A 138,784-nucleotide genomic window follows, 5' to 3' on the forward strand; every position below is an offset into this window, starting at 1 on the left:
GAGAAAACGGATGGAAAATGTGAAGTGGATCTCATCCAGAAGGAAAGTGGAAAAGAGAAGGGGAGGAAACTGGAGACAGTGCTGACAGTCATGGCAGGGAAGAGCAGAATAGCCGAAGGAACCAACTCTCATGCCCCAACATAGCCACTTGTCTGGCCAAACGCTGGCAAGGAAACTCCTCTCTCCCCACCACGCTGTAGGGCAGGAGAAGAGGCTGTCTGGCCACAGGGTTATGCTGGCCAAGGGCATCACTGTGCCTTGAGAAGAAGATTCAGCACCATTGGTTCCTCCTGGGAGAGAATACAACAGAAGCAAAGCACTTTAAACCTGCCCTATCAAGGCAGTAAGACCCAGGCACAGTAGCAGCCAGAGGCCAGGTTCTTCAAAGCATCCACTGGTGCACAAAAGCAGAACGAAGCAGCAAAGAAGCCCCTTTCGCAGCAAAAGAGCCCGTGGCAATAAAAACACACACTTCTTTGCCTGCCCAACACCCCTGCCTGGTCTGTTTGATGCACAAGGAGGAAATCCCAGTGTGTGCTCCAGCATGCAAGGGTACAGCTCTACTTTTGCAACAGCAGTCTGCTACTGTGCCCCATGAAACGGAGGTGGTTTCAAAAGGACATAAATCATCCAGGGCAAGCACTGAGCCTCTGAGAAATTTCCCTTCAGAAAAAGGAGGGATAAGGCCACATAGGAATCACAAGCTTCCCAGGCACCCTCAGACATGAATAAGTCTAGGCAACTCCACTTTTTCAGGGGTTTATCTGAAAATTAGCAATGTTGGGGAAGAGAGTCCATCAGGAGAACAAGACTTAGTGATACAGGAGTTGAAGATGACTCCTGTGACAGCTCCCAGGGGAACACTCAACACCCTGCAATGTACCCAGGGAGCAAAACCCACGTAAGATCCCAAAGGACGTGTATTACAGCAAGAGCCCCAGGTTCCCAGCGGAGGCCCCAGTACATGCCTCCAGCGCCCCTTCAGATTTAGGGAGCCAAAGAGGCTGCACGTTGCTCTAGAGCTGGGGGATTTCACAGCACCTTCCACGCTGGGAAGCGGACAGGATAACAGACAATTTGCACAGCAAGTCAAGTTTGGAGGCTGCTTGCAAATACATCCTAAGAAGGAGAGGTGCAAATGGGTGCCTTGAGAAGATGAGTGTATCCAGGAAGAGAGTCTGTTTCCCATCTTTCAGTATTCTGCAGATATGCAAATATTCTTGTTGCACCTCTGAGGCAGTGCACCTGGCAGGAACTGCATTACCATGTCAATATTGAGTAAGGTGTTTTGACACAGCTCTGCTCACACACAAGCGTCTTCCACTGCTCTCAGAGTAACCGCAGGGCTGGCTCACAGCCACTCATTTCATGCTCACTCCAACTCAGGTACACGTTACAGAAAATGACCTTGATAGGGGGAAAAGAAATGCCCTCTCCTGCCTGGAAAGTGAAACATTTTTGCAATAAAAGCAAATTCATAGATACTCCCATTCATGCAAGCAGAAGAAAAAAGCAGTATTAAAAGTCCAGGCTATTTTCAGCTGGTTCTGGCAACTTTGCATGACATAATCATGTCCATTTTCTAGTTTACCAAGGGAGTCAAGCTTGGAAAGTTTTCAGCTTCAGAATGCTCTCAGGGGACACTGGAGTGGATAATCTTGAGATCTTTGCCAAGTCTGCTTGGGTGGAAAACCTTTCATCCCTGAAACCAGGAATCATCACAATCTCTTTATTTTAACCCCGGTAAGGCATTTCCACAGCTGAGATAGCCCCATTCCTCCGGCTGGCTGGGTCCAGGCAAGCCCACAGGCCCACATTTCCTTGAACTTTAGCTGAACTGCACAGCACCCTGTCGCTGCCAGCACACACCAGCGCTGGTGCGAACCAACCCGCTGCACGCTGCACAGCACCAGCATGCGTATGGGCAGACACGACACGAGAGGGTACAGGGCCCGCTCTGAAACACAAGGACCGCGCCTGGCCGGGGCTGGGGCGCAGGGAGGGCAGCCAGTGGGACCCCAGGTGAAGCTGCTCCCCAGGCCGTGCAGGTGCCGGGGTGGAACCGAGGGCCTGCTGGGCCCTGGCTGCCCTGCGGCGTTGGCCCCATCGGGCCTGGGTCCAGCTCCGCGCCTGCAGCGCGCTCTGTGACCCGAGGCCTGCCGCCGAGGCCCGGGCCTGGAGCGCGCCTGCCCGCTCCATGCCGCGGGGGCGGTGCCGAGACTGGCGCAGAGGGCGGCCGGGGGCTGAGGGGCGGCCCAACGGTGGGAGGCCCCGCCGCCGGCCTTTGGACCCGGGCGCCGCTCCGAGCCGAGCCGAGCCGAGCCGAGCCATGGCGGCGCCGGGGCAGAACCTGGCCGTGGTGGTGCACCGAGCCGGGGACCTGCGCCTGGTACGGGCAGGGAGGAGCGGGCTGTCCGCGGCCGCCGCTGTTCGGTTCGGTTTGGCTCGGCTCGGCGGGGCCCAGGCAGAGGGCGCCGGGCGGCAGGGCCGGACGGCGGAGGGGCGGCCTGGCAGAGCGGCCCGGGCCGGGGCGGGAGGGAGCCGGGGCAAGCCGGGCCGATGGGCAGCTCCCAGGGGCCGGGAGCCCTCTGGGGCTGAGGGCTGAGGGGTGTCCGGTGCCCCCGAGCTGTGCCGCGCCAGGGCTGAACTGCCCCTGGGCTGGCAGCGGGAAGCGCAGCGGCTGCTCCCGTGTCCGAGGGGGCTGACCAAGCAGGGTGCAGGAATCCCAAAGCTTGGGGCTGCCACATGGCTAGGGGCCACCCGAGCCCCGCTTTGGGTCGTGTGGAGGGAAGGAGAGTGGTGGAGCGGAGGGAGAGAGGGTGGGTGCCGTTGGGCAGACAGCCCCTTGGACAGTGTGAGCCCAACTGGAGGCTGACACGTTCCTGCTTTTGATGTCAGAGCCCAAGCGAGAAGCAGCAGGAGGGTTCAAAGGGAGCAGCTGCACAGGTCGTGTCTGTGCTTGTGCTGGAGTACCCTCGTGGAGACAGGGGCCTTTATTTTCAGTGGATGCTTCAGTCTGATTCTGCTTTTCAGACTGAGCACTTGGATATTCCAGCGGTTCCTTGGATATTCCTAGAATCATTGCAGTGCTGCAGAAGGTCTGTGTTTGCCTGTTTGGGAAGTGCCAAACTGGGGAAGGAAGATTTACATGAGCAAACATTGACAGGCAGTTTTCTGTGCAAACACTTCTGGCAGGAGGGCTCTTACGAGCATGCAGACTTTGGCTATGTGCAGCAGCTTGTTCAGGGGATGATTATCAGGGAAGCAGTTGATTTTTTACAGTTCCTGCATAGGTCAGGCGGCATGTGCCAAAGGCCAAATGGTGTCTGTATGGGTAATTCCTTTGATACAACTGCACCTCACTAGAAGCAAGTGCAGCCTGACTCCTGCTAGAAATAAAAACCATCACCTTCTGGTGATGAATTGAGTGATGAATTCGGTAAGAATTGAGATGGTCCTTCTAGTTCAACAATGCATCTCCAAAACTAGAAGGTGTATGAGACTTGTGAGGGTGGATCTGGCCACATCCAGTCTCTGTTGCTGGTCTCTAAACTGGCTTACACCCAGATGCGTGAGTTTTCCTTGGGTTGTTCGTACTGCTGGAGACACTGGAGGTGGTTGTCATGTTCCCTTGGCCTTACTGGCGGCCCCTTGGGGTGTGACCCTCCTGGGCTTCTTCTAAAGTTTCTTTGCCAGTGGCACTCTTTGCATTGACACACAGCTTGTGTAAGGAGTCTAAGGCAGTGAAGTCTGAACTTATCTGTGTTATTGATACATAAAGGTATCAATATACCTATATCAATATAGGTCAGATTGTGTTCCTGTAATTCCTACACCTTTCTTGATTCTTGTGGAATGATTTTTCTCTTCCTTTTTGTCCATAGGAAAACCATCCAATCCCGGAGCCAGGTCCCAATGGTAGGTCTAGAGATGACTGCTTCTGTCTGCTTTCTTTGCTAATCTCTTTCTTTTCTTACTCTCGTTTGTCACTCCGTGATATTATAGAGATAAAATAATACTGAGAAAGTATAAAACAATCCAAAAAAGAATGCTTGGCTGAAAGAGATAACGCTGCATTTCCACTTGAAAAGAAGAGCTGGAGCAGTCACAGATACACCTCTTATCTGGCTTTTTTTGCTTTCTGTTTCATCAGTTCATGTATTTCACATTAAGTAGCTTTTGGGACACGTCAGATGACCTTACTGGAGGACTGTGTGTTAATAGGCCAGGCATATGGGCCGATAAGAAGTTTGATTCACTGAGTCTTCAGGGCTGAAATCAACTTAGGAAGAAGGAGAAATTAAATGGACTTGCTCTTTTATTTTTGCTCCAGTAACAGTCACGCCCCTTTTAGATTGTATTACCTTTTGTTGACAGGGGCCTTACCATATTTTAAGCTTTCCTGATTTGTAAATCCTTGTACAGTTTTGTGTTTTCAGGGGCCTCATGAATCCTAAGGTGTGCCCATGCAGTTCAGGTCTATATATTCTAGTAAATATATGTACTAGTATATATAGTATATATATATATGTATATAATGGTTCAGTGCTGGCTTGGCCTTTGTGGGGCACAGGGACAGCACACCTGTCGCTCTCCCAGTGCCAAAGAAGGGAGGTTTTTCTACAAGGGACCTTTCCCCGCTTTCTGCAGAGGTCCTGCTGCGGATGCATTCCGTGGGGATCTGCGGCTCTGATGTTCACTACTGGCAACATGGTCGAATTGGGGATTTTGTTGTGAAGGATCCCATGGTGCTGGGGCATGAAGCTTCCGGGACTGTGGTCAAAGTGGGATCAGGGGTGACTCACCTCAAGCCAGGTAATTTGAATCAAAACTCTCTTTTTATTTGTTTTCCTGCGGATCATTTCAGGAGAATGTGTTGATAACAGGCTGTGCTTTTCTGTTACATTTGTTTATCTGATGTTCTGAGCTGTGAATTGCACAGTGTGACCTTCTCCTTCAAAGAGTGTCACTGTGCTGCAGTTAATCATGCAGTTTGGCCACTGTAGTTTATGGAATTCTTAGCTATGCTTTATCATGGGGTATTTTGAGCTGATCTGACCTCAGTTTAATGCAGAGTAGGATGAATGCTGGTAGAAGGTGCCTTTTGAAGAATCTAGATAAAGCATCAAAAACCACGTATGTTGCTCTTGCCAGCAACCTGCTGTTAATGTTTCTTTGCTGCATATGTTTTTGAAGGAACAGATGGCCTCCTGCAGTGGAGAGAGGTCACTGGAGCAACTGTACCAGGCCCCAGATGTGACCTCTACACTTCAGTGTGCTCATGAATACCTTAGAAAATGGGCTGAGCAGTGAATTGTCAAAGTCCGCTGATGGCAGCAACATAGGCAGCGTGGAGAAGACACAGGAGAGCTAGCAAGAGTTACAGAGAGACCTTAAGGATGCTGGGGCAATAAGATGCAGGTGAAATTCAATGCAGGTAAACAGAAAGTTGTGTCCATGACAGAAGAAATAAAACCAGCTTCGTATCTAAAATGGGCTGACCATCACTGCTGAAGAGTGAGACCTTTGACACAGTGCATGGTGATGTTGGCACAGTAATGGTGAAAAATGCAAATCCATGTTAGGAAAGGGATAGAGACTCAGAGGGCATCATTGCACATCTGAAGCTCTGCATGCAGGTCTCCTGCTTTCCAAAGGGGTATAAAAGAAGTGAAAAAGTTTCAGAGGAGGACACATAGATGATAAGATGTGGAGCAGCGTCTCTATGACAAATGACTAAGGTACTTGAGCCTAGGAGCTGGAGAGACAACTCAAGGACATCTGATACAGGTCTGAAGGCTCATGGAGGGCAGGGAGAGGGCACATAAAGTATCCTACAGCCTCCTAGAGAAACTGATGTGTTACAGTCTAGACAAGTGGTATGTACATTGGGTGGGCAGCAGGCTGATGGGCACCCAGAGGGTGGTGGTGAACAGCTCTTTCTCCATCTGGGGACCTGTCACCAGTGGGGTCCCTCAGGGATCAATATTGGGCCCAGCGCTGTTCAGTGTCTTCATAAATGGTCTGGAAGGTGGGATCAAGTGTACCCAAACTGAATGGGAAATGGCCACTTTGGCAGGGAGAGGCACCCTGCAGGGTGACCTGGATGGGCTGGAAGCATGGGCTAATGAGAACATCATGGAGTTCAGCAAGGACAAGTGCCAGGACTTGTGCCTGAGAACACACTCCAGGAGTGCGGCACAGGCTGGGATATGCCAGGCTGGGAGCAGCTCTGTGGAAAGGGACCTGGAAGTCCTGGGGGACAAAAACTCAACAGGAGTGAACAGTGTGCAGCTGCAGCAAAGAAAACCAACAGGATGTTGGGGAACATCAACAAAGGCATCACCTTGTTCATAAAGGTGTCGTTGTCCCACTCTACTCACTGCTTGTCAGGACACACCTGGAATAGTGAGGTCAGTTTGGTCGCCACTGCACAAAAAAGACATGGACAGGCTGGAGAGGGTCCAGTGAAGTGCCACAAAGGTGATCTAAGGCCTGGGAAGCCGTGTGAGGGAAGGCTGAGAGAGCTGGGCTTGTTCAGCCTGGAGAAAAGGCAGCTCAGGGGAGACCTTATGACCATGTTCCAGTATTTAAGGGTGGCTAAAAAGACAACAGAGACTCCCTTTTTGCAAGGAGTCCTGTGGAAAAAATGAGAGGTGATGGGCACAAGTTAATTCCGGAAAGATTGCAGTTGGACATCAGAGGAAAAATTTTCAGAATGAGAGCAATCAGCTATTGTAATAATGTCCCTGGGGAAGTTGTGGATTCCTCAGTGTTGGATAGTTTTAAGAATCAGCCAGGGTAGTGGGCCATCTTGTCTTGATTGTGTTTTTGCAAAGAAAGGTTGGACCAGATGATCCTTGAGGTTCCTTCTAACCTGGGATTCCATGATTCTGTGATTCTATGGAAGATGGGACAGTGGGAGCCAGGTGCAGCATTTACCTGAGATGCAGCAGCTTCACCTGCAGGCTGCCGTGGCAAAGGATCCTTAAAGTTTATGTGGTGGAAGGAGGAGGAGAAATGTTGAGGGTTACTAAATACAAAGAAGCCACATGCAGCTTAGGAGGCCCATAGCTGAATATAGTGAGAAGCTGGGAGAACATTCAGAATGTGCTTGTCCTGCTCCTGTCACCCTGAGACATCCCCAGTTTGCTGTTTCAGAGGTGGTGCAGTGGGCTGGATGGCTTTTTACTTCTATCCATCCTCCTGCTTCTCCCTGTTCTGACTGAAAGCCTGTTGGTGGAGAGATTTGCTGAGAGATTTGCCTTTAACTGTCTTCCTCTGCCAAATAAAATGGCCTGTCTTGTGTGCCTTGCATACTTGTAAGTTGTACTGCAGTCACACTCTTGTTTTGTTTAGTCCGTCCTGCCTCATGATTGCAATTATATAATTGCTCTTCGTCCTGCAGCATGAGTCCTTCCAGCAGTCCAGGTTACTCCATCAGACCATGATGATGTCTCTGTTCCCCAATAAGTTCTTCATGACTTGTGGATTTGCTTCTGCACCATAAGCTTTGTTCCCAAAGGGGCAGCCCTTTCCAGCTGGCAGCATGGTGGCCAGCAGAGATCCCTTGCTTTGTCCTGATTATTTCCTCTTCCAATTAACTATGGATTCTGAAAAAGCTCTCCTCACCATGTGATTGCCTGGGGTGGGGACTGCCTTTTCATCTGCTAAGGTTGAGTGCAGGGCAGCTGGAGAGAGGTTTGTATGTGTTTGTATGTGTCTGTTCTTCTGTTACTGGCTCAAGTAACTTGAAGATCTTGGGGATGAGGCCACTGTGAAGGAAGTGTTAGGAACTTGCCTGGTGTGTGCAGTGTGATCTTTCTCAGTTAGCAGATGACCTTCACGCTTTTGTGCTAAGGTTTCATGCTGTCTTACGTGGTCAGTTTGTGCTACCTATGCACTCACGTTCTTCCTAAGTAACAGTGTGCTTTCACCCTGGCAGGTGATCGAGTGGCCATTGAGCCTGGTGTCCCAAGAGAAATGGATGAGTTCTGCAAAACTGGCCGCTACAACCTGTCCCCAACAATCTTCTTCTGCGCAACGCCTCCTGATAATGGGAACCTGTGCCGCTACTACAAGCACAGTGCCAGCTACTGCTACAAGTTAGTTGGTGCTCCCTCTGCAGAGAAGTAATACTCCCTGAGAGGGATTAGCTGAAACAATCATCTCTTGGCCCCTTTAAGTATTGCAGTGAGCACTCTTTACTTGCACACAACAGGTTTTATTGCTTTCTGACCCGTTAATAACATGTATAAGGCTTGGATGACTGCCACTTTGCAAGGGTTTGTCAGGCAGGTGTAGTTTATTCCCTCTGGTGCTAGACATAAACAAACGTGTTGCATATTTCCTGGGTGTCACCATTGGTTTACACTTTAATTATTTTCCTTTTCATATTTGTTACCTGCTCTTAGTTTCTTTTCTGCTTTCTATATCCTTGCCTTTTAAGAACAGTGCCTGAAGGTTTCTGAGCTGTTATCTTTACTGCTGCTTTTCAGGAAGGGCTACATTGGCTGTTGATGCCTCCCTCTGTCATTTAGAACAGTCATCCTATCTAGAGCAGAACAGGAACAGAAAGCAATGTCCCTGCTAAAGTGCTTTTTTGTGTGGTGCTGAGTGGCCCCACTAAGCTGCCAGCATTACACATCTGTTTTCATATCCAGTTCAGCAAACTTGAGTAGGTATTTAACTCTGGTAGGATGACACATTTGCTTAAAAGCAAGTCTGTGCTTATGTACTCTGGCAAATACACTAGAAACCTGATTAAACCTCTGAAACATTATACCCACAGAAGTGCATTTACACAAGGATTTAAAACCAGTCTAGGGTGGTGGTCCCCTGAGGCTGGAGCTTGTCCTTTCTCAGTCTGTGGGGAGCTGGTGCTTCCATGAGCAGGAGCATCTTTGGTGTATGCAGAGGAAGTGTTCAGGATCAATCTGTTGGGAGAGGCACTTGAATGCTTTTCTCATGAAAGTCCTCAGGCAGGAAGTTTCTTTCAGAGTGGATCCCAAGCAGCTGCAGTGGGATGACGTGCTGGGCTGGGTGGGACTCACTTCTCAACTCGTCCAGACTTGCTGTCACTGCTTTCCTGTGCGTTATTAACATTTTCTGACAACATCACTAGTTTTTGCATGGGAAGCGGTGGTGGGTTTGTAGTTGCCTTTTTTCTTCAATTTGAGGAAATACCACTCTGGCTATTTTATATTTTTTTTTAAGCTTTGAAATGCAAAGCCTGATTCTAGTGCTCTCAGTTTCAGGTCAGCAATGCAGGCCTGTCTGATGCATTGCAGATTCCCTGGCATGAAATGCCTCTGCCAGCAGAGATTTGCGTAGAAGAGGTGATGGCTGAGCTCAGTGGTCTCTCATATATTTAAGCAGATATTATCTGTCCTTCTGCTGATGGAGAGACTGTGTTGGATGCTCTGAGTAATATGGGATCATGCTGCAAAGCTGCCCTCCCCACTGACGGAGGAGAGCAGACCGACTAGTAGCAAATGTGATGCCAAACTCTGAGACAACTGAACTCTTAGAGTCAGTCCTTTAATACCTCCTGGAGATAAGGGACATAGAGCTATCTTACAGATATCTTCCCACAGCTGTCATTTCCGTTACTTTGTCCTGGCTGAGATCTGACCTTGAGCTTTCCAGGGCTGTCCAAAAGACCTTTCTCACAGTGTAACAGCCCATGCTGGGGGCTTTCTGGAGGACTGAGTTGTGGGTCTGAGGTTTATTTCTGTCTACAGTTCAGAAAAGTTTTATCCCCTCTGCTTTTTCCATCACTTAATGTGTTACGATGCTTTTTCTGTCCAAAAGTTGATACCCACTGTACGCACTTTTCCTTGTTGGTAGGAGGGTTTATGCTGGGCCCAGTCCACTAGTTGAAACAGTTGGTGCATCAGGGGAGGATATCCAGGGCAGGATGAGAGACCTGGATCTGGCTGCCTTTACTTTATGTGGCATCAGCATTGGCAGTAAGATGTTTTCTAAAAGTGTGGAGCAGAATGATTTGACCCAGATAAGGGGTCTGGGAGCTCACTGGTAGATCCCAGCCATAGGGCAGCCTTCAGGGTAGGGAGCTGTGGGGGTTATTCCAAATGAGTGGCAAAGGGATTTTTGGGTTGACTCACCACATTCTGGAGAGATAATATGGGAAAGTTTGTGGGTCTCTGGGTTTGGTGCTTGGGTAGACTTCACTGGTAACTGGTTTAGGAGCACTTGATATGATAACAATAGAACAAGAGGTAGTGGGTTGAAGCTAAAACAGGGTAAGTTCAGGTTAGATATAAGGAAGAAGTTCTTTACTGTGAGGGTGATGAGGCACTGGCACAGGCTGTCCAAAGAAGCGGTGAACGCTTTATCCCTGGCAGTGTTCAAGGCCAGCTTGGACAGAGCCTTGGGCAACAATGGTAGTGTGAGGTGTCCCTGCCCATGGCAGGGGGTTGGAACTGGATGATTGTAAGGTCCTTTCCAACCCAAACCATTCTATTATTCTTTGCTGCTTCAGAGGAGGGAAAAAGGCAATATAACTTCTTTGAAAGCATTCCAGCCCTGCATTTCTCAGACCAGGCATAAGAATGTATTTTGGCACCATGATTTAGGGCAGTCTTTGGTCTTTGAGTTCCGTGGCTTTCATCATCACCCTCATAAACCTCTTCAGTGACTGTTGCTTGTGTGTGATTCTTGCAGGCTCCCAGATAATGTCACCTTTGAAGAAGGAGCCCTTATTGAGCCCCTTTCAGTGGGAATCCATGCCTGCAAAAGAGCGGGAGTCACTCTGGGAAGCAAAGTCTTCGTGTCTGGCTCTGGTACAGTGAATGTATTCAGATCTGGGGTTCTCTGCCTGCTGTGGTATGGAAGGCAGCAGCCAGGCTACAAGATGTGCTTCTGGGCTCTGCTGTAGGTGTGCCTCATGGCAGAGTTACAGGGATGCTGAGGGGACCATGAGTCTGTTTTAGCCATGCTGAGCTACAGTGCTGCATTTTGAGCAGTCCAAATGCAAAGGGCAGTGTCTGGGTGTGCAGAGCCTACCAGCTTGAGGGAGCAGAGAAGCGGGTGGTGGTTTTCCTTGCAGAGTCCCTTGTGTAGCAATAGCTGCTCTCTCAGCAGCTGGTCTCAGTACCCTGGAATCATGGTGATACTGTGATCCAGGTGAACAGCTCTGAAACACAGTCAGAGCCTCCTTTAGCCTAGGAACATGCTGAGCTCTGGGCAGCTTCAGAGCCTGTGACTGGGGCTGTCTGGCAGTTGTATATATTCTCTTCTCTCCCCTTTGTTCCCAGGACCAATCGGCCTTGTAAATGTGCTTGTTGCTAAGATGATGGGTGCAGCAGCTGTGGTAATTACAGGTAAGTCCTTTTAACCCTTAAGAGTGTGCCTGTTTCCCATGGTACAACACTGACTAGTTCCAAATTATTCCTTCAAGGTAACTGCTAGGGAAGACAGCCTAAGCACAGTGGAAAGTCTGTTCATGAATGGAGTAGTAGTGTGTGTCTGTTAGGAGGGCATCCTAATAAGCACGTCAGGACAAGTCTTTGATCTCTTGCACTAACTGGGATCTGTAAGAAGATGCAGGTTGCAGCTGGTGCTTCTCTGCTAGGTTAGCCGGCTGGGGTAGTAACTTCTGCTTCCTAGCACAGACAAGTCATGCTGGTGGAGTAGCTACAGTACTTCCAGGAGAGTAAACCAGAGGAAAATGAGTGGTCCTTGAGTCAAGTCTAGAGACCTCTTTCAAACTCTCAGCAGGTCTTTTGGGAAGGGGCAGTGTGTCTTGTGTGTACAACAAAGCAGAATTACAGAAGCTGTGCTTGCCCCCAGTGCCTCTGATCACTACCTGGTCTGGTTTGGGGTTTTTTTTTTCCATTTTGAGCTTTTCTGACCTCAACTTTGTGTTTTGCCTTTAGCTCATAGATTAAGTCTTGAGGACTGGGTTTTGTCTTCCTTGTAGTGCTTATAGACCTTAACTGTATCTGCTTCTAGTCTTCACCTAGGCATGCAGGCCAGGCAACACACTGTATCTGAGACCCTGTTTGGAGCTGTTCTTGGAGGTTTGCTCTGAGCAGGTTTTTTCTCTTGTAGAGCTAGTTGATAGCACGGACATAGTGTTTGCACAGTCCTTTCTGTGTGCAACCACATTGTGCCTCTCCAGTCCTCCTTTGCTGCCCTTCTTTCTGCTGTCCTGCTGAAGGGTTCATTTTCCTGATTATCCTTAATGACTGAAATGGCTTTTTCAGGGTTCCTGCATTTCAGGAATGGGCCTTCCCTAAATAACTGTGTCCAGGAGATTTCTAGTCCAGCTGCTGCTTGAGCCATGTCTTTTTCTGGCTGCATCTAGAAAAACTCTGAGGATGGAGATCCCCTTTCTGGATACCTGCTCCAGGACTGTGCTACCTCTTAATGAAGAAGCTTTTTCTGGGATCCACTCAAAAACAATCATTCTCAGGTGCTTCAACAAGTGAAATGAGTCTTCATCATCTTTGCAGCTGCCCTTGTAGTTGTTGCAGGCAGCTGTTTGATCCCCTCTTCTCTTTGCCATGCTAACGCAGCCCAGCTGCTTCCATCTCCTCAAAAGTTCAGGCTCTTCTGCATACCTTGCCCAGAAGAACAGAGAGAGGGAGTAACCTCAGGAAGTTCCCTGGTTGAAATTTCCATCTGGGTTTTGAACAGGCCTGAAAGTGGTGTTTCCAGCTCATGCTACTACTATTGGATGTTTCTGAGTGCTGATGGCTGGGAGGAGCAGTTACAGGTATGACTAGACAGTGAGCACAGGTTGCCACAGCATTCTGGGGCCAAAGCCCCAACCTGAACCTTACAGAAGGCTGTTACTGCACCTCCCACACTTAGGGCCAAGAGTATTTTTGCCCTTTCAATTAACTGTGTTCAGCTTCAGTTGAGAGACAAAATTCATGTCCCACCTTCTTGCCTTTACGTAAACATCCTTCAGGAGTAGCTCTTGTGAAAACCTAAGGCAGATCATAGCCTTCTCCTCCCTAAATCCTCTTGCTGCCAAGTTCAGGGCACTTTTGGCTCTGCTGGCCCAACCCTGCAGGCGTGTGCTTGGTGGACATGATCAGTCCAGATTTTGTGAAGTGTCTGAGGATGTTGGTTGCTGTAGCAGGAAAAGCAGCTCTGCCTCTTGAGTCATGTGTAAGAAACCTTGCTGTCAAGCTGAGCTGGTGGGTGACCCGGTCTTTGGGTGGGGAAGTGCTTGGTGAGCTGGCAGGGGCTGATGAGGCTGAAGTAGCTGGTCCAGCCTGCCCACCCATCTCCAGTCCTGCTTTGGTGCATTCTCCCCTGTAACACTGGGGCTGCTGTTGCCTCTGCCTGTAGACTGCTCCTGGGGACCTTTGGCAAGCAGGTCTATATAGTACGTGCCATAGGACTCTACATGGCCATAGGAAGTTCTTGATGCCTGGTTTGTGTGGTCAGCAAGCTTGACTACATGGAATTAACCCCTTCATATCTTTACGCCTTGGTCTAGGTAATGGTCCTGACTTGTAGAATTCTCCCACCTGAGAAGTGATTAGTTGAGATGCTCAGAGGCAGTCCCTAGTCAGGTCTTTGTGACATGAGCTGAGGAATGGGTTTAGTTTGGCTTGTTGCTGCAGGGGATTTTGCTGCCCCTCTCAAGGAACTCTTTATTTCATCAGCTTTAGGAGCCAACACCTGTGAGGTGAGGTGACTGTCTGCCCACAAAAGCTCTCTTGTGCTCTGCTGTACTTTGATTCTTTGAATTCATCACCCAGAGCTTTTACAACATGTTTGTCTGTGAGCAGGTTTGTCTGTGCAGCGCTTTGAGCGCTTTGTTCAGGCTTCAGATGTTTGTGTGTGTTGTGACAAACCACACACAAATAGAGAAATATCTAGAAGAGCTTTTTCGTGACGTGGTGAGAAGTGTCCTCCTATAGCTTCTGCAGTGAGTGTCTGTAGCACACCTCGAGTCAATGAATTTTGGACAGTTACGTCTGCCAAGGGGTTGCGTCCCTTCTCTGGGACTCCCTTAGACTCTCAGACCAGCTGGCACTGTAGGTAGAGATTAATACTCAGCCCTACCCTTCCAAAGGCACATGTGTGTCAAAACTTGCCTTTCCTCCCAGAAAGCAGCTTTCCTGATGAAAGATATTAGTGCTTTTGATAACCTTTGCTCTTCTCCCTGGAGTGCTTTATTCCTGGCAGTCTAGTGTTCTGCCTTTTGGGGGGAGGGTCCGGCTGATGTATTTAATGGACTGCAGTAGGGTGCAAAAGATTGGTTTGTTTCATGGGTCCTCATCTACTCTTCCCTAAGAACTATGGCTTTCTCCACTCTGCTGTTGAGTGTGATTGATCTTTATGGGCAGCCTTCTCCTGTCCTTGCCTTGCTGTGTACATTGCTGTTCTGAAAAGCTGCTTTTCTCCTTAGAGGCGTGTAAAAGAGCAGACTTATTCCCCAGCAAGTGAAGTGACATGGGGTATTCATATGGAGGTGTTGGGCTGTTTTGACTTACTCTGTAACTAAAGGTACAACTAGCAATTCCTGCTTAAGGGAAACTTCCCCTTGTGCTATCTAAATCTGAAGTCCTGGATGCTGGTGCCCTCAGAACCTATGGAGTCAAAGTCAGGGAAGGTGAGTAACTGATCAGAGTTCAACTCCTGTGTGAAAGAAGATCAGCACAAAAAGTGAGAGAGTGTCAGGATATTTTCCCGTTAAGTTGGTTTAAGAACATCACAAGAAGCTTAGGCGTAATTTGATAACTCCGTGGGAGCAGAGATACAAGAACAAGCTGCTCTTATCCTGGCAGCCAAAATTTTCATTAGCTCCCGGAGGCGGGAGGTGAAAGCAGGTATCTGCCTAGAGGCAAGATGTGACACTTTAACTGTGTAAGGGACCAGTTTCCCAAGAGCTCTGTGGGGTTCAGCCACAGTAAGGTTTAAAATATGAACAACTTAGTCCTTCTGGAGACTCACAAATGTCTGCAGCCCTAAACAATGCAGTAACCTCATTTGATAATCTGCACGTATGTCAGCTTCAGTAGATGCTCAGTGGTGATTCACTTAGGCCGGGTGTACCAAGGTGTTATCACAGGTCAGATGGTATTGCTGTGTCCTGTGTCTCTCTCTGATGTGAGGACTTCCTTCCCAAGCAGATCAGCAAACCAGAGGCCAACTATAGGAAATATGGGGAATGGGGGGTTGTTGACTGAGAGTGACTTTTGTGGCCACTTTGAAATGCACTGGCTGGCCTGTTGCAGGACAATGCCTCTGGATGTGTTTCTGCCAAAAAGACATTATAAAATGTATTAGTGATGGGGCAGATATTCTGCGTGGCTGAATCCAGCTGTGACTGCTGCAAGCTCGTGTTTTGAGACCAAGCTTCTTGGGGAGTTTCGTCCATTGCTGGGAGCCCTGATGAGCCCCTGTGGTCTCCTTACTGAACACTGAGATTTGGGTGACACCAGCAGTGCCAGGCAGGAGTGTTTCTTAGTGCTTCAGGTGCTTCAAAAATGCCCATGTCCGTGCTGATGCTGCATGGAGGATCTCCAGCAGCAAGAGCAGAAGGTCTCTAGCTCAGGTAGCAGAGGATCAAGCATGACTGTACACGTGGCCTGAGGCCATGTTCAGTTTGGGAGGGACAGACGTGACTGACGCATCCTGCAGCTGCAGGAAAGAGAGCCCGTTTTGAGGCTTCCAGGGTGATGCTGCCCTTACTTCCTGGCCTTGTCTATTCCTCTTTCATCTGCATTTTATTACCATTCGTTATCCCTTCTTGAAACTCCCTCAACAGGTCCCTGGGTGCTCATCTTGGTGGCTGTGTCCACACCCAGCATCCTAAGCCCTCCTGCCGCAGGTAGGGCATATCCTTTGCCTGCCCTGGCAGTTAAGTAACATCAGGTTCACATTGTGATGGGCAGGGTAGGTCCTGGGGCCTGGCTTCCTTCCAGCACTGGGGCTGAGTCAGTGGCTCATGTCAGAACAGTAGCCTTGTCCTTCTTCTCTTTTCCCTTGATATTTTCATGCCGTGCCCATCTCTGACTTCTCTGAAGACTGTGCCCTAGTGAGAAGGGCATTTTCCTCTTTGTGCTGGGTGGGTGCACTGTGTGCCCTGGAGAGGAGGATGCCCCTGGCAACAGCATTATTTTCTGAGTCTTCAAGCCTCTAGGCCTCTGGCAGGAGGCATTGCTCATCCCTCAGTTTTGGGTCTAGGAAATTTTTGGTGTTACAATTTAGTTTCCACCGTTGATCCAGATGTTTTTTTCCAGTGCCAGCACACAGGCCCCTCCAGACCATTGCTTCAGTGCAAGACAAAGAGGTTGTTTCTGCATAGGAAATGCCATTCTCCTCTGCTCTCCACCTCCTTCTCTCCAGAGAGGTCCTGGTAACCAGTGGTGCATGGAGAGGGATGGGTGGCTTCCTTCCAGGGGATATGAAAGAGAAGACATAGTGTGGCTGCTGAACAGGGCAGCTCACTCCATTTTACAAACCATTTTGTGGATATTCAAAAGATAATGACAGTGCTGTTGAGACCCCCCTGGACAGAGTACCAGAGTATAGCCGTGCCCTTGCAGCAGTGTAGCATCAGCAGCTTTGTTGCTCTGTGTTAGTGGAGTATCTGAGGTCCACTGTATTGCCGGATCCACTCCCTTTTTTCATGGGCTTGCCTGCTCATTCGTCTGTGACAGAAACTAGAGGAGAGATGCTCAGCGGCCTCCAGTGCTGTTAGAAGGAGGGTGAAGGGATAGGAGAGGTTTGTAACAGCAGGGATGCACTTAGTGTTGATAACTAATGCATTTCTGCAGTTCTCTCAGCTGAAAGCATCTGCAGATGGTTCATTGAGGAAGCCCTCAGAGAGCTCCTGATCTGCTCTCATCCAGTATCATTGGAAGTGAAATAGCCACATTCATGATCCTCTGAGCCTGATGTCTCCTGTCAGAAAGGCAGTCAGTGGTGCCTCCTGTGCTCTCCTGTCAGTGCTGTGTTGTCTATAGACAGGTGATTCTGGGCCATGAGGGAGGAAGGTCAGAGCAACCTTGCCTCTGCCTAGAGCCCTTTGATAGGTATCCTTAAGGGTGTGAGCAGCCACAAATAATCTTGAAAGCCAGGGAACTAAAATGCAGAAGTGAGTGGTGGTTTTTTTGCTCACTGGAAGCTCCTCCCTAGGTTAACTCGCTGAGTGTGTGTGTAACATGGTTTTGTACAGTCCATTTTCACCAGTGGATGGAGGTCCTGTGTGAATTAGTGAACCTGCTTCATGAAAGAGTCATTGCCAGAGAGACACTGGGCAGTGCAGTCTTAGACAGCTGCAGCTTTGGTAAGACACATCCACACTGTTCAGGCAGGGTAAGTGTAGCTCAACACTGCCCTGTCTGTCCTGACCTGCTGCTTTTTGCTTTTGCTGCCACTGAGGTTCCTCTTCCCTGCAGTGTTGGGACAGCAACACAACAGTGCTTGGCTACGGCTGTTCCTGCTGTGATTCCTGCTTGTGGCATCAATGTGCATACCCTTTGGAGTTAAGCTTGGCCTTCTAGTTTGTCTTGGCACACTGTCAGTATTCCAAAGAGAAACTGGGAGATCTACAAACTGATTGTCTTAGAAAACACCCCTCAAGTCTAGTGGTGGCAGCTGTTCCTTCACTCAGACATTGCTTTGCATGGTGTGGATTTAATCTGTGAGTTTATGCTTTAGCCTCTTTGAAGTGTACCCTGTTCTGCAGCTGGAAAGCCTTCGGCATCTCCTGTGTCTTTAAATTGTCCTCATTGCTTATCCTTCTCTGGGCAGGTCTCCTCCCTGCCTCCTCACCAAAGGCTGTGTGAATCTGAAGGAGGGAACATAGACTGTTTCCTCTCCTGGTTGTGTGCTGGCCTGTAAATCATGGTCAGACCCCATACATCTGTGCTTCCATCAGGGCTCCTTGATGGTGGCCTACCTGCATCAAGGGTGGGAAGCCCTTTGGTCTCGGTCATCTACATACATTCTTGAGAAGGTACAAGTGGGCTGGAATTTTCTACTTTGTTCTACCACTGGCAAATGCTGTATTCTGAGAGAGTTGGTAGCTGTTCATCCAATAAGGTGGTTCTGTTGAAATGTCAGATGGGGTAAAGAAAATAGATTCTTGCTCCCCTTCAGCTTCACATCGTTCTTGAGTTGTTTTGTCTTTCCCCAGATTTATCTGCCTCTCGCCTGCAAAAAGCCAAGGAGGTGGGGGCAGATTTCACCATTCAGGTGAAGAACGAGACCCCACAGGAGGTGGCCTCCAAAGTGGAAAGTCTGCTTGGCTGCATGCCCGAGATAACTGTAGAGTGCACAGGAGTGCAGGCCTGCATCCAGGCTGGCATTTATGTGAGTATCACTTGTCCCCAAGGCAGAACAGTAATGGAATTGGCTTTTCTTTTTCTGGGATGCCACAGTGAATGACAGTTACCTCACTCCCATAGTGCTTAATTGAAGTGGACTTGATGTGGGGAGAGAAGGTGCTTGTCAGACAACAGACTAAGAGAGATGAATAAAGAGTTAATATCTTTGCAGGCAGCACAGGGATAAATGTCTGGTTTGTTGCTCAGGTGCTTAACCACTTACAAAAGAGACTGCAGTAAGACCCCAAACCCCAAGTATGGCTACAGAGCAGTGTCAGGGAGCTGGTACAAGTAGGACAGCATCTGCCGTTAAGTTGAAGATATTTCCAAATAAAGAGAATAATTAAGACAATTCCAACAAGTCAGGCAGTTAAGGGGGGAATTTTGCTGTTCTGAACTGCCTAATGGGAGAGTGTGGCAAAGGTAGTACAGAGTTTCACAGTGAAAGAACAGGAGACAAATGAGACAAGCTGCAAAAAGAGAAATTCCAGTGGAACATCAGGCTTTTAGTTTTGAATCCCTCCCATTGAACTCCAGAAGTACTTTTCACACTCCTAAATGCTGGTAGCTTTTCAGAATGAGATTTAGATGCCAAAATCCTTCTGAGGTTTTTAAAAGATTGCTATTTAAGGTGTGCTGTGTGTTTCATGTTTATGGGCTCCTGACAGCCTCCTGCCTTTCCCCTGCTTCTCTGCCATGCCCCAGGCAGTCCATTACAGCTGCAAAGTGTGGGGTTATTTATTCAGGATGTTCTGCAAAATATAACACACTTGTTTGTTCTCCAGGCCACTCGTTCTGGTGGGACCTTGGTGCTGGTGGGACTGGGGCCTGAGATGGTCACTGTGCCCATTGTGAACGCTGCTGTGCGGGAGGTGGATATCCGGGGGATATTCCGCTATTGTAACACGTGAGTCTCATGCAAGGTGGGCTCATGTGTCTCCAAGTCTGTCCTTAAGCAATTCTTGCTTTACACAAGGAGGGAGGACATGAAAAAGGCTGGTTTTCCTTACACTTGGTTAAACCTCATGTCACTCTGAAAGGTCAGTGCAGCAATGCAGTGTGACTGATGTGTCCTGCTTTTATGCCTTGGTTCCTGGATGAGCCCTGCACTGCAAACTTTTCCACAGAAAAGCAGCCCAGCTGTGTTGTCGTACTGGCCCATTTCATGCAGCATTTGGTGCAAAGGAAGGAAGAGACCAGGCTGGATGGGGCCTTGAGCAACCTGATCTAGTGAAATTTCCCTGCCCATGGGAGGGAAATTAGTACTAGCTGATCCTTAAGGTCCCTACCAACCCAAATCTTTCTTTCATTATTTCTGTGATTTGTGCCTTTAACTCTTACATCCTATAGAAAGGGAAGGTCAGGTGCTGAGGGTGTTTTGTAAGGGACCAGCTTGTCCATGACAGTGCTGGCTCGTGGCACGGCAGGGAAGAAGACATAAATTTTAGCTGGTTCAACACTTTGTGCTGGGAGATCTCTTAAGCAGCAGCCTGGCCTGGCCCGGACCCACCTGGAGCTGCCTTCTGGCATCCACCTTCCTAAATGTTATATTGTGCATTTTGAGGCAGAGAATGTGGGGAATCTTTTTTCTGGGCAGAGTCAAAATCCCAAGTGCTGCATCCTATGCCAGGTGATGCCCAGCTCTGCTCTCCTCGCTGATTATGGAAGGAAATCACATCATCAGTCTTGCTGGAGATCAGTGAATATCGGGATGAGCAAGAGCCTTGTTTAGTTTTCATAATTTTGCTGGAGCTGAAGGTACATCTGCAGTCAGTCTGAAAGTGTTTGTGCTCTCTACAGGGAACTGAACTGCAGAGCTGGTGCACAGGCACAAGGTCTTTGAGTATACCCTGAGGGCAGAAGTTCAGCTGTCCTCAGATGTATTCCTTGGGCAGGGCTTGAGATCCAGCACTACACGTTTGCAGCCTGGTTTCTGCTCTGTTCAGAGCTGTCATTTGTCAAGCCTGTAGAGGTTGTTCTCCAGGAAAGATTTATGAGATGTAGTCAACCTCCTCCTTAAAATGAGAAATGTGTTTAAGTGTGGGGAGTTTGGAAATCAGGTCAGCTGCTGCATCCCACTGTATCTCCACTACTCTCATTTGGCCCATTCACATGGAGCAGCAAGGCAATCAAATTGAGTGCTTCTCTGCCAGAGAAGAGGTTGGAAGCTGACTAAGGCTTTTCTTCTCCCTGTACCAAGTCACTGAGTTTGAGCTCCACAGTGATCAGTCTGCAAGCAGCAAGGCCAGGTGAGAGGAGCTGGCTTGTCCCATCTCCTGTGCCTGGTGCTTGAGGTTCCCCCTCTGGAAGATTGTTTCAGGAAAAGCTCCCCTTGGTTTCTGAGCTAAGGAAATGACTAATGAAACCAAGCTCCTCCGTGCCTTTTATGTGGGGCTTCAGGGTGGTAACTGTTCTCATTCTCTGCTTTCCATCTTCCTTGCAGGTGGCCTGTGGCAATTGCCCTGCTCGCATCCAAGCGGATCAATGTCAAGCCCTTAGTTACGCATCGCTTCCCCCTGGAAAAGGCTCTTGAGGCATTTGAGACCACCAAGAGGGGGGAAGGGGTCAAAGTCATGCTGAAGTGTGACCCCAGTGACCACAGCCCCTGAGATGCTGCTGTGCCCGGCCCTTTCCCTGTGTCACTGCCTGCCTGAGACGTGCTGATGAGGCCATGGGAGGCTGATGTATGGCTGTTGCATGGTTACACAGTCACCTTGTGCAGGCGCTTCTTTGTAATAGAGCTACAAAATCAGATGATAATGAGGGTGAATGGCACTGAGGGATTCACTGTTAGAGTATTAACAGGTAACTACACATAGAGAACCAGTAGGGAATAGTTTGAATCAAAACACTGCTGTTTGGTTAGGGATGGTGGTTCACGTGGTTGGCTCTTCAGCAGCCCCCACACGCAGAAGAGCCTGGATATCTCTGCATGGCCACAAGGTTTGTCCATGCAGACACAATGGGAGAGGATGTCACCAGCCACATGGGTGAAGCAAGGACAGAGGTGCTGGTTCTTCACCTTCCTGCCCCAGCACTGCCCTAGGGCTGTGCTTGCCGCAGCTCTTCCTGCTTGGCAATCACAGGGTGCATGAATGCTCCACCTTCCGTTACACCTTCCCTTGGGGATGCTCAGGGACTGTAACAGCCTGTAGAACAAAGCCCGGCCAGCCCACCGTCTATGGGAAGCATCTGCACATTCAGGTCAATCTCTCCATGCTCTTTGCAAATAGCAAACTGCAGGCCAAAGCTCAGAGCCTGGGGCTGTTTTGAAGAAGCCAGCCTGGAGGCCAGCTGTGACCATACCTGCAGTGTCATCCCCCTAGCAGAGCTCCTTGTGGGCCAGAAGGACCACCTCAGGGCAGGGAAACTGCTCTGTCTGTGGCTGGGACCGCAAAGCGGCCTGTGCTTATATGGGTCCCAAGGGGCACAGCTGGCTTTTAGCATGGAGGGGAGCACAGGTGAGAAGGGGAGAGCATCACTCAAAGGTTTTACCACTGTGAATGAATGGTGATGGTAACTTCTTGGGGATATCTGGCCTTCCTGCTGAGTTTGTGAGCCATGCACGAGGTACTGCCAAGGTAGCAGGTTGCAGATAACAGAAATCTAATCTTTGATTACATTGCATTAATTTTAGTACTGAGAAATCAGTCCCTTCATTGGGCCGGTACTGAACTTTCCTCAATAAATATTCTTGTGTTCATTACAGCCGTGGGTTGGAGGTTTGAAGGGGTCTGTGACTTTGTTCCCTGGGGATTGTGCAGACTCCTGGGCTGTTGCTCTGCTGGGTCTCACTGGGCTGCAGTTGAGTTCAGTGCTGGCAGGACCAAGAAACCTTCAACAACCACTTACAAATCAAAGCTCATACTTCTTGTGGCTAAATTAATCTTGGCAGAAGTAAAAGCCTGCAAATCCACGCTGTGTTTTACGGGACTAAGCCATAGCTCAGGGAAACTGTCCATAGCCAGAAGGGGAAGTAGTCAGAGTACTCCTCAGAGTAAGCTGGTTTGTTAATTTGGGAGCCTGAGTGGGTAAAACCTACCCATGAACCTGGTCCTGCAGTCAGTTGTGGGAGCAGAACCCATCCAAGAGCTGCTGAAATGCACCTTGCTGCAGGGCGTGTGGTGGCTGTAGAAGGGAAGCTGCCCAGTGTGTAGCAATGGGAGTGAGCCCGTGCCTCTTGGGCAGTACCACTGGCATGGCTGGGGGAGCACTGGCCACTGCAAGATCTTGTTATTGCTGGGAGATTGTGACCTATTCCCTGTGGTCTTTGGGAACTTTAATGTCCCAAGGGCTGGAGCTATTATTTGGGTTCCTTGACCATAATTTGCTCCTATGCCAGGCCTTGGGAGCATTGCTGGGAGTGATGGGTCTGGTAGGACACAGCCTGTGGAGTTGTGCCTGTATCCCCCCCTCCACACCTTGTGCATCACCAGTGCAGGGGGAAACTTGCTTGTGTTCATTTTCCAGTAGGCTGCATAAATACTCTGTAACAGGAGCAAGGCCAGTGCTACAGCTCTGGCATTGCAGGTCTCCATGTGACCGAGAGCCAACTAGAGGAAGCCAGAAAGTGCTTTAAAAATTCAATCAGCTTTATTTAAGCTCAGATAGAGCCTGCAAGAGCAGCAGCCCAGCAATACAAAGCCAGGCGTTAGTTAAACAAGCACAAAGATCCCTGATCGATAGAAGGAAGGTGATGCTGCTGAAAGAAGCTGACATGAACACAACTGAGGTCCTTTGCAAGTCCAGGGAAGGCTCAGGGTGCTAATGGGCACAAGCAAGTGCAATAGGGAAGCTGAGCCTGTTTCAAGGAGAGGGGTGGTGGGAAGCTCACTGGCTCCTCACAACATGTGCAAACAACCCAGGTCTTGGGGAAAAGTGCTGTGAATTCAGGTTGTGCAGGCACCAAGCTGTTCCCCAAAGCTGTTCAGAGACATTTCCCAAGCCACCCAGCAGAGCACAAGCTCTATCTTCATAGAATCCCAGCCTGGTTTGGGTTGGAAGGGACCTTAAAACTCATTCAGTTCCAACCCCCTGCCACGGGCAGGGACCCCTTCTACTGGAGCAGCTTGCTCCAAGCCCCTGTGTCCAACCTGGCCTTGAACACTGCCAGGGATGGAGCAGCCACAGCTTCTCTGGGCACCCTGTGCCAGCGCCTCAGCACCCTCGCAGGGAAGAACTTCTGCCTAATGTCTAATTTAAGTCTATCCTCTTGCGGGATCAAGGTGGCAGAGCCGAGCTTAACTTGAAAACTGGATTTCCTGGATTGTGTCATGCCAGCCTGACCCTGGATGTGGGGCTGCAGGAGTATGTAGGTAGTAGCAGGATGCCCTGGGCTAAGGGATTCACACTAGGACTGTGTGGGGCGATGCTGTGATGGCAACGTTTCACTGCTGCACCATGTGCTGATCTCAGCTCTGTGGATCTCAGCACCCATGCTCTTAGCCATGAATGGCTTTCTCGTGGGGATGGTGGTGTGAGCCCAGGACCATGACCACCCGAAGCATTGCCACACAGGCACTGATGTTGAACACTGAAGGCTGCAGCCCAGGGGTGAAACAGCATTAGGTAGAGTCAGAAATTCTCATAGTGGTGTGCAAAGTAGGTCTGATCCTTCTTGTTCAGCTGCCGACAAGCCTTTTCCACACTCTTTGTCATCCCAGGTGGGCCACAGCTGAAAACCCCGATCTTCTGCACCTGCAAAAGAAGGGAGCCAAAGGGGTCAAACCAGCAGCACCAGCTCTCCCCTGGCCCAGCCCCTCTTGGCCCCTTGCCATTTGGCAGCTTTGGGCATAGATGCTGGCCAAGCAGCGTGCCCCAGCCTGAGGAGGCTTTTGGGGAGGTCGTCACCTCCCCATGGAGCTGCTGGAGCTGTGGAGGAATGATGGGATCCCCCAGGGTCTCTGTCAGCTCTGGGCAGTGGTTGCGGTCAGGGTCTTGCCATAGCAGGGTGTGTTTGGCTGGTATGGGGAATTTCTGACTCGTGCAGCTCATCTTGGCTCCAGAAGGAAAGTGGGGTTCATGCCCCTTCTGCCCTGCCCTTGGTGCAGAGGCCACCAAGGTCTCCAGGGCCTCAAGGACAGGCTGGGACTACTCCTCCATGATGGCTGGTGGGTGCCCTCCTCCCGTTCCCACCCGGGCACTGACCTCACGGTGCACCTCCTGCAGAGAGCTGAAGAAGGGTACAAAGGGAGGGCGTCCAAAGTGGGTGATGGCGTGAAGCCCCGTGAACAGGCTCTTGTTCAGCACCTTCTGGAAGTGCCGCTCGCAGATATACTGGAAGAAAGATCAGAGCACTTCAGAGGGCTCAGCATCGGCATGGCCTGCAGCCTCCCCGGCGGGTGGCCGGGCTCACCAGCATGGTGGTGCGCAGGTCGAACTTCTCAGCCAGCTGCGTGATGTAGATGTGCACAGAGACCAAGCTGTTCCTGTCCGCCTCCTCCACCTCGCGGATGATGTCCGCCAGCCACTCGAACTGCCGCTGCGTGCGCGTCACCCAGATGAAGTAGATCTGTGGCATGTGCAGATGAGGTTCAGGGTGAGGGCAGTACCCTGTGCATGCCCACATGGGGCTCCTTCCCAGATGGATCATGGAGGATCCCCCAGAGGCCAGCAGCAGGAGGAGGCATCTTGGGAGGGCTTATTGTGCTTCAGATGCTTCCTTTTACCTTCTTGCACTGCAGCTTGGAGCTTATGGATGACTTGAAGACCAGGTCCTTGAGGATGGATGCAAAAGGTGTCACCCCGATGCCTCCTCCCACCAGCACGGACACCTTGAACTTGTTCCACTCCTGGTGGCCCTCCCCAAAGGGCCCATCCAGATAGAGCTGGAAGGGAATGAGCCATCAGTAGAGTATCTCCTGCTTCCTCTTGCCCAGGCCTTGGCTGGAGAAGCACCACAGTCTGGGCACAGCCCATTGGCACAGATGCTTTTGGGCCCAGATGTCACTGGAGAAGAAGTGTGGGGCTCACCTTGGGCAGCTTGCCAATAAGGGCCAGGCTCTCTGGGGAGTAGAGCTCCCGCAGGCGGGTGGTCCAGGGCCCCACGGCCCGGATGTGCAGGCTCAGTGTGTCCTCGTGTGGGGCCGAGGTCAGGGTAAAGGGGTGGTACTCGGAGGTGCCCAGCGCCACGCAGGCGATGCGCACCCACTGCCCCGACTTGTAGTCAAAGTCCTGTGGCCGCTGGAACTGGAGGTGAGTGACACCTGTCAGGCAGAGAGGGGCCAGGGGTGAGGACTTCTTTAAGGTGGAGACCTCAAAGCAGCATTTCAGTATCTAAGGGGCCTATGAAGATGCTGGAGTGGGACTCTTCATCAGGGACTGTAGCGATAGGACAAGGGGTGATGGGTTCGAACTGAAACCCGTGGCAGGGGGTTTGGAACGTGATGAATTTTAAAGTCCATTCCAACCCAAACCATTCTGTGATTCTGTGATTCTGTGACTGAGTAGTGTAGTTTCCTGCATTGCTGCAGCCCCCATTGCTTGTGCAAAGAGCCTGAACTAAGCTGGTGCCATGTGGCCAGGGATGTTGTGGTACCTGAGGGCAGGAGCTCGGCTTTCACCACGCTGATCTCCACCTTCTTCCTGCTCAGGCTGAGCAGCTTGTCTGCACTATAGATAAGAGCTGGGATGATGAAGTAGATGTGGAAGCGGGGCTGCTGGATCAGTGCATAGCTGCCATGAATGATGACCTGTGCAGGGAGCAGCCCCCATCAGCACTGTACTTACCATGGCAAGCCATTGCCCAGGGGTTGATTTGGTGGCAGTTCAGCAGGAGCAGGGAGCTGGGATTTGGAGTACCAGCTCTCTTGGGACACCCCAACTATTAGATCTCATCAGCTGGGCTGACCCACAGGCTTGTGGTGCATCGCCACCATCCCTGCCTCCAAGCCAAAATGTGTTACCAGGACATAGAGCAGCATGTAGAGGTGGTGGGTGATCCAGAAGCCTTGGAAGCTGACGCGTCGGAAGTGGTGGCTGGCAAACATGTACATCACAGCCAGGATCACGAGCAGCAGCACTCCTGTCATGCCTGTGAGTGGGTAGGTTGGAAGGGCCTGGGGGATCAGGGTAACCCCACAGGGGATCCTCCAGGGCTCGGCAGAAGGGTGGACATGGACATGCAGGTCTGCCTGCAGTGGTCTCACCTGGAATAGTCTGGAAGAACCACCAGTAATACTTCTGTGGGAGCTGAGACCTGGAGAGGAATTGCACCATGGAGTGGCCAGAGCAAACTCCTGGTTCCCACTTTCATTTGTGTCCATGCCCAGTATACCCTGCCTGGACTGTGCTTCAATTTTCACCTACCCATCATCCATAAAGACATTGGAAAAGAGGCAGGACAACACGCTGAGAGGTGTCACTGAGAAGATGTAGACATTCACTATGTGACCTGCAGTGTGGAGCACTGTGAGAGACAGAAACCAGAAGAGAAAAGCATCACTGTTGCTGTGGATGGAGGTGCAGCAGACCCTGCAGGTGTGCCCAGGGACCCGGCAATTGCTCCTCTGGTGCAAAGCATCTGTGTCTCTCCAGGCTCTATACAGCTCTTCAAGCTTCTGCCTGGTCCTGCTGTGTCATGGTCCTCCTGCTCCAGATGTGGCTCCTGGGTGGCACATTCTCCAGCAGCCCACCTACCTGAGAAGATGAGGGCTACCATGGCAACCCAGCGGTGGAAGTCCACAGCAGCATCGAAGGGGATGTAGTGGTTGAGGAAGGTCTCCCGCAGGACTGTGATGAGGTTGCGGCACATGGTGAGCAGGATGTAGGAATACATGAAGGAGATGCAGGCAGCCGAGCTGCGGGAGATGATGATCCCCACAAAGGTGGTCTGTGCGATTCCTGTGCTGGGGGATGCAAAGGCATAGTCTGGGGAGAGAGATTGAAAGGTGTGTCAACGTGCCTGGAACTGAGGGCCATAACTCTTCCTGCAACAAGGGGACAAACGCCTGTGTGGCTCCCCCAAGAAAAGGTCATCGGGGATGGGGCTGTGTGGGGACAGGGGCATGATTCTCCATGTCAGAGCCCCCAGACCTGCTGGGTGACAAGGTCTCGTTGGAGGTCAAGGGAGGGGATTGTCTTCCTCTGCTGTGCACCTTGGCACTGTGTCCTCAGTGAGGCATCAATAAACTGGAACAAATCCAGTGGAGTCCACCAGGGTGCATGAGAGCTGAAGGACATCATGTAAGTGAAAAGCTAGGGGAAATGGGCTTGTTCAAGCTGAAGGAGATGGGTCAGGGAAGTCTGTCAGGCTTGTTCAGGCTGTCTACGACCACAGTGTTACAGAGAAGAGAGAGCCAAATGCTTTCTGAGACACACAGTGGAAGGGTGAGAGGCAACAGCCTGAGTTTCACTGAATGAAGTTCAGGTTTGATGTAAAATAAACTCTCCACATGCAGGATGGTCAAAAGCTAGCACAGGCCCAACCAGGTGGTGGGATCACCAACCTCGGAGCCCTTCAAGCCTTCTCAATAAAGTCTTCAGCAGCCTCATTCAGCTTTGAAATCGGCTTTGCTCTGAGCAGGGCATTGGGCCAGACCCCTCCAGAGGTGCCTCCCAACTTAAGTAAATCTTTGGTTATTCCAGGGGTGGAACGACACTGTTTGCCCAAAGCTGTGCCAAGACCTTTCAGACCCCAGCATGCCCCATGCAGCCAGCAGCTTTGAGGAGCAAAGCGCATACACCCCTGTGCACGTGGTGCAGCAGGGCTGGGTAGGCACTCACAGTAGGCTCTCTCCACAAACACGCCAGTGGTGATGGCAGAGAAGAGGACCACACAGACGATGTGGCGCCGATAATTCTCAACAAAGCGCTTGAATTCCTGCATCTTCTGCTGAACTTTGTTCCTCTCGTACTTCTTCCGTTTTGCTTCAGTGTACAAATGCAGCTGGTACTGATTCACCCTGGCAAATACAGGAGGGCTGCTGTCATGTCAAGGTTTAGCCAGTAAGGTATGGCTCAGGGCCATGCTGCCCAGCTTTGGATCTTCCTCCCCCTACAGCTCTGTGACCACCTCTGCACACTGGGGATGGTGGTGACCTGCAGAGCACAGTTTCAGCATTTGATATCAGGTCATCCCACAGTCTACACACTTTCGAAAGCTGGTAACAAATGTGCAGATAGTGACTCACAAATGAAACCAGAGATAAGAACTGTAAAAGATAATTCTCTTAGTAATATTCAACCCTCCACACTGATTCTAGGGTAGAAGAAGGTCCTTAGAGCTATTAGGGCAAATCAGGATATTCTGGCCATGAATACCAACCACTTATCTGCTTCCTTGTAGAAATATTTGCTGCTGCCACAGCAGTGAGGATGAGGGTCTCTCCTGCACCTCTTGCAGGCAGGCTATGGGTGAACCAGCAGTGTCCCAAGGGAAAGAGAAGCTCAGGCAGGACTTGCCAGACAAAGCCCCTCTCTGCAGGCAAGGCATACACTCTAAAACCCAACACCACAGGCTCTGGAGCTGGCCACTTCATTTTTTTTAATAGAGGCACATCACCTGGACCCAGCTACAGCACCAACCCCACCGAAGCAGGGCTGCTCCTGCAGCTTCTTGGTCAGGGAGGGGCTGTGATGTGCCTGCCTGGGCTGCGGTATCTCCTGAAGAGATGGTCCAGCATCCCCTCCCTGTGCATCATGGGGGTGCTGGGTCCTTTCAGCAGTGCCGTTTAACTGGAGGGCTACACAGTCTGGCACACAACATGAGAAACAGCAAAAAGGCTGAACCTGAACCTGAAAAGCACACCCAGTGAAGAGAGGGTGCACTCACTTTCTGCCTGGTCTCCTCCTCAGTTCTCGACCTTCTTGTTCCACGTAGTGGTTCACAATGTCCAGGTTTGAGTCATTCTCTTCCTCTGAGATGGTTCTGTTGGAAATAGAACTTTGTCTAGCCTAAAGCTGTACTTGCAGGAAGGGCTTGCCAAACTTTTCCCCATTTTCTCCACTTTCAGGCTCAGAAGGTGCCAAGCTCTGTCCTGCAACCCTGCTTGCGTTAGTTCAATTGCATGATACATGGGCTGGATTCACTTCAAGATACACCCGCCTTATGAAAAACAAAGTAGGACTCCCACCCCAAATGCAATAGGGGCTGTGCAAGAAGCAGTTCCTCTCCTCTGCCTGCATGGGTGCCAGGGGAGGAAGGGAACAGCCCCACTGCAGCATCCAGCTTGCTCACAGGCATGTTGAGCATGGTCGTCCTGCTTCCCCAGCCCTGGGTTCGCAAACACCTGGTGGGAGCATTTGTTGGAGAGGTCGAGGTGATGGATGGATGTGCATTAGAGCAGATAAAGATGCAGCAGCAAGACTGAGGAGGAGAGCTTACCTTTTTGGCTCTTTCTTTCTTATGAAGGAGGCGTGGTTATGCAGATTTTGCTTGAGCACCTCCGGGATACCTTTGTTGGTCCAGAAAGACAAACAGCAGTTCAGCGTGTGCGAGATGCAGCAGACAAGGTTTAGGCATCTCCCTTTGGCAGGGACGTGGGGAGAGGCTCTAAGTTGCCCCAAACATGTACATGGAGCAACACCTGATGCCCAATTATTGCAGTGGGGTTGGAGAGACCAAGGGGAGCTACCTGCTGGGTACTGCCCATCACCTCCAGCCCTGCAGGGCCTAGGGTGTTCCAGTGCTCCTGCCCACCAACCTTTGATGCAGAGCTGGGTGAGACGAAGTTCACTGTCGTGGTCCCGCAGCATGTAGTGGAAATCCTCCCATGTCAGCTCATCCCTGTCCTGAAACCCTGAGGCCCGAAACATGGACTCAGTCACCTGCTCTGCCTGATCTCTTGACAGGCAGTTGTTGGAGATCTCGATGAAGGACCTGGAGCAAGGAGGGGAGATGGGAGCTTCAGAGGACCAAAGCTCGAGTCCTTCACATAACACAGGGCAGAGCCCCAGACCAGTTTCATGGGAGAAAGGGGCTCTTGGTGTGAGTGTTGAGCCCATGGGCTCACATTCATGTGGCACCCTTGGGGAGTGAAGCACAGAAACTGGGAACCACATTTGAAGACATCTGTGTTTACAGACATTGTGAAAACATCTAGAAAGGTGAGGAGAAATACCTGAGCATCCTCAGAAACTCCTCCTTGGAGAGGAAACCATTCTCATCGATGTCATACATCCTGAACATCACCTTGGACTTCTCCTGTGGGGACCCTGGTGGGAAAGGAGAGAGGGAAAGTAAGAACAAGATCCTATTTTCATCAATAAAGATGCTTTCAAACATTGTCTTCGAGAGTCTGGACCTGCAGCAGTGAAGCCTCACCTAGTTCTGAAAAGACTGAAAGCACACTGCTTATCACAGCTTAAATAGCAACTGGAAGTGAATAGTGTACCACCATTCTGCTTGACTTTCTCAAGTGTAAGGGGAAGAACTGGGTATGTGCACATTCGGATGCATTATTTTGCAGACTCAAAAAATGCTTTTGCACAGCAATGATTTTTCTGAGAGCCGCTTTGATTGAATCTGGCATTCACCACCTCCATCTATGAATCCACCTTTCCAGTAGTCATGCTGGAGAGGGACTCTTCATCAGGGACTGTAGCGATAGGACAAAAGGTAATGGGTTCAAACTGAAACAGGAGAAGTTCAGGTTAGATATATGGCAGAAGTTCTTCCCTGTGAGGGTGCTGAGGCACTGGCACAGGGTGCCCAGAGAAGCTGTGGCTGCCCCATCCCTGGCAGTGCTCAAGGCCAGGTTGGACACAGGGGCTTGGAGCAAGCTGCTCCAGTGGAAGGGGTCCCTGCCCTTGGCAAGGGTTGGAGCTGGAGGAGCTTTAAGGTCCCTTCCAACCCAAACAATTCTGCAATTCTATGATGTCTTAAGGAAAGGATACATGGTCCATTCAGGAGATGATAAGGCATACTTTTCTATGATGGTGAAAGATAGCTCCCCTTCTGAACAGCTCCCCTTCCCCTTCAGAAAACAAATTACATTGTTACTGCCCTGTAACTCAAGCTGAGGCTGTCCTAAGTGAAGGGAATTTTGATCTGTAGGAGTGCCTACAAATTGACCTGCTGGATGGATCTTGTCCCTCATTCTGCTGGTGGTGTTGCTGGAGCCTAGAAACAGGACTGATGGCAACAGATGAAGACACTAACCAGCTCCGGCTCCCACCTTTCATGAAGACCACCAAGATGTCCAGGAATTCCCGGAAGGAGATGTAGCCATTGCCGTCTTTGTCAGCCAGGGAGAACATGGAGTCCACAAACATGGAGTGGGCTTTGAGCCCCAGGGCCTCGGCAAACTCAGCCCTGCTCAGCTCACATGTTAGAGACTCCTTTGCCTTCTGTGAAGATTCAAAGTTGAGCTCCCCCGCGTCGGACCTGTTGATTTCCAGCACCTGCAGGTTGTATCCCACAAAAGACACCCCATGAGTGCTGGCAGAGCAGAAGGCTGGCGTTCCCCTGCCTGACCTACTACACAAAGACCAGTGGCTCACCTGGCACAAAACTCATGGCAGATACCATGGGAAGTCTTGTGTCTCTCCTACATAATGTGACTTTCACACTAAACACCACTGACCATTATGGAGACCTCAGTTATATCATCCAAAAGACTCTTTACCACAGAAGACCACAGTAGAACTCCCTTTGTCTCCAAAGTATTGGCAGCTTCCTTGTGTACAATACCAGCACTTACAGGGAGCAACAGCAGCAGTATTCATTGCTTAATCAATACAGAAATACCTTTACCCGTGCATCTGAGCCTGCTACACCTCTACATCATACCTGAGCAAACAGGTGCCTAAAGAAAGTCTCCAGAGTCTGTTTTCTCTGCTCCTGTGTGACTGCCCGTTTCATCAGGCTCTGCTCCTTCATCTCAGACATATGCAGCTCGAGGCCACTCTCCTCCAAGTAGCTTTGTAGCTTCCCAATGAAGTTGTTCCTTTCTGCCTCCTCACTGAAAAGCAGCACCTGCAGAAGACCCCACCAAACAGTGGTGAACAACAGGGGCTCAAGTGGGATCTGAGTGCTGCTGCTGTTCACCACAGTGGTTGCTCCATGGTATGAGCTGGACCTGGTGGTTCCCAGGAGGCCACAGCCACCCTTCAGGGACCTACACTGCTCCCAGTGCCCAGGGCTGAGTGGTGCAGGGTGTTCGTGACTGGCAGCAGAGGCCTGTGAGGGGCTGCGGGAAGGTATCAAACCCCAGGCATCATGGTACTCACCAGGTCATACTCCTTGGGGCTCTTCAGGAGCAGAGCTTTGTTCCCTTTATTGCTGGAGAGGACCACCTCCACCCTTTGATAGGCTTTCAAGCTGATGCTCCGGAGCACAGACCCTGTCCTGTCCAGCACTTTGAGCACCTCATCGGCTTGGAGCTGAATGTAGACAGGAGAGCTATCTGTCTTGGGACCATGCCATTCCATGGCTGATGGGAGAGAACACAGGACTCAGCTGGAAAGCCACACCTGGGCCCATGTTCACCCCACCACCTCCTTCACCAAGCTGCAGTTTGGGAGTGATTTCATGACCAGGCACATGTTAAGGGAAAAATTATGATCTCCAAACTGCAAACCTCAAGCTCATGGACACAGGAGGAGTACAAGCTATGGAGCAGGGTGGAAGGATTTTTCCACTGTCCAGAGCAAGTCCCTTGCAGACCTATATGTCTGCAGACTTATGTGTCCTGAAACTACTGGTGCAAGTGCTCTACATAGGTTTCCTCCAGGTAGGGTGCGATCTGAAATTAGAGGATCGTAGTATGACTCAGGTAAGAAGAGCCTCTCACCCAACCTCCTGCCTCAGGTAGGATGAGCTACAGGATCAGGATAGTCTGCTCAGGGCTATATCTGATCAGCAGGACTTGGATAGGATGGAGACTGCACAACCTCTCTATGCTTCCTGTTCCACTGCTTGACTATCCTTCCAGGGAAACAGCTTCTCGTTACACCCAGCCTGGATATAAGCTCCAAACCCAGACCTGCCTTCAGCAGCAACACCAGGGGCAATCACAGAATCAACAGTGCCACCTCACCATGTATGGCCTCTCCGGTCATCTCCCTCTGCACACCGGGGCTCTGCTTCTGCTGCAGCTTCTGGAAATCTCTCTTGCGGAGAATGGCAACGATCCAGGCAACAAACAGAGTCACTGGAGACACAGGGAAGAGTGAGGCATGAGGCAGCACAAAGCTCCTTCACACTTTGGCAGGATCACCCCTGTGACAGGGTCAGACAAGGGTTTATTTCTTCCCCATTGGCCCCAGTTCAGTGCTGCATGGATTTATTTAATTCAGGCCACTCCATGAAAGCCCAGCTCCCTCCTGGTGCCCAAGGACCCTGCTGCCTCAAGGATCTGAGGGTTCACAAAGACTCAGCAGCTCCTTAGTCCATGAGCACTAAGCCCCTTTCTCCAGCAGGAGAAGAGGTAAGGAAATGGAGTGGCAAACCTAAAGGCAGACAGCAGAGGACAACGATGATGATCCCAAATCCTGCTCCACTGCCTTTGAAGTAGTCCCACACCATCATGGGTGTGCAGTTGGCCAGATGCTGAGCTGTCAGCTGCTGGGGCTGGGGGCATGGGTCCCCTGCAGGGTGGGAAGACAGACTGTGAGTGTCATGAACCTTTTACCCATCTCACCTCCTTCATCCCAAGAACTTCTGCATTAAGATGCTGGTGGGATTCATTGCTGAGTGACCCAGAGAGCACTGTAAACCTGAAATACTTGAGTTAAACTCCAGATCTTAGGGGACAACCTTTGCTTTCAGATTGAAACTTTGCCTACTGTGGCAAAACAAGCACAGAACTGGACTCAAGCGCTCTGGGTCTTCAGTGCCATCACCTCTCCCAGTGGGATGGGCTGAGCAAGAAGCACTCTGGGCCACAGCAAAATGGAGCTCAGGGCCTCTGCTCGTCCAAGTGCTGCAAATCCAGGAAGTCCTTCTGGTGCAATTGCATGGAGCATACATCAAGGGAATCAAAATGCCTTGTAAGGGCTGTTCAACAGATAAAATGCTTTTAGCAAATGGAAGTTCATGCTGCTGTCTCAACCACATCTTCAGGAAAGCCTATCTGACTCTCCCAACAGCACTGCTCAACCAACAACCCCGCCAGTGGAGCAGCCAGGCAGGATGGTCATATGGGGCTAATAACTTTTGCAATTAAAGGCAAGTAGGTAACATTGCGCAGTTTTGGTATGAAAAGCTTAACTCATCTGCCAACTTCAGCACATTTTAGGTCACTCACTAGTTTAACCTGCAGACCTATGTGTGCTTTTATGTAGGAGCAAGAGCAGTAAAAATCCTCCTTGAGTCAGCAAGGAGTGTGACCACCATGAGGAGTGCTGCCCACCTTGCTTACGAGCAACCCTTGCATTTCACGTTTTGCTGGCTGAGGGGCACAGCAAGTGTCCTGCTTGAGAAAATGCCAGCCCGATGTTTTCCCTGTGTCACTGTTACCAAGACGGGACTGCTTTCGTCCCTAACTTGCTGGTGCTGATCGCTCCCTGCACCCTGCTATTGCACAAAGCACTCACCCTTGCTCCAGACAAACACGTGTTGTTGGAGGTCTGTGGGGTCTGCGTAGGTGACAGCAGCCAGGACATCATGGAAGGTGGTGTTACGGATCTTCCTAGTTTCCTCCACTGTGAACAGCCTGGAGAAAAAGACATAGGGCCCAGTGGTGGCCCTGGGTGTTACTTGCTGGCAGCAGGAGGGATTCACTCCCTGCATCATTTCAGGCATCGAGGAAGCTGGAGGATGCTTTTTCCTCCAGCCTCAGTTTCAGTGTGTTATTGGGGCTTGCAGAGCAAGGGGCACCCTGCCAGATGGTGATGAAGACTTTACCCATTCTTGGTGTTTTCGAACCAGAACCTGTCACCGTCACGCAGGCGCACGAACTGGTCCAGGATGATGGCACTGAAGAGGGAGCTGTCAGCCTCCAGCATGCCCCCAGGGAGTAGCTCCAGCCCAGCCGTGTTGTTGGCATACAGGGCAGTGACCTTCTCCAGGACCTGTCCAGAAACCCCCACCACATGCGTGTGAGAAGAGAGAATTCTGCCAGGGCATCAGACAAATCTTTGCAAGCCTCAGAAGGAGCGAGGAACATGCATTCCCCAGATATCTCATGTCCATGGGCTGGGAGGATGCTCAGCCCCACACAGCCTTGAGGTCATGGCTTGGACTTGAGCAACTAAGAATCACTCCCAGAGCATCCCAGCTCCAGGAGGAGCAGGGCACCAAGTGGCACAGGAGCTTATCACTGGGGCAGGATATAGTTATTGATACCTCATAATTACGTAGTTACCCCAATACAACAGCCCTGCAGGCATGAAAATAAGCTGGGATGTGCATTGATGTCCCTCTTCCTATGTTGCTGGAGAAGCCAGTTACTGCCTGGACTGCCCTGCCAACCTTCAACACACACTTTCCGTGCTTAGACCAGTTCCGTGTTACCTGTTGCTCCACGTGTGGGGCAAAGTCTGACCAGTTCCGGAGAGGCTCCAACCCAAATCGCTCCCGGGCTTGGTTATAGGTGGGCAGGCCAAGGTCTCTCCCACGCTGCAGACAGCTGGCCACGTAGTCAGTGCGGGAGTACTTCAGGGGCCCATACCAGTAATCTGTGGTGGATTTGAAGCCATAATGATGGCAAGGAAGAGCAGGAGGAGCAACCCCAACTGCCATGGCTGCTGGGATGGCCTCATCCCTCTGCCATGGGCCATGCTGAACATGGAGATTATCTTCATGCCTTCGCCAGGACACTCCCACAGATGTGCTTAACGTGCCGCGCAGCTTTTCTGCACCTCCATTAACCAGATTGAAGCTGACTTGAGTGTGTGTTTAGGTGCTGATGGTGATGGTGATGGGACCTGCCTCCCCACCTCAGCCCCGGCACAGCCCTGGGAGAGGTTTCCTCACTGATGTACCCTGCAGTGCAAGGGAGTGCAAACCTTGGAGATCTTCCACCACAATGTTGTCCTCCCGCTCTGCAATCTGAGAACTCATCCCCAGCAGAAGGTTGTCCACATCCACCTCCTTTGCCTGCTGCAGCCTGGTGCTCTGAGGGGAGATGGGAAGAGCAGGTGATTCCTCACCTGGAGGTGAGCACATGGATCAGCCCCACACTCCTGCCCATAGGGGTGCAGACCCTGGGCATAGGGGGACCAAGGATTTCTTGAGGTTCATTTTCTCCATGTCAGCTCAACCTTGAGGTCTGAGCCTGCCACAGCTGAAGGTGCCATCCACGGATGTCTGGATGGGGAGGATCTCTCACCTGTTGGCTGGCTGTCATGCTCTGCACCCACTTTCCCTTTCAGACCCCTGTGGGGTCCCCATAATATAAAGCAAGGAGTGAAGCCCCCCACAGCCAGCCCGCCACATCCTCAGTACCCTTCTGTGTACCTCTCTGCTCCAGTAGCTGTTGCAGAGCCGCACTGCTGGGAACGAGCCACCAGGGCCAGGAACTGTCTGGAACTGGCACTTGGGGTCTCTGGAACATCAGAGAATGGCTGAACCCACAGCTCCCTGGCCAGGGCTGCCCTAAGCTGAAAGCCTTGCTTGGCTGTCCCAGCAAGGAGCAGGATGTGGGGAAGGGACAGGGACCATCCCCAGCCACCACCCCAACCTGAGCATCCCCTTCCCAGGTACAGGCTGCTCCTACCTCTTGTAAATGCCAGGTGGCACCATGGTGGCCAGGAATTGCCCTGCAGCTGCCACAAACTCTGGTGAGAGGCTGGGGTCAAGGTGCTGCTGGTAACCTGCAGGCAGCAGTCATGGTCCAGCAGCCAGGCTGAAGGGAAAGGGGGACAAGCCCCCTCTCCTGTGCTATCCCCCAGCTTCCCCAGTTCTATCCCCTACTCCCAGCACACCATCTCTTCCCCTCACCTTTGTACTCTGGGACCTGTGTCCCCAGCAGGGTCGGCAGCCACTCATACAGCACGATGCTCTAGGACACAAGGGTTGCTGCATCAGTGCATTGCCAGGGAGGATGTCAGGTTTTAGGATTAGGGTAAGGGATATGGTTAGAGTAAGGATTAGGGGTTAGGATTTAGGGTACAGTTATGGGTTAGGGTTAGTGTTAGGGGTTAGATTTATAGTTAGGATTTGGGTTAGGGTTTAGGGTTAGGGTTGTTAGGGTTAGGGCTAGGGTGTTAGTGTTAGGCTTAGGGTTAGCTTAGGGATAGGGTGTTAGTGTTAGGTTTAGGATTTAAGTGTTAGAGTTAGGCATTAAGGTTAGTGTTAAGGTTTAGAGTTAGCGCTAGGGTTAGACCATCATACAGCACAATGCTGTAGGACACAGGAGAGCTTTGTCAGTGCCATGCCCATAGAGGTTTACAGGGGTCCTGCCAGAGCCAGGGAGGTGCCATCCTTCACCTGGAAAGTGGCGATGACCCACTTGCGAGTGTGCTGGAAGAGGTCTTCATCAGACCAGGTGGGGTGTCCTTGTGCCAGCACTGCAGCCAGATGGTTGTGGTACCGGAACCAGGCAATGCTCACAGCCTGCAGGAAGCGGTTCTCATTCCCCCAGGCACTCCCCAGGTCTGCAAGAGCCATCAGGAGCATCAGTGCGGAATGCCCACACTGGAACTGGTTTTGCACACATCTGGAGGCCACCCCCAGCCCTGTGACTGCAGCCCAGTATCCCCTCATCCCATTGCCCCTCCTTCCACTGAGGTAAGCAGCTTGAATGAGCGAGAATCAGCAGCAGGCCCCTAGCATGGACCAAAGGTGAGGAATTCAAAGCAAGCTGAGCAGTTTTTATCAGTGGCAGCACCTATCCCCAGATCCTTTCCCCACCCCCTTTCTCCTGACTTGGATCAAAGAGACCAGCACCCACTGGTCTCTGCATGCTGGCTGTGAAATGACCTGTTGTTTCCTGGTGATGTGGCTCCTTAATTTCATGGTGTGTCTTTGCAGGAAAGCCTTTGCCAGAGCATGCACCTTAGCTAGAGCATAGCATAGCCTAGCGTAGAGTAGCGTAGCGTAGCACGCCACTGCATGGCATAGAATAGCACGGCATAGCATGGCATAGCATGGTTTGTGTTGGAAGGGACCTTAAAGTTCATCCAGTTCCAACCCCTGCCATGGGCAGGGACCCCTTCTACCGGAGCAGCTTGCTCCAAGCCCCTGTGTCCAACCTGGCCTTGAGCACTATCAGGGATGGGGCAGCCACAGCTTCTCTGGGCACCCTGTGCCAGCGCCTCAGCACCCTCACAGGGAAGAGCTTCTGCCTAGGAGCTCATCTCAGTCTCCCCTTTACATGAGGCCGATGGGAATATTTACCGGTACCTACTCCTTTGGCTGGGAAACTGCCTGCTCTCCCACAGGACTCCTAATATGGATATCCCAGCTCTCCTCATCCTCCTGCCCCTTTCCAGGGTCCCCTCTGGGCTCAGCACCAGGGACCTCCTGCTCCTCCTGCTTACAGTCAGCGATGGAGCCAAGTAGGTGAAAACCCTCTGAGGATGCCACACTTACCATAGATGCCCTGTGAACCACCCTGTCCTGTGGATGGATCGAGTGCCTTCCACATGTGGACTCTCCCATCTGTCTCCCTCGGGATTCGCCCACCAGGCCCGGACGCCAGCTGCCCCCCTGAGAAGCTCCTCAGGGCATCGCTCCAGGAGTGCAAGGGGCCGTAGATGGAGCTGCCGTCCAGCCAGCTTGTCACTTCGTTGGTCTACAGCAGGCACAGGGAATGCACATTAACCAGGGTCTTGGGGGAAAGGTGCAAAAAAAAAGCCTGAAAGGCATCAACCCAGCCCTCTTGCTCTTGCAGAGCAGCTCTCCCATCCTCAGTTTTAACAAGAGCTATCAGGATGCAAGTATACACACCAGCAATCTCTATGCACGCTGCAGGAATCAGTGCCAGGGACAGGAAAAGACCAGCTACAGGCTTTTCAAAAGTGCATTTTGGGGGTTTATTTCCCAGCTTTTTTCAACTATGCCCAGAATACATCTGACATAGCCAAGACCAAGCCAGAAAGGGGCTAAACACAGCTCTGGGGAAGGTAGAAACCCTGGAGCTGCCCCTTCTGAACAACCCTGCCCTGGCAGCCTGTTGAATATCAACCCTGACAAATGTTTTCACAAAACCATTCTTTTAGTCTGAAAACATACCAGAGTTTTCATTTTTCTAAGGTTTGGAATGCTGCTAAAGACATGATGTGCTGCTGCGGTCCCCTCATTGTGTGTCATGTGAAACGTTCAGGGGGATATTTTACTTTGGTGATTTTGATTAGGAAGCTTTCCAGCATGAAATAAAAAGCACATGGGCTTGGGTACACATCCAGCCTCAGCACAGTGAAATACGGACAAACTAGGGGAAAATCTGGATATTTTCCAAAATAACTGACATCCAGAAAAGCTTTACAGCATTGTAAGAGTCCCAGCTCAGTTCTGGGGTATATTTCTAAAGATAAGAGTTGGCGGCTAATGAAATGTGTCATAACTGCAGACCTAGAGCGGCTCAAGTGCACGAATTGGTTGTGGGAGTTCATTACACTGGCACTAAAGAAGCTCCATTTGTCACTTGTTTCAGCAAATACAGACAGCCCTCTGCTCATATTGACTGAAGGGATAAAAATTGGTAGCCAAGGAATGTTGTGAATTGCTCCTGCATTACCTTTTCCTCTTCTGCCCTCCATGTAGATGATACAGGCAGGCCTAGAGTTATTACATTGTCTTTGCCTACGAAAAGCACTTATCTTGAGCAACCACAAATGTTACTTCATGTGAACCAGTTCTTTTGAGGTTGTCCTTTAGGCTCATTTGCAATTAGTTCAAACGCTTGGGATATGTACTTTTACGGAACCAATGGTGCTCTCTCCTTTCACATTTGCAAACATTATCTTGGCTGCGAAGGCTCCCTCCATGGGGTGAAAAGGAGTTCAGCAGAAAGGCAACAAACAAAGGAAATGCTACCTACCTGTTCCCGGGGGCTGTTGGGGCTCTGCCCTGTCTCCATCGCCCAGTGAATGCGCTGGAAGGGCAGAACCACATCTCCAGTGCCTGCAGGGTCAAACACGAGGTCTCCAGATGGGATGTGGATGTTCAGGAATTCTGCAGGGCAGCCAGGTTTCTCTGTCCCCAGGATGTCCGACAGCACATGGAAACCTGCCAGAGCCCTAGCCATAGTAAGCATGGAAGGACTGGCACCAGCACCAGGATGTGATGGTGGGCAGTTGGGCTGTACATGGACTGAGGGGACCCCCCTTGTGCAGTGGTTTCCTTCCTGTCTTCACTGCTAGTTAGCTTCACAGCTTTGAAAAAGTCACTGTGGGCTGGAGCCCAGATGTGCTGAGATCCAGCCCACAGGAACAGGGCTCCAGGAGCTGCTGGCCAGACCTCACAGGTAGGGAAGAGTCATTCAAGGACTAGGGTGGAGAAACTCAGCCAGCGGATGTCCAGAGACCACCAGCAGCTGGATCATGTGCTGGCCTTCACTTTACCAGGAGCACGGTTCTGCATTTGGCCCTGAGCTCCTCCTTGCCTGTGGCCTTCAAGGCCAAGGGTTGCTGCTGATGCTGTCCCTGGTGGCTGATATTGCTGTCGGCCCATTTAAGCTTTGGTGTGATGGGAGAAACTACCTCCAGGAAGAACCTAAGTGGTAAGAACCTAAGACACTTGTGTCTGCCTCTTCTGTGGCCCGGCCTGGGGCCAAGCACCTTAGCTTGGTTGTCCAGGGATGTATATGAACCTTAAGCTGTACATGGACTTAATTGTCTCCACTTCTTTGGCAAGTAAAGGCTGTTTTCTCAATGAGCTGAAAGCATTTCCCAGAGATAGACATTCCTGAGCTTGGAGACCCAAAACTCCACTGAGCTCCTGAGCAACAGCGAAAACTACTCCCACCTGCAGCAGTTCTGCCCAGCCATCAGACACAGCATGTCTCTATTGCAATTAAGTAATTCTACCACTAAAACAAATGAGCAAGTTATTAAATGACAAATATCAGCTTTTGGGTAACTGCCAAAGGTCACTGGAAATTCAAACTCTCTTGGCTGGACAGTACTTTGGTATGGCGTATTTTGGTATTTTATCTTTCAGGTGTGGGTTTGCTATGAAGTGGTGCATAAGGAACCTTGGGGTGCCAGAAACCAGCATTTTTCCACCCAAACCAATATTTAGGGACTGTAGTGACAGAGCAAGGGATAATGGATTTAAAGTGAAATGGGGGAAGTTCAGGTTGGATTTAAGGCAGAAGCTCTTCCCTGTGAGGGTGCTGAGGCGCTGGCACAGGGTGCCCAGAGAAGCTGTGGCTGCCCCATCCCTGGCAGTGCTCAAGGCCAGGTTGGACTCAGGGGCTTGGAGCAAGCTGCTCCAGTGGAAGGGGTCCCTGCCCGTGGCAGGGGGTTGGGGCTGAATAATCTTAAAGTCCTTTCCCACCCAAACCAGTCTGGAATTCCATGATTTTTGCACCCGGTGCCAGGTGCCAGCTTGTACCAAAGAAGACAGCCAGCGCGGTCGTGTTCCTGCGGGACGGCAGCCCAGAGGGTCCCCGCGCCACTGCATTGCTCAGCTGGCGAGCGTTGGGCACATGGGGCTCCTGTAGTGCCTGGTACACACCATCCGCGTAGTTGGCTGGTAGGAGACGAAGCAGCCTGGCACCTGCAGCACCAAACAACATGGCATGGGTCTGGTGGCACCCAAAAGGCAGGAAACAGTGATAGCAGAGCACACCAGTACATGTGAGGGTCCAGAAGAGAGCTAGAGTATGGCATAGACTCTTACACTTGCCAAGAACACACAAATCTTGTTACCAGCACTCAAAACTTCTTGCAACACTGGGATCAGTCCTCTCAAAACTAGGAGGGATTGTCCATTTGCATGTTCCCTTGCAGCTGTCCTTCTCTGGTCTATGTGCATCCTAGTTGCCTCCTGGAGGTCTGAGTTGGTGCTCCAGTGGGTAACTGGAGCTATGCTAAGCTACCCATGCTGACTATGCAATTCTAAACAGCATGGTGATTGCCAACACGGTAGGAAACAGGAGAAGGAACAGCCAGAGAGGCAGAGAGACAAGGCAGAATATGAGAGAGAAACAACCTGATTTTGCACCCATTGCCTCTTCTGTAACTGAAAAGCCCAGAGGCAAGAGGTCATTTGTCACTGATAAGCAAGTTCATTTTGAAAGGCTCTTGACCACCGTGTTGAGCTGGAGCTCCACAGAACTGGGGGAAACCCTAAATTACTGGATTAGATTCAGGTTTAGTTTCCAGAGGTTTGTTTGCAAATGTTAAGGTCTGATCTGTCTGCTTTGGAAGAGGGAGAGCTTGTCTGCCAGGAACCCACTGGATCTCCATGACAGGCTTTGGTGTAACTAAAGGGCTGATGACACACGTCACGTTGGAGAGCCATGTGGACTTAGAGGAAGATGTGTAATTGCCACTACAGTTGTGTCATCAGACCAATCTGGGCTGTGGGAAATAGGAGGGTTTGTAATATTTCATATTTCAGAAAAGATCCTGCCTGATCTGCCCTGGTCGCTGATTCAGAGAGGTCTTCTGGAGGTAGGCTCATGGACTGGTGGTAGGCGTGAGGAAGCAGCTTGCCACTAGCACAGGCAAATCCCACATACTTGTCCCCATACAGACCGGTACATGCTGCACAGCAGCCCAACAGCACAATATCTGCCCTGTACAGAGCAGAAAAGGAGTAAGTTCAGCATGAACTCTTCTGTCTCTGGCCATGTACTGAATGTTGCTTAAACTGCATGCTGATTTTGGCTAAAGATGCCCTTTCTCACCTCTGGGATCCCTGACCATCACTGAAATGCCTGCTGGGAAGAGCTGGGTCCTCTGTACCTTGGACATTTTGAATGGCCTTGTGAAGGCACAGCTCTGCTCTGGAGCTGATCCAATACCAGCATGGTCTGCAGGTGGTGCCTGGGCAGATTATAAAAGTGGCAAGGCCAGGATGTGGGAGACAAAGCTGGGCTGCTTGACCCCTCCACACAGTTCTAATGGGGCTCTTCGCCACCTCTAATTGATGCCAAGAGCCACCTTGCAGGGTGAGGGGAGGTGGCATCATCTGGTCGCCTGCCTGGATCAGGCCAAGTCAGAAATGTCTTTTCTCTGTCGTAAAGTGAGCCAGATGCCAAAGCGCCAGCTCGCCCTGTTGCACCATCCCCACCCCATGCCCAGCACTTACCCACCGAGCCACGGCTGTGGTGCAGCAAGTTGTTATACCAGCCATCATAGCGCTGAACCTCCCAGGAGATGCTTTCCTGGGCACCTGGAAGAGACCAAACCCACTTGGTGAGCAGCAAAAGAAGCAAATGAAACAAGCACCTTCATTATAGAATTACATTTATAATGTGGTATTTCCTATCTTCTTTTTGACACTTTCTTTACAAACAGTTTTTTAGATAATATTTTTAGCCCTTTTGACGGATAAGCAATGTCTAAAATTAGAAAGTCATGCTCACAATCATGATGTTCCCAAATCAGTTTCTGGCCCTCACCAGTCTACTCCAAAAGGATCTTCTACTCTGAAAGGATCTTCATTTTCTCCTTCTCTCTCATTCTATCAGATATCTCTCTATTTCTGATCCCCTCAATGTCCATGTGAGTAAGCAAAGGCTTTAACACTGGAGTTATGTTCTCCTCTGCGCATTGTGCACCCGAGTCAGCCTTTGCCAGTAAATATATACATTTTTCCTTTGTGTTGGTTTTTATTGCTTTTATTATAATATAAGCAGGAAGCTCCAGCTCCTGGTTAGAAGCTGTGCACACTTACAAACAGCAGGGGGTGAGTCTTCCAACCTGCAGGCTCTGCAAGTTCAGCATTTTGCTTAATTTTTTTCTTATCTCATCACAAGCTGAATCATCTCCATCACTGATATGATCTCCCATGAGTTAGAGGAAATTCCTCCTAGGGGCAGAAACTATCCAGGATCTCCCCTTGGATCCCATTTCATGAAACCATACTTACTCCCCAAGGTCCATGTCACCAGCAGAACCATGGTCAAACTCAACATCATGTCTGCAGGTTGCATTGGCCACAAAGTCTTTGGAAGCAGTGACCTACAAAGGGAAGAGGAGGAGGAAGAGGGAGCTGGACTGCTGCATAGGCTGAGGACATGCACAGACCATAATCTCAGCTGTCTCTGGTGTTTTCTGCTGCCTGGTAAAACCCATCAGCTGTATCTCCTGCTGTGGGCTGTGGGAGGCAGCAGGGACCCCATCATCCTGGGAAAGCTCTGTCAGGAGGTGTCAACTGGCCTGAGAAGTGCAGCAGGACCAGTGCTGCAGCCCCGGGGTACCCCATCAGTAGGCTCACAACTCATCATCCCTGGCAGGAAGATGTTAAGCTCTGCTATAGAAACACGCTCTTCATTGAAGAAACAGACAGTTTTCAGATGGCAATTCCCTGCATCCCCAGGGGTGTTGGTACCACACATCAAGAGCTGGATCACCTCTGGGCTAACTTGACAGCACTCTCTCATGACCATCTTTTTCACGACTCTTTGTCATTTCATTTTCCACAAAGGCCCTGGATCTAGAGCAAGTTTCATGAGTGGGACCTGAACCTTTTAAAACCCCATCCAATGCCTAACTGAAAGAGAGGGATTCTCAGCCATGGACAATGAAGGCCACATTTTTTGGTCATACAGTGCTGCTGCTGGCTTTCCATGCACAGGAATGCCAAGCTTGGATTTAACTCCAAGGTAGGGTTTTCCACTAAATATGGCTCTTTATCCCTTGTTGCAGCAATGTGGGTATGCATCCAAAGACTAGCATCATTTCAGAGGAGCTGTGCTACCAAGAAATGTGGTGATGCCCGGGTTTCAGCTTTTCCTACATTGCTCACAAACCAAAACAATACTTTTGGCTTCTTTTTTCCATTGTTTTCATCAAAACCTAAAGAAACAATGGTGTCAGAAAGGCTTACACGTTGCCAGCAGCTATTTAGGATTAATTTTTGATGTACTGGGAATTACGATGGCACAGATTGTAAAATATGCGTCACTAAATACACTGTCCACTTGTTTGTTTAAATCTCAAACCACAAATGAAGTGGTTTGAGATTTAAATAGTCATTTGTGCTCACTTTGTGTTTATGTAACTGAGCACTCACTGCCAGGTTGTGAGCATAGCACATAACCTGTGTTAACTCCCTTCCACCAGACGAGAGTATTGGTATTTTGCCTTAGAAAACAAGCTATTTCTGAGCTAGTACATTTCCACATTCCTCCTCCACCACAAGAGCTCACCTGCATTCTACACCTCACAAAATAAGCAAACCGCTTTGTTTAGCTTTCCATAGCATGGATAAATCACTGTTGAAATACCTCTTCACTGATGGCATTTTTGTTTCTGGCTTCATTTCCATGTGTATGGGGGATGCTGAAAGCCTCGGAGCTGCTGGCAGTGTTCCTGGTCACCCAGTGCCACCCCTGTTCTCCCGGAACATGTTCCTGTGCAAGGGGCCACTGAAGCTCTTCCACCCCACAGCCCTCTGCTGAGCATGGTCTTGTGGATGTGAGATTTGGGTTGAGCAGCTGGTGGGAACCAGAGACTCCATGACTCCCATCTCATAGGAGGAACACAGGAGTCTGGCCAGTGGGTGAAGCATGAAGATGCCCAGGACCTCTGCCAGAAGTGGCAGAGCCCAGTCACCATCACCACATGGGATTCTCCTGCCAGAAAGCTCTCCCCATGGAAACAGCCTGCTAAAACAGATGTGGAGGCCTGTTTGGCAGGAGACACCCTGAGCAACCTGCAGCAATTGAGTTTGCTTGTGCACAGAGGTCCACACGACCATCACACTGTAGGAAGGGAGTCCCCATAGACACAGCTGTATTTATTTCCTGCTGAGTCAAAATGCATAGAGTTGAAATCCCCATCTAGAGGTGAGGCCTGAAGGTGCCACAGAAGATTTACCAGAGTCATTCAGGAAACACGAGGCAAAGCCAAGGCTCAAAGCACATCACCACAGCCACAGCTGAGCATGTCTCTGCCTTCCCCTTAGGTCTTCTTGCAGGGCTCCAGCAGAAAATGGTTTTTAGGTTTCTTTGTGTCACTAAGCAAACTTCCCATTCCCTCATAACTGGGGATTGCTCTTGACCCAAACCATGAGACCACATGCCAGTTCTAATAAACTTTTCATCTCTCCATGGTCCACTTATTGCCTAGTCAATCCAAGACTGTGGGGAGGTCTTTGGAGGCTTTCCAACCTCGATCGTGGCTAATGTGATGCAGTGACAGTAGTGGTCTTGCTCCAAGCAGCAGGTTGGGCCACAGACTACTGAAGGCTTTTCCCAACAACATGGAACTTCTCTTTCATGCCTCTGTGCTGCCTCTGTATCTTCCTACAAATTACTGGGTACATCAGCAGTTGGTCTTTTCCAACAAAACCTCAAGAACCATTTTCCTTCCCCAGGAGCAGCTCTCCCTGTCAGAACTTGGCCCGTAAAGGCCTAAGGGGACATTGACATCATGTCTCCCGTGCCTATCAAGCCTTCTCCAGCAACTGCTAGGACCATCCAGACACACAGGGCTGAGTCACAGCAGCCCTTACAGGATGCACTCAGTAGGAGGAGCATGCAGGTCTGAGCTAGGGGACCTCATGCCCAAGGAAGATGGGTATGAGTGGCACTCAGCTGTCTCACAGGCTCCTTTCCCATGCTTCAGCTGAGAGTTTCAGCTTCATATGCTCCTGTGCTGCTCTGTGTGCTGTGCCATGCAGACAGGGATATGCACAGTCTCAACCCACTGTCCTGTGGCCCCTCTCTTTCACATGCAGGGATGTACGTGGTTTCATCACACCCTGCAGGTGAAGACAAGACTCAGACCCCCCCAGTCCTCCATGCAACCAGGGACACGAGTGCCCCCAATCTCCTAGCGTTCCATGCCCTTGTGCACCCCAAGCAGGCAGGGACACCAGTTGGCCCTGGCCCCTTGGACCCCCAAGTAGATGGGGACATGTCCCCCCATATCATCCTGTGCCTTGTACCCAAGCAGATGGGGACCCAGGTAGCACAGGACTCTAGTTCCCACGCAGGTGAACGGCGGGAGGCACATGATCTCATCCCACCTTGTCCATCCCACAGGAAAGAAACGTGCAGCCTGATCCCTTCCACAGCCGCACTTAGGGCCCCGTTCCCAGCTTGTGTCCCAAGACGGGTGTAGCACAGACCCCTGCCCCCTCCACTGGCGACAACGAGCGCAGCCCAACCCCGCCGCAGGTAGCAGCGTGTGTGGCCGCAGCTCCCAGCTCCCTGTCAGAGGGAAGCGGGACACGCGTGGCAGCGATCCCCCAGACCCACTCCCTGCGCACGCAAGCGGGGACACGCGTGGCCGCGGCGCTCACCGGTGCGGCGGTGCGGGGCTGCGCGGCGGTGCGGTGGTGCCGAGAGGCCGTGCGGTGGTGCGGAAGTGTGGGGCCGGTCAGCGGTGCAGGGGGGCTGTGCGATGGGGCTGTACCACGGGGCGGGCAGCGCCACATTTACATAGGGCTCCGCACCCACCGCCGCCTATAAGAGCGCGGTACAGGAGGGGGCCGACTGAGACTCGCTGCTGCCGCTGCCACCGCCGCTACCGCCCCAGGTAGGTAGGTAGGTAGGTAGGTAGGTAGGTAGGTAGGTAGGTAGGTAGGTAGGTAGGTAGGTAGGTAGGTAGGTAGGAAGGTAAGTAGGTAAGCAAGCAAGCAAGCAAGCGAGCAAGCGAGCAAGCGAGCTAGCAAGCAGGTAGGAATACGTAGGGATAGAGATAGAGATTGAGAGAGAGAGAGAGGGAGAGAGAGAGATATTAGATAGATAGATAGATAGATAGATAGATAGATAGATAGATAGTTATGTAGGTAGAAAACTAGATAGGTATGTAGGTAGGAAGGTAGGTAGGTAGGAAGGTGGGTAGGTGGGAAGGTGGGTAGACAGAAGGAAAGGGCTGCTGCATCCAACACTGTCCTGCCTGTGCCCCACTGCTCACACACTCCTGAGGGAAGCAGCCCACGGATGCTGCCCACCTGGCTGGAGGGGTGCCAGGTGAGGGTGGGAGGAGAGGGTGCATCCCCACGTTGAGTTGACCTGGCTGCTTTTCCTATCCTGATTTGACCTTGTCACAGGAGCAGGAAAACGCAGGGAAACCCACTCCCTCCCTCCCTTCCCCCCCTGCCCCATCCCTAAATTTTAGCTCTGATCATTTAGTTTCCAGGGGATTTCCCTTTTTCAATTGAAAATACCTATCTGCAGCCCTGAGCAACCCCATCCAGGACTGCTGTTGCAAGGAGGTTTTGGCTGAGCACTTCCAAAAGATCATTTCCAGTTTGGTTCATTCTGGGGCAGGAAAATGGGGTTTCTGTAAGGAGAAACTTCCTGCCTCCTTTGCCTTTCTCTCCTGCCAGTCCAGGATATTTAAAACAAAAGATAAGTTGTCCATTTCTGCTAAAATACTCATCCTTCCTTGAAGATGTCTCTAGTCTTTTCCCTCTCTATACACTGCAAGAGAAGAAAGCACAGGACTTCTAAGGCCACAGACATGCTTCTGCATGGAAGATGCTTTCCAAGGTGCAACAACTTCAGTTTCTCCTGCCCTGAGCTGCAGGCACCAGTTTTCTACTTTAAAGCTGCAGAAACGCCAAGGAGCTGGTGTTCTGTGCAGGCTAATCGAGCAAGAAAAATTGGGCAGACAGCAAAGGAAAGGGTTGTTTCCCTGGATATTCTCTATAAAACTGTTCCCAGAAGATGCAGAGTATAGAGGAAATGCCAGCAGCCCTTGTTATTGTTTGAAAGTTAAATTTAGATTTAACAAGGCAACGTTTTTCCATGTTATGTTCTGGGCTTTCAATTGTTGATCTGTTTAAAGCTGCAGAGTTATGTTTCAGTGAATACAGGCTTGGAAATCATTCCTTCCCTCATTGCTTCCCATAGGAAATTTAGGCAAAGATATCATAAAACTGATGGAATTCAAGTGATCAAGATTTAACTTGTCTTACGTTAAGCTGTTCATTTATTTCTTTTCTTACAGCCACTCAGACAGTGTTATGAGCATGTTTGCTGGGCTCGGGACCCCAAAGCTGGACTTCAGCCTGACAGTGTAGTATTGGGAATCAGTTCCAGCTCCTGCTTGCCAGGTAATCATAGCAGGTATGGCACTTGAAAGCTGCCTTTCTCTGGGCCTGGCTTTCCAGGGAAATAGCCCAAAACAGTTACAGCAAAATATCCCAGAACAAGCTTTGTAAATAGACATGACATCTTTGTTAGTCCAGAGAAGAGAGTAAATAAAAGGTCAGGTCCAGACTGGTTGTGAGCCAGTCTCTATTAAACTCATTGCTGTAATGATCCGGGTGACTGAACAGAGAATTATTCTGAAAGCAAATATTGATTTATGCATTGAAAGCTGCCCAGGTAAATGGTGTTATGACATTTACTGTAATCCCTACCTACTTCTAGGGTTTTGGGACCTGCTTTTTTGTGGCTGAATTGCTCTCGGTTGTGTCTTACCTAAAATAAAAATTAATACTGTTTTCAGAAAATGAGAATTGAATCAACTCCTCCATGTGGGGACAGGATGAAATTGTATTGGGTCATGACTCATATTAGCCTTGGCATTCCCTGACTTTTGATGGTTTCCTGGGGTAGTTACATGCAGAGATGCCATTAAATAAGCAAAACAAAAGGACTAAGCATGTAATCAGTTTTGGTAGAAAAGATCTAAACCAGAAATGGGGGGAGCTCTGTAACTGCTAGAACTGAAGTGTCAGTGGGAGCTCAAAGCTGCCAATGGGACTTACACACTTCATTATCTCATATAACTCCGTTTCCTTTAACCTCCTGATGTTTGTATGTTCCTCGGACCCACACCCCAGCTCTAGGGGCTGCTTTTGGCTCCTTCCCAGATTGTACTTTGCAGCTCCTGGGGAAAAACCTTGAGGAGAGGGCACGGAAAAGGGGTGGGGTGTCACACTTCCTTGTCCCTCTGGGGAGTTCTGAGGTGGACTGAGTGCAGGATGCCTGCTGTGATCGCCTCTCTCCCACAGGCCCCTGGAAGTGCAGAATGACTCTCATTGATGGCGTGTACCCCTTCTACCTGCAGCAGAGAAAAGTCTCCGTGTTTGATGTCAGCACCATCATAGTGATCGTGGTCTTCCTAACATTTGCTTGCAGCTTCCTGCTCATTATCCCAGGCATCCGCGGACGGGTGGTGCGTGACCCCTCTCCCTGGGGATAAGCATCTGCTCCCCCCATTCTGGGTGCTGGGACGCTCCTGGCTGGTCTGGGGTGAGCCAGGGCTGTTCCTTCCTGCCTGATGTCCTACATCCTGTGTCCCCTCAGAGGCTGTACTGGACTCTCCGGGTTCTCTTCAGCCTCATCATGGGAGTGGTGATCGTCAGTAAGTGCTGCTCATCCCATGGAGGGTGGGCTTGGGGCAGGAATAAACCCTGGGCAGGGTCTGTGTCTGGGATAAGCGAGCTGGTGGTCACAGCTGAGGCTGGTTGAAGGGTCTACCCTACACCTACCCTGCAAAGCTGTCGCACAGCTTCCCCAAGGGGCTTCCCCATCCCTGGCACCTGGAGATGCTGTGGTCACTCCTGAATCAAGAAGGAGCTTTATTGGCTGTAACTTCACCATGGAGGTGGAACAGCCCCAGCTCTGGTGGGCTGCACAGCCCCATGTTCCTCTGACCATACAAGCTGAGTGAGCGCGGCTGAGCAGCTCAGAGTGTGGCCAGGTATGTTCAGAGGGTGAGAGGATCTTTGTGATGTGAAGAGAGCAGGTTGGGGGTGGGGGGGGGGCAAGCGGTAAAAGACCTTCCACAGAGCAAGGCAGGAGGGAGGCGATGATGTGATTTAGTATAAACCAGGAAATCTCTTGTAATAAATGGCACTGGTGCTGGAAACCAGGCTGTGGGATTTCCGACTCAGGGCACGTAAGTGGTAGATGTACTAAGGAGACAGAAGACACCAGACAGGGAAAGCAACCAGCCCTGGCCCCAGACCAAAGAAATTCTGCTGTGAAAGACAAGGCAGATCATAAGACTGCTTGGTGAGGGATCATGAAGCACAACCTAAATAATGCAGCCCTGATATGACCAGGCAATAGGAGTAGATAGAAGCATGACCAGCTGTGGGACTCGTCCAGGTGACACACGGTCCAGCATGCGGTGCTCACCCTCCACCGAGGGATGTCCATGTGCTGGGAGACACCACCAGAGCCACCCAGGAATGTGGTGCCAGGCTGGAAATGGCAGAGCTCAGAGGTCAGGGCTTGCTCCACAGCTTTAGCCAGCCCAGCCCTGGAGAACCCTCCAGCACCACTCCTGTTACAAGGATGCAGCCGGTAGCTGCTTGGGCACACAGGCGGAATTCAGTGTTTTAAAGCTGGCATTCAGGCTTCTGTTTGGCAGCAGCAGGGCATGCTGAACCCTGCAGCTAGAAAATGTTCCTGCAGAGCTGCTACTGGATCAGTGCCCCCATAAGTTGATTCAGCACCTGACCTCACTTTTGGGTAGGTTTTCTTGTTCAGCCTGAGCTTAAATCGTTGCCATCACTTTCAGTTCTTTTCAGTGCTGGAAAATGAAGCCCACTGCAAAGTGAAAGTGTTTCTGGAAAGGGCATTTTGTTACAAAGAATATATACCTGAAATGCCCCAAACTTTGCTTTTTCCCCAGCTGAAATGGCTGTCAGAGCTGTGACGGCACTCACCACCCCTCTCACCCCCTCCGTTTGCCAGGGATCTTCTCACTATTCACTCGTAGTGCAATCAGACAGCTTAATACTTGGAATGACACTCACCTGTTCCCAAGGCTGAGCAACGGGCTCGTTTCAGAGGCCTGTCACAGGGACTGCGGTGCTCATTGTGGTGGGCAGCTCGCAGGGAAGTCCTGGAGAGGATGTCCAAGGAGGAATCAGGTCACGGGGTTCGTCCCTGGGGATCTGAGCTCTCCCGCTCCCGGATGAAGGGAGTGGATGATCAGCAAGGGAAGCACAGGAGCTCTGCCAGGGCGTGGGAGCTGGTTGAGGCATGTCCTGGCAGCTGAGTCAGCAATCCTGCCCTCCTCACCCTCCCTTGCAGTGCGGCGGTGGGAACACTGCGTCCGCTTACTGGCGATTCCCCCCTGAGGCACGGCAAAGCCAGAGACCAGCCCCGCTTTAACCCCAGCTTTACTCTTCCCGGCAGCTGTGCAGTTCACTGGAGACTGGGAGACCGGCTGGGTGAGGGCGAACACCTCCTACAAGTCCTTCAGCCCAGGCCTGGTGAGCGCGGACATCGGGCTGCACATCGGCCTGGCGGGGGTGAACATCTCCCTCAGGGGTGAGTCTGATGTCCTCATCTGCAGCTCTGATGGCCCCAGGAGGTCTGGGTGCCCTTGGTCTGCTCAGAGGCTTCTGGGTCCTGCTGTCCCTGGGGTGCCCGTGCTCCCGACTGGCAGCACCCTGGATGCTGGGACACAGCAGGACCTTGCTCTTCTCCCTCTATCAGGAAACCCAGTGAATCAGGTCAACGAGACCATCGACTACAATGAGCACTTTCCCTGGAGCTTCAGTGCAGACTATGACCAGAGCTACAGCCAAGGACTGGAGAGGGGGCTGCCCAGGCCCATCCTCTACGTGGCAGAGAAGTTCACTACGCGAAGCCCCTGCAGCATGCAGAGGCAGTACCGCATCTCCAGCCACTATGCATCAGCCACTCTCTGGTGAGCCTTTCTCCCTGGAGCAGGCAGGGGAGATGCAAGGATGTGGGAAGGGCTTTGCTGACTTGTCCCTAGGCCTCCGAGATGGATGGTGATTGCACTCTGGCAGGAGGAATGCTATGTGCAGGGAGCGGCCTCTGCAAGGTCTGCTGTCAAACCAGTGACCCTGTGGGCACCTTGGGGTGAGCAGATAGGAGGTCCTGGTTCTCTCTGCTGGTCAACTGCGTGACAGCTGAGCACAGAAGAGAGGAATGTGGTGTAGATCCTTGCCATGATGCAGTCATGCCGGCAGGGGTCCATCCCCATGGAGGCAGTCAGAGCTGCTGTCCTTAGTGGCCATGGGGTCATGGGTACGTGCAGAACTCTCCCATTCCAGTATGTGAGGCTATGTGATGTCTGGGAGTGGGACCAGATGAGGAACAGCTGATAATGCTGTTATTTTGGGGCCAATCTCAACTCTTCAGCAGGATCTGCTGAGCAACAACACGATTCTGCTCACTTGGGCTGAGGGAGAGCTGGTCCACAGGACTAGGATATGATCCCCTCTATCATGGATAGTGGAGGGCAAGGGCCATTGCAGTGCTGCTCCCCCTGCTCTGGGTTTGACAGCAGGGATGATGAAGCTGGGAAAGGGGCCCAGCAATGCCATGGAGAAACAGCTCCTGGGCTGTAGCTGAAGGCTTCCCCTGTCACCCAGCCCTTCAGCCAAATCCAGAGCTGCTGCAAATGACTTGTGCCTGCTTCTGCAATCATCCCAGTCCAGTGAGCTACTCTCTGGGGTCTGCACTGCCCCACACATGGAAGGACAGGGAGCTGAGATGGTCTAGATACACTCAGTGGGCTGCTGTGGCCTCTCCGGGGCTGGCATGGTCTCTGGGCTGAGCAATGGGAAGAAATCCCAGCTTCCGACTTCTGGATATAGCAGCATGAGCATTGCATATCTGCTTGCTCAGCCTGAGAGGCTCAAGATCACTGCAGCGTGCCACAGAGCTTCTGGGCCTCATACAGTGCAACCAGGAGCCCAGATTCCTCCTCCTGCATGGAAATCTTCACACAGAGCACCCTAGTGAGTGGCACTTGCACAACTAATGCACTGGTCTTCTCTTGTCTCCAGGGTGGCCTTTTGCTCTTGGCTCATCTCCAACATGCTCTTTTCTATGCCTGTCCTAGTCTATGGAGGCTACATGCTCCTCGTCACAGGGGCCTTCATGATCTTTTCGCTGCTGTCATTCTCCACTGTGAGAAACTCCCCGATGTGCCTGATCCAGTTTGGAGCTGCGACCCTGCACACAGGCTATGGAGGATCCTTCTGGATCACGCTGGTGATTGGTAAGGACACCAAGCTACATCAGGGCACAGCACCTTGTCTCTCTGGGTGTGCCAGAGTCCCAGTGCTTTCACTCCAGTAATGGAGGTGAGAGAGTTTGGGGATTGCAGCCCACCAGAGAGCCAGCCTGGGCCTTAGCAAAACAGATCCTCACAGAGATGTGGATAGGGCTGGCAGGCGGGGGAACACCATCCCCATCTCAAGGGTGGTGGAGGGAGTTCTAGTCACTGAGGTGCAGTAAAAAAAAGATGGGCATCACTTGCTTGGGTTTTAAGACCCATACCTGGGTTTTAAGATGCTCGGCACAGCAGCTGAAGCTACCTCATGCGGTAGAAGGCCATCTTCCATAAGAGAAGGCGTTGTCCCCTGGCAGGGGACCATCAAAGGAGGGCTACAGGGGGGAAGTGTGCTGGGGTTGACAGGAATGTTCTTAGAGAGCATGTCTTCCAGGCTTGCTCTGTTTTGTGGCTGGGATCAGTGTTGTCACACTGCACTACTGCAACTTGGACTTCCTGAAAACTTTCTTTGATCTCCGCGAGAACAAAGCAGAAGAGTTCCAGGAGATGACTGAAGTGTACATCAACTTTCATTTTGCGAACAGAGGCCTATCTCCTTCTCAGCCCTCCGAACTCAACACCAACATTATTTAGAAGAAGGTTTTTTCACTCATTCCCTGACGTGGGCCTGATATAGCACAAATGCTTCTTGCTGTCCCCAGAGACCCATTTTTCTGTCCAACTGCCTTTGAAGAGTGCATGGATCCATGTTGGGACGGGTACTTGCTAAGAAGTGCCTTTGCAGACTGTGATTCCCTGACCATGCCCTCTGGAAAGGGCAGGCTTTGCAGGGAGCCAGCAGGCTGCCATTGGAGCAGCTCCCAGCTCGGGTGGCTCGAGCTGCACGCTCATCTGGGGATCTCTGTCTAGCAGAAATGCCCTTCCTGGGCCATCCCTAGCACAGCTTTGTGCAGTGATTCTCTGATGGCCAGTTCTCACCCCAGAAACTGAGCTCACTGGTGCTTATAGGAAGCACCTGCAATTCAAAAAGCTGGTGATTAAATCCTCTCATTTCTTTCCCAAGCACTGACACTTAGTGTAGACCTTCAGGCCTACCTAGGAAGGCCAGGCTCAGACCTAAAGGCCATAAGGCTGGATGCTGCATGAGTTAGAATAAAACAAATGCTCCAGAAGTAAAGACTGAGTGAACATGCCATGGAGTTTGCCGGTGAGGAATGTGGTGATGTGGTTATTTTCACTTTCCAGCTTGGGCCTTCTTAGGTAACACTTGCAGTCTAGTGTGGGCCAAAAAGATGTCACAGGAAAGGAAGGAGATGAAAGAATGACACTGCCCCTGTCCAGCTGGAGCACACTTGAGCTGGCTGGGCTCACCACAAAATGTAAGGCAAGGCCAGGAGTCAAACCCAACCAAGGGGAGAAATGAAGTGCATCAAGTTGCTTTATTACAAACAGAAGATGGGGTCCTAACCCACCAGCCTGATGAAGTCTCCATGGCTGGCACAAAGAGATTTCCACATCTGAATGCTGGAGACCTGGGCCACTTCAGTCCAATTAATTGTAAAGGACATAATTGCAGTATTTTGGCTCTTTTCTTTCTGACAAAAGACTCTCACTGTTACTTATTTCCTTCATGTGCCATTTGTGTTGCACTAATGTGATTTCTTATGGGCATGAGTTATTATTTTCAAAAAAACTTCGTTAAAAACCCACTCCTTTGAGATACTTTGGGCATTCTGGGAGGCTGGTTTCTCAAGTGGGGTTGTGAGGCTTGGCTCATCCTAAGTCCCCCGCAGACACATCCTTCCCATGGGGGAAGCTGCCCTAGCAGAGGTATCCCCAAGGAAGGATGAGGCTCCTTGAAACCCTTAAGGTGAAACCCTTGTATTGGAGAGCAGTGCACTGTAGGATGTAGGAGAGTTTCAAAAGGACTTTAACTAGCCTAGTGGCAGAACAGAAGCTGTAAGATTAAACCAACAAAACTCCCTCAGGAAAAGGAGGATCCTTTCTCGAGTCTTTCTTGCGTTCAAATGCAAGCCATGTACAGAGGCATTGTGGGAAGATGCTACAACCAACCACGAGTTATCGGGGCTGGTGTGGGACAGATCCTGTCCCCTGAGAGCACAGGAGGCTGGGGGGCCCACTCATCTGGGACTCTCCAGCCTCACCTCCTGCTTTTAGGAATTATTCCCCCCAGTAGCATCCTCACAGGAGGAAAAGCTTTGTCCTGTTGCATCAGACATACAGGGCCCTGAATCCAAATCAACAGAACAAACAAAATTCAATCTATTTGAAGCACAGAGTCATCAGACTTCTGTGTGCCTTACCCACTTCCTAGCAAACACAGGACAGCTGGGATTTCTGCAGCGCAGCTTGCATGGGGCCAACTGAGCAGAGGCAATGACATGAGGTGGGATGCAGAGACCCCTTCACACATTGTGTCTTGTGAAGAACACAGGGTCACAGAATCACAGGATGATTTGTTTTGGAAAGGACCTTAAAGCTCATCCAGCTCCAACCCCTCCCACGGGCAGGGACACCTTCTACTAGAGCAGCTTGCTCCAAGCCCCATCTAGCCTGCCTTTGAACACTCCCAGGACAACAGGGGCTGGCTGGCTGTGCCATGGGGCTGGCAACCTGCAAGTTGAAGACTTCTTTCCTTGCCACCACAGGGAGGAGCACACATGAGGGCCATTGCTCAGAGATGATTATGTTCCTCACTACATGTCCTAGTAGCTTCTTCACATGCACTGTAAGAGCTGTGGCTGTACGGTCCCTGTGTTATGCTGCTGCACGTCCTACCTCCTCCGTCCACCTCAGCTCCAGGCTCAGTTTCCTGGCTGGACTGAGCTTTTGTTGGATAACAAGATGTAAAATAATTGACATTAAATCCCTGGCTCTTGACCCAGGCTGCTTCTGGCCACACAGTGTCCAGGGAATCTGGGGTCTAACCAGAGAGTCAGTGCCAGCAGTGGAGCAAACTCAGAAAATACAGCCTGGGGCTCTGCACGGATGGTGGTCCCCACTCCTGGAGGCACTCATTGCACCAGGGCATGCAGAGCTGCCAGCTCCCCTGCCCCAGGCTTGGATGCCAGGGGAACATGCCAGGAAAGGCAGAAGTTTATGAGGGCTGAATTTCAGTTCAGTAAAGCATTCAAGGCTATTCAGGAAGTGTTCAAGGCCAGGTTGGACACAGCCTTGGGTGACATGGTCTAGTGTTAGGTGTCCCTGCCCATGGCAGGGGATTGGAGATAGATGGTATTAAAGACCTTTCCAACCCAAATCATTCTATGATTATATGAAATAAAATGGTTTTGTTGCACCTTGATCTAGTCCATCTGCAGGCTGAAGCATCACCTCATAGATGTCATTGAGAACATCCGATTTGTTCAGCTTCAACCTATTCTTAAATGCCTGTTGGGTCCTCTAGGTCCTCTAGGTTGAAGGCTCTTCCATCCAGAGTGGGATGGGGCAGGATGTCATATCTGAGCACACCGTGCTTCACTGTGGTCCCTCTGCAAACTTCTCTGCTGAGCTGGGTATTGCTCCCATCAAGCCTTCCACATATCTAGGGTCACTCCAGGAGCTAAAGCCTTCTCATTTAGCCCCTGTTTGTTTTCCTGGGGATGCTCTGTTACCCTATTTACTGTGTGTTGACTTGCCTGTATTGCACTGTGCCTACTAGCCATGGTCAGATGCCCCATATGGGACCAAAACTGGCCTCTGCCTTTGCCTTGGCCTTTTTTCCTTCCCTATGGCTGCCATGTCACAGCAACAGAGCATCCCCAGCCAGCCACCCCTCAGAGGGACACCTCTATCAACAGACAAGGGAAAGACCAAGTTCAACTTATTTTATTGAGATAGAGGGGAAAATAAATGAGCAAACACCAAACAAACAAAAATGTTGCAAAACCTGTACAGAGTTAAAGGGGTGCAAACCTGAAACATTCTTCCTCCCCTCCCTCCCAGGCTAGGTGTGATGCTTGCCTCTTGTTAACTAATTACAGCCACTCACAGGGCACCGCAGCACCTCCATTCCCATCTCCTCCTCTCCTTCTCTCCCACAGAAACATCTTTTTGTCTGTTCAGAGGGTTACGAGAGCATCACCAACTTACAGGCTGCTCACAGGCCGGTGGCTGTGGTTTAGAGTGTTTATAAGCACTGTAAGAAGCAGGAGCCAACCAATCAACTCCTTGACTGTGCCATTTCCAGTCCAGGGTACAACCCAGCACATCTTGGACTTGCATTGAACTTGAGCTGTGGGGTGTCAGTATGGGTCTGAAATCCAGGAGCCCTCCAAGGTCTGGTGTCTCCAGTATTGTACTAAATCGTGGGCCTCCTTGCCAAACTGCTCTCCAACCAAGACCAGATACAGGGCATCCCGGTGAGCACAGCTCCCCTCACTCTTCCTGGCCACTGCTGGAAAGACCATCCCTGAGCAGAGAGGACTTCTTGGGGACCTTCAGGGTGGGGATGCTGTTGCAGGAGCTCTACTTCTTTCATTCATATCTATTCATCTGCACCTATTTGGTTTCTCCTGTTTGCTCTAGTTTAGCGTCTGCTTTAGGACTCTTAATGTTTGTTGGGGGTGGACTAAGGTGAAGGGCAGTAGCCTGGTGCCTGTAACTGGACAGTCAGGGATGGGGCATGGATTGTCTCTACCCCAAAACCTCTTCCAGCTGCTGGTGAGTAAAACAACAACAACAAAAAAAAAATAGAAAAGAAGAGAGGGCAAGTTGCCGTATTTGAGACCCTTTTCCAGGCTTGGATGTTCTCATCACCCGGCTCTTATGTGTCTTCCCACCTGTGCTCCTGGTGTAGTTGGACAGGAGCATGGATTCAGAAGTGATGTCCTCGGGCTTTGCCCTTACTGCTGGGTGGCTGTCACCTCGCAAAGTTCACTGAGGGGCACCATCAGCATGTCCTGCGCAGAAGAGCTGGGATTGGCAGGCAGGTAGGGCTTGTCCCACCCCTCCTCTTCTTCTCCCTTTCTCTCGTCCAGGTTAAAGACAAGCTTCAGTTTCTCTGGCTGCACAGAGTTTAAGATGATGACACCCAGCCCCAGAAGCAGGCACAGCAGCCCTGCAATGCACAGCATGGGGAGACATGTTAGCACCTCTTCCCTGATGTGTTCCAGCCCAATCCAGACCCAGCTCTGGGGTTGGAGGCCAACAGCACATGGCATCAGCCAGGAGATCAAGGGAAGGTGTTGCTTTCATCTCCACATGTGGACTCTGCCATCAGTCTGGGCACCCCAGCACAAAAGAGAATCATAGAATAGAATGATAAAGTCAACTAGGTTGGAAAAAATCTCTAAGATCATCAAGTCCAACCATTACCCCAGCACTGCCAAGACCACCACTAACCCATGTCTCTGAAGAAATTATCCCTATTAACAGGTGGAGAAACTAAAGGCAAAGAGAATTACCAAACACGATTCCTCTACAAAATGACCTCAGAATAGTCTGGCCCTACTTAAGCACTAATCAATGCATAGACCTGATTCTCATGTGTCCTAGTGATTGGTTATACACAGCTACCAGATAACTTGGAAGTTGCTTTGACAAAGTTCCTTCTTTATCTGAAAGGGCTGAGATTATAACAGACATTTCAGTGTCTGTCAGACTGTACTGCTCTGCTCCCTCTGGCACTTCCATGGATTTTCTGGTTCGATATATGACACTAGATGATATAATTATTTTCTCCACAATTCCTTGAAAATAAGAGTTATTTCTTTATCTAGCTCTATTGTTTCTCTATCATTTATTCTCTGGATGCAGCCTATCTGGCTTCTAAACTTCATAGACTTTCTCAATTTCTATTTCAGTACTTCTAGCAAAAGACTCAGTAAGAATCTCATGGTTAGGGTCTGATAAAGTTCCAAGTGACTCTGATGGGATCTAAATATTATGCCTTCATGAGAGGTAGCAAAAAAGTCAATGAACTTGGCATATGGCTGACAGAGTTGAGTCTGGAGCCCACCAGGTATGGGGAAAGGCTTGAGGAGCTGGGTTTTTTTAGCCTGAAAAAGAGGAGCCTTAAAGGGGCCGTAATTGCCACCTTCTGCTACTGACAAAGAGCCACTCTCCTTCTCGGAGGTGCACAGTTGTAACGTGGGAAATTCCACTTTGAGGAAAGGAAACAACTGCTGTCCATGAGTGGGACCATGTGGGGCAGGTCCTGAGAGGCAGAGGGGGTCTCTGGCCATATGGACAAACACCATCAGACTGAACAAGGCTGATATGGCTTTACGGTTAGCCCTGCTCTGGGCAAGGGCTGGGAGAAAGACCCTCAAGGGTCCATCCAGGCCAGGTCTTTCCCTGACTCTGAGTTCTGACTTTCACGGCACTCCTCTGGGCACACCTCCATGCAGGTAACTTTGGCCATTAGGGTGTCCTGGCTGCTCAGCTCTTTTTCTCCCAGTCTTGATGATGTTATCCTGAATTCGTGTATTCCATTGGGGAAAAAAAAATCAAAATCAAAACAAAATAAAACATAATTTTTTGCAACCAGCCGTGGAGACAGAAGGGGTGAGGTGCTGCTGAAGCATCACTGAGCATCATTGCTGCAGGGATGGAGAATAAAAACCCCAGGAGCAAGCTGAGCACTCACCTGTCACTAACGTCAGCCAAAAGGATCCTCCATAGTCTGTTTTCAAGGCAGCTGTGCCAAACCGGATGGGGCACTTAGCGGTGCTCCGTGCAGTGAAGAAGAAGAGCAGTGAGAAGAGCATCAGTGCGGCAGTGAGCAGAAGCATGTAGCCACCATAGAGCAGGATGGGCATGGAGAACAACAGGATGGAAACGAGCCATGTGCAAAAGGCCATCCTGAAAAAGGACCACAAAACCGAGTGGAAGGTGTCATGCTTGGAGCCTCTTCTGAGGGTCTCCTCTCCACATCCTAATGGAAAGATTAGGATGCCCTAGGAAACCTGCTCTAGCTGGTCCTGCTTGAGCAGGTAGGCTGGACAGACTGACCTAAGGAGGTCCCTTCAAAGCCAAACAATTCTATAATTGCATGAATGGTGGAACTGCAGGACAGGTCCCACAGTGCTGGAGAAGGATCTCCATGCCTGGGAACATCCAGTATTGAAGTTCATGAAGCCCTAAGCACCTTGATATGGCTTTGACATGAACCCTGCTTTGGGTAGGGGGCTGGAGACCTCTAGAGGTTTTTCTTTCTCCTTCTCTGACTCTTGTGGTCCTCCACAAGTGGCTGCTCCCAGGCAGTTCTCACCTGTTCAAAGGGAGAACGGCAACAAGGGAGGCCTTTGTTTGGAGAACCACACAAGGAGCCATGCCCACATCTGATTCAGCACTTGGAGGGAGCCCAGCTGCCAGCCCTGCCCTGTGCATGGGGTTTGGCTTTAGCTCGCTGGGGAGGTGACCCTAACAAATTGTTCTGATTCCAAGAATAATAATGAAAAATAAGTTTACATCAACATCCCTGCCTTGAAATGATCCTTCTCAATGGCAGGAAGGTTTGGGCAGGGCTAGTTGTTTTTCTTGGAAGTAAAAAGGGAGATGTGGCAGGGACCTGGAGCCTATGTCTAGAGGGGGAATTGCAGGACACACTCTCGCCTGCAGTGCCTTTCCCACGACCTCTGAGACACATGTGGATGCTCTGAGTCTCCATGATGACAACACACACAAGAGCTCTCAGCTCAATGCCACAAGACAGCCTCTGACCACACTCTTGACAGTCTGTCCTGCTCCCCACCAGCAGGTCTTATGCCATCTTTGGGACATAAGAGAAAATCCCCTCAAACCCAGCACATCTTACTAGGGCTTTGCATCTTCCCTAGGAGAGGACTTTGCACCCTACACAATTGCGTCCGCTTTCCTTTAAATAAGGAATAATTTTTCTCCAACTGCAATTTTGCACATCAGGCCAGAGGACACAGAATAGAACCCTGGGGAGACAGGCAGTGCAGGAAGTATCCCGGATTCTGCAAAATGGTGGGTGACAGAGACCAGCCAAGGCTTTGACATGGCCTTACACAGTGGCTCTATCAAGCTCCCTGTGCACTACCTGGTTCTTTCCATCTCCCCATCGAGCAGATATAGGGCTGACCTCTTGCTCTGAATTACCACAGTGTGAGGGAGGCGTAGTGGCTGGAAATGCGGTACTGCCTGTGCACGCCGCAGGGGCTTTGGGAGGTGAACTTCTCCGCCACGTAGAGGATGGGACTGGGGAGCCCCTTCTCCAGGCCTTCATCATAGCTGTGATCGTAGTCTGCATCGAAGCTCCAGGCAAAGTGCTCGTTGTAGCTGATGGTCTCATTGAGCTGATGCACTGGGTTTCCTGACAGATAATAAAGACTAAGGACCTTTCTCAGCCTCGGAGGCAGCTCCAAGACTTCCTGGTGTGGGACCTCAAGGGCCCACAGCCCCGTTACCCAGGTGCATGGCTGCCAGACTTGCACCCAAACCTCTCTTGGTGTGAAATGCACTCACCCACCAGTGTGACATTCACCCCCGCCAGGCCAATGTGCAGCCCAATGTCCACATTTACTAGGGCATGACTGAAGGACTTGTAGGAGGTGTTTGCCGTCACCCAGCCGGTCTCCCAGTCCCTGGTGAACTGTATGGCTGTGAAGAGTTAGTTATAGTAAGTTAGTTATAGTCTGGCAGTGAGACACCTAGTGCTAGAAGCACCTGCCATGACGGCCACCATAGCCTGAACGTCATCTACCCCATCCCAAGGAACAGGCCTGGGCTATAAGCCCCAAGGAGCCTTATATATCCTTCCCCAATAACAACCGAGACCCATGGCCCTGGTATCCCTGCTTGGATTGGTTTCTCCCCAGACCCAGTGCAGTCTGCCATCCTAGAGGCAATAGGGCTGATGTGTGGGCACTGTCTAGGAACTGGTCCTCATGTAAGCACCTCCCAGTTTGTCTGGCTCTTGGCAGTTGGTGGTGGGCTTCCAGTGACTGCTCAGGAGGTGGTCTATGCATACTGCAAGCCTTCAGAGATGAGACAGATGCAGCTCCCACAACTTGCTGGAGCCAGGTCCCAGGCACAAATGGGCATCTGTCTTCCCCATAAATTCATCCTCTGGGCTGAAGCTGGTGCTTGGCTGCTCTGTTCACCCTCCCTCGTCTTGCTTCTCATCCTGTGTCTTGGGCATCCCTGAGCTTCCCCCCACCGGACTCTCGTACTCACTGAGGACCACCGCTCCCACGAAGAGACCCATCACCACCCGCAAGAACCAGAAGAGTCGCTGCAAGGGGTAAACAGGGAGGAGGACAGGTCTCAGTCAAATTGTGCGATGGGGACCTGAGCACCAAGTGTGTCATTTAGGAATGCCAGACAGTGAGAAACAGGCTTCTCCGTCCCCTTGGGAGTCACCTCACAGGCTCTGCAAGTGGGTGGTATCAGGGACACACATGGTTGGGTGATCCCTGCCTTTGGGTACGGGAGGCAGCTGGGAGATCCAGGCAGAGAAAGAAGGTCAAAAAAACAGCCCATTTGGGAAAGTCATGCTGTCCCCTTTACTGCAAAGGAGGATGAAGACACTCCCATTAATAGGCCTGACCTGGGATTTCCACACTTCCCCGAACCTCATGTGTTCGGATGTGCTGGCAGCTGGCCACAGCTGGAGACAAAAGCAGTTGCTATGGGTTCTCAGTGTGTTCCCTGGGGGAAGCCGCCTCTCAGCCAGCCTCGCTGCAGGGACAAGCATGTAGCATCCAAGAGCCTGTTGGCCACACAGAGCCCCATGAGCAGTGCTGGGGCACACACAGTGCATATCTCTTTCTTTTATTCAGGTTTTGGGAAAAATGGAGCAAAGTCTTTGAGCTTCATCCTATTTTTCCACTTCTGTGAAGTCACCCAGGCTTGCTCACAGTGAAATCCAGACAAGCGCAGATCTGGGTGCCTTGTAAATGTTGGGTGGATTTTAGTGGCTCTAGTATGGGGGTACATTCTGGGTTGGGGTGGGCTGGAGCTCAACCCCATGGCTTGTTAGAGATCCCAAAGGCCTGGCCATGAACCTGTGGGCATGTTTGCTCCCTGAGTCTGTTTTCGAGTCTGGGAAGGAGGAGGCATCTGGGATGCACAGGGCAGGGACCACATGGCTGAGCTCCCCCTGCCCTTCCACTTACCCCCCTGCCCCGGATCCCTGGCAGGATGATGATGAAAGTGGCCAACATGGCGAGGAAGATGGAGACAATGACGGCCCAGGTGGTGTCAAAGGGGAAGCACGGATTGGCACCAGGGTAGAAGGGGAAGGAGCCATTCCATAGCGTCATCCTCCTGCCTGTGCTGGCTGGAAATAGACACCCAGAGAGACATCAGGGAGAAAATTACCTCCTCACTTCCACCCCACCCAGCTTTCTCCACAGACTCATCTGCTGCCCACTTGCCAGCATGTGCATCCCCAGTGCCTGTTCACATTGCAGTCCTGCATCTGGGCATTCACTCAGGCATCTCCCATGGGAGCCCTCCATCTCCCCAGGGCTGGGATGGGGAGTACATCCCAGAGCAAAACAGGTTTGAAGCCACTGGGACATATGCTGCAATGCTCAGATTGTCCCCATGATGGGACAAGAATATGGGCACACATTGCTGGGCCTCTCGTCCCCCTCCTCTGCTTGTTCTCCACACCGCTCTCTTACCTGTGCCTCCACCCTCCCTAGTTCAGCTCTTTATCGAGCAACCTGGCTCCTGCTTGTGGGTGTTGTGCTCAGGGCGCTTGGTGAATCACCATGAAAACAAAGGCTGCACCCCATCGGCTGCTGCTCACTGAGCCCTGGTTGGAGGTAACTCCTCACCATCCGAAGGAACAGGAATAACCCAGAGGGGACAGAGAAACTGCCTGTCTCTGGCATCAGGGTGCCAACCTTCTGTCCCAGGACCTGGCTTGAGGCAGTGCTGTGCCATGGCGAGCAGAGGAATGCTGCTCAGGAAGCCAGCCCTGGGTTTTTGCCATGGCACTTGGCCAACATTTCTTTCTTGTTCTTCCTTGCTTCCCTGCTAGGAAAGGGCTGCTCACTATCCCCCAGGGAATGGGGACCATCCAGCAGCAGCTTTGGAAACACCCAGTTCCCTTCCCAGCTTTGATCCTACCTGTGCTGCTCCGATCCTGAGGGCTGGCTGCTGTGTGGAGCCGCAGTGTGCTCCCGGATGCTACTTGCTCGCTTGCGCTGCTCCCAGGGCTGTGGGCAAGAAGCCAGACCAGTGTGTCACAGCGGTGTTTCTCCCAGTGTTTTCATGATGCCCGCCTCCAGAGGTGGCTGGATCCAGCTTTCCCCACAGCTGACCAGCCCCTGGTGCTGTTGCTGAGCCCCAGGACAGGCAGGGAGCTGAGCAGCGTGGCTGAGGTGAGTGATCCCATGCAGGCTTTGCCTTCTGGTGTTTAGCGTGACCAGCAGGTAGAGGGAGGTGATCCTGCCGCTCTGCTCTGCAATCCTGAGACCCCACTTGCAGCACTGTGTGCAGTGCTGGTGTCCTCAACATAAGAAGGACACGGAGCTGTTGGAGCAAGTCCAGAGGAGGCTACGAGGATGATCGGGGCTGGAGCACCTCCCATATGGAGACAGGCTGAGAAAACAGGCTGTTCAGCCTGGAGAAGAGAAGCTGCATGGAGACCTCAGAGCAGCTCCCAGTGTCTGAAGGGGGCTACAAGGATGCTAGAGAGGGGCTCTTCATCAGGGACTGTAGTGATAGGACAAGGGGTGATGGGTTCAAACTGAAACAGGGGAAGTTCAGGTTAGATATAAGGCAGAAGTTCTTCCCTGTTATGGTGGTGAGGCACTGGCACAGGATGCCCAGAGAAGTGGTAAATTCTCCATCCCTGGCAGTGTTCAAGGCCTGGTTGAACGGGGCATTGGGTGACCTTGTCTAGTGGAAGGTGTCCCTGCCCATGAGCAGGGGTTGGAACTGGATGATCTTAAGGTCCCTTCTAACCCAAATCATTCCATGATTCTATGATTCTTTTCCTCAATTTTTCCTGCAGAGTGGTGGAAAGTCCAGCCTTTCCTTATGACATGAAGACCGTGGTGCTCCCAGGCTCCTCATGAGCTTCAAAGCCCTCGCCTGCACTGCCCAGTGGAGTGTTCCAGCTGAGGTAATCTAGCTGGTTGTGGCTGCACAGTCACCTCATTGACCCTGCTCCTGATTCCATCCACCAGGTGCATTCCCTGGGAAGGTCCCGGCTGACCTGCCAGTCACTGGACAAGGTTGGCCAAGGGGACCAGCAGAGAGGCACAGATCTAGAGGGGATCCCAGTGTGACCCATATAGTCAAAGTGCCCTGTTACACAGAAGATGCTCAAGTTACTCACTTGGCCACAGTGTGGAGATCATGAAGATTCAAGCTTTTGGGGCTTGTTCTCATTCTTTGGCATTCTGGTTGGCTGCAGCAGGTTGTATTGATGCCAAGAGATCCCAGGTCAGCAGAAACACTCCCCTGACCCACATCTGGGGCTTCCCTCCAAAGCTGGCACAGTTACTGCAGTCCCCTGGGTACTTCTTTCTGTATCCCAGCAGCAGGCCTGGCTAGGTGCCCTGGAAAGCTGTGCTTGGCAAGGGGAAGTAAATCTAAGTTTTAATTCATGAGAAACAGGAAATAAAGGCATTTCTGGGCAAAGACTTTGCTATTTCCCCTCAAGTCCCAGGCTAGTGCTACCCAGTCTGAACACTGAATCCCTCCCTGGGGCTGGGAAAAGTGTGTGCAGAGCTGTGCTGTAGAGGTGTCTGCTGGTGCAGGGGATGCTGACGATGTGGCGTCAGCTATGGAAGTATCTGCAAAGCAGAAGAAGATGTGGACTTCACAGCAAATGGCACAGATCCTTGGGGGCAACTGAGTGGACACACGTGGTGCTTTGGATCTCTTGGAAAGATAGAAATACCAGCAGGGGTCAGGGATAACTGAGGAGGTGTGTGATAATTGGCAGGATGAGATTAATTAATGAGATTCTCATCCCACGTATCATGTGGGGTGGTGTGCGGGATGAGAAGTGGTCTGGCCAGGGGCTAGGCCAGCATTCCTTGCACTCCCTGGACCTGGGAGAGGCAGCAGGGCTCTGCACTGGCTTGGCCAAACCAGTGTATGGGGTTTTCCTGGGGAAGGGATTAAGGAAGTGGGAGGTTTGTGCTGTTCAGACAAGCATCACAGATGGGTCTTTTCAGTAGATGACGTATTGGCAAAAATGAAAGTGCAGGAGAGAAGTTTCCCTCCTCTAAAGGATGTATCCTGCAACACAGCATCTTTAGGCAAGGACACTGGGGGAGCCCATGGACTGCTCTGGTTCTCTCATCTGTCCCCAGCAGTGATGGAAACAGTGTGTGACAGGGGTGGTGGGATGCTCCACTTCCCTGGGGTGCTGATGGGGTTGTGGGCTGGTTAAGTGTGGGAAAATTTTTGGATTTACCCCTCACTAAGCACTCTGCGTCCATGAAGAGGTTCTACAGAAAGCCTGATGTCATGATGGTAACAGGGGTTTTATCAGGCAGCTTCTGCCTCACTCGTTTGTGAGCGATGGAAGGGGCGATTAGGGATAAGTCACCCAATCCAGGTCATCTGAGGGAGGTGGGGACAAGGGGAGCAGCACCCATCACCTCTTGCACAAGCAACCACGTAGTGTTGGATCAGCCACCATAACTCATGGTGCCAGGAACCAAGGCGGGGAAAGCATGGGGACACGCCTGGGCAGGGAGGCAATTTGGGGGATGGAGCAGGAGTCCCAAGAAGCCACCATTTGCTCAGAGGATTTCTGCCTGACCCATTGGTCCCGGTGGGACAGACATGGTGTTTGTGTCCATGGACAGCCAATGGGGCTGTCCTTTTCACACTTCTAGCCTGGTCCACAGTGTGGTGGATGCTGCTGCTGGATCATGATGAGGCTCTGCTTGATGAAGCCCATCCAATGTCCCATCCAGACACTTGGATGCATATCCTTGCCTGGGATTCTTTGTAACAGCTGAATGACCAATAATGAAACAGCTTGAAGGGAGGAACAGGAGGAAAGATGGAGGAGCAGAGAAGTTCACAGTGCTGCGTTTGTGACTTGGCTCTAGATATATTTGCAAGAAGGATCTATTTTTCCAGCTCTCCTTGGAAGTTACTTACAGATTCTGAGAGAAGGGGAAGGTGTTGCTGCCCACTACACTGCCCAGTGAGCTGGGTTTCATATCTCATCACGGAGGCAACTCAAGGTCAACAGAGAAGGCTGCCAGGACATGGATGCAGAGCTCAGCAGGAGCCACCCATCGTCCTAGTGGGAACTGGAAGAGGAGAGGCGTCAGCAACACTTTGAGGAAATCCTCATCCAGAAGCTGTGTTGTGTGATCAGACCTCTGCCCCTTCCAAGAGCCATCATGTAGGAGAGAAACAAGTCTCCTATGGCCTGGACCTATAGAGGCACATGCCAGGAAGACCATCTTACTTGGAGCTGCTTGATCATCTTTGCTCCCTGCCATAAACAGCTTTCAGCTACTGCCAGTGCTGTTGCAGCTTTCCACATGCTGTCAGAGATCCAGAGGACAGAAACCCAGCTGCCCCATTGCCCTTATGAATATCTCCATCCTGCCCAGAGACCCCATGTTTGACCCCCTGGGCACCAACGGGAGCCAAACACCTGCCTGTGCCAGGGAAAGGGACCCCCTGATGTGCTGGTCCCTGTTCCTTCCCAAGTGTTGTACCTTTGCTGGGATTGCCCAATCTGGTTGAGGGGCAGCAGGCCCATCACTTTTCTCTTGTTTCACAGACCCCAAGTGCCCGGCCCCTTCCAGCCCGCCCCGATCCCAGCATTGCAGCTCTGCAACAGCTGCTAGAGCAGAGGGATATAGGGAGGAGCCTGAGCAAGGGCCCTGATACTCTGGGAGAATGCAGGAGAGGGGGAGGACATCACTGCCTATCTTGCATCTATGTTAGAGATGTTGCCTCTCCACTAAAGAGCAAATGGTGTTGTCAGCTCCAAGGCTGGCTCCCAGACTCAGTTTGAGGGCCCCACTTGTGTGGCAGAGCTCTGCTGCCCTGGCATGAGTGTTGGGCCACATCTCACGAGGGATTTTGCCACTCCAGCCTGGGGAACCTGTCTGCACAGATAACAGCCATTCTTGCCACTTTGACGTAACTATCATCGAGTTGAACTTTTCCAGGCTTTGCCAGGGCTTGTTGATGATGCACTGCTTGGTCACAAGCTGCAAGAAAAGCTTTCTCTTGTAATCCCTGTTGTTAGAGGCTTAATTAAAATGATACACATATTTCCATGGAACTCCTATCTCTAGTGTCTCCCTGCCAGCCTTGAAATCAATGCACAAAGCAACGCTACCCCACCTTGGACTGCAATGCAGTGTGTGAGCACACACAAGCATTTTGCACCCTGTATCCTGGCTGTGGGAAGAAGATCATTTGAGTACCTGTTTTTTCCATCCAGGTGAAAGTGCCAAAAGCAGATGGTGCAGTAAGGAATAATGCATGGGTCTGAAAACCAGTGGAAAGGCTCGAGGGCTGGTGTGTAGTGTGTGGGCGGAGGTATCGTAAGATCATAGAATCATGGAATCAACCAGATTGGAAAAGACCTTTAAGCTCATCCAGTCCAACTGTTCCCCAGTACGGCCAAGGCCACCACTGACCCATGTCACTGAGGGCCTCGTCTCCATGGTGTGTGAACACTTGCAGGGGCAGTGACTCCAGCACTGCCCTGAGCAGCCTGTTCCAATGCCTGAGCACCCTCTGGGGAAGGAATTGTTCCTAATTTCCATCTAAACCTCCCCTGGTGCAGCTTGGGGCCGTTTCCTCTTGTCCTGTCACTTGTTACTTGGGAGAAGAGACCAACCCCACCTCACTACAACCTCCTCTCAGGTAGTTTCAGATAAACCACAACCCACTGCTTGCTTAATATTAAAATAATAATCCATGGAGTGAAGATAGCCTGCAAGAAGAGGTGGCCTTGCCTTAGCTTATGTGCAACAAATAGTTCAGTCCAGCTGGAACCACCACACATTTTTGTAGGGTTTGTGGAATCACCTTCCAACTGGTTTAGGTCTTGCAAGAACCCCTTGCTGTCCCAGAGCCCTCCAAGGACCTATTACAAACTCAGAGTCCCTCTACTTTGACTTGGACTCCCACCGCTGGGATGAGCTTGAAGACTTGAAGCAGGAGGACAAACACTATGGTGGAGGTCTCCCGTGCATGTCCTCCACCAGCTTCAGGTATCACAAAGGCTTGTGGATTAGGGTGCAGAGCTCTTCCTGCCCAGTGGTCCTGTCCTACCAACCATTTCCTCGGGATAATGTCTTGCAGTTGGTGACAGTCCTGGTGTGAGTGAGAGGTTGAACTAGAGACCTTCAGAGGACCTTGCACTAGCACTTATACAAATCTAGTGGCCCTGTTCCTCCTACCGTAGTCTCACAGACCTCCCAGCTGGTTCCTTAAAGCCTTTCAGAGCGTCTGCTCCCTTCCTTCTGGAGAAAGGGCACATGCCTGATGAGGAAGCTGAGAAGATGGCCCTCCATGAAAGGACATGGTCTTTGAGGTTCAGCACTGTCATAGGTATCTTATCAGGAAAGGGGAACAGAGTCCACCTTGGCCCAAGTCCCATGTATGTATTCCCACAAGTCCTCCTGCCCTGCTGGCAGCTATCTTACCCCTTCCCTTCCCATGGTGTTTGCATCCATGTCCTGGGCCAGATTGCTGCCCTCCACACTAGCAGCATGGACAGCCTGGAGCTGCTTCCTGAGGGAGTGCTGGAGGCTGGTGGCTCCCTGGTCAGTGCCACCACCCTGGGCAGTTTGTGCAATAGGTTTTGGTTTGAAAATGCCTGGAACAGGTACCAATTTCCTCCTGGAGGCAAAATTTTTCCTGCACAGCAGAGGATAGAGGATGCCACAACCATAGGCACACTGATAACTGGAAACGGAAAGAAAGGAATGCCCCAAGTTTACTCTTTCTAGATCCTACATGGTGTAGGAAGGGGTTTTACTGTGTCCATCAAAACGGGACTTGCCTGAATTACCACTTTGATTGTCTTCCCACACAAGGAGAACACCACAGTGTAGCAGTTCTGACCCCCATGTGCTTTCTAAAAGCCATCAATTACCCAGAACTTCTGCCAGCTCCACAGTCCTAGTAAAACCTCAGCATTGTACCAGGAGTCCAAGGGCTGGCAGGTGGACTCAGCTTATGTCACCTTCCTTTCTGGGAGCACAGCAGCCTGTTACCAGTGCAAAGCAATTTCCCAGTACAATGTCCTGCTCATTATAATTTATACACCATGAGCTTGAAGAACTACTTTGTATATTAACACGTTATTCTTGGCTGGTTCTCAGCACCATACAAAAGTTATGACGTGAAGGGTTAACCGATGTACAGGGGGGTTAGGGTTAAGCTGCTTGCTTAACAATGTTACTGCTTACTGGCACTTACTCAACAAATGCATGCTCAACACTTATGGTGCTTGCTGGAACAGGGTGGGAGGATCAAGGCTATTGATAAGAGGAAGGAACAGGAACTCCTGTTCTCTGGACCCCTAAACCGGCTGAAATCAGCTTTGCGGTTTGGACAGTGACTAAATCACCAGGGAACATGCGCAACGACTAGAGATGAAAAGTTCAGGGAAGACTCGTTTACTTCATCTTGAGACCCCCGCCCATGACCACCAGGAGACCCTACACAAGCAAGGACCTTTTACCTCATTATAATATGAAGCGGGGGGGGGGGGGGGGGGGTAGGTCATGAATATGTATAGGCGTGTTGTGTATCCTCATGAATATGTAATAATTTAGAGGATAAATATGAAGGAGAACAATGCTGAGGTGCACATGCCTTTGGAGGAGCGATCCCCCATGCGCCTCAGCGCTGAATAAAGGCATACCTACTTTACAACTTTAACGAGTTGTGGAGTCTACCCGCAGATCAGTTTGGCAAACCAGGCAGGAGACCTCTGTTTGGCTGCAGGATCGGGTGAGGGGTGGACATCCTAGGGGCTCCAGGCTGCTTGCCTGGAGGAGCTCTGCTTCTCGTCCACTCACTGCTGGGACAGACAACAACCTGTGCCGGCTGCGGAGAAACGGTATGCTTGGAATTTAGATTTGTACTTTAGGAGGCCTATAAGTTGTATGCGTGGCCGGGGGCCGCTGGTAAGGCGCGCAGAGACGTCTGGCGCACAGCGTAGTTCCCCTTGGCAGGTAGGGCTTGCAAGCAGTAGGTTGGGGACTCGTTGACAGGTAGAGCTGCTGCTAGCGATACTGAGGGTGGATTGGGTTATTTCAAGGACTCGTCGGCCGATAGAGCGGCCGTGGACCAGGCGAGTCCAGGACTGGGGACTTGTCGACCAATAGAGCAGTCACTAGCGATCCTGGGGTGTATCGGGTGAGTCCAAGGGCTCATCAGCCGATAGAGCGACCGTGGACCAGGTGAGTCTGGGGTCTCTGCTGCATCCCAGGTTTTGGGAGCCAGGACGGACCTGCTAATGACTGTGTAGGAAGCCAGATAAGGGTAAGCGGAACCACTGTGTGGAGTGTGTCTGTGGGATCCCGTGTGGGGGTGAAAGTGTTTTGTGTGGCTGAGACGTGGGATAGCGACAAAGCGAGTGTGGAGTCCTGATCCAGGGTTCAGTGTTCTCTGTGAGGAGAGCGGCAGGAGACAGACAAAGTGTATTTGTTTTGTGTTGTGTCTAAGTGTTTTGTGTGACTGAGAGGTAGCATAGCTATGAAGCATATTTGTCTTGTGTCTATTTGTTCTTGTGTATATGCCTGTCGCTAGTGTTAAAGATTACAGTGTTTAAGTGGTGGGGGAGGAGTAGACAAAAGTAAACTGTGGCCAGTCGGGGGGTTAAGAAGAGTTCCCTCTCTGCGCCCCAGTGGCTGTATAAGAGAAGTATAACCTCTAAAATTTGTGGTCCTATTCTCGAGACCTGGACTTTACACTCAGAGAATTATAGCCTCACATATGGGTGCATAATAACTTTTGAACAGTGGAACCTGCCATGGATACTAGGACAGTATAAATTTTGCTGGAACCGAAGCTATGATCTAACAACAGGGGAGTTGATCTCCAGAACTCAGAGATATTATTTTATTGAATCTCAGGGAATATCATAAAACCTGTGTGTAGGTGCTCTCATATTATTTTTATAATTGCATCCAAGGAGCACTGAGAGAGAGAGGGTATAGAGATTCGTAAAAGATGATTGTTTGAAACGGAAGCCGGTCAAAGCAAGAGAATTCTGAAGAAAAGCCCACTGGGTTACATTTTGGCACATTGGAAAGAACTGTGACGGTCTCCTGGGGGCTAGGTAAACAAGAAAACATTGGCAAAATATTGTAACCAATGGTGGCCTTTATATACTTCGGAAGATCAGGAAAAATGGCCTAAAAACGGAACTCTGAACTATAATACATTGTTACAATTAATGTTGTTTTGAGGCAGCAAGGGAAATGGGATGAAGTAAAGTATGCAGATACGCTTTTCACTTTAAGAAACCACCCGAAGTGACAGACTGAATGCAAAATTAATGTAGTGCCACCAGATTCCTTAATTTTGGCTTTGGAAAAGGACAGGCAAAAACTGAAAGTTAAGATGGAGAGATGTTGTTCAGGTTGTGATATTGGGGGAATGGTGTTTAAAGTTAAAAAACAATAATCAGGAAGATAGGTAGGAAAATTATGTATCACAAGTACCTCCGACAGGAACACCCTCTGTACCTGTCCTATCAGATATTGGTAAGGAGGAAGAGATTGCTGTCACTGGCAAAAAGCGGCAGATTCACATTCAGAGTTAAGAAAGGGTTAAAGCAGAAGTGCTGTTGCAGAGGCAGGCATCTGTAACCCCTGCAGAGCAGGGTGGGCAACTGTGAGGAAAGAAAAAAAAAAGGAAAACCAAGGGGGAAAGGAGGGGAGCTCGCGCAGCTCCTGTGTTTGAGCGTGGGATGGCTGCTGGGGCAGACCAGTAAGTGGGAACAGACATGTTGACAGACAGGACTGAGGGGCTGTTGAATAAATGTGGACGGGAGTGAAGGAGGAAGCATGGAGAGCGTATAGGAATTGGGGACAGGTAGAAAAGAAAAAGCTGGGTCGTGCTGTAGCCACGGCTGCGCTGCTTGCTTTGAAACTGGCGGAGGAGGAACGTCGGACAGACGTGGGGGAGTGGGCTCCTCCTTCTGTGGAACCGGATCGGTGTGTGTGCTATGGGGAGTTTGGATGCTGGAAGTGAGACTGCCCTGAGGGGGGAGTGCCATGGGGTGGCTCCGGCGACTGAATTGGAACTAGACTGACGGGGACCAGGGGAATCTTCCCTAGCAGATCCACTGGTTATAATGAAGCTAGGGGACAGAAAGAAAGAAAAAGGAAGTGGAATTTTTAGTTGATACGGGTGCAACCTATTCGGTTTTAAACAAAACTTTAATGCCTTTGGGGGATGATTATATTATGGTAAAAGGAGCGACTGGCCAAAGTGAAAAGGCTTATTTTTGTAAACCATTAAAATATCAATTGGGAAAACAATGGGGCATCCATAAGTTTTTGTATATGCCTAACTCCCCAAAAGCTCTTTTGGGGAGAGATTTGTTAGAATACTTGGGAGCGACCATTACTTTCAAAGGAGGTGAGATCACTTTAAAAGTAAACAACCAACAGTATATAGAGATATTAAGCTTAGTTTTTATCACTAATCACGTTGAGGGGGAAGTCAGGGAAGATATACTGGATCAGGTATTCCCAGGAGTATGGGCCACAAATGTACCTGGAAAAGCCAAAAATGCACCCCCAATACAAATTAAGCTCAAGGAGGGAAAACAGACAGTCAGGATTAAACAATACCCCTTGAAAAGGGAAGATAGGGAAGGAATTTGCCCAATGATTGAAAACTTCCTACAGCTAGGACTGCTAAAAGAGTGCCAATCTGATTTTAACTATTTTACCTGTTCGTAAACCTGATGGGCCATACCAGGTGGTACAGGACTTATGGGCTGTTAACAAAATAACTGAGGATCTTTACCGTGTAGTAATAAATCCATACACTTTGCTAACATGCTTAACACCAGAGCTAACTTGGTTTACCATTCTAGATTTGAAGGATGCTTTCTTTTGCCTCCCTCTCCACGAAGCCAGCCAGAAAATCTTTGCATTTGAATGAGAAAGCCCTAAGAGTGGGTGCAAAACCCAGCTCATGTGGACGGTGTTGCCGCAGGGATTTAAGAACAGACCCACCCAGTTTGGAGAACAACTTTCAAAAGACTTAAGAGTCCTGGGAAGCTCCACCGGAAGAAGTGATGTTATTGCAGTACGTAGATGACATCCTAATAGCTACCCAGACAGAAGAGGCTTGTGTGGCCTGGACGGTATGACAGGACGGTGTAGATTGTGGATCTACAATCATGGACTAATTGTTAAGCTTTTATATGCACTAATCGTAAAAGACAACAAGAATCTTCAGTGGACAAAGGAAGCCACTTGAGCCTTCCACCAATTAAAAAAACACCTTGATGTTGGCACCAGCCTTAGGACACACAGACGCAAGTAAACCACTTTCTTTTCTCCCATGAGAAACAAGGAATTGCCTTAGGGATACTAGCACAGGACTTGAGTCCATACCGATGAGCAGTTGCTTATTTTTGTAAGCAGTTAGACACAGCAGCCGAAGGATGGCTTGGATGCCTCAGGGCCATTGCAGCAGTTGTACTAAATATCCAAAAAGCACGCAAATTCGGCTTGGGCCAGAAAATGACTGTGCTGGTGTCCGATACAGTGTCTGCAGTGCTGAAAGTGAAAGGTGGGCACTGGCTTTCTCCACAAAGGTTTCTGAAATATCAAGCCATTATGATGGAACAAGATGATGTGGAGATAGTGGTAACTAACATTGTCAACCCAGCTTCTTTCCTCAGCAAAAACGAAGGAAAATCAGTACACCGCGATTGCCTGGAGACTATTGAGGCCACATATTCCAGTTGTTCGGATCTGAAAGATACCCCTTTAGACGATGCAGAAACCTGGTTTACTGATGGGAGCAGCTATGTCGTCAGTGGAAAACGACATGGTGGATATGCAGTTACCACCTGCAGAGAGGTAATAGAGTCTGGACCTTTGCCTACGAACACCTCTGCACAAAAAGTGGAGCTGATTGCTCTTACTAGAGCCTTAAAAATAGCAAAAGCGAAGAATATAAAGATCTATACAGATTCAAGATATGCACTTGGGGTTGTACATGCACATGGAGCCATTTGGAAAGAAAGAGGACTGTTGAACTCGCAAGGGAAAAACATCAAACATGCACAAGAAACAGTGAGACTGTTGGAAGTGGTCCAACTTCCTGAGAAGGTAGCGATCATGCACATCAAGGCACACCAGAAGGTGAGCTCAGAATTAGAAGAAGGAAATGAACTGATGGATAGAGAGGCAAAAGAAGTGGCAAAAGGTGAGATAACAACTGAAGGAGCTTTAATTCCTGATGGGAAAATTTCCCTAGAAGGTAAGCCAAATTACAGCAACGATGACCAAAAATTAATCACAGACCAAGAAGGAATATCCAATGAGGAGGGGTGGGCCAGCACAGCACAGGGAAGAATAATTGTCCCCTCCTCTCTGTTATGGTCACTAATAAGGAATGAGCATCAAAAAAATGCACTGGGGAGTAGATGCCTTATATAAATATTTGACAAGCAAAATAATAGCTAGCAATTTGTATGCTACTATCCAACAGATAACCCACCAATGTGATCTCTGCCTCCAAACAAACCCCAAAATAATCCTAAACCCAGAATGGGTCAAACTGGGAGGGGCAATGGACCAGGACAGCAATGGCAGATTGACTTTACAGAACTGCCAAGAAAAGGGGGTATAGATATTTGTTGGTAGTAACGGATACCTTTTCAGGTTGGCCAGAAGCCTTTCCAACTAGAACTGTGAAAGCTCGAGAAGAAACGCAGTCGATGCTAAGGACATATGCCTCGATACAGAACAAGGCATCCAGTCATTTTGAAGTCCATCCAGACAATACTCAAAGCACTGTACTTGTATATACTGGCCAAGGCTGTGTGTGCTTAAGAACTGCTTGTGCTTTTATAAAGATAGATAATGATGAAACTGTAGCTGTTAAGAATAGTTCTAATCTCTGTATTTATAATTTTGTTGATATCACTGGGTGTGACTTTTCGTATTTAGCACCAGTTGTATCCCACCAATTGATTAAAGTCTAATTACACAATGTACCACAAATTACCACCTACAACCACTGGGATGAACCCTAAGTTGGTAAGGCAATTAATAAAGCATCAAAGCCTAATTAACATTTTGAAAGAGGTCCAGAAAAGTGGAAAGAAAACTTTAATTACCATTCATCATGATACGGAAGAAATAAGCAGAGTCTTGCAAAGGCTAAGACAAGATACAAGTCACCACTGGTGGGATGTACTTTTCAGATGGTCACCCACTGCAACTGGCATTCTAAATATGTTGTGTCACCCCACTATTGTTCTTTTAATATTAGTGTTAGCTTTGTGTTACCCATTATGTTATTTATGTGGAATTGGAGGAAGCTGCGACAAGTGGCGATTTTGACTTTTTTGTCAAACGCACATGGTAAAGCCCTGAAAGATACCTTTCGCAGGAGCTGGCTAAAAGAAGAATCTATGTATTAGCAAAAGAATTTATTAACTTTATAGAAAAGGGGGGACTGATGCGAAGGGTTAACCGATGTATAGGGGGGTTAGGGTTAAGCTGTTTGCTTAACAATGTTACTGCTTACTGGTACTTACTCAACAAATGCATGCTCAACACTTACGGTGCTTGCTGGAACAGGGTGGGAGGACCAAGGCTATTGATAAGAGGAAGGAACAGGAACTCCTGTTCTCTGGACCCCTAAACCGGCTGAAATCAGCTTTGCGGTTTGGACAGTGACTAAATCACCAGGGAACATGGGCAACGACTAGAGATGAAAAGTTCAGGGAAGACTCGTTTACTTCGCCTTGAGACCCCTGCCCATGACCACCAGGAGACCCTACACAAGCAAGGACCTTTTACCTCATTGTAATATGAAGCGGGGATAGGTCATGAATATGCATAGGTCTGTTGTGTAACCTCATAAATACGTAATAGTTTAGAGGATAAATATGAAGGAGAACAATGCTGAGGTGCACATGCCTTTGGAGGAGCGATCCCCCATGCGCCTCAGGGCTGAATAAAGGCATACCTACTTTACAACTTTAACGAGTTGTGGAGCCTACCCACGGATCAGTTAAAATTGCATCATAACTAATAAAAAATTGAAGTGAGATTGTGTTAAGACCTCCTCTCCCTGATGGTTTTTGGAGCCCTGTGTAGAAGGTCCTATCACAGGAGGGCTCTCACCCAGCTCCATGGCTGGTTGTGTCCCTACTGCCCTAGAACTGCTTTCATGCATTGAGGACTAACACGTCATATCTGCCAGGACAAAGTGCTGCAAAGAAAGACCATAAAAAAGGCTTTGCAGTTCTCTAGCCTCAAGCAGCAGCATTCGGTGCACACACGCTGTACAAATATCCTCCTGAGCAGGGTCACATAGGGGACCTTTGTTTTGTTTCCTGATAACAACCTAATTTCCTTTCTGCCTCTTTCTTGCCCTCCTTCACTGCCTGCTTTCCTGGTCGCCTATGGAGCAGAGGTCTCAAGACACCTCAGAGGAAGGAGCACACCAGCATGGAGTCTGATGTCTTTGCTGAGGACACAGTGGGACAACCAGTTCTGTGCAAATGAATGACAGGAAGAACTTCACTAAGCCTGGGTCAGCAATGACACCAAGTGGTGGCAGTGGCCTTTCACAGACATCCCTCTGAGCCAGCTCCTCCTCAGGAGACAGTCTGACAAGTAAACAGAAACTAATGCCATGAAGGCGCCTTGTCTCCATTTCTAATATGTCACTTTACACCTTTTTCCCACCCCTGGGGTCATACCATGGCCACAGGCTGTGGGGAAGTCTGGGAGAGCAGCAAGGAGCACCGATCCATGCTCTGAACTGTCACTATCGCTGAGGATCTGTGCTGCGTGCTCTGTGCTACCTCAGTCGAGTCAGTGGCCTCACCGCATCTCTGATGGTGCTGTGCAGAAGCAACAAACTGCTGCGAGCAAGTTCTGGTGTCCACGCAGCAGCACAGAGGAGCCTCGAACTACAGCAGCAGAACTGGGTGAAAAAAAAAGCTGAAAACCAAACCAAAACAAAAAACATACCGCAGAATTTGCTCCTTTCCCCAGCTCTGCTCCTGGAAATCCCCAAAGAACATGTGTGACCTGGTGAGCGATGGAACATTGTGCTGACAGATGCCAGGGCAGAACAGGCAAATTGCCAGACCATGGCACCCCTCAGAAGTTGTTCTGTTCCTCTCAGTTTGTAATTTAAATTGAAGAGGGATTGGTGGGTTCGGGCTCGAGTGGTTGCTTGACTGTGGGAGAACGTGAGAACGTGAGACTGTGTGGGAGAACAAGAAACACCGAGTAGTTAAGCAGTGGAGCAGGTCACCCAGACTTCATACCTGGAGGTTTCAAGACCTGATGGGACAAAGCCCTGAGTAACCTGGTCTGACCCCAGAGCTGAACCCCTGCTTTAAGCAGATGGCTGGACCGCTGCTGAGGTCCTCTCCAGCCTGAGTTAGCCTGTGCTTCTAGGTTGGTGCTCAAGGCAGGTGCTGGGTACCTTGCTTCTCAGTAACACATGGCTGAGGGGCTAACATTGCTCCAGCTGTCTACATAGCAGTTCAGAGGAGAATGGAGCAGGGCTCCATGGTGAAGCAGGCACTCCACAAACGGACTGCTGCCCATGAAGGTTCCATGCTGGAGCCTGTGGGTAAGCCCATGTTGTGGTTTAAACCCAACCACAAAGCTTGTTCACTCACTCCCCCGCCTTCTTGCCCTCACCCTGCTCCTGGAGGGAAGGAGAGGAGAATCGAAAAGAATGCAACTCCCACGGGTTGAGATAAGAACAGTTCAGTAACTAAGGTATAACACAAACCACTGCTGCTACCACCAATAATAATAATGATAAAGGAAATAACAAGAGGAAAGAATACAACACCTCAACAGCAGCCGACCAATAACTCGCCCCACTCCTCCCAGCCAAGCACCGACGGATACCTCGTCCAACCCTGCAGTCCCAGCCCTTCTGGGTAACTCTTGGTTACATCCTGGGCATGATGTACTGTGGTATGGAATACCTCTGGCTAGTTTGGGTCAGGTGTCCTGTCTCTGCTTCCTCCCTGCTTCCCCTCCTCCCTGGCAGAGCATGAGGCTCAGAAAGTCCTTGGCCAGACCAAACATCTGAGCAGCAACTGAAAATATCGGTGTTATCAACACTGTTCCCAGGCCAAAAATCAAAAACACAGTGTTGCACCAGCTACTAAGAAGGAGAAGAATTACTGCTAAACCCAGGACAGCCGTGACAGAACAGGTACACCCCCAAAGGAAGATGTGTGCTGAGCAGTCACAGGAAAACAGCAAGAAGAAAGGAGCAGGAAAGAGGAACCTACTGTGGCCTGACTGCATCCCCTGCCATTGCCTGTTCCTTCACCAGGGTGACTGCATGTAACCTGCAGGAGGAGGAGTGGTGCTGGGGCAATGTTGAGACTGTCAAAGGGGAGGAGAGGTGTGAAAATTCTTTGGGTTTTGTTTGCTTCCAAAAACCTGAATCAGTGCTCAAATAATTATGGCATATTCACTGACAATAAATTAATTCCTCAAGTTGAGTCTGTTTTGCGCATGACAGTAATTACCCAGTGACCCCCCATCTTTAGCTCAACCCACAAGTGATGGGAGGACACGGGGGACAGACAGACAGGCTTTTGCTAGGTGAGTGGGAGAATGAGGATCTCATTCAGGTATCTCATGGCAGGTTTCTCCTGTGATGGTCAGAAACCTGCTTGCCCTCCCATAAGCTTGCCTGGGCGGGATGTGAGCTGGTGGCCCCATCGCATGACAGCATGACAGGAATGCCATTAGGCTGTCAGTCCATCACACTGCTGGCTGAAGGGCATCTGGTCTGCTCCAGTGTCAAGCACAATATTTTATGTCACTGCTTTTCTTGCTTATGACTAGTTTTAAGCCAAGGCTTTGCTACAGCTAATGAAAGGCGAGCTGGGGGTCACCCACATCCCAGCACACAACAGCAAGCCTGGGCAAAACAGTTGGAGGAAGGGTTCTGCAGTCCTGGGCTCAAGTGACTGCAGGACAGTGGGACACCTCTTGTAGTGAAGCTGGTAGGTCACAGACCACAAAGGATATAAAAAGGTAACAGAGGCTGCTGTGATGCTAGAGGTTAGCTATTCAGCAGCAGGTTGGAGAACCTGGGAGGGCTCCAAGGGGCAGCAAGGTGATACTCTCCCTGAGGGCTGTTGCTGTGCAACTGCTCCAGTGAGGCAGAGATCATGCTTGGCATGATCTGAACCATGCCTCCTGGAAAACTAGCTTGGTCCTGCTCTCCTGAAGGATGAAAGGCCCTAGCACTTGGGCATTTGATGGGTAGCATCAGGTCTTGCAGGCAATGTTTAGGGCAATCAAGTTGTAAGACATACGAGTTTTACCCACCAAACTCTACCTCTGCTCCTGTGAATGCTTAACTACATGCACAGGGTGAAGGTGCAGCCTTCCCAAACCACGCACATAAACAGGTCGAGTGTTTAGTGATCAGCACACGAGGGACAGCAGAATGCTCAAGGAGCAAGCCAAGGCCAACAAGCCCCTAGTAAACCCTGGGGTCTCCCAAGGAAGGGACACTGCTTGAACCAGAAATCCCAGTAATGCCATGACCAAGATGCTTTTCGTAATGCTGATAATCTTTCCAGCAAAGAGGGCCATAAGGATGCTCCAGCAGTGAGTGGTGGAATCAGCTCATCCAAGCTTGTAATTTTGTCATGCAGTAGTTAGAGTCTCCTTCAGTGAGCAGAGACTGCAGGGACTGAATCCATCCCCCTCCTGGCTGCTGAGAGCTAGGAGCTTCCCTCCATCACCCACCGAGCTGCTCCCTCTCCCCATGCTCCCTGCAACAAGCATTCCCACCTTCCCACACCCATGGAAAGATCGGAGCCAGTTTGTGCAAAGCACTAGCTTTATTCCCAGGGGTGCAGACATGAGGAATGCAGAAAACACACAGGCAATATACAGGGAGGCTCCGCTTTTCACACAAGCACTCACTAGAAACAGTATTACAGAGAGAATAAATAAAAAGTGATGTTGCTACAGTGACCCACAAGCATGATGCTCTCCTCTGTGTGCCATGCATGGCCAAGCTGCAGACCTCATCCTCCACGGCTGTATTTCCTTAGCTTGAAAAATACTTCTCCAGCACCTTTGTTAAAAGCCCTGTCTCCTACAAGAAAAGGCACAAGGGTGAGAACACTCACACACAGTTTATACGCATCTCATCTGTTGGTTCCACGGGGCAGAAGATCAGACAAATGTCCCATACTGGACCACTTTCATCAGGGGTGGCTTGGGACACCACATGAGAAGGAAAGGGTAGGAGACAGACGCCTGGCTCCTGCCTCCCGTTCTGTGCTCCACCAGCTGGACTACAGCTGACAGACATCGGAGGCAAACTTCACCAACCCAGTGAGGCTGGGCTTCAGGAACAAGAGCAGTCTCAGGGCCCGATTCAGCACAGAAGGCAAAGAGAGACACAAACCACAGCAAGGAATTGTTACAGAGGGATTTTCTGGGATTGAGTACTGCCCAGACGTCCCAGAGCTGTGCAGGGCAGCACCTTCACACAGAGGGGTTCTCCCAACACCCAAAGAACTATTCTACTCTACACATGGTCTCACCCAACCTCCTACAGAAATACTGCCATACACTCAAGAAAGTGACAAAGCATGGGGACAATCCTCCTCTGCCAGCCAAATCCTGGTCACACGTAGCAACAGGGAGACACCATGAAGCCCCAGCACACTGAGAACTGAGAATTGAGCCCTGCCTGCCACATATGGTTAAATGGGCAAAACAGAAACCCCAGTTTGCAAACCCCTTCTGCTCTGTGTGACTTCTGTCATTGCAAGCATGGACCAGCATGTGGACTCCTGTCTTGCAAAGGCATGGGAAATATCCTGAGACAAAACTGAAGGGCAACAAGCAGGACTAACCCATGTGAAGGGAGAGCAAGGAAAAAGACCAAGCCCTGGGGTTTATTTCATGCCTAGAAGCACCCCACAGAATGCAGAAACCCACTCGTGAATGATCAGTGACACCCTCAGAAAAGGAAAAGCCCACTTGGTTTTTCAACAAAAGTTCCTTTGATCCTCAGTGCTGCAGCAGCAGAGCAGCACTTGGACAGCACATTCATTCCTGCCTTGCTGACCATGGGGGCCCAAGGAAGGGAGAAGCATCTTTGCTTTTCTAAATTGAGTTGAGATGCAAGTGACAGATCCTGAGCTGGGGGCAGACAGACTTTAACAGAGCAGAGCTATTAAACAGGCTTATCAGGCAGGTGGTGAACACAGTACACAGACCAGTTCAAGCACAGACTGGATGCTGGCCCCACATGTCCAACAAGTCACACTGAGGGGAAAAATTGCCAGGATGGCAGGAATTTGCATTAGCACTGTGTCACTCACAGAAGCAAGAAAAATTAGGTCCCATCAAAAAGCAGAACACAGACAGCACTCAAAACACCAGGAGAAGCAGTCCTATAATATCAACCAGTAGCTCAGAAGCAAGGATGCCCTGGGGAATGGGTGGTGCAGAAAGGAGCAGGAAGGCAGGAGCCGAGTTTCATGAGGTGCTCAGAAGGGCAGAACCAGAACTATCACCCAATAAGTTCTCCAGAGCCACCACAAGGATGAGCACAGCAGGGCATTGGCCAAGGAAAACAAGAGGCTGGGAGAAGGTGAGGCATATGAGGCAGCTGCACATCAGGCACCTAAGCTGCGATGCCACACGTGTTCAGAGAATTCCATCTCCCATCAAGGAGGGCAGTGATGAAATCACTTCAATTTCAAAGTGACAAGCTTTGACACCCAGCACACATATGCCAAAGGCTGATATCAGTGCTGGGTGCTACCCCTGACCAGGACCTGCCTTTGAGCCCTAGCAGTGAGTGCTGGAAGGCACCAGCACCCAGCCAGCTACCTAAGGTACAGCACCAGTGCTGGAGGCAGCCTCCACTGAAACATGTCTGCACTGTGAGCAGTAACAACAGGACTTGCATACACAGAGGAGAGCCACAGGGACCACTTACCAAACTCACACCACATGCTCACAAACATCTTAGTGGACAAGGCAGAGTGGCACATCCACCAGCCCTTTCATCATCTTGGGCAGGTAACACAGGAAAAACCCTTCTCCTCAAAAGCTCCCCAGGGAGGATGGAGAAGGGTCCAGGACTTTCATAGCCCTCTCTCCCCTTTCAGCTGCATCCAAGCAGCAAAAGCCACAGCAGCACAGCAGTCACAGCACACAGCATTTTAAGGCTGGTGTCTTCAGCTCATGCTCTGCTGTATCCTAATGGGAGAAAGCACTCTTGGAAAGCCTCAGTTTACCTTAGTCTACTTAAACCAAGTCAAGAAGGCACTTGAACAATCAGTGCCACTTGGGCTTACAACCCTGCAACTGTGCTCCAGCTGTGCCTTCCCAAAAAAGCAGAGAGGAGCCAGCACTGTCTACACCTGGATAACAGAAGTAGTTTTACCCATGTGCAGTGTTAATGAATAGCTCCTAGAGTACAGCAGCTCAGTGAAACAGCGAATGTAGGACCCACTTAAGAGGATTCCATCCCTTTTAGGTGCTCAGTTACTTCCTGCAGTGACTAGAAAGAGCGAGACACCAAGGAAGCATGCATGAGGTGACCAACAGCCGCGCCACAAAGAGCGAGCAATTCCATCTTGTGTGAGGGTCTGTGTGTGTGCAGTGCTCCCAGGGGCAGGTTTTCCATTAGGAGTTGTGTGAGCTATTAGGCAAAAGCCACACCAAAACTGAGGATCTGCTGATGCACAGCGGGACTACCGGAGCTCCTGCCTGCTCCCTGAGACCCACTCTGCAGCAGCACAACTAACACACACCTCCTCTCTGCCAGGCAAGCTCACAAAGCTATGTGCTGCTCAGTACTGAGGGATCCTGACCACAGCAACACAGAGCCAAGGTGGGGAAGTGGGGGTATCAGGAACCCAAGACCTCTTTGCATGACAGATTCCTTTCCCTTCACATATGGAGCTATGTCCCTCTTGGCCTCTCTAAAGAAATAGAGGGAAAGAAGAATCTCCCAGTCTCTAGAGTGACTAGAAAAGGGGACCTTTCTTCACAGCCACAGTGGCCAGCCGTCCTAGTCTGCATCTGCCCAAGGAAGACCCAGCAGTTTATTAACAAACCCTGAGCTAGAGATCACCACTGCTACAGCTCCATTGCAGGATCTCTTGCTCATCCTCACACCTTTGGCACTACTAGCCACTGTCCAGCTAGGCACAAGCCTAGGGAGACTTTTCGGTCCCTTTATGACTGGTGTTAAGAAGAGGTTTAAGGAGGGTTAACAAGAATAGAAAGGGGGGAAATACACCTCTAGCAGCTCAGACGCTCCCAGCAAAGCTGGCTGCTGCAGATTAAGATCTGCACCACCTCCCTGTTCTGAGCATCCTGTTCCCTCCTAGCCAGTATTCACCTGGTCAGTGAGGTCGTATTTTCCTTGATTCTCATACAAAAGTCTCTCCTGCAAGAGGATTTTCAAGAGCTCGCGGGTAAGCAGTTCCATCATGTCCTCCAGCAAGGCTCTGAGAGAAGGACCAAAGACCATGGGCACTGCAGGCTCCTCTGGTGGCTCCAGGTGAGGGGAGCCTGTGACACTCTTCTTCCCCATGAAGTGACCTGCAATAAACACACCTGGGTGTCTGCACAAGCACAGGGGGAGAGCGGCTCTGGAGAAGCTGCTACCTGCTACCTCACACTGGCACACGGCAACAAGTAGCACCGAGCAAACCTACTGAATTAGCCAACGCATCGAAGTGAGAACCCCAGAAACCCCAGGCCCTCGTTCCACACGGGACATTTGGGAAACTTCCCCCTCCTGCGCCGGGACCCCTGGGACTGCAGCAGCGCCGGACGTGTTCCCCAGAGACACGCGAGGAGCTCGCTTTCTCCCGCCCGCCCCACCCCTCTAGGCTCCCCCCGTCCCGCTGCGGGGTCCCGAAGGCAGCACGGGGCTCCCTGCGGGCAGCGGCACAGAGGCGCTCGGAGGGCTCCGTACGCCGCGCGCCCGTGCCGCGCCCCCCCGCGGTACCTGTGGCCCAGAGGCTCCCGCGGGGGTTGACCTTGATCTTGGCCGCCTGGCTGCGGTGCTCGGCGAAGTCCAGGTGCACCGCGCGCCCCAGCGCGGCGCCGCACAGCAGCAGCAGGAGGCAGCGCGGACCCGCCATGGCCACCCCAACGGGACCCGCCGCCGCCCACCCTTATAGAGCGCGGGGACAGGCTCCGCCCGCCGGCGCCGTCCCGCCCTCCCCTCAGGCGCCCTCAGCCGCCGGGGGGGTGGCTCTCGGCGCTGTTTACCCCCCATCCCGAGCCCCGGACACGGTGCCAGCCCCACCGCCCAAGTGAGCGCTGTGGCTGCCCTGCGTGTGCTCACAAATCCATGGTTCCGTCGCAGGAGGTGGCCAGGCTGCCGGCTCCCCATTACCTCCCATTTCTCTGCATGGCAAAGTGTTCCATGGTGTTACAACTGGCCTCACGAGAACACCAGCCAACACCCATGGCGCACTTGGACACGGGTGCTCAGGGCTCACAGGTGTTGTGGGCCAAACTCTCCCTGTAACAACCACCCTGAGCCTTGTCTACTGCTCCCGCTTCTCTTTGAACCCGGGGACACAGGCTGGAGACCTTGTTGGTGAAAACAGGCAAAGGAGGCATGGAGTACTTCAGCCTTGTCCATGTCCACTGCCATTTGCAGTGGTGCCCTACAGAAGAGCTTCCTTCTTCATCCTTCTACAGCCAGAGGCGTTTGTGAGATGTGCAAGGGACATCAGATCTTCTATAACTAAAGTAGTACTTCTATAACTATAGAATTACTATCATAGAATGGTTTGGGTTGAAGGGACCTTAAAGCTCACCCAGCTCCAACCCCTGCCACGGGCAGGGACCCCTTCCACTGGAGCAGCTTGCTCCAAGCCCCTGTGTCCAACCTGGCCTTGAGCACTGCCAGGGATGGGGCAGCCACAGCTTCTCTGGGCACCCTGTGCCAGTTTCCCACCAGCCTCACAGGGAAGAACAGTTCCTCCCTTTCCATTAATGGGGTGGAGCTGTGCATTCCCAGCAACAGCTTGAATGGAACTGTGCACAGCCATGCCATGGACAGACGCAGTGGGGGCCTGGGACATAGACTACATATCCCATGGGCTCAAATGAAATGAAATCCATGTAAAACTGGGAGCATTTGATCAGAGGGCTCTGAGACACAGGTTGTGCTGTTTCTTCTTGTCACCTGCCTGCAGCCCACAGGGACTTTCAGTCTTCTCCAGGTTCCATACTTGTAGGGTACTCTCAGACTGCTGTGGGAAAAGCCTGTGTGTCTGAAATGGCAGAGAAAAAAGGTGTAAGAGCACCCAGAGATCTCACACAGCAAGCTGGGCTTAAAATTACCTCCATTTGTGTTGTATACACAGACCACTCTCAGGAAGCAGAAGTTCTGAAGGGTTGGGGGCTGACCGGGATCAGCAATGGCCAGCAAGGCAGCTCTCATCAGCCACAGTACCTGAGGCAAGCAGAGCAGTCTCAGAGATGGTCACCACGTTCAGAGGAAGTCCAGGGCATCAAGCACATTCATGATGATGAACAGGTCCCAGGAAAAGCTGCAGATCAGGACAAGGTCTAGTGGGGGTACAACAAGTGCCAACTGTGACCACACAGGGTCAGACACAATTCAGAGGCAGGTCAAGCCAGTCTCCAGCCAGGCCCTGCTGTGCTGGAAGCCAATGCTTCTATACACGGGTTAATGATGTACTAAACACCCAGGGCTGAGCTTAAATAGGGGGTGGAGGTCCCCGGTGAAACCCATTAAGGCCTGTCAGTGTCCTCAGGGCCCTGCCTGGTTCTGCCAAGTTTCCAGCTTCATAACTCTACAAGGACGTGCTGGTGGGTGGAGGGGTCTGTGCCTGAGGTGACCCAGTCCTTTTGGGAACTGGCACAGGGAAGATGTATTAGCAGTGTCCTCAGCATTTACTGCTGTTCACGAGAAGAGGGCTAGAGAAGATTCGTTCCCCCTCAAGAGCAGGGGGTTAGAGTCCAGACTGCAAACACAGCTCTAATGCTATGGGGAGGAAAACAATGAAAATGTACTCCTGTGTTAGAGGTGCATCCTTCCAGATGGTGTGTGTGTCCCCTTGGTGCCTACCTGGCTGGTTGGCATGTGCTTCCTTACTGTCTGGGGGGTGTGCCATGAGGATAGACCTGGCCGACCAGGAGATAACTGCTTTCTAGTTGGTCTGCCACTGACGAGGGAGGTAGTTGCCTCTGCTCACCTTGTGTCTACGTGTGCTGGAGGGTCTGGGATGCAACATGGAATCTCACTTCACTTTCTCACCACACTCTTCCCCTGAACATGTTCAGCAGGAGTACTGCTGAGCAGGGCAGTGCTGGGCCAAGTCTTTGCTCACCTCCTAAGGAGATGGCCCGTTTGGGTGCTCCCCATGTACTGCATGGGGGGTGTGAATACGAAGACCAACCATGGATGTTGCATTTGCAGCACCGCAGGCCTGACCCTCCTGCTTGCATCGTTCATCTCCTCCATCAGGTCAGCTGAGAGAGGAGCCCTGAGGCCCTATGTCCTGGTGGTGCTAGGTGGCTCTGAGCACTGCCTGGGCTCTGATGTCCCATTTTAATCCTCACAAGCCTTGTGAGATGGTTTCACTTGTGTCTGGTTGGGCTGCCTGGAATGATGCCCATGATTCCACCTGGATCTGATGTTGAGCTAGACACGCAAGCAGAACTGACATGGAGTTGGTCTCTTTTTCAGCTGGCAGCTGCAGGCTGCACACATTCCCATGGACAGGGAGTGAGAGGAGGCTAATGTCTGGAGGCCCAGGGCCCAGTCTCTGCAGAAGGTTGGGGTAATTGCAGGCTGCTGCTGCAGCCAGTGCTTCAACTGCATGTGTGACACACACATACATGTGCACACACACACATGTGCACACACACTTCTCTATTTTCTCTTGCAGACCGTGGTCCCCCCTCCAATGTTCTGCACTGTCACTATGTACTGATAAAACATGGCTTGAAATGGACTGACATGATCTCAAACTTTTTTTCCTAACCTTTTAAATTCACTCATGGTGCAAAAGTTTTGGGAATCTGGAGTGTCTGGAGAAGCCTTGGGATGTTGTCAGGGCAGGAGGAGGACATGTGAGGCCCATGAAGGAGGAGCCTGGTACTGCCCAGCACCAGCATAGAAGAGTGATTTCTTCTCAGGCTGGGGAAGGGGTGTTATCTGGGAAGCTGAGCTGCATTCCTCCACTGGTGCTTTGCAGCTGCTGCCTCCACTGCACATGCAAACAACTTGTCCACTGCTTTTCTCCCCGAAATGCCAGGGCTTCACTCAAGGTGGCTGAACAGTGCTGTGTCAGGGCTGGGTCTGTCCTGGGGCTTGCTGTAGCCATTGCATCCCTGCACACCAGCAGCCAGGAGCAGGAAAAAGTGAGACAATGGGTTACCTGTAGGATTATGGAGGATGAAGGCAGGGATAAAGTGATACCAATTACAGAGAGGAGAGAGAAAAGAGCTTTGGGCAATTACAGCACCTACCAAAGCGTGACAGGGGTTAAGTCTGGTTCCTGCAGGGCAGCACAATGCTCCTTGGAGATTAACTGGCTGGGAGCAGGCAGCTCCAGGGACAGGGGACAGTGGCGATCAGCACAGCATTTCAAATGGGGTGAAGGCTTTTGTGCTGATCTCATTTTAATTAGATACACAACCAAACCGACACACGGCTTCCCTCTTGTTCACCTGGCAGCTGCAGGCTGCATGCCTTACCTCCATCAGGGTGGGAGAGGAGGAACAGCTATTTCTGATCTCTGTGGTACTGATGAGGGACTTCAAGGCATGTTCGGACGAGTGTGAGAAGAGGAAATCAGGGGGCTCCTGAAAGAATGCTAGATTAATTGCTGAGTATGGAGGCTTGGCCAGACAGGGCATGTGTGGGAAATCCAAGACCATAACCCTGATTTCAAGCCTGGGAAGAATAATGGACTAGCTGATCAGGGACTTGGTGGAGGCTGGAAGTGGGAGCATGATTCAGGGCAGCCAGTGAGGCTTCTATGGTAAAATACAGCTTGTGAAAGGGACTGTGCAACAGTGTTGGTGCTAAAGGAAACTGCCTGGCTGTAATGCAGGCAGGGCTTTGAGAACACTTACTCCATCCTCTGCAGAAGCCTCATTACAAACCAGCTGCAGACACAGACAGATCCTGAGCAGGAGGCTCAGCGCAGTTCACCTTCTTCAGTGGTGTCATTATAGCTGAGTGAGTTTACCAGTAAACATGTCGTGGTGCTGAGCAGCCCCTGCACAGACATGGATGAGTGGGATCCATCCAGACAGTGTTTTCCTGCACCTGGGAATAAGGACTACATCTCAGTCATACGGGACTGGAGTGGGCTGATTGCACAGTGTCCAAATTCCTCCCTTCCTGGGAAAGCAAGAGAGCTGTCCCCTCCCTTGTCACCCTGAGTCTGAGCAAATGCAGCCTGAGAGGTGGTGGCAACACAAGTGGCCTTGCTTACAAAAAGACAGCAGGTTTCCTCTGGATGTTTTAATCTGTAAGAGGTGATGTTCCTAATCTGGGAAAAGTAACTGGCACCTGGACCCGCCTGAGAGAATCACCACAACCTCAACTGCAACTCCCGGTCACCAGCCTTGTGATAGATTTTCCGCCTCTACTTTCCCCTCACTGCCTGCACCCCCATCAGCCATGAAGTGAGGGGACAGCCCTTGGTGGTAGAGGAGGCTGGAGCCTGCTGAGCTGACACCTCTGGTCTGGAGCCCACTGAGACAATCAGCATCCAGAGCAGGAACTGTCACTGCAGAGCTCCTCCTCTGCTTGCTCTCTCCAGCTCAGCAGCGGCTCACTTCCGCAACTGTTCCCAGCCACCAAAGGAATTTCCCAGCTTATCTATCAAAACAGGCATTACAAATTCTATTGCAGAAATTGATTTTGCTGCAAAGGTCACCACTCCGGCTTCCGCAAGTGGTGCAGGAGGTCAGCCTGTTGGCCACCAGCTTCCTGTGAAGGCCTCATGATGGAGGCAGGGAAGGACAGGGATGACTCAGAAAACACCAGGCTTGTGAAAAATGGGCATGTCCTTGTGGCAGAGCATACTCCACAGAGCTGACCATCCCCTCTCCCAGTAGGATTAACCTTTTAGAGCTGGGTGAGAGCAGCCTGCAGCCACCTCTTTGCAGCCCTGCACAGATCCACACCCTGCAGGAACAGTCCCTTCTCACCCAAAGCGGCCTCAAAGCTCCAGTGGTCCTCAGTTTGTGCCATTAGTTTTCCCAGATGCCTCCAGCTGGAGGAAGCAGTGATTGGTTTGCTCTGTTTTCCCCTAGTAATTCTTGCACACAATTTATTTTCTCGATGGCTACTGACCACTGAACTGACATTTTCATAGCACAGTCTGTTCCAGCCCCAATGTTCCAGATGGTAACACTTAACGCAGTACCCGTTGTTTTATAAATAGGGTTAAAATTGTTTTTTCCCCCTGTGCACCATTTTATATTTATGTACATTTGAATTTCATCTTTTTTATTGCCCACTCTCTTTCCACAGCTGGCCTTCATCCACACAACCCTTTGTATCGGCAGCAAACTTCAGTATTTGCCGATTATTGTTGAGTATGCTGAAGGCAGCCCCTGCACAGCTCCCTAGTGGTTTCTGCTGCACAGCTTTTTGCCTCCTACGTTTTGTTCCTTAACTTTTAGCAAATGATTTCTCCCTGTAAGGGCCTCACATCCTATTCCTTGGCTGCTTCCCTTCTTTAAGAGCCCTTCCTGAGAGACTTTGCCAAATACCTCTGGAAATCCAGGTGGGTAATCCCAGTAGGCTCACCTTGCCCACACACCTCCTAACTCCTTCAACAGGCTTCAAGTCTACTCTTTAAAGCAGTCCTACTCCCTTCCAATCCACAGATCTAGTTTATAGCCCACAGATCCCTGTATCTCCACCTCAACCACCATTCTGTCCCTTGGTGCTATGGTGGGCTTGACAGAATGGGTGCTCGCCGTGGCAAATAGGTCAACACTCTCAGGTGTGAGTCTCTTCAGAGTGTGATTCCTCCACTACTGGTGTCCAGGAGCTGATGGCAGCATAGGACACATGGGGTGTCCTATTCCTTGTCAAAGAGCAGCTCTTGTCCATATAGGGCTAATATGAGTAGTGACAGACCTGTGAAGCAGGCACTATTAGCAAATCCTCCAAATGTACCTAAAGATGAAGAAATATTTCACCAGACAAAGAAAGAACTTTCCATAAGTATGCAAAATAAACACATCTAAAACCTTGATAATGCTGAGCTAATAATGGACAAACAGAACAGACCAAGGTGGAGATACTGCCTTAAAGCAAGGTCCATTTTGTTTTTTCTGTGTTCAATTATGCTTTGACACCTTGGCATTGACCAAAGCATCTCCCAGAGAGGTGACCAATAAAGCCTTGGAGAGACTGAGCTGTATTGCTTCAGAAACACAGCTCAGGCACTCCCAGGCCCTGCAGCTAACCACCTGGGCAGGCAAATGCATGCTCAAAACTGATAGCTCTTGTAAGAAACAAATACAAAGAGCAATGCCTCAGCCCCCCCATTTGTCCCTTTACAGAGCTCCTGGTGCCAATAAACCTCTTCATAGTGGTTAAGTTGTTCAGCCTCTTCACTGCTTCTCCAAAGCCAGGTCAAATTTAAAGTCCCGCCATATGCGTGGGGGTCTGTTTTGATGCATTTGTCTCTTGTTTACAAAGATTAAATCCCTCTGTTACATTCATTCGTCCACAGGCAACAACAGTTGTTTATAAAAAAAAAATTGAAATATCACACATCTTGTTTTTGACTTTTTCAGTGTTCATCTAAGCTGTAAATGAGCTGTGGTTTTCCTTGAGGTTTCCCACTCACTCCGCACCCACTGGACATTGTACAAATAACTTCTGCAAGAAGAATTAGCGAACAAAATCTTTCCTTGCAGGCAAGTCCAGACCCAGCTCGGAAGCATCCCAGGCAGAATTACATGGCAGAAATCTGACATCCCACTTTGAGTGTATTGAGCTTCAGAGACATTAAATTGAAGTTCATATTCTCCACATTATTTTTACTTCTGTCTCTCTGGAAATTGAAACCCTCGCAAGGTTATTTTCTATAGGGGAAGGAGAGACTGGGAAAGAAAGGTGGTATCAATCTGCGCAGCAGTGAGAGCTCCACAAAGTGGTTTTAAATTAGCACACAGAAGGAGCAAAAAAAGCTGAGAGATGAGGAGCTGGGCAGAGAGAGCAGGAGGCAGAGAGTCTGCTGCATCCTGAATAACAGAGGGGGCATTTCTACTCCATCCCTATTTAGACTGTTCTTGAACACTTATCATAGAATCCCAGAGCAGTTTCAGTTGGAAGGGACCTTAAAGCTCATCCAGTTCCAACCCCCTGCCACGGGCAGGGACCCCTTCCACTAGAGCAGCTTGCTTCAAGCCCCTGTGTCCAACCTGGCCTTGAACACTGCCAGGGATGGGGCAGCCACAGCTCCTCTGGGCACCCTGTGCCAGCGCCTCAGCACCCTCACAGGGAAGAGCTTCTGCCTAAGAGCTCATCTCAGTCTCCCCTCGGGCAGGTTAAAGCCATTCCCCTTGGCCTGTCCCTACAGGCCCTTGTCCAAAGCCCCTTTCCAGGTTTCCTGCAGCCGCTTTAGGCACTTGAGCTGCTCTAAGGTCTCCCCTTCTCCTCTTCAGGCTGAACCAGCCCAGCTCTCTGTCGTGGTTTAAGCCCAGCCAGTAACTCAGAGCCATGCAGCCGCCTGCTCACTCCCCACTGTTCTTTCTTCCCCCAGTTCCCGGAGGGATGGGGAGGAGAGTCATCAAAAGAATGTAACTCCCATGGGTTGAGATAAGAACAGTCCAGTAACTAAGGTATAACACAAATCACTACTGCTACCACCAATAATAATAATGATAAGGGAAATAACAAGGGAAGATAATACAACCGCTCACCACCCACTGACTGATACGCAGCCTGACCAAGCAGTGATCTAGGCCTTCCAGATAACTGCCCCCAGTTTATATAGTGGGCATGACGTGCTGTGGTATGGAATACCTCTTTGGCTAGTCTGGGTCAGGTGTCCTTTCTCTGCTTCCTCCCGGCTTCCCCTCCTCCCTGCAGAGCATGAGACTCAGAAAGTCCTTGGTCAGAGTAAACATTACTGAGCAATGACTAATAACATCGGTGTTATCAGTGCTGTTCCCGTGCGGAAAGTCAAAAACACAGCGCTGCACCAGCTACTAAGAAGGAGAAAAATGACTGCTACTGCTGAACCCAGGACACACTCTCAGTCTGGCTCCAGAGCACAGCTGCTCCAGCCCTCACAGCAGCTCTGTGGCCTCCTCTGGACTCGCTCCATGTCCCTCCTTTGTTGTTGCCCCAGAGCTGAATCAGGACTGCAGGAGGTTCTGCCCAGAGCACAGTAGAGGGGGAAAATCCCCTCCCTTGACCTGCTGCTCATGCTCTGGGGATACAGCCCAACACATGGCAGGTTCTGAGCTCAAGCATGCACTGCTGGGTACAGATACTGTCTGTGGAGATACTTGTTTTCCCCCAAAGTTTAGCTCTACTAGATCAAGCATTCAGAGGACCTGCTAGAATTGTGCAGGTGTATGAACTGCCCCAGGAACAGATTTAACTCATGATGGGCTCAACCAGCAGGACCCAGCATGCTGGCAGGCCCTGCTCCACAGGGCTGTGTCTGAAGGAGCTGGTGTTTTTTTACAGAAGCTGAGGGGTAAGCAGGGATGAACACACATCAGCAGAAAAGCTGCTGCCATGAAGAGGAGCCCCTTATGGCTGGGCAGACTACCAGCCAGCAGTGAAGACGCCAACTATGGCTAAGTAGATCCAACAAGCCAGGTTTGCCAGGAAAGCCACTGTGCCCCTTCTGAATCCAACATACATCAGGCTAGCAGAACTGCCTCTGCAGAGAGCTGCAGATTCCTGGTGCATGAGCAAGCAGCAACACCTGGGTGCAGATGACAAAGGGATGGAGGCATTGCAAGGGAGGGGAGAAGGTAAAAGAGGCAGGAAGCTATTCAAGTGGCTCAAAACACAGTGTAGGTTCTATTCTCCCCACAGCCATTAATGAGATGGTCACATCAGTCATCTATTATGCATCAACTACTACCAGAAGCTGCTGACACTGACAGGAACTGCAAGGGCCATGCCTTTATGGCATCACCCAGGCACATCTTGTAGTCTGAGGACTGGAACCAGGACACTCCTCATCTGATTCAGCCACTGAGTCACTGACATCATGTGGGTCTTCAGCCTGGGTTACATAAACCTCTGCTTTGCATTCCCCCTGCTCCAGCAAAGGAGCCACCACAAGTGATGTACTCTGGCTAAGTCTCCTCTCCTTCTGCCCAGTGAGCTGAGCACAGTCTAGAAGCTAAGTTTGCATTCCTGGCTTTCTCCATCAGGAAGTGGTCTTCTAACCATGCACGGACAAGTCGTCATCTTGCAGAGTCTCCTTGAAAAAATAAGTTTGTCCTGTTCCAATTTTAGGGGCAGGAAAAACACCATGAGATTACATGGTCTCTTTGAAGAAAGCATGCAACTGATCATCTTACAAACCCAAGCCCTAGAAACCCAGGTAAGCAAAGTGCAGTGCCAGGCCTGGATGAAACAGTGTAATGCTTATTACTATTTAATTGACAACCATGTGTTCAAGCATCATAAATATACAGAAACAGCCTTTGTCCCAAGGAGCTTCAACTTTCAGCACATTGGTCCTCACAGCTCACCTCCCATCCACCACACTCTTCCTCATGCATTTGGCTTTGATATGAAAGAGTCACCCAACCAAATTCTAGCAACACTCAGATTGCTTTGCTGTGTGAAACAGCTCCTGCTTGTGCAGGAATCTGTGCCCTAAGCTGCAGATGTAACTGAACAGTAGTTAAGCAATGAAACTGCCAACCAGAAAACCTGTTTAGCTGAAACCACAACAGAGACAGTGGCAATCTTGGCCCTCGCAGAATTTCCTTTATAAAGCAGCCCTTTCAACACACACATGCTTTACAAACAAATCTCATTCCTGTTGTGACACAAAGATCTCCATCCAACGCCTTAAGTCTCAAAGGTTTAGCTGGAGCTGGCCAGGCAGATTAACTTTAACAAGAAAACCCAAAAAGAATAAAACTGAAACGAAATCCAGAGATATATCAAGTTTTAAGAGCAAACCCCCTGGCCCTGCAGGAGCACAGCAGCGCTTGCCAAGCATTTCAGCATTAGCGCCCAGCTGAACCAGATCCCACATGCTCTGTAGCTCTTCTGCTCAGCAAAGCAGAGTAAGTCTGGTGGGGACAGAACCAGCAGCAGCTCTTTGTTATCCTGTCCCCATGTCCTTGGTTCCAGCTTGTGCAGGCTCATCCCTAGCACCCTCTCTTCCCACTGTAGCAGGAAAGGCATTACAGGGATGTGGTTTGGGATGTGGGAGGCAACGTGGGAGCTGGTGGGTGTTCGAGCTGCAAGTGAATTAACTGCTTATTTATCTTCACTTTAATTAGAGCCAACACCTCAGTTCACAACTGCTGATAACACAGAAGCATGTTCTCAGCTACACTGAGCTGAAAATAGGCTGAACATGGGCTGCAGATTAATTCCCAAATCTCACACCACAGCCCCTGACTTAGGGCAATTGTTTCTGTTCTTAAAGTGACTGCAAACCCAGAAGAGAGCAATTGGATGAAGCGGGGCTGTAGCTGGCTTCATCCCACCCTTTAGTCCAAGCAAGCAGCTTTTAAGCACTTCCTGCTCAGTTCTGTCACAAAGCACCATGCAAAAGCAGGGCTGGGCAACGCACCTTCTTTCAAATGCCCAAGCATAGGCGTGCACCCACATTGCAATGAGCATGGCCGCTCAGCCGCACTGCTGATAGCCAGTGACACTGCAGAGTAACCCTGCTGCGAACAGGACAGGGACGTTACCATTTCCTAACATCTCAAGATGACCAATTTTTGACTCTCCTCTCAGAACTGGGGATTCAGCAGCTGCTCTGGAGAAAGGATTATGGAGCTGATCCTTCCTGTGTAATCATAAATCCATTATATTTTAGACTTTTTTGTTAAATTAACTCATTGACAGTAGCACAACTGCTTCTGCACGCTCTGATCTTTGCTAAAAGGTGTGAAAGTGAGAGGACCTGGAGAACAGCAACAGCAGCACTCACATTTTCACTGGGAGGTGTTGATTAGCAGACTTCAGAGGAGCTCAACTCAGCCCTCTATGTGAGCCCCTGTAAAAAACCAATTTATGCACAAAAGCAGTTTAAGCTAAAGGCAAAGTAGAGAACAGAGGCTTGGCCTCAGTGTGACCTGCAGAGGCAGAAATGCTGCTCTAAGTCCTCAGGAAGGTGCTCCACAGTGAGAGCAGCTCTCAAAGAGTGGTTTTGTGTTCCCTCTCTGCTGCCCAGGTTTGGCTTTTAAAGATGAAACATTCCATCTGTGACCCAAGCATTTTGGAGAAACTGTATCCAAATTCTCTTCCCAAGAGCTCCAGCACTGGGAGAGAAGGATTTTATTACCATTTTTTATTACTGAGTTATGATTATACAAAGAGTAACAGGTCCAAAGCTCAGTGCTAGGTGCTGGACCTGTTCATTCATATACTCTCTGCAGTGTCCCAAACATAAGATGATTTTTTGCTTCATGCCACTCAGGTTACAAACTAAACTGGTTAAACTGACTCATCTTGGGATACTACAAGTCAGCCCAGCTCCTGAACATGAAGCAAAAATGGTCCCAAAATGGCACAATTCATGTCCATAGGAGGGACAGGCCTGGCAAGCCTAATGAGGTACACATGCAAGAAACATAGAGCATAAACACCCATCTGGGTTTTGTCCTTGCCTTTTCTGACCGCTTTTACTCTAGCTGTGTGTGGGGCAGCAGTGATCATCCATGATAATCCCTGTTGCTGTGGATTCTTGGAGCAGTCATGAAGAGGGAATGGAAGATGCAGTGAAATGCACCTGAAGTAACACACAGCAGCTGTCCTAGCAAGACAACCAGAAAGTAAACTGCAGGAGAGAGGCCAGGCAGCCTCAGAGGGAGGTTCTGCTCCCACTGCCTGCTCTTGTGAAGATCTGCCCTGGCGAAGGGGAAGCAAAATGGTTTCATGAGTCAGTAGTAACACCACAGACACGAGTTATAATGGTCAATCAAACAGTGAAAGTGGCACAAGTTTAGACTGAAGCTGCTAATTGCAGACTCTCTTCCTCGGGCTTTGCTGTGACACCACATCTACACAAGATCACCATCCTGAATAAGAAACCTAGAAAAAACCTGTTGCACAAGTTGTGACAAGTGACTTCTTTCAGACCTCAGGGCAATGGGGGCACAGCCTTTCTGTGCCTGTCCGGTGAGCTCCTGAGGTGGCCAGCTGCAGGGACTATTAACGACCTCAAACGTGTTTCCAAACCTAAGAAAATTTTATTATTGCATCCTATTAAATTGTCCCTGCCAACAGCTGTGGCTACTTCCCATCTCAATTCTTCTGTTACCTAGTGCTGCAATGCCAGCTTATGCATGAAGCAATCCTTTGCCATCTTCTGCCCAAAACACCTTGCAGCCTTCAAGCAGATTATTTCAGTGTGATTTACAGAAACATAGAAATATCAGTGGCTCAGGACCACTTACTCTCCATAAGGAAATGAGGAGGAGCTGCTATTGCTCTGTAAAGACAGGACAAGTTAGTTCACGAGGCTCTACGAGTCATCCTGCAACGGCAAAGCCCAGGTACCTCCCATGGCAAGGAGGCTGCACTCAGCAGAGCAGTAACAAAGAATGTGGCCGGGATCATACTGGACAAGATGCAAAATCTTTATTCCAGTTCTGAATTGGAAAGAACACCACCTCCACAGCCAGTGTTTGACAGTTCAGTCAGCACAGGGAGAGGTCATGCTTGCCCAGTGGAGGCACAGACTTAGAAGCAATCCTGTAGGCACTTTGAGAGAAAGCTCAGCTTCAAAGTACAAACACTGACCAGTTTGGCTTAAATTTTTAATATAAAAATTCACTAAAAATGCTAAAATGTGACAAACCATTGGAAATACTGTGACAAACATTTCCCCTTACGCAATAAAAAACAAAACAAACCCAAGAAGCTCAGAAATTCTTGGATGGATTTCTTCTTTCTCCTGGCATACCAGACCACCATCTACTTGAAACGTTCATCTTTCATAGTTCTAAAAAAAATCCATGGCACCTTCACCTCGTACTTCAGTTCAAGAGGCTATTCTCGATGGACCAGCACAAACAGACCCAGGAAAAAAAGGACTGCATACTGTAAGAGAAAGGAAACACAAGAACGCACACTCACATCTAAAGATGCAGTAACAGCAGCAAACACACAGGGCAAATGGTTCTGCCTGTGCTTGTAAAGTTCTCATGAAGTGATTTTAGCTGGGGTGGGAGAAGCAGGCAGAAAATGAAAAGAGCTCTTACCTTAAATTTTGGATAATCATTCATTAAGATAGTCACTATTCCAATATAGGGCACAAATCTACAAGAATAAAGGTTTTATTAAAACCTATTCAAAGCTGCATATTGGAGAAGCACTGCCCTGGTACTTCAACAAATGAAGAGCCACTTAAGTACACTGAGGGCTATGGTAAACAGGCTTGCAACTTCGTCCTCCCAAGTAGGGAAGCCATCACAGTGGAAGCCGAGTGACAATCAGCCCCAGAGTATGTTTTAGCCTCTGCCCTGTTCAGCTCTCACCTGCCTGCAAAGACTGTGCCTTGCAGACTGATATTGATAGGAATTCCAGTCACGCCTGAGCGTGCGTGGACTTTGCATCGGTGTCCACCCAGGATCAAAACCTCAGAATGCAGCTCAGGGCTTGATATCTTCGCTTAAGCCCAGCCAAGAACTGAACTACCCTTGTTTTTTAACTCTCCACAGTACCTTTTGAAATGCTTTCACGCAGGTCACATAAACCCAGCAGGGAGAGTTCAAGAGGAAGAGGGGGATTAACAGATGGCACAGGGGGAGGGCAGTGTAAAAAGCAGCATCTTTTTCAACTTCACTTACCCTCTTGCTCGTCCTACTACATCCTTTTTCTCCAACCAGTGCTGCCCTCGTTTGTACAGCCCTCTGTCATCAACAGCATTATTGTCTCCCTTTGTCAGAAATTTGATGTCACCATTTTGCCTAGCAAAGGAAAGGCAGCCAGGTAAGTCAGAGAATAACTCATTAAAAGCTGTTCTAGAGCGAACACATAGAGACTAACACAAAGGATTTAGAAGCAATCATGTCCTACATGTCAAGCAAGATGAAAAAGGGAAACTGTGTCAAATGCAGTGGAAAGCAGTTTGGAGAAACACTGCCAATGAAAGAATGAATTCTGGCCTCAGACAAGCTTTCTAGCAGAACTGAAGAACAGAACCAGCAGGATGAGACATTTCTAGCAAAGGTGCAGCTACCGCCTCTTTGCTTTTGACCTCTCTCATGTTGATGCTTCTCTTGCTTCATATACAAATGTTGGGTGCTGGGCTCTGTACTACCACCCAAAATGAGATTTGGGGTTAAAGCATACAGTTCTACACAGTGGTGGTCAGAAGCAAGCCGAAACTTAGAAATTATTAGGAAAGGGGGATAAAACAAATCAAACAATACCATTATGATACTGCATGAACTCACAATGTGCCTACATCTTGAATGCTCTGTGCAGTTCTGAACCCCCTACATCCTTTTTTGAAATGGAGAGAAGAACTGGCAAAGGCTCAGAAATGGATAACAAGGTCTGGAACCACTTCCATACAAGAAACAACAGACCAGGACTCTTCAGCCTGGAAAAGACAGAACTGATGGGAGATATGTTGGTAGTCCAATACGAATGACACAGACAACAACAATAAAACAGCTTTTCACTGCCTCTTCCAATACCAGACTGAGAGGGCATCAAATGAAACTCGGAGATAACAAGTTAAAACAAGCCACAGAAGGTGCTATGCAGAACTAACAACAGTGCAAATATCTCACTGGAAGGGTATTTTGGATGCCAAAAAATTGTATCAATTCAAAAAGTGACCAGATACTCCATGTGAAAAAGTGAAGGAGGCCATTAATAACGAACTATGACTTTGTGCCTGAAATCATGTGCTAAAGCAGGGAAATTATCACTAAATACTCTCTCCAGTCTTTAATTAATCCTGAGATTAATTAGTTAACTTGCCAAAACCAGGATCCTGGAGCAGATGAACCTTTGACCTGGAAACAGCTGCTGTTATGCTCTAGCTCAACACACCACATTGTGCATCCTTCCCAGTCATTTCCATTCAGTTTGCTGGGCAGTCAGCTCTGCTGTCTTCCAAGCAGCAGCCTGTGCCACTGCTCGGGGTTCAGCCCTGCGGCATCTGGAGGCAGATGCTGAGCAGGAGCATTCTCCATGCTTGACTCTGTCAGCTTACTCACAGAAATGACAGATCAAATGCAACACAGGAAAGCATGCAGAAGGTCTTCAGAGCTCGTGCTGTTTTCATCATGCCTGAATAGCAGGATGTGTTACTTACTCAACAGGAGAAGCCTGAAAGGAAAAAAAGGCGGGGAAAGAACAGATCTTTCTTCAAAGCACATTTGTCTCCCTGTGTAGGGACAACAAACTCTAGAACTTAGAGATACAGTCTGGAAAAAGAAGATACCTAAATAAATAGAGAAAATAGTTATCTCTGCAGACTGATGGTGTAGGAGCACACCATCTTACTGAGCAGATTCAACGGTCTATCATGAACTAGCACAAGAAGCCCACAGCACAGTTGCTCTGTCTGAAAGGTGAATAAAATCTGCTTTGGCTGTCCTGCACCAAAACCACCAAGGAAGTTTTGACCACAGACTGTGTTTAGTGATAAAGAATGAATTCAACTTCAGTCTGAATAAAGAAAAAAAGACCAGCAAGGGAAAAACATAATACTGATGTGAACTGGAGCCCAAACTGCTAGAAGATCACAGAGAACAGGGTTTCTGTTTTCCCTCAGCTTCACACTCTTGTCAGCTTTTGCAGAGACTTTTCACATTCATATTCACTTTTTGTATTTCACATTCAGTCCATGACTACAGGAAGAAATGGGGAACTCCCTCCATTCAGAGGATACTCCCAAACTCTAAATGGGCACCAGAAAAATATTCTTTAAATAATTAAAAAAGCAACTGATACCCGAGCCCTGCCTCCAGCTCTCCTGGCTTCTGACTGGCTTAAGGTCACTGTAGGGATTTTTCAGTTTATCTTTCCTAACATACTTTGTATGTTTGTATTTGATTGTTATATTTAAATGAAATCTAAAATACTGGAGAATGGTTTTACTTCACAGAATCAAGGACTGGCACTATAGGCCTGTTACTTAAAACAGAAAAAGCCCTGGATACCTTTATAGTGCTGAGACAGAGCCAAGCAAAAAGTGTAGCGTGGCTAATATTTGGAAATGAACTGACACATAGAATGCACATTTCTGCTTCTCCTTCCTAGACAGCAGCTGAGAGTGGAGAAAGAAGACCTTGAACTTTGTTGCCTCCTCAATGATCAGCCCAAGCAGCACTGGAGCCCAGCTGAGCCTTTAGCATGCAACAGGGGAGGAGGAAAGTAGCATTTCACTTAAGAGTTCCCAAGACATCTCAAAAAGTGCACGTGCAACGTTAGATTACAGATTTATCAACTATACTGACCTTGGTTTTGAATTACTGGTATCAAAGTGGTACTTTGAAAACTGGCATTGTTAAAAGATTTGAGTACAGAATAAATCTGAACAGCAAAGACTGCTCTGTCTGCTGGGAGAGGTGCCACCCTCTCATAGCCAGGATTTCAGCTGGAATATTTGTGTGCATGAACCTGGCTGACCTTGTTGTTGGGCCAGACAAATGATCTGGGTGTCTCAACAGCTGTGGCTGCCATGAATGCCTGGGGGAAGGGACCTCTCTCTGTCCCCTCAAACTCGCTTGACTGGAGCAGTCATTAAATGCCACCTTTACACATGATTCAAGTGATTCCCTTAACCTAGGAACAGATCTCCGAGTGCTGGTATAGTTCCAGTTCATGCATCTTCCAGCAGGCATTTACTCTCCAGAAACAGATGCTGCGACCCCATCCAACTGTTGCCCTCTCCAAGCTGGCCTGAAGAACCAGGGATTCAGTGCAAGATTTAGTTTTTGCTCAAATGCCTCATGGAGAAGGCTCATTTTCACCCCAGACTGGCCTGAAGCAGTCATAGCACCCAGCAAAACAGAAAGGCTCGTGGCTGCTGAGGAAGCCTTGCCTGAAAATTAAGCCCTGTTCAGCAGTCAAACCAGAATGACTGTGCTTTGTTCCTTCAGACATGCAATCTGACAGATGTTCAGAGAATGAACAGGACATGGACAACCCAATGCATAGAGACCGCGAGTGTAACACCGCCAGACTTCCTACAGAGAAGAAAAGAAACACCCTCCCTCTGCATAACAGCAGAAGCCGGGGAGGGTTCTGCTTTCTTCCACAAAGACAAACTTTAAAATAATGCACCCTACACACAAAATACCCTTCTTCCATCAGTTCTACCTCCACAAACAAGAACAACTTCACACACGTAAGTGCAGCCGTGCCTACAGGTGACAATATGTAGTACCTTGGGATGGAAATGATGGTACAGGAGACATTAAGTGACATGGGGAGTCCAGGTTACCCGAACAGACCTTCTGCATTCTACTGGATTATCTTTACAAGTAAAACAAGGAGGGCAGATTTTGTCTGTCTGAAACTTCTGTGCTGCTTCCTACAGCACCTGGATACCTGTTACTGACATCACACCCATTCATTTAACCAAGGAGATGAGGAAAAACATAATTTAGCTTAACATCCTGCAGTACAACCCCCCAGATTCTTAACATACTTCTCATGAATTTTCAGGACACGATGGACTATAGGAATTTCCCTTCCTTCTATCCTAAAGACCACGATTTCTCCCACTCTGATTGGATCTTCAATTCGATTTGTGAGGAACAGGAGATCTCCTCTGTGAAATGCAGGCTCCATGCTGCCACTGAAAAAGAGAAAAGGAGCAATTGAACAACACTGAACAATATTGAACAATCAGGTTTTGGAGATTACAGTCCTTTAAGAAAAATCTCACAAGAACCTCAACAAAGAGGTCCTAAGAAAACCACCCTGGAGAACAGGCACTGTTGAACCTCTATCACAATCAGATTTTAAATCCCCATTCTACCAGCAGTTTAGTTTTGCTGGGAAAAGAGCACTGTCAGCAGCCGGTGTTAATATCACACCAAACGGGAAAACCCTTCTGCTTTCTTCATAACAGCAAAGCTGATGACAAGAAGCAGCTTCTTGACTTCCGAGTTCATCACACAGTGGTGGGAAGCTTCTTTTCATAGTATCAGGGAGGTTGGAAAAGACCCTTAACATCAAGTCCAATCTCTTTATTTCATTCGGTTTCATTTTTTGCAGGCAGGTAGATCCTCCTCACTAACAAAGCTCTGAACATACACAGGCTCTGTATTCCCATCTGGAACAGACAGACGGGTGTGCTAAAAATTTGCTACCATGATTCATGGCTTTGCTTCCCGATCTTATTTCAGGCTATTCATTTATTTTAGTCCTGTCTTCTAAATGGCAATTGTTACAAAATACTTAACCTTCTTTATTCCAAAGGAATAATGCAGTCCAAAACAAAATTGTGAACTTTACGTACCACGTATATTCATGGTTTATCTTGAGGCAGCACAGAAGCTGCTACTCAGAAGATCACATTGCTGAAGAAGCGATGTGACCTAACAGCCCCCTGTCTTACTCATTGCAGGAACAGCATGAAATATCTCCCCTGTACTTACAGATAGATCCTTTGGCAGGGAGTTTTGTTAAATGGCATGTGGTGATTAACAACAACACAGAAACACACAGAGAGGGCAACACAGCCACAGAACAGGCCCCGGGCAATATCCACACCAGCAGCCGACAGCTGCCCAAGGAATCTGTCCCAGGCAGTAGGAGGCTGGGAGTAACACCAGTGGTACCGACTGCACCGCACTTCTGTGAGGGCAACGTGCAATACCGAAAACATATCCAGTCACAGAGCAATAACCCTTATATAAAAGAGTACAGCTAAGGATCCCCTTTCTCTGGCCATGCTATAGCTTACCAGAAGGCCAGAGGAAAACCAAGCCACTGTGAAAGATGAGTTAGTATTTTTAAGGATGAACTGTAACATGTAATAACACTCCCCAGGCATTTCAGGAAAACAGCAAATCATTTTAATTGTAAAACTTTCTTCCCTGGTGTCTCAAATCAACTCCCTGTAAACTCACCAAGACTCATTTGATACTTCACCTATACATGCAGCGAGACCGGCCAGCACCACGGAGGTACCACTGCGGTGCGGTGTTCTGCTACCACAACTTCTGGTATGGGAAGTGCACTTACCCTTGATGAGAGGATGGGGTCTGCCACAAACATTGTGTTTATATAGGGATACCGCCCCCTCCCCCCCACCCCCAGTTCTCTGCTTCAAGGCCTTTCTTTTTCATGGCTCTTCCACCTGCACCACTGAGCATTTCTCCACGAGGTTTGATATGATCCAGAGTTTCGCTCTTGCTGTATTTCTCTGAAGTCCTTCCTCCCCTTCACCCACCCTCAGGACCACCCCTCTAGGGTACAACCCAGCAGCTGACAGACGCAGAAGGAGAAGATGCTGGTTTCACTGCAGGCTGCCGGCCATGCTTACCTGCTTCCTCTTCCCTCGCCTGCTGCTCTGCGCTGCACGGCAGTGCGAGTTCTCCGGGAGCCAGGGGCGGGACGGGAGCCTCCCGCTGTCCCATCCCTCGGGAAAACCCCCTCGGTCGGGCTCAGCGCCGCCGGCCCGCGGCTCGCCGGCCCTCACACCCCTCCTCCGGAGCGATACTGCCGAACCCACCCGTTTACCTCAGCACCACCACGATGGGGCTCTCGCTGCCCGTCACCACCATCAGCCCCTTCCATATCATGAGGGCGGACGACACGATCATGCCGAAGTTCAGCACCTGGTAGTAGAGCTGGAGATCGGGGGGGTGGGTCAGGCCCCGCGCCCGGGCAGGGCAGGCCCAATCCAACCCCCGCCCCGCCCGGCGCCCCGCCCGGCCCCGGTCCGGACCTGCCGCTTGTTCATGCGCCGGACATCGTCCAGAAAGTCCAGCGACAGCATCGCCGGCACCGAGCGCGGCGGCACCCGCCCGCCCGGCCCCGCTTCCGCTTCCGCGCTCGCTTCCGCCCGCCTCTCCGCCACTTCCGGGCCCGCCCCGGATGGGAAGAAACGACGCCAGGCAGGGACCCTTGGATGCTTTTATTTGCGCTATTCCGAAGTAAACATCATAGCAAGGCACGGACGCCGCTGCGGGTTAAATAGATACGTGGTGGCTTGGGGGTGCCCCCTGCTATCCTTAGTTCTACGTAGGCTACCTGGTAAAACATCCCCTAGGCTAACGTACACCGTATCAAAAAATACAAAGAGTCCAAACTGTTCGTATCAAAACACGTCGAGACGAGCGGGTGAGCAATCCGAATGCAGTAAGATAAATAGTTCTTAAATTATTTAAACATCGTCATAGTAAACAATAATGAGCAGGGTTCTGGCTCAATGTAATTAAAAAAATAATGGCATAGGAGATAGTTCTACTACACAAAGCGCGTGTGATGGGGGAACAGCTGAGGAGGGAGAGTCAATATGACTATGTGGAAGGAAACGTCTACCATGTGGCAGTAATGCTGAGCCGTTGGGAGAAGAGCCACAGATGGAGCACCGGCAGCCCTCCTGCGGGCTGTGACCCCCAGTCTGCTGCCACAGCTCAGCCCAAGCTGCAGGGAGCACTGGCACCAGGTGATGCTGTCAGCAGCGCTGGGGTGGTTCCACTCCAACTGATGCCATGGACAGGGATGGGACGGGGGGCGGGGGCGTTTTCCCCTTCTGGGATGGTGCCAACCTGCCACCCTGCGCTGCCCAAGGTCCCCTCTGGGACAAGCTGCCAGGCACCAGGCCTTGCTGCTCCCGCCCCGGGGACAACTTCCAGCCGCAGAACTCCACTGACACGTGGCCAACACATCCCCAAGGGGACCAGGCGCTCCTTAACAGGACACATGGCTTTGAGCTGTGCTCACCCGAGAGGATGTGGGATACAGAATTCTCTTTCAGGATGATTCAGGTCTGAGACATTTCATTAAACTGCATTTTGGAAAATAAGGTTGTTATTCTGGCAATTAAAGAAAAAACAGCACAACTTACAGCTTGAACCCGTCCCATGTAACACAGAAGATCCTGGATCAGCCAGCATGGTCCTGACAAGTGTGTTTTGCTGAGACGGCGTTATGAGTTAAAATGAGTAAAACAAAGGCAGGATGGGAAGAGAAAAAATAAGCCATAAATAGGAGAAAGAAAGCGATAGGGAAGGCAAGGCTCGGGCTCCGGGCAGAGGCTGAGGCAGTGCACACTTGGAGGAGAGCTCATCTTAAGGAAACTGCAGCTGCAGAAAGTGCTCCTTGATCCTCAGGAGTTGGGACAAACTCCAGCAAGGATTCTTGCCCTGCTTTCCCTTTTCACCTCTCTGGTCTGGCAGAGAGTTAGTGCTTAGGATGCAATAGCAGGGTTGGGTTTTTTGTTTTTTAAATTTCCCTTACAAATAGAGGTTAACGGAAAGCTATGTCCATCCCAAGAAATCAACAGAATATTTCAAAGATTCGCCCCATCCCCACCCTGTATTTTGAGTAAAAACCACCCAACAAAAAAACCTCAACCAACCAGAAGGGGTTTTTTTAAGTCTTAAGAGACTTTGAATGATTGTTCTCAGAGGTGCTATTAGGACCCTCCACGCCACACGTGTTCTGACTGTGTTCACAAAGAGCTGAGTCACTTTTGCACTCTTTACATTTCGGATTTTCTTCTTCTGTTGTAGTGTTCATCTCACCATTATAGCCCTCATGTCCATTGTCACCTATCTCCCTTTCTGCCTTCTGCCTTGGATCTTCCTCCTCCTCCACTTCTTCTTCCTCCTCTTCCTCCTCCTCCTCATCTTTTACTTTATGAACAATGAAGAGGTGTCTGTTCAGAGAGATGTGAGAGGTGTAGCACAAGCCACAGAACAAGCACTGGTAGGTGGAGCTGTCTGTCTTGTGCCGAGGTATGTGTTCCTGAAACTCAGTGCTGACGTCTGTCGTGAATCCGCACTTGGCACATTTCCAGTGCGCTCTCAGTTTTTTGGCTGGCGGTGCGCCTGAACCCGCAGCGGTCTCTGCCTGACCCAGCTCATCCATTGCCATCCTCTTTGGAGATTTTGCCTTAAAAAAAAATACAAGAGATTAAAAAGTTACTTCCTTGCTTGAGCCCCGGGAAGAGCAAGTGCTCAATTCCACACGTGTATCTGAAGACACCTGTGGGTGAATCCACATCGTTATTTTGAAACAAACTAGACAAAGCTGTGCCACAGGGCTCGTGTCACATGGCCTTTCCTCCCAACACCCAAACCCCTCACCCCAACATGCATGATCTCAACTGCTGTCCTGCAACAGGAGACCTCATAAGGGGTGCCTGGGCAGGAACATAATGGGGAAAGAGAATGTGAACTTGGTGTGGGAAGGAGGAGCCCCCCAAGCAGGGAGAGCTGAGGGACACAGGGATGGTCATCAGCCCAGGCAATGCTTCTCAGATTTAACTCTGAGCATTCTCCCCTACACTCAGGCTTTTTCTTTATGGCATTTCTAATGAACTCATCCCCTCATCCCACAGTATGCTTCTCTTCCCATGAGGATGGCAGACTTGCATACATCCCTTCACATGATTTTCTTATCTCCTTATCCAGCAGCACTGAGCAGTCTTTGTTTAGAATACAGCTTATAGGCTTGTATATGCAGACCTGCTGGAGCCATGGGCAGCCTCTGGCTGTCCCTGGTTAGCCACGTGGCTCTGCTCGGGAAAGCAGCTGCCAGCTCATGGAAGTGAATTCTTGGGTTGCCCCAGGTTTCCTTACAGCATAAATACAGAGTCAGTCTTGGCTGTGATCCCTCAAGAAATCAGGTGAATGATAAACTACAGTGATATGGAAAAGGTACATCTATTTTTAAAGTAAATGGAAAGAAGCCCAATCAGCCAACCCTCCACTCCAAACCAACCCGAAATCAAATCAGTTGACCAGTTACACTTGCGGAAAACAAATTACACAGTCCTAATCAGGAGGAAGGCAGTTCACATAGGGAGTGGATCTAAGTAGTAAGGATTTTAAAAGACAAAAAACCCCTTTTGTAACAAGCAGAAAAAAACAAGGGAGAAAGAGGAAAAATGTAGCAGACTCACGACCATAGCAGCAGGGGCAAACAAGGGTAATAACAATCTAAATTAGACCTGGTTACAAAGCAGACTGCAAAAAGGCCAGTAAAACGTAAGGCCACATGTTCAGGAATATCTTGAAAAATGCAAGATGTTGTGCACTTTCAGCTGAAGTGCAGCTGATCCTGACACTGCCAGAGAGAAGCAAACTGCATGGAGTTGAGAGGAGGACAAGAAAATCTGCCATGACTGGCAGAGGGCTTGATATAACACCCCAAGGGATAGCTACAAGCCAGGTACATTTATTTTTCAATGAAAATATATCAGTTACTTCTGCTGTGTCTCTCTCTGGAGCTTTTGCTTTGGCCATCTGGGATAAGTCTGGGTTTTTGATGCCATGCATGAGGCTGATGTGATTCTCCAGCATGAACGGCTGAGGAAATGTCTGATTTTCATCTGTGCAGTACCTTGGAAATACAAAAAGGAAGAAAATTCATTAGAGGAAATGCCCAGCTCTTTGTTTCCATTCAAACAGCTCTTTGTTATGTGCCAAACCAATAGGTGTCACTGGAGTGGAGATGCTGGACAGTAATGTACAATTAGATTACCAAAATATGCAGCTAATTGCTGGTTTAATAATAAAACATTACCCCTGAGAGAAATCTAGAACAGTTTAGGATTTACCACAGTAAACACGAATGGAAATGAAAGTACGGCACATCTTATGTACAGTCCAGTACTAAGTAAGTACAGGGACTAGTGGAGATCAGGTTCACTGTGGTACATGCTACAGAAGATAAATAATCAAGATGGAAAATGCAGGGGGGGAAACAACTCTGAAATGTCATAGGCACAGAGGGACCTCATGACTTGTGTAGCACCGAGGAGGCTGACAGCAGAACCAGGTTCCGCAGCCAGTGTTCCCGAGCACCATGGCAGCATCCCATCCACAAGACCATCTGTATCATGGCACCCTGAAAATTCTTACATAACTGCTGAACTTCCAACTTTAATAATAAGCTAGGCAAAAGCACTCAGGAATACATCATGTATGTAACTATTCATGTTAAAACTTGGTAGGACTTAAGAGCTGCCATTTCAAGAGTTTTCATTTCAAAAGGAGATGTGAAGTGGATGTGCCACCTTGACTCCCGGATGACAAAGGTCTACTGGAAATAAGTGCCATGTCTTGCAGACACAGTAACCCACCCCCTGCAGCACGGTGAAGTACACAGAGGTCTCTGTGAAACCCAAGATTGACTGTACTCGTCTGCTGCCTGCAGTGTGACACAGGGAAGGTTCATCAGCTACACACTGACTCGAGCAACGAGGCAAGTTACACTGGACTTCTCTGAAATACACAAATTGCAGTTGAAATGCAGGCAGCAAAGGATGAAAAGCATCAGCAAGGAGATGAAGTGTCTCTGGGCAACAAAGATATATTTTAAAAGGAGAGAAGAAGATTCCTCCTGAGCTTCTAGTAATTAAATGACAGTCAGTAATGATGTGAAAATGCAGCCGTGCCCCCTGAATACTTCTGTTTTTTAAAAGGAACTGCTTAGATGATAAATCAATATTTAATAATGATGGATTTTTTCTTCCTCATGGAGAAAAGATGAGAGGTTATTAAGTGATATTTATCAAAAATACACATGTTGAAAATCAAGCGTTCCAGACAGTCTGTACTTAAGCCTTGGAAAATGAGAGCAAGTTCTCGTAACAATAACCAAGTGAATTACGAAACAAAATACATAACACATCAGAATATTTTGCAATTTGTCCTAATTTAGAATTCTTTTCATGTGAGCAGAGAAAGATACTTTCCTAACCTGAATTACTCCAGTGACAAACTTGGCAGGAGTGTGTTCAAGCAAGTCCTCCATCACTGGTTTCTCCCTAAAAGTTTAACAGAAGGCAGAGCCCTAAGTAGGGCAAGGGGAGAAGGGGAAATCACAGCTTGCAATTTTAGAAGCCAGAGGGAGGTGACCTACCAGACAGCACGCTGAAGTCACCAGAATACTCAAGTGCTCGATCAATGACAAATTTTACTCATTTACTCATGGAAATCCAGGAGGGGAGAAAAGGGTGCCAAGAAGTTAAAGCATCAAAAGTCCTGAAGAGAGTAACAGGTGAGACCGATACAAACTGCCTGGTGGAATAAACGAAAACGGACACCAGCAACCAAGGCAAAAGAAAAGGAGCAGCAAAGATGTGATGCCTTACAGAGAGCACAAGGGAGCTGAGGAGGAATTCAAAGAAATGGGAGGATTTGCAATCAACAGTCACAGAGGAGATTTTTAGAACAGCACTTTGGACAAACTAAGAGGGAACAAAGGCGAGACTGAACAGAACACCTCAGATCGAGACAAAGAGCAGCTGTTGGAGATGCCAGGACAAGTATTTCAAGGAAGATGTTTCATTTGAAGAGTGCTGTGAATTCACTAAGTCTCCCGCTACAATGATTAAAGAGCACAACCACTCTACAGTTAAGTCTTCATCAACAGATCCTGAGAAGGAGCAACTACAAGCTTGATAATTAAACACAACCACAATTCACTTGAGTTCCTAGCTGTGCCTTCTCTGCTGTGAATCTGTGCATCCACAACTGTGTGCTGCTCTGAAACATAATAGAGAAGCTGGACTCCAGGGCCTGTACAAGCTAATGCAGACAGCAGGCGGGCACATCCTAGGCTATTAAACATATCCTTCTTCCCAGCTAGGCCTTAAATTCATTTTGGTTCTGATAGACTGCACTTTGAAAACAACTGATCTAGAGAGAATACACGGATGCAAATCAGGTGCACATAACTCCAAAGATCATCAGCCATGTAATCAAACATACTGGGAGCCAACATTTCACCTTCTCCAGAGGTTCCAAGTCAAAGCACAGTTACAAGAAATAGAAAGTTTAGAAGTCCTGTCTGAAAAATGCATCAGTAATATATTCTTGTCAGGCCCCAGTGGTGATGCCAGTACTTTATCCATTTACTGAAAGATAGTGTGGCTCACTAGGCAGTACAAAGAAATAAAACACATGAGGATGTACCCTTCAAGACAGGCTTTTAGTAACTTAAGTGCAGTAAAGTGACAGGACACTCTTCAGAAACATTTGCGTTAAGCCAAAATCTTACATAAAGAAAATCTTACATAAAGAAAATCACCCAGCCTCCATTCCTGCAAACTTCCCTTCAACACAAATGTGGGGTTTTAATTCTTTTTTCAGAAGGATGTGTCAGAATGAGACAGGAAGCAAATCTGCACAGTCACTCGGATACGACTTATTCTGCAACAGCAGATGAGAACTCAGCTGTTTTAGAGGCAGTTTTGTAAGCACTGGGCTTTGTCCTGAACTTAAGACTGTATCCACAGCTAAAAAATGTTCCCCAGCAATGATTTTCATTCACTGCTGATTCACATAGCTCATCTCAAGTCTCCAAATCCATTATCCAACTTTGAGATGTGTTTTCTCAAGCAAATCCAGCAGGCTTAATTCTCCATTGCCCTGCAGCTTGTGCAGTTCTACCTGTATACAGTGGTGGCAAGATCTAGCACCCATGCCCGTGTTCATTAAGACTTTACATACCTTTTGTACCACTTTCTCATGGGAAAGGCACAAGAGTGATGAACGACCACATCAACCACAAAGTAGCAAAAGAGTGGCCCAATATTACACTGGCACCACAAGGGTGTCCAATATAATTCAAATTTTGCACTTGCAGATCTCAAATCAAACCTTATCCTAAGTTTCCAAAGGGCATTTTGCAGTCAAAAGCAAGGACTTATTTTAGCTAAGTCTCTCATGTTTAACATACTCTTCTTCTCACTCTCCCTCAGTAACTTACAGCCTGGAGCAGAGAGGAGCAGACACAATCTATTACAAAGGGCTTCCAAACCCGAAGGCTTAGCCTGGTGTGGAAAACAAATGTCAAAAGGGGTGTTCAATACATACCAACAAGTATAAACTTTCTTTGCTGTGTCGTGATTATTGCGGATGTGTCTGCGCAGACTGTTGGAGGCGTTAAATGAGCGTTCACACTGTCGACAGGGATATCTCTTCACAGACTAGTAGAAGAACAGAAACATCTTTTAATAACAGGGAGAGGAAGGCACTGGCTGGATTCTAACATTCCCATGATCTTCAGCTTGACCTTACCTCTTAGGTGCAAAAAATCCCTCTTCCACTGATAAACATCACTGAGATTTTGGGGTCCCACTTATACTCAGCCCAACCGCTGGCTAATGCTAGCACTGATCTTACAAAAACCAGGACTAGTTAAAGCACATGCTTGATTTTTATTTATTATTTTTAATAGGAATTGCATTAGCTGCTTCTCCTGGGCCTCATTTCACTGCAGGACCCTCTGCAGAATTAATTCAGTGGAAACACCTTTCTGCCCCAGATGAATGCAGGACCCCAATGTGAAGTACAAGTTCACTTATCCTTCTCTCTCCTCATAATTCAGCACAATAGAAGGGCAAGATGTTAAATAGCACCACATAGTCACACTTGTTAACCGTGTATGCTATCCTCATCCCCCTCACAACTCTGCCCCATAACTAGCCTTCTCCTTTCCCTCCAGTCCTTCATATAATCTGCATGTATTCCATTTAATATCTTCTCAGACTTAATAAATACATATATGTATTCAACTTCCATATTTGGCAAATTTCCTACTTCTAGTGAATTCAAATAGGAAAATACAGCCTTCTCACCCTGTCCCCATAGTCTTGACACTTATCAAGTGGAACAATCTACCACTCCCCAAGTCAAGCTAAAAAGAATCAAAATCCATGATCCACATTTCGACAGCTTCAAGAAGGGTGAGTCAGTGTACAGAACAAGAAGTCCTGATGCCAAAGGACTATGAAATCTGGCTGCACACAACATCTTGGCCTACATTCTGCCAGGAAGATTAGCTTGACAGATGTAGGTCAAGGCAACACAAGGCCTGAGCTGGATGAAACCAACAAATTGAGATTTACAGTTGTTGTAACAAAGGGCTCTGCACACTGTATGAGTCTGTAACTCTTCCCCAGTTAGGTGTAGCGGTGTCTACCAAACAATACAGCATGTGGGGAAACTGTGTGTCCTTATGTAACATTGAGTATAGACAGTTTAGATCACACTGTTGAACCAGCAGATATGACGAAGAAGGATGGAGAAGATACGACGTTCTATTGAATACCCAGATGAGACGAAGAGGAAGCCTGATGTGAAATGCAGTGGGAGGGGAGCAGCAAAGAGGATGAGGTATGCAGGTTGTAGAGTATACCATCAAGGACAGAAAATATACTTACAACAGGCTACATAATTTTCCTTTGTTCTGACCCTGAGCTTACTCCTCAGTGAGCTGCAGACTCACAGTTTCTTTTAGCCCCAAATATTAACAATTACCAGACTCCTTTGCTCAAAATATCTTGTTCCCTAGTTGAAGTGTTTCATCTGAGTCCTTACCCTTCCATGACTTCTCTTCATGTGGGACACATAGGTTTCCCGATCGGGAATCCACTGTGAACATTCCTTGCAAGTCCAACCAGTTCTTCTCAGCCTGGACTTGGATTTGGGATTGTATCCTTCCACTCTCATGTCCCTCCTCAACAGAGGGGAGTGGGAAGTCCCGTTGGCCACTGACAGCTCCTTGGCTGGGGCATGAACCTGGTTCCTTGATGCCTTCTCAGGTTTCTGTCGGAAGTTTGAGAGCTCCTCAGGATTCTGGGGGACTCCATGAACACCCTAGATGACAATAATAACGGAATCATGTGTAACATTTATATGCAAATCATATTATACATCTTTATAAATAAATAACATTTACTATTTAAATTAATAATTTAACCCCACCCGTCCCCCAAAACAATACCCTGATGTCTTGCTCCCACACATCTTCCCATTTCCCCTTGAACCTGGCTACAGTGCTTTCCCCAGCAAGAGATTTTCCAGAGAAACATGAAGCTTCTATTTATGTTCCCTGCATGACAACAGCAACTCCTTGGTGCTGCCTGTTTAATATTTTGGATGAGTTCTAGGAACTCTGGTTAAACAGGGAAGATGTAATGGAAGAGAAATGTTAATCGTCATTACTGCAAGAGCCTAAGCTCTAAAACCACTGAGCTTTGGTAAGCTCTGAATGAAACATCTGCTTTTATCTTCGGGCTCCAAAGCTGCTTCATCTTTGCTTAAGGGACAGGAGGAGACAATCTCTCAGTTTCTCTAACCCCACCTTCTTCAGTTCCACACCATCTATTGCTATTTACGTTTTCACGGTTCAAATCTTGGTTCCTGACAAATAAAAGCAAGCATAAAGCCAGAAACCAGCCTTACAAGGCACATGTCTCCAGGCTCTTTGGTTTTTCAACAGGCCAGGATCCCCCCAGAAGTTATTTCAACAAAGAAAACTGAACATAAGGAAAATAATCCAGAAGCAAAGAGCTGTGGGAAAGCAAAAGCAAGTAAAATAGCAACATACCAAAGAAACCTCAAGACACTCCCTTAGGAACAAGAACAGTTCATTCACACAAAAGAATAATTTGGAGGTTTAATTGTGCACTGTAATTAGTAACGGGTAAAGTTTCAACACAGGAAGGCCTCAGGCCTTTGGAAGTCTTTCTGGGGGTTAGACACCAAACAAAAGTCAAAACACAGTGTCTCATCTGAGAAGCCCATGTGCTCTGCACCTGATTCAGCTGATGTTCACAGAAGCTCTGTCATATATACCACAGCATTGCCAGGGTAACAGGAACAGTTCACCTTTCTCCCCATCTGGAAATCTCAAGAGTGATTTCAGAGCAGAGTACATGAGTGCCCATTACTCCATTTCTCCTGTTATTACACCATGGGGAGGTGGTGGAAAAGAGCACAGAAAAATTAACTGTCTTCTCTGCAGAATCAGTAACAGGAACCAGACCCTCTAACTCCTACTCTTTCACACTAACAATGGAAAGCCAGGAAGGATGAGGAGGCACACGGCTTCTTTATTTTGCATCTAGGCACACATTAGACTATAAACTCTCTATTGCATAAAGGAGCAGGATCTGATAGGAGAGGAGATGGATAGGAGAGATTAGTGCAATTACTGTCCTGGCACAAAGCTGTCTGTAATGACCATTTCAAAGACATGCTGATGGCCAAATACAACCTCTCAGTTAACAGACAAAAGTTTTGTACGGAGATGTCAGGGTGCTGGTGCACAAACTGCTGCAGACAGGTCCCTGGCGGGGGGATTTGGAAATGAGCCACAGCAAGCTGTGTACCTCAACTCAAGCTTCAAGCTTGCATTTCAGCATTGGGGTTGAATGCCTCTTTGAAGGTCCCAGCCTTAATCTCAACTCTATTTTCCTAGCTATAATACAAGAAGATTAGGTATCATCAACTTCATAGGAGGGCTTCAAAATTTAATTCATTACTGCATGCGAAGCAGCTCCAGATTTGCAAGTTAAAGGCATGGAGGAGAGAGCAAAGAAGTAGTTTTGAATGGTTTTTGCTTTTAGCAGCAAACTAATAAATCTTTTGGCTTTTCAAGTGCAAGTATAAACAAAGTCAACTTACTGATTAAAAAAAGTAACTTTTTTTTTTTTTCCCTAATCAAAGGGCAGTAAGACTTTGCGAGCTCTTGCTTCAGAATGGCACCAAGAAATCTGAGAGGATTTCCACAACGGCGTTGTTAGACACTGTACATAGAAACACATTCACCAAGACAACAGAAAAATGTGGCATAGCACATTCCTGGGATAAGCAGCTCTGCAAGTCTGCACACACATCCTGCTAGAAACACCACTAAATGGATAATAACTGATTTTTCATATGTGTAAAAGAGCGATGAATGACAGTGAGGCAATTGCTGTCCTTACTGCAATACGAGCCATTACTGAGGGAGAGCAAGTCCAAAGCACTCTCTAGACCATCTCACTTCCACCCAGGTTTTGGGGTTGCACAGAACTATCCATTTCAGACCATCTTCTTGGAGCAGCCTGAGTGCTGCCAACACAGACAAAGCGGGGATCCCACCTCCAGGGCAATCACTTCTGCCTCTGTCACGCTCCCCTTTTGCAATCTGGTGCAGTTCTCAGGTGAGTGGAGCAGCCAGAGAAGCGGGATGTCAAATGCCATGCAGCCTCCCTGAGGCAGCTGCAAGCGGTCAAAACTCTCTAGTGAGCACCCAGAAGAGGGAGATTCAGCTTTCATTCTATAAACTGAGTAACACTGTGGGCAGGCAATACTTCTCCCTGTCTCCCAACCAATGATAAAGCTTCTGCTCTGGCTTAATCACTTCCTTGGGTTTAATACAGAACAGTTAAAAATCAAATGAATGTATTCACAGAAAATGAGCCTTTGTCATAAGGTTAAATTACATATAGATGAAAGTAACTGCCTGCATTATTACCAACTAACACAAAATGCTCCACTGATGTTTCCAGATAATACTGTAAATCACTGTAGTCTATTTTTCCACTAATATATTCCTCAAGAACCTTCCACTTCCTTAACCTATTTCCTCACGCAGTTGATACAAACTCTCTGTAGAGTCAAATAAGAGGATCTGCTATCAGCAAATGGTGGGCATTACCTACCTTAACGTGCTGCATTAACTGCTGTTTCTGCATATACACCAGCTGACACTGTGGGCACTTGAACACTCCCACTAACAACTTGTTGGTGTTCTGCTGGAAGTGCTCTTGTAGCAGCTTCTTCTTGTTAAAGACCGTCTCACAAGAGCATTTGTAGATCACCCTGGAACAATTAAAATGTAAACTCAGTCTCTCTTTGTTAGTTATTTTAAGAAGACAGTGCAGAAAGTTATCTCGGCAACTTCAGAAAGGGATGGGCTTCTGAGAAGGGCTGTGCTCTCAATGGATTGTCAACACACACCCACATGGACAACCTAACCATTAACTCAACTAGGAAGAACAACAAAATGCTTCAGGCACATACCACAGCTTTCTAAAAATAGGTTTACTTCTATGCATATGCATAACTCTGTGTGTGCGTGTAAGTGCAGACAGATGGGAGAAAATTCAAAGTATATCAGCTAGCTACACATTACTTTCAATCCCACCTTTCCATAGTTCCTCCCTTAAAGCATACAATCTTGGCACTAGCTCAAGCCTTGGAGGGGAGAGCTACAGAGTGGAAAACACAGGAGGTTTCTCTCTATAGTGATTTTTGGGGCAATGATGCATGGTGTAACTTTCCTCTTTCTTTCGAGTGCCAGATGCAGCAGTTACTCTGAAGCCCTCTACCAAGAAATGCCACTGTGGGTCTTGCTGCACAATGAGGTGACAGTTAAGTACCTTTTACAGATATCTTTTTCTCTAAACTGGAGAGACATAAATTTGATGGATAGACCACACAGTGCATAAGGAATTGACTGAATGGCCACACACAGAGTCGGAGTTAATAGCTCAATGTCCAACTGGAGATGGGTAATGAGTGGTGTCCCTCAGGGACAGTGTTGGGACCAATCCTCTTCAACATCTTTGCTGGCTACATGGACAGTGGGATTGACACACACTCAGCAAGTCTGTGATGACACCAAGCTGTGTTGTTCAGTGGATATGCTGGAGGGAAGGGATGAGATCCAGAGGGACCTGGACACGCTGGAGAGGTGATCAATGCCAATCTCATGAAGTTCAATCAAGCCAAGCCCAATGTGGCCATCCCAGGCACAGCTACAGATTGGGCAGAGAATTGATTCAGAGCAACCCTGAAGAGAAGGACTTGGGGGTGCTGGTCGATGAGAAACTGAACATGAGCTGGCTTCAGTGTGCACTTGAGCCCAGAAATCAACTGTGTCTCAGGCAGGTCAAAGGAGGTGACCCTGCCCCTCTACTCTGCTGTCGTGAGACCCCACTTGCAGCACTGTGTGCAGTTCTGGTGTCCCCAACATAAGGAGGACATGGAGCTGTTGGATCTAGTCCAGAGGAGGCCACAAGGATGATCAGGGGCTGGAGCACCTTCTGGATGGAGACAGACTGAAAACATTGGGGCTGTTCAGCCTGGAGAAGAGAAGCTGTGTGGTTACCTCAGAGCATCTTCAGGTGTTTAAAGGGGACTACAAGGATGCTGGAGAGGGACTATTCATTAGGGACTGTAGCTATAGGACAAGGGGTGATGGGTTTAAACTGAAACAGGGGAAGTTCAGGTTAGAAGTTCAGGAAGAAGTTCTTCCCTGTGAGAATGGTGAGGCACTGCAACAGGCTGTCCAGAAAAATGGTAAATGCCCCATGCCTGGCAGTGTTCTAAGTCCAGTTGGACAGAGCCTTGGGCGACATTGTCTAGTGGAAGGTGTCCCTGCCCATGGCAGGGGGGCTGGAACTGGATGATCTTGAGGTCCTTTCCAACACAAACATTCTATGATTCTATAATTCTAAGATATTCAGGTCTTTCTTCCCCAAATTCCAATTTTCCTACGCAGGGGACCACGTTTGTACGAAGAAGAGCACACTATGGTTAGGAAAAGACATGCACCAGCAGGCAAAGCAGTAGTTCTTCTCATATGAGGACAGAAACCAGAAATAGAAAAAAAAAAAAACGGGAGGTAAAGGAGAAATCCTGGAGCTACCCAGCAAGGGAGAAGAGGAAACGATAAATCTGAAATATTTACTGAGTAGTCTTGTGAGGCTCTGCTGGGTGTTGGCTGGTCATGTGAGTCGTGGTGCTGTCGGCCGACTTGAAGGCCATCGGGCAAAAAGAACACTTGTGGAAGACTTCGCAGTGTTTCTCGTGGATGTGCACTTTGAGCATGGCGAGGGTCATGAAGACAACTCCACAATGGATGCACCTGGGGGACACACAAAGAAAGAGCCAAGTTACAGCCACAGTGCTGCCTTCAAGATACACACAAAGTGGCACAGGTAGAGGCAAGCACCAGGCTATGGTGGGTCCTTGTTTAGTACCTTCAATAGCAACATGGAAGAGTCAAGGAGGAATAGAATACAGCTGTGCTGGTTTTGTGTGGGATAGAGTAATTTTCTTTGTACTAGCTAGTATGGGGCTATGTTTTGGATTTGTGCTGAAAACAGTTGATAATTCAGGGATGTGTATTATGTGTGACGGAGCCCAAATTTCCTGGGGATGGCTGAACACCTGCCTGCAATGGGAAGCAGGGAATAAATTCCTCGGTTTGCTTTGCTTCTGTGTTAGCCTTTATTTACCTAATAACCTGTCTTTACCTCTACTTCAACCCATGAGTTTCCTCACTTTTACCCTTCTGATTCTTTTTCCCATCTCACTGGGCAGGGGTGAGTGAGAGGCTGCATAGGGCTGAGCTGCTGGCTGGGGTTAAGCCACAACACAGGAATTCACAGGCTGGGCAGATGTCACTATCAGACGCTAGTGACAAGATCTATAAAATTAGCCTTCAGAAACTAAAACAACACAGAAAGAATAAAGGAAAATGTGGTTCAGCAGAACGCCAGCCTTGTATCTGTGAAAGCCAACTCTGCCACAGATGAAAGTGAAGAACTAAAGTAAAAGTATCTGATAAGATCTCAGCATAAATACCAGTCAGTCTCAAGTACAAAACAAAAAGGATATTCAGCTACAAAATGCTCAGTAACCTTGTACAATTGGTTCTCATTCCCCACTAAGCACCAGAAAATAATGACAACAGCAAAGATACTGAAAACGGCAACAGAAACACGGGAGGAACTGATTAAACTCATTAAAATCATTAACACACAGGTGTTGCTGGGAAATGCTTGCCTGGGTGCTGGGTGGATGCTCTGGGAAGAGCAGAGGTTGCATGTGGAGCCAAAGGATTCTTCTTGGCAGCTAAAAACATGGCCAGACAGAGCGCCAGGGTCATGCCACTGGTCCCAGCCTGCCTCTCCTCCTGGTGCACTCTGTGACAGACCTTGCCTGGTACTCCCCAGGATGGAAACCACCAGCAGCCTTACTGTATTTAACTAATATTCCTCCCAAGAACCCACCCATCTGCTGTACTCTGAGAGCAGCCACACACCACTGCAAGGTTTCATGAAGATGCAGAGTGTCCTCGCCTGCCTTGGCCACACCAGCCATGGGGTTCACCATGCCCACAAAAGCACCTATGCTAATCAGGGCCTAGAACAGCCTCTCCTAAGAAGAGTCACTCAAAATGACCTCTGCTTGAGCCAGCACTGCACATACAGACCATTACAATGGAGCTCAGCTGGGCAATGCTTGTGCTTGTAGGATGTGAGAGGCAACCAAGGGATAACTTCCTCCAGTAAACCTGGAGCTAAGTTGCCTTACAAATATCTTTTTTGCCTCGTTCTGAGGCCTGCTGTTTGTGTGCTTGGCAGTACCGCAGCACAGATGCTGCCGTCGCAGATGGACCCCAGCTACCGAGCAACTGGAAGAGCTCCAAGCCTGTATCAAAACCAAACAAGCCACTAGATTATTCTTCCCTCCAAACAAGCCTCCCAACAGTGTTTAGGAATCAAGCCCATGCTTTGAAGTTATACTTCAAAAGATCATTAGGCCAAAGCCAGCCCGAAGGAGCCGAACCCTCTCCCCCCAAAATCTACACACAGATGTAGCATTCTAAAGTCTAGAGAGGGAAGCGATAACAACAGCTGGTGTCATCTTTGGGGAAGCATGAAAACATCCTGCTCAGGTAGCTCTGCCTTCAAGCCTGATCCTCATGTGACATAGAGACTTTGTAGGATAGTAACATCAGGAACCATGTTATTATGGAAGAATAAATTCCCCAAGTATAAATGGAAGAACAAGTGTTAATCCGAGCAGTAAGGTCTAGCTGGTACATCCAGGAATATCCAACAGGTTTCTTCCACAAGCGCTCCCTGAACTAACAATAGATGGTTCTGCATTCTGCTTAGTTTTGGTAAGTACTTCAATTAGAATTAGGGATGAAATAAGTACTAGCTCAAGGTCAAATGATTACAAGTTGATTTAATTTACAGTAAATGGAAGTTTAAACAACAGGCACTTTGTAATCAAGAATTCCAGTGCCAGCAGGACGAAGTTTGATAAAGTAAAGCAATTAGCAGAACAAAGTGGATGGAGGATGTCAGAGGTTTGCCATGTAATTTCTACAAATTGCAAATTCTGCTATCATCTCCCCAGGAAGGAGGGGAGGGAGAATAATTTGCCAGAGAAGACTCTTGGATAGCCCCAGGGCAAGGAGGGGTGGTGTAGAAGTCTTGGAAAGCAGCCTGCAAGAGAAGATAAAGCTGCAAGATGTCTTAACCCTCTGAACATTTCCTGTGCTGTCACCTTCCAGCCTCTCAACTCTCCAGATGCCACCAAGCAGGAAAATGAGCCCTAGATCAGTGGAGACAGCCAAAAGGTGCTTGGAAAAGGTGCAGAGGTGACACTTGGAGCCAAGTGGAAGACGCATTTAGGACAGACTTGGTGATTTTAATTTTTAACTGCAGAAGGCCTTTCTCATTTTCAATGCAATCACTTGCCGTGATTAAAACCCAAATAAAACAGTCTTACTCCAAACTTCACTGAACGCATTGGGGTATTAGGAGAAAAGGAGACAAAATAAGGACTGAATACAAAAAAACCCCAAAACCCAACAACAAACCCCAAACTTATGCATCAGAAAATCAATAAAAACAAGGATATAGTGAGAAGCAGCAAAATAGAGCTGATCCTGGGAAGGATTTAAAAGAACCTCTCAGCTTTTCAGCTCTTCACATAACAAAAGTGAAAGAAACGAAGTCGCTACACGACCACAGGGCAGATGCCAAGGACTATCAACATACGGTTCTGCAACTAGAGTTTATTTCTTTCTTTTCCAAAACAGCAGAGACAGGCAGGATAACAAGGATGGCACAGCCAGTTTACCTGTCTGGTAAACCCAGTTTTCACGGATGAGCTTGAGCAGATGCAAACTAGAGAAGTTAAAGAAATTTAGCTTCTAGAGAAGCTGGGTAAAGCTAAAAACCCTGCAAGCATCATTCTTGAGCTCTGTCTTGGTTTAAATCTTCTTTAATGTCCTTGACATAGAAAGAAGACATTTGCTAATGACATCTGTAGAAGCTCTCGCTGCTGACAGCATCATAAAGATATTACTGTAATACATCTGGAATGAATAATGTTTATAAAAAATGCCAGGTCATACACATAAGAGTCAGGATCAAGCTCTGCTCTACACTGCAAGCCCATCACTTAGAGATAGAGGCAAAACAACTTGCACTGGATCACTACTAAAAGACTGAGTTTCCTATATAGTGCAGCTCGGGCCAACGTAACTCTGTGACACATTACTGATCGAGGCATCAACAGGGATGGGGATGCTGCACAAGCAGCTCAGCATGCTGAAGTTGTGCCTGCATTTGGGATTCTCAGGTGCCAGTGGAGCCCAAAGAACTGCACCAAATCCATGGTTAATTTTTTGACATCTCCATTCCAATTTTCGATTTCAGGGAAAATATTATTTTTCAGCTTTCCTCCCTCTCTCAGATTAACCCATTTTCAAAAAGCTCAAGTATCACAGCCATTTAATTTGCTATGGAATCAATCCTTTGTTGTGGGCTGTGCCCCCTTCAATCAGATCCCACATAAGAAAACCTTCTCTGTATATAATTAAATTCAGAATCAGTTTGTTATGTGTTTCTTGTCTTCACAGTTGAAAGAAAAAGCCCTTGAAAAACTTAAGTGTGATTTCAGAACAAACCACACAGGCTTCCTGAATTTGCAGCCATCTCAAAAGAACAGCTCCATGAGCAAAAATTGCCCTATTCATTTTAAATCTTGAAGTAATCAATGGCAATAAGGGAAAAAACAGAACTTAAAAGGTCACTAGTCTCATCTCCCAAGTAAATCATCTCTGTCTTAAGAGCTGTGCTGCAGTTGAGGTGATCTAAACACGCCAAGGAGGAAAGGCTTGTAGGGAAAAGTCTTTTATTAAAATGTCTTTTATTAAAGCAATCAATTTGGTTGGAGAAGAGACAACACATGCAGGCACATACACACAACCACATCCAGAGCCTTGGGAGCCTTCCTCCATTTGTCTCAGTTCATGAGAAGTGTTTGGAGAGCTGTAGACACATGAAAGAAAATAATCTATCCTCTTCTCGTGCAGGCACACATCCCTCAGACCGTTATAACTTACATAAATATAAGTTCAAACCTTAAAGACACTTAGAGGATTAAGATCTGCAATCTTTTTGCTGGAAATATCAATCCTGAGACGCCTGTCTGCAACTTCAATTCAACACAAGGTTCTTCCAGCTTAAAGCTGCTTCCAAATAATTTCTGCTCTCAGAAACCTCTCTTAAATCATTTTAGTAATTCCCCATTTTTAAATATGTTTTATCATGCAGCAAACCACACCAGCTCCTGGCTACATCCTCTTTTGTTTCTGTTGCAAGGAAAACACATTTCCAAAGATCTAAATCCCAGTTTCTCATTCCCTCTTGTCATCTCAGCACAGACCCTCTGGACCTGCACAAACCTGAATCCCACTTTGCGGGAGTAATGCAGGCAGTTCTCCTTGACATGAGTCTGGAAGTAGGCGGAGCGGCAGACGGCGCCGCACTCTGGGCAGCAGTACGGAGACTTGTGAGCATGGATCCTCTGGTGGGCGCAGTAACTGCACTGGTTGGGCAGCATCATCTGGCACACTTGACACGTCTGATGAGAGGAAGGTTACATTAGTTAGTCATCCTCTATTTGTTTCTTTGTCCCCCCAAGTCACCCTAGAAAACTTTCAGGTTTAGAGGAAGCTCCAGCACATTTGTCTAGTAGAAACATAAACTCTACGAAGCTCTTTGGCTAGCCTCCTCAGCGCCTTTTTCCACAACAACCCTAACAACTTCCACTTTAGCCATTCCCCATGGCAGTATCCATTCTTAAGACATGTTCTCTGTGTCTTATTTCCTTTTTTTCTCTTAAAAAAAGGAAAACAAAATCTTTCACCCTTAGCTTTGCTGATATTCTGCTTGGTCACTGCTTTCATTTCTGCATTAAGGCATTTGAGAAGGAAAGCACATTTCTCAACAAGTCCCCACCCTGCACCAAGGTCACGCCAAAATAGCATGAAAACTCCATTATACCCCATCTCCAAATCCTCACTGCTGAACACAGTGCAGCCCTAACACGCAGCAGCCTTCACCACCAAAACCACACTTGTGTCTCTTGAAAGATTTCTCTGGACCACTGAAATCTGAACTTTCGAAGACCACAAACTACGTGTGCTATGACATCTTTATAGAAACATGACAACTAGAAATGATGCAAGGACTCTTTGTCTCCCTATTTCTGCACTTCTTATGAAATCCACCTTCTTCCCTACCCTTCCAAGAGCCACACTTACTATCAATACCACTTTGCAGAAGAAGCATCATTTACTTGACGTGTAAAGTGTTTTATGTGGACATATCACTCCAGTTTCAACAGCTGTCAAACCTCTGCTCCCTTTCACAGGTGCCTCAACTCCTCTGTGTTCATTCAAAGCCCAGGAGCAGCTACTTACCCTCTCTAGGGTGAGAGATATTACTTGATGCCTAAGCAGGAGTAAAGCTGGAGCAGGAGTAAAGCTGGAACAGACACCAGACCTCTAGCCTTGAGCCTTCTAGGAGCTCAAACTCCATTCTGTCATTAAAACCCACACAATTCCTCTGCTCCTAACTCCTGCTTAAGAATGAACTACAGCAAGCAGGTAATTATGGATTATTGCATCAGGTAATTTAACTACATTATTTCTTCCGCTATCGTTAAAGAAGGTTACAGGGCTCATTAGCTCAGATATGGTGACAAGTTGTACCAGAGGGTATGCCTACATGGTCAAGCAAAACTTTTAATGTAGCATGTGCCTACGCAGCTGGACCAAACCAAGCCCTGCAGGCTTCACTGCTGGCAACCAGAGCTCAGAAAGCTGGGATAGAAGCACCTAAATCTGACAAATAAAAAAGACTAACAGCTAACTCCATTTTCTGTATCATTGCTGTTCTATGCAGCATCTCTGTGGTGCTCCGCTATACAACATCCACCAGTGAACTGTCAAAAATACTGCAGGTAACAGAAAGCATCGTTTCTAATAAAAACTATGACAAACTTGAAAAAGGTTCATGAGGGAGGGAGGGGAGGGCTTAAAGAAACAGGCTCCCTCAGACACGTGATCTGAGACATGATGCAACTGAAGTTTAAAGAAAACATTTCCCCCAAGAAAAGAGAGAAATGCGTAGAAGAAACCACACTGTAGGACACCCATGCCTGCACCCAAGTGCAATTCAAACAAACTAAAGAGTATTTCAGCCCTTCCCCAAATGCTTGGAGAAGCCCCTTAATTTCAGCAGAGAAAACCAGTACTACTGAGCCATGGTCTGAGCTGTGAAATATAAGCAGAAATGGGAACATGGGAAATAGAAAAGCCCCCAGGAGTTCAGAGTTGCTGAATGGGACCTTAAATTTTCCAGAGCTCTCTCAAATCGCCAAGTAAGAGCTACAAGAAGAAAACTATATCCAGGGCAGTTTTATTGTGGTTTATGGCATTGCTTTTTCTAATCAAGTTTTGATTTGCAATGGGAAATTTAACTTCTTGGCCATATCAAAACAGCACTCCTCTTGCTTTGATCTTGCCTAGCATTCAAGGCAGACTCAGCACAAGCACAAGTTGAAAGCACCTTTGCCCTTGTAGCTTAGTGAGATACATTTCCTCTCCAGATCCTGCCTTGTCAAAACCAACTTAGTTTTAAGTCTGCAAAGAGACAGTCTGGGGCTCATCTCTTCCTCCCCAGCGTGGTCCCAGAGGCACCCTGGCAAGCAAGGCACAGTAAAGACCTGAATTTTCACTGTCGTGCGTGCTTGTGCTGGATCTGAAATATGCCAAAATCACCCCATATTTAATGGGCTGCAGGCCTGGGCACTGCTGCCTGGGGATGTGCACAGCAGCAGCAAGCTCACAGACCTGAGCTTCAGCACTACTCTGTGATATGTGTTTGGATGCAGCAGACCTGGTGGTCCTGACATGGTGACAAATTCCCCCATTTTCTGAGGTGTCCCTGTGAGACCGTTACATCTGAAGAGTAACTAATGCCATGTGTGAGTCAGCATAAAGCAAGCTTCAGTCAGGGAAACAAAATCATCTCACGGTGTTTGGTCCTTTTAGCTTATGGGCTGCTGGGGTGGAAAAGATGAATCCTATACCCTTTGCACTGCGCTTGTGCTCCTACTGTTACTTTGCGCCCACCCAACCGAAGTGAAGGGATGACTTAAGACACCAGCTGACCCTGCCACAAACCAAGGTACAAGCGGGCAGTAGTCTCCAAATACCACTCTGTCATGGGCAATATTCTTCTATAAACTACTTTTAATTAAAGGTTTAATATGCCAGCTCTGCTGATGGGGCACAAAGCTGATCATTTAGTTGTGTTTGGTGCCTATGCTTAGAAACACAGCATTTCAGCAGCACCACTCAGTAGACCCAGGACGATTAAACACAGCAGCCAGGGCTGATGTGGAAAAGACCCACTAGAATTTACTTCCAAATGGCATTTACAACAACAAACAAATGAAGACACAATGGAGGATGCAGGAATACACGGCCCATGGGGCACAGCATGGCCAGGTCCGTGCCATCAGCCACCTGCACAGCAAGTGCAGAAGCAAAGGAGGCAGCTTCAGCTGCCTTTTGCTGGTCAGGTCCAGCAAAAGGGACCTCACTACTCCTCCCGCATTACATGAAAGGCTTGTTAGGTACCAAACCCATGCCCATGTATGGCAGAAAAGTTTGGAGGACAGCTAGCAAGAGGCTTCAAAACTAGTGGTTATCTTCTTCAGGCTTACTAGAGTAGGAAGCCTGCCAGAGAGTGCATACACATGACATGGGAATAAAAAGCAAAACTCAGCCAGGATAAAAAACTGAATTTCTTGCGTGTGCAGATGCTGGGGAAGAAGCTGGAAGGATTCCCACACTGACCCCACGCTCTGCAGGGGGAACTAAAACTAGCCCAAGCCTCTGAGTTCAGATCATCCTGTGGAAGAGTCAAGAAGCTGGGGAGTAAACAGACAAAATGAAGAGCGATGAGTCACAGGACACATTAGTAAGAATAAGGAAACTGTCATCTTTAACAAGCACTACTTCTGTACTTTGGAAAAGTCAATGCAAGATTCTCTCCTCCTGCTTCGCAAACCTATCCAAGTTCTCCAGAGGAGTCAACAACCACATGGGTAAGGAAAATCTGACCTGCAGGTGAGACAGGCTACCTGGATTTCAAAATCATTTTGCAACACCCTTCACGAAAGGATTTTAAGGAAACTAAGCTCCCACAGTATGAGGAAGGTTTGTGCTTAAATAAATAAGTGGCAAAAAGAAAGGAATAAACCAACAGTCTTTTGATGAAGGAGGGTCCCCAGGAAGTTCTCCTGGAATTTGGGCTCTTTGAAATAGTCTCAAAATATCTGGGAAAGGGAAATGAGAAGTGAAATGGCAAAGATTGATGATCATAACCCAGTAACTCAGGAGATTACAGATAAGGGCTGACCACAAAGAACTGCAAAAAGACCATAGAGGGCTGAGTGACCGGGTAAAGAAATGGCAGGTTGGATTTTTTTATTGAATCAACCAAGGAAGACAGAAGAGCTGAAGAAGGTACAGTAGAGATTAAAAATTATTACCAGCATTTTTATGCTCACGCTTATAATTTTCTTAACACCTGCAGAAGATGTGAGGCCAGAAATCCTGCCCAGGGTATGACAGGGGGGTCCAGTCATCCACTCCATGCCAGGAGCTGCTGCGTTTGTCAGGGCAAAAGTGCAGCTGCCTGTGAGCTTCACCACTGAAGGCTTCATCTTGGAGCTGGAGCAGCTTTTTCTTTTGCAATTCTTCTGCTTTTTATGAGAAATTGTAACTGGGTTCCAGATGTCACATTTTTATCTCTCTCCTAGTTTTCCATGACTTCTCAAAGAAGTCTGGCAGCAATTTGAGACATCCATTAGCCAGTTATTTCTAAAGCATGTTACCAGGATATGATTTTGAGTTGTGTAATGTCTGTGTTTTTCATATACTCCCATAATCTACACTTTAATCAAGAGTTATTTATTATAAGTTTTCTTTAATTCCGGTTTGCCTGCCACATCTCATTTGGGCTTTTCTTCCAGAAGACACATCCACACACAGAGAAATGCTCAGATGTTCAGCTGAGGCAGAATACTTGATTTTATTCCCATTTTTACTTGCAAGCTTCTTCAGAAGGGGGAAAAAATTAAAATACTCACTGAAGTAGAATGAAGGCTGAAAAAACCCACGGCTCCAAAAAGGTTCATCTGTTAAACCCAACCCTGTGGCCACAGACGTGTTTGTAAATCAAGAAATTTATAGTTAACACAGTTTTGCTCTGCAAAGTGGTTGTGTAGAGGTGGCACCACTAACCTTTCTGTTTCATTGACAGGACTGACCACACAACTTGGCATCAAATTTGATCCATTCATGAGAATGTTTTCTTTTAACTGCCACCAGATCAGAGAGACAGAGCAACTCCCATCTTCTCACATGCAGGGATCACCACAGAATTCCTGAGGCCACTTTTCTCACTCAGATAAAGCCTGTGAGCAGCAAGAGCATGATGCCTATCAACACACCACTGAAAAATTAACTCAGAGCATGAAACTTGCATGCAGTGCACAAGAGGAAAGGGAATGGCTTCAGCACAAGCACTGAAACTTTACTTTGGGTTTAGAGTGCTTTTGCTGTTACAGAGTCAAATGATGCCAAATTTCATGCCTATTAAAGAGATTATTCCAGACTACAAAGATCCTCCTTGATCTGATCATCATGCAGTGCAGCTTCAGCTGAAAACACAGGGCTGCACCAACCCTAAGGCATGGGATCAAGGCTATGAAAGACAAGAAAGATTCATAAGCCTAACCATCTCTGAATTTGAAGGGGAAAAAAATGCTAAGGACTCAAAGTGAAACAGTCAGAGGGGAACAGAAATTATACTTTTGGAATGTAAATGTTTTAAAGAACTCTTGCCCTTTACATATTCAAACCAAAAATCCCCTGCTAGCACTGCCCCACACCCCCAGTTCTTCCCAAATCCAGCCTTTTGTGAGCTTTGATTTTTCTACTGTAGGCAGAGCTGCAGGAGCAGCTGATACTTCTGCAACCAAGGGGTTGCAGGCAGTTGGAGATTAGCAGGATGCTGCTGCTGCTGTTAAAAAAACTGCAGTGAAATACTATTTAAAGTTAACCTTTAACTTCATATTAGCCTTCACCTGCTGCCTCACTGGGATAAATGCCAGGAACCTGCATCCTTCACTGTAGATGCTCCAGAATCTCCAGCATGCAGCGGCGTGATGTTCTGGCTCTGGCAGCACAGCTGGTCTCAACACCTTCACCTCTACAACTCTGCTCTCCTTCACTACCTTCCACCAGTATGACTGTTGCTGGGCCATGCTACAGCCAAGATCCAGATGCTTGGAAGATTGTTTTTGACTTGGTTTAGTTCAATCATCCAGGTTACAATGCTGCTACATAAAATTTTAACAATTTGAGAAGTGGTGAGCAGAGAATTTCTCTTGCTGTCATTGTAATAACCAAACCATACCCCTGCCCAGGCTCTCTTAAAATGAACAGGCATCACTGCATTAGCATGCTGAATTTACAGATGAAAAAAACCTGCAACAGAAACTCGATATTCTTAATTTGAGGAAGAAAAATCCAGAACCCAACTGACAAGCTAAAATCAGTGCTTTCAAGTTTCAGTGACAGAATACATGTCAAGTCCAGTCCTTAACTCCTATACACTCTTATGCTGTCATACCCAAGCACAGCAAAGATAGTTTATTTCCTTGGTTATAGTTGCCTATTTTAAGATTGATGTCAGCCTGTGGAGCCAATGCCACTGAGGGAGTCTGCTTGGCCTTCAGTCTGAAGGACATGACCACAAGACAATCTTCAATCCAGAACTTCTCCCATCCATCCTCTCTTTTGCTACCTCCAGCTTATTCCCTCTTTCATCTGTTCATTCTCTGCCCCATCAGTGCATCCCATCTCCTCTTGTCCACCTTGTTCACCCTTATTTGTATTTCTGCACCTCACTCACTGCCCAACACACTCCCAAACCTTGTGTCCTCCTCAGACCTTCACCAAGACCAACTCCTACACACACACATTTAAATCATCCCACACACCAGGGTGCTTAAGCCTCAATAAAATAAGGCATTCAATTAAAACCTTATTTGCTGGAAAATAAGGCTGTTCAGTAAACACAAAATATGTTTTTGTGTATGTAAAAAAATCCCTGGTTAAAGTGTCAGTGTAGACTTAGAAACTTGACAGTTTTAGGAAACAAAGTAGAACGGCAATGGAAAAAAAACACCAGCATCACAGATCTTAGGCAATTTCACATCAAATAAGCTTAATTCAGAATTTTCTCAGTCCATAGTGAGAAGACGCTAGAAGCTGCCCCATGTTGGACAGTGCCAGCTCCAAGAAGGACCTGTCACTGGCCAAAGCTGGGCCCATCACCGATGAGGGCAGTGCCTCTGTGGTAACATATTTAAGAAAGGGTAAAAAATGCTGTGCAACTCCTGGGAGAGATGAATGAGAAGATGTGAGACAGCCCAGCAGCCAGCAGACACCATGGTGGGTGAAGAAGGAAGTCCTCCAGGCACTAGATGAGAGATTCTCCTGCAGAGCATCATGAATACCATGGTGATGCAGGCTGTCCCCCTGTAACCCATGAAGGACCACAGTGGAAGTGCCCTGAAGGAGGCTGTGACCCCATGGGAAGCCTGCACTGGAGCAGGCTCTTGTCTTGGCAGAACTTGAGGCCACATGGAGAGAGGAGCCCACACTGGAGTAGGTTTGCTGCCAGGACTTGTGACCTCATGGGAAGGACCCACGCTGGAGCAGCCTGCTCCTGAAGGATGCACCCCATGGGATGGATGCACACCGGAGCAGCCTGTTCCTGAAGGACGCACCCCATGAGAAGGACCCAGGCTGGAGCAGCCTGCTCCTGAAGGATGCACCCCATGGGAGGGACACACACCAGAGCAGTTCATGATGAACTGCAGCCTGTGTGAAGCACACACACTGGAGAAGTCTGTGAAGGAGTGTCCCTGTATGAGGGACTCCGTGCTAGAACAGGGGACGAATGTGAGGAGGATGGAGCAGCAGAGATAAAACGTTATAAACTGACCACAACCCCCATTTTCCTGCATCACTCAGGGGATGCAGTGCCCCAGCAAGAAGGGGGCTCAGCTTCACTCCTGACTCTTTCTTCACTTCTCACCGGTGGGGAAGGTGTTTATAGCTTGCTTTCTATTTCTCACTATCCTACCCTGCTACAGTTCATTGGCAATGAATTCATTTCCCAACACGAGCCTGTTGTGACTGTGATGGTGGTTGGTAAGCGATCCCCCTGTCCTTTACTCAATCTACAAGGCTTTGGTCTCATTTTCTCCCCTGGGCCTACTGAGAAGGGGGTGACTGAGCAGCTGGCGGGTGCCTGGCATGCACCCAACCAACATTGACCCACCACACCCAACAGTGAACTGCTCTGCCTCTTGTATGGAGCCCTGCTTTGGGCTGGGATAGAGTTAATTCTCTTCCCAGTAGCTGTTGCTGTGCTGTGGTTTGGCTTCAGTTTGAGAACAATGCTGGTAACACAGTGATGGTTTAGCTGTTGCTGAGCAGTGCTTACCCGAGTCAAGGACCTTTCAGTGTCCCATGCTCTGCCAGTGAGGAGGGGCACAAGAAGCTGTGAGGAAGCAGAGACAGGACACCTGACCCTAACTAGCCAAAGGCATATTCCATGCCATGGAACATCATGCCCAGTATAGAAACTGGGGGGAAGTTGGCTGCAAGATGCCAATCACTGCTTGGGGTCAGGCTGGGCTTGTTTTGCCAAAAGCTCCTTGTTCATCCAAGCAGGCATCATGACATTTTTGCATGACTTGCTGTTTGCTGGGATGGATTGCTCTAGAGCCTGAAGGAGGTGGCCCTTTAATATCAACCTCCTTTCCTGAACTTCTCTTCCCTCCAGGACCTTATCACATCAGACTGTTTCAAGCAGATGCCTAAAGAGGGCAAAGTCTGATCATCTGTAGTCCACTCCTGTGACCTTGATTTTTGTCCTCAGGACCCTGAACTCCACCATCTCATGGTCACTGCAGCCAAGGCTGGTTTTGACCTTCACGTCCCCAGTAGGTCCTTCTCGCTGCTGAGCAGGAGGTCCAGCAAAGAATCTCTCCTCCTTGGCTTCACTATCACATGGCTCAGGAATTTGTTATCGATGCTGTCCAGGAACCTCCCAAACTGTTTACGCCCTGCTGGGCTGTCCCACTAGCACATATCAGGGTGGCTGAAGATCCCCATTAGGACCAGGGTCTGTGAATGTGAGACTGCTTCCAGCTGTCCACTTTTTCACCTGGTCAGGTGACATATATATATATATATGCATATATCTATAGCAGAGAGCCACTACAATGTCACCCATACTGGTATGCTCTAATCCCAACCTCACCCATTCCCAAGCAAGAGCTCCACATACTCCAGATGCTGCCTCACATAAAGGACAACTCCCCCTCCCCGTCTTCCTGGCCTGTATCCTGAAGAGCCTGGGTGCCTCCATCACAACACTTCAGTCATCTAAGCTGTCCCACCACGTCTGTGCTGCCAACATCAAAACCCTGCAATTGCACACAGTTCTCCAGTTCCTCATGTTTATTCCCCATGCTGTGTGCATCAGCATTAGAGACTTCAGCGGACCATCTCCTCTTTGCACCCTTTTCCCTCTCCCACAACATTGAGCAGACCTGCACCTGGGCTCTCATCCCCTGCCCATTTCTCCCAGAGCTCTGTGATCAGCTTTGATATTCTCTAGGTTGCTCTTGGCAGCATCATTGATGCCCACATGGAAAAAGAACAAGGGAGCAGGAGCTTTTGTCTCAGTGCCAGAAGACAACCAGCTTCCAACATCAGCTTCCATCCTACCTGAGACAGACTCTGGTTTTGTCTCCAGTTCTCCTCTCCTCCTTGCTCTTGGCTATGCCTTGGATCCCAGTTTGCACCCATGCCCATTTTCTTCCCCCAAGCTGGTCTTACTCCTCCAAAGGCTGTACGACCACCAGGGCCAGGCCAGCAAGCCTGGGCAGGGAAGAACAGGGTAGGACTGTCACCTTGTGTGGAAGTGATCACACACTGATTTAAGTAGACCATAGAGCCGCACACAAGTTTTCTTCCTCCCTGTCCACTCCTCCACCTCATCCCAATGCTCTATTATGGCCTCAGTGCAAGCTCTGGCTCCTATCCTGCCACTCATCTCTGTCTGTGCTCCCAGCGATCCCTCCCTGGAGCTCCATTCCCTCAACATGCTTTCATCACAACACCCTCCATCCCTTTCCTTCTGCAAAATCCAGAGGGAAAATTCCCATATAAAACAAAATCTGTCCTCGCTTGTACCCAAAAACTGCATTGACCACCCTTGCTTTGGGAGAGGGAGAAAGCAGTGCTTGCTGGGGCCAAAGGAACTTTGGTTGATTTTCAATTCTCTAGTTTTCTAAATTAAAACACGAACATGGGGAGGGGAGAGTTACAGGTGGGGAAGGGTATGGCTGCTGTCTTTCTCCTTCTACTTTGCTGCTGGGAAATTACCAGCGCAGCATGTGGTCCTACTAGCTTCTGGCAAATTTTAGCCAATAAATTATAAAACATTGATTTAAGAGGGAGAAGGAAGAATATAAACAAAAGGCAGCAATAAAATTGCTTTTAAATAACTCCAGTGTAGGTGGTACATAAACAGAATATGTCACGACTCATTGAATTGTTCTTATTGGACAAATAAAGGGTGACAGAAGAAGAAAGGGGAGCAGGGAGAACAAAAGCACAAAAATGCAAGAAAATTCAGAGGTCCTTCAGAGGTTTGTGTTTTGTACTTTATTCAAGTTCCTATCTACTTTGGTGGATTTTGGGTGGTCAAGTCAAAAAAGACACACAAAAACGTATGAAACATCTCTGGTTACCAGTAGATGGACAATTATGCCCAAGAGGGTCAGGAAGTACTTTGAATTCTTGTACGTTATTGTGCACTGGTCTGTCCTTGCCAAAAAACCAAACAAGCTCTGTCTCAAAACCAGTTTGTGGCTTTTGTTAGTTACTTCTGCTGCAAACCTCATCCAGAATTCACTCTTCTGATGACTGTCGACCATCCTCTGATTTTCGGTGTAAATCTATTTCAGTCTGTTCTTATATCATTCTTGCCCCCAAGTTTAAAAAAGCTCTTTATATAAACATCATACTAGATACAGTGTCCTCTGTATCCACTCTCACCCCATCAGGAAAACCACATCTAAGATGAAGGCACCAGGAGCTACAGGGGTTTTGTTCATCTCCTGTAATTTGAGTCCAGCCCTGAGAAAGCTACAAAAGCCTGCTGGATGCTAAGGAACTACCCAGGGAGATCCCTGCAAGTACAGGAAGCTCTTACTTACAGATACAGTTTCTGGTTGAGGAAAAGTGTCACAACCCTTACCCTAAGACTGTGTCCACTTCAGTACTGAAGGAAACTCACCCTAACTTACCAGGCCTTTGCCAACCTAAACTCAAAGGTTTTTTTAATTTCCTCTCCAGAAATCCTGTTTCCAGCTCTCTGGTCATTCTTCCAGGTTATCCCTAACCAACAAAACAATACACTTTCCTCCAGCTAGGTTATTTCTAGCGGCGACAGGGAGTATTAATGCAGCCTGGACTAGTACTGCAGGTTGACATAAATCCCCTGCATCAGTATCATCCAGGTCAGAGTTATTTCAGACCAAACAAAAACACCCTGCTTTTCAGTTCCTTTATCCCAATTCCTACCTGGTTACCAGGATCACCTAGGTCCACCTGTAAAATATTCCCGATTTTCCATGATTTCTTACTCTGTTGGTTGAGCAAATTTTATCTACATGTGCATGCTCCAAGGTCCTTAACACAAACATTCACTGCAGAGGTATCCTGTAAGCATCACTTGAGAGGTCTCACAAGCAACCCATCCCCAGTTACCTCCCTTTTACCCAATTCTGCTCCAAACCCTCATAGAATCATAGAAACAACCAGGTTGGAAAAGACCTGTAGGATCATCAAGTTCAACCATTCCCCAGCACTGCCAGGCCACCACTGCCCCATGGCACTGAGGCCTCGTCTCCACGGTGTGTGAACACTTGCAGGGACGGTGCCTGCAGCCCTGCCCTGGGCAGCCTGTTCCAATGCCTGAGCACCCTCTGGGGCAGGAATTGTTCCTCAGCTCCATCTAAACCTCCCCTGATGCAGCTTGAGGCTGTTTCCTCTGGTCTTATCACTCATCCCTTGGGAAAAGAGATCAGCCACCTCCTGACTCCTCATGATTCAACTTCTTCAGTATGGCTGTTCCCCATATGGCACTCTTTTAACAACTAGCTCACTGAACATCAAGGAGATTAGTATCTACTCACTTCTCTACTCCAAAAATAAATTAGAATATGTGTATCAGATTGATTTGGCATTAACTACACCTATTTAATAATGCTTTCCCCTCCGCAAAAAAAAAAAAAATAAATCTTGCTCTAGAATGTAATACTGCCATAGTCAGACCAAACAGACCTGAAATTACACCAAACATCTGCTACCACCTTTTGAACATCTGGAAAAGCATAATGTCTGCATAAAGCACAGCTTCTAGTTTGAACAAAATCCAACCTACCAGATACTTGAATTCACATACTGCTTTCTTCTTGCTGTTCTATGATTAAAAAACAGTAAACCCATCGAGCAACTTGATTCACAAGCTTGCAAAAAGATGCAAAATTGGCCTCACCGGTCTCAAAAAAAAGGCAAAGTAACTATGAGCCCTTGAGACGATCCACTCAAAACATAAATCCACTAAATACTGTTCTCTGTTATTTCTGAAGTGGATTAACTCACAGTTCTCAAAGTCTGTATCCTCACTGCAAGCCACAGAGATCCCACTATGGTATTCAGCTGAGAAGACCTGCCTTAATCTTACACATATTCGATATAATAATTAGCCAGGTAGGATTCCCCTGCCATACTTTGAACAACTTCTATCATGTAGCCACCACAAGTCTAAAATACAGTATTAAGGCCAAGTTCTCAATCATTTTGCTGAACGTCTTGCCACTCCACCTTCTTAACCACAGCATCATCCCCCTCTCTTCCTATTCACTTGTTCCAAATCTCCTCCTTTCCCTGCTGCCCAAACCACATACATATCTTTGCTTTCCTTCAAAATAACTGTGACTCAGCCACATCATTCTCATTTTGCACACACCTGGAAAAGTCATTTACCCCTTATCTATCCTATTAATATGGGCTTTACCCAAGGCCCTTCAAAAATGTAATACCAAGTATTTCCCAAGCCATCAACTGGAACAGACAGAAAACCCAACAATCACCTTTAAAATAGCTACATGGAAGTGTAAAGATGTCAAAGTAATTCATAGAGTCATGGTAAGAAATGCCAGCTGAAGTGAGAAGCCTTAAGTATCAACACAGGATAAGTCTTCGCATGGAGCAGAGCCAGCTTAGGCTGCTCCCCCTCTCCAGTCCAATCACTGCTGTCTCTGACTGCAGCTTGCTCGTCCTCCAGCTTCTGGATAACTGAAGACACCATACTGAAAAATAAGTCTTTTTCCTGCTATTTCTTTTCTTCATCAAACCCACTGGATCAATCCTTCCTTCTTAACAAGTTGACATACCCATTCATATCACATCTTAAAAGGTTTTTGAGCTAAAAGCACTATAACTGATCACTTCAAAGTCTGCTCAGTTTCTCAAGTTACGGTCACGTTAGATACGCCTGTCATGGTTAATAATCCAGATTTGGGGTCCTTTAACAGAAAAGCTTCTAAGAACATCAATCAAAAATCCACCTAGTTTATTTTCCACAGGTCAGGGGCCTCCATCTTCTAATACAAACCCAGGTGCTACAGATAAATCAACTTCACCCCTCATCTTCAGCCAAAGATGCTCCTTCCCTTACGCATCCACCTAGCCTTCCCAAGACTCGTCTTTTTTGGTATAGTCTGGTACCAGGCATCTGAATAGTCACAGATAAGCTTTAGGCCATAATACAGTGGGGACCTGCCCTGCTACCTCTTGAAGCTCTTTAAAAGGCATTAATCAAGCCATAACTTTGTACAGAAAATGTCAAGATACTCCATACTTTCTCAATAAGAAGGCAT

At 48.9% G+C, this 138,784-nt stretch overlaps 8 protein-coding genes across 16 annotated transcripts in view; 3 read left to right on the top strand and 5 right to left on the bottom strand.

Annotated features, from left to right (window-relative positions):
* Positions 1–2,253: 2,253 nt before the first annotated feature.
* Positions 2,254–22,031, top strand: SORD (sorbitol dehydrogenase). Of its 3 annotated transcripts, none has more exons than XM_065688335.1 (9): positions 2,255–2,389; positions 3,885–3,918; positions 4,651–4,815; positions 7,946–8,105; positions 10,687–10,805; positions 11,280–11,345; positions 18,179–18,309; positions 19,109–19,230; positions 20,767–22,031. In XM_065688335.1, exons 1-9 carry the CDS (start codon positions 2,330–2,332, stop codon positions 20,930–20,932), a joined length of 1,023 nt encoding a protein of 340 aa, XP_065544407.1. In that variant the 5' UTR covers positions 2,255–2,329; the 3' UTR covers positions 20,933–22,031. The 3 variants fall into 3 exon arrangements, with proteins under 3 accessions (XP_065544408.1, XP_065544407.1, XP_065544406.1); XM_065688334.1 differs by having other exon boundaries at positions 2,256–2,389; positions 18,134–18,309; XM_065688336.1 differs by lacking the exon at positions 4,651–4,815 and having other exon boundaries at positions 2,254–2,389; positions 18,134–18,309.
* Positions 22,032–22,894: 863 nt separating this feature from the next.
* Positions 22,895–52,167, bottom strand: DUOX2 (dual oxidase 2). Of its 4 annotated transcripts, none has more exons than XM_065688220.1 (34): positions 51,997–52,167; positions 44,194–44,285; positions 43,411–43,494; positions 41,707–41,871; positions 40,190–40,377; positions 38,740–38,941; positions 37,636–37,802; positions 37,147–37,207; positions 36,923–37,019; positions 36,664–36,751; positions 36,213–36,321; positions 35,719–35,882; positions 35,110–35,276; positions 34,800–34,918; positions 33,714–33,851; positions 33,302–33,415; positions 32,493–32,695; positions 32,053–32,238; positions 31,439–31,664; positions 30,383–30,476; positions 29,966–30,141; positions 29,647–29,716; positions 29,095–29,190; positions 28,047–28,225; positions 26,961–27,191; positions 26,631–26,730; positions 26,471–26,520; positions 26,228–26,355; positions 25,861–26,014; positions 25,296–25,528; positions 24,992–25,150; positions 24,679–24,834; positions 24,471–24,599; positions 22,895–24,020 (listed from the first exon to the last, which is right to left on the bottom strand). In XM_065688220.1, exons 2-34 carry the CDS (start codon positions 44,255–44,257, stop codon positions 23,898–23,900), a joined length of 4,620 nt encoding a protein of 1,539 aa, XP_065544292.1. In that variant the 5' UTR covers positions 44,258–44,285; positions 51,997–52,167; the 3' UTR covers positions 22,895–23,897. The 4 variants fall into 4 exon arrangements, with proteins under 4 accessions (XP_065544292.1, XP_065544294.1, XP_065544295.1 ...); XM_065688222.1 differs by lacking the exon at positions 51,997–52,167 and adding an exon at positions 47,575–47,651; XM_065688223.1 differs by lacking the exon at positions 51,997–52,167 and adding an exon at positions 47,299–47,319.
* On the top strand, positions 47,746–56,521 carry DUOXA2 (dual oxidase maturation factor 2). 4 transcript variants are annotated; one of them, XM_065688227.1, is made up of 8 exons: positions 47,746–47,810; positions 49,230–49,348; positions 50,242–50,405; positions 50,537–50,594; positions 52,382–52,516; positions 52,685–52,898; positions 54,010–54,224; positions 54,673–56,521. In XM_065688227.1, exons 3-8 carry the CDS (start codon positions 50,259–50,261, stop codon positions 54,870–54,872), a joined length of 969 nt encoding a protein of 322 aa, XP_065544299.1. In that variant the 5' UTR covers positions 47,746–47,810; positions 49,230–49,348; positions 50,242–50,258; the 3' UTR covers positions 54,873–56,521. The 4 variants fall into 4 exon arrangements, with proteins under 4 accessions (XP_065544299.1, XP_065544297.1, XP_065544300.1 ...); XM_065688225.1 differs by having other exon boundaries at positions 49,230–49,335; XM_065688228.1 differs by having other exon boundaries at positions 49,230–49,335; positions 54,066–54,224; positions 54,673–54,838.
* A 1,586-nt stretch (positions 56,522–58,107) lies between these two features.
* On the bottom strand, positions 58,108–65,526 carry DUOXA1 (dual oxidase maturation factor 1). The gene is made up of 7 exons (XM_065688187.1): positions 65,310–65,526; positions 64,346–64,509; positions 63,405–63,462; positions 62,694–62,828; positions 62,328–62,541; positions 60,850–61,064; positions 58,108–59,319 (listed from the first exon to the last, which is right to left on the bottom strand). Exons 2-7 carry the CDS (start codon positions 64,490–64,492, stop codon positions 59,105–59,107), a joined length of 984 nt encoding a protein of 327 aa, XP_065544259.1. The 5' UTR covers positions 64,493–64,509; positions 65,310–65,526; the 3' UTR covers positions 58,108–59,104.
* A 9,303-nt stretch (positions 65,527–74,829) lies between these two features.
* Positions 74,830–78,422, top strand: LOC136018728 (uncharacterized). Its single transcript, XM_065688253.1, has 2 exons — positions 74,830–76,652; positions 77,057–78,422. Exons 1-2 carry the CDS (start codon positions 75,908–75,910, stop codon positions 77,377–77,379), a joined length of 1,068 nt encoding a protein of 355 aa, XP_065544325.1. The 5' UTR covers positions 74,830–75,907; the 3' UTR covers positions 77,380–78,422.
* A 3,810-nt stretch (positions 78,423–82,232) lies between these two features.
* On the bottom strand, positions 82,233–86,577 carry NMB (neuromedin B). Its single transcript, XM_065688460.1, has 3 exons — positions 86,403–86,577; positions 85,788–85,990; positions 82,233–82,511 (listed from the first exon to the last, which is right to left on the bottom strand). Exons 1-3 carry the CDS (start codon positions 86,536–86,538, stop codon positions 82,464–82,466), a joined length of 387 nt encoding a protein of 128 aa, XP_065544532.1. The 5' UTR covers positions 86,539–86,577; the 3' UTR covers positions 82,233–82,463.
* A 12,809-nt stretch (positions 86,578–99,386) lies between these two features.
* SEC11A (SEC11 homolog A, signal peptidase complex subunit) lies at positions 99,387–106,637 on the bottom strand. The gene is made up of 6 exons (XM_065689042.1): positions 106,507–106,637; positions 106,299–106,408; positions 104,257–104,406; positions 100,433–100,552; positions 99,845–99,902; positions 99,387–99,683 (listed from the first exon to the last, which is right to left on the bottom strand). Exons 1-6 carry the CDS (start codon positions 106,555–106,557, stop codon positions 99,633–99,635), a joined length of 540 nt encoding a protein of 179 aa, XP_065545114.1. The 5' UTR covers positions 106,558–106,637; the 3' UTR covers positions 99,387–99,632.
* Positions 106,638–107,572: 935 nt separating this feature from the next.
* The window catches only part of LOC136019149 (zinc finger protein 592-like), a gene marked incomplete at its 5' end in the record, with an annotated part of 36,202 nt that continues 4,990 nt past the window's right edge, over positions 107,573–138,784 (bottom strand). The window contains 7 exons of the mRNA XM_065689041.1: positions 107,573–108,680; positions 109,997–110,132; positions 113,615–113,727; positions 115,121–115,399; positions 118,234–118,393; positions 120,267–120,443; positions 125,073–125,251. Of these exons, the coding sequence (XP_065545113.1) occupies positions 108,159–108,680; positions 109,997–110,132; positions 113,615–113,727; positions 115,121–115,399; positions 118,234–118,393; positions 120,267–120,443; positions 125,073–125,251 (1,566 nt within the window). The remainder of the gene's footprint in view (positions 108,681–109,996; positions 110,133–113,614; positions 113,728–115,120; positions 115,400–118,233; positions 118,394–120,266; positions 120,444–125,072; positions 125,252–138,784) is intronic.

Source organism: Lathamus discolor, chromosome 8 (assembly GCF_037157495.1).
Source record: "Lathamus discolor isolate bLatDis1 chromosome 8, bLatDis1.hap1, whole genome shotgun sequence".
Taxonomy (NCBI): domain Eukaryota; kingdom Metazoa; phylum Chordata; class Aves; order Psittaciformes; family Psittacidae; genus Lathamus; species Lathamus discolor.

Excerpts from the sequence above, each read along its gene's own strand:
- SEC11A (XM_065689042.1), bottom strand. The coding sequence starts at position 106,557 with ATGCTGTCGCTGGACTTTCTGGACGATGTCCGGCGCATGAACAAGCGG. Across the intron at positions 104,407-106,298 it reads CCCATCGTGGTGGTGCTGAG|TGGCAGCATGGAGCCTGCAT; the intron begins GTAAACGGGTGG and ends TCTCTTTTTCAG. Across the intron at positions 99,684-99,844 it reads ATGATTATCCAAAATTTAAG|TATGCAGTCCTTTTTTTCCT; the intron begins GTAAGAGCTCTT and ends TTTCTCTTACAG.
- DUOXA1 (XM_065688187.1), bottom strand. The coding sequence starts at position 64,492 with ATGACGCTATGGAATGGCTCCTTCCCCTTCTACCCTGGTGCCAATCCG. Across the intron at positions 63,463-64,345 it reads CAGGGATCCGGGGCAGGGGG|CGACTCTTCTGGTTCTTGCG; the intron begins GTAAGTGGAAGG and ends TACCCCTTGCAG. Across the intron at positions 62,542-62,693 it reads GGTGAATGTCACACTGGTGG|GAAACCCAGTGCATCAGCTC; the intron begins GTGAGTGCATTT and ends ATTATCTGTCAG.
- LOC136018728 (XM_065688253.1), top strand. The coding sequence starts at position 75,908 with ATGACTGTGCTGGTGTCCGATACAGTGTCTGCAGTGCTGAAAGTGAAA. Across the intron at positions 76,653-77,056 it reads TGGGAAAATTTCCCTAGAAG|GTTGGCCAGAAGCCTTTCCA; the intron begins GTAAGCCAAATT and ends ATACCTTTTCAG.
- DUOX2 (XM_065688220.1), bottom strand. The coding sequence starts at position 44,257 with ATGCAACCTGCAGACATGATGTTGAGTTTGACCATGGTTCTGCTGGTG. Across the intron at positions 37,208-37,635 it reads GGGTCATCGCCACTTTCCAG|AGCATCGTGCTGTATGAGTG; the intron begins GTGAAGGATGGC and ends CTTGTGTCCTAG. Across the intron at positions 26,521-26,630 it reads AATGTCTTTATGGATGATGG|GTCTCAGCTCCCACAGAAGT; the intron begins GTAGGTGAAAAT and ends ATTCCTCTCCAG.
- DUOXA2 (XM_065688227.1), top strand. The coding sequence starts at position 50,259 with ATGACTCTCATTGATGGCGTGTACCCCTTCTACCTGCAGCAGAGAAAA. Across the intron at positions 50,406-50,536 it reads CAGGCATCCGCGGACGGGTG|AGGCTGTACTGGACTCTCCG; the intron begins GTGCGTGACCCC and ends GTGTCCCCTCAG. Across the intron at positions 50,595-52,381 it reads CATGGGAGTGGTGATCGTCA|CTGTGCAGTTCACTGGAGAC; the intron begins GTAAGTGCTGCT and ends TCTTCCCGGCAG.
- SORD (XM_065688334.1), top strand. The coding sequence starts at position 2,330 with ATGGCGGCGCCGGGGCAGAACCTGGCCGTGGTGGTGCACCGAGCCGGG. Across the intron at positions 2,390-3,884 it reads GAGCCGGGGACCTGCGCCTG|GAAAACCATCCAATCCCGGA; the intron begins GTACGGGCAGGG and ends TTTTGTCCATAG. Across the intron at positions 3,919-4,650 it reads CCCGGAGCCAGGTCCCAATG|AGGTCCTGCTGCGGATGCAT; the intron begins GTAGGTCTAGAG and ends CGCTTTCTGCAG.
- NMB (XM_065688460.1), bottom strand. The coding sequence starts at position 86,538 with ATGGCGGGTCCGCGCTGCCTCCTGCTGCTGCTGTGCGGCGCCGCGCTG. Across the intron at positions 85,991-86,402 it reads CGGGAGCCTCTGGGCCACAG|GTCACTTCATGGGGAAGAAG; the intron begins GTACCGCGGGGG and ends TGTTTATTGCAG. Across the intron at positions 82,512-85,787 it reads AATACGACCTCACTGACCAG|GAGACAGGGCTTTTAACAAA; the intron begins GTGAATACTGGC and ends CTTTTCTTGTAG.